Source organism: Spermophilus citellus, assembly GCF_964194105.1.
Source record: "Spermophilus citellus genome assembly, contig: SCAFFOLD_147, whole genome shotgun sequence".
NCBI lineage: Eukaryota > Metazoa > Chordata > Mammalia > Rodentia > Sciuridae > Spermophilus > Spermophilus citellus.
In genome coordinates this window covers 534,189-678,367 of record NW_027672876.1, presented here as the reverse complement: position 1 = coordinate 678,367, position 144,179 = coordinate 534,189, and the positions used below count along the sequence as shown (strand labels likewise).

General features: G+C 37.2%; 1 pseudogene across 1 annotated transcript; it reads right to left on the bottom strand.

Moving 5' to 3' along the window:
- Positions 1-57,681: 57,681 nt before the first annotated feature.
- On the bottom strand, positions 57,682-143,924 carry LOC308640489 (chemokine-like protein TAFA-3; annotated as a pseudogene). The gene is made up of 5 exons: positions 143,603-143,924; positions 142,494-142,643; positions 141,522-141,656; positions 58,188-58,260; positions 57,682-57,972 (listed from the first exon to the last, which is right to left on the bottom strand). The product of its transcript is annotated as a chemokine-like protein TAFA-3 (transcript).
- Positions 143,925-144,179: the final 255 nt, after the last annotated feature.

Below are 144,179 nucleotides of genomic sequence, written 5' to 3'. Positions count from 1 at the left end.
GATATAGTTAAGTGTTCAATAATCATAAAAACTCAAAATCTTTAGAAATTAGGTAACATTGAATAAAATCACATCATATAGATGAATTAAATAGTATTGATGAATATGTGGACTAAATGCATTCACAAAAGAGGAAAATAATAATTTATGCTTTTATTATCCATTTGTAGAAACTGTTTTGTAATAAAATGTATATGATACACCCACACAGGAAACAGAGACTAAAATTATAGAAACTGTACATAAGAATACAGCCATATTCTTCCAGAGTGAAAAAACAAAGGGGCATGGTTAAAGAAAGAAATAATTATTAAATTCTATAAAAAGTAAACTATCAGAGCTAGAATTTTTATTGATGAATTATATCCATTTTGACAAATACTATAAAATACCATGCATGTTTTATGTCAATGTCACATGAATGTTGCATTTCATATGCAAGTATATTTACAAAAGAAATATCCAGTATTTGACAAAATAAAAATACACAAAAGCAAATAAAAGACTCAAATATTCAACATATTTACAAAGGATAAAACTATTATTAAAATGACCATTTTTCCAAGGTTACACTTTAATAGTAACTGGTAAACATTTTATCATGCTTTACTTTTCATTAAAGAAGAAATCAAAGCAAAATCTTCTAAAATTTTCCTGGAATGTTAAATGTATATAAAATTAGGGAAGAACTCTCTCATATATAAGAGCAAATGTACTAGTGATTATTACCTGACACTAATGCATGTTATAATATTACAAAAGTGTTTTAATTTTAAGATAAATAAATCACAATACAGAAAACTACATAGGGCAATTCATATGTATGCAAATATCTTTTTATTGTTAATTAATATAGTATATAAATCAAAACTATCAATAAAATATTTAATATGAGTGAATGCTACAATCCAACCTCTAGGTAGATGTTAGAAAAAGAGGCACAGATCACAAGAAGGGACCTATGTACAGAATTAGTGTGACACTGGAATTATACAATAGCATCCACCAAACAGCAGATATAAAGAGATCATTTAAAAAAATAAAAATAAAAGCAGAATATAAGTCTCCCTCTATTTCTGGATACACCAAATAAATATATACTCCTATTTTGAACCTTCTTAAAATGTAAAGGAATTAGTGGCACACACATTGGAAAACTAAAAAAAAAAAAAAATCTACCAAGAGTTAAGTAGAATGCACATGAGGATTTTCCTGATTTGAACAATATGCCAAGTTACTGGAACGAAATGCCCAAATCCAGTATTAATATAAATAAAGGAAGATTTATTTGGGTTTGAAATGTATTATTTAAATCTAAATTAGCTATAGTTTAAATGCTAATTTATCTGTACACACAGAGGAAGGAATAAGATATACATGAGTATCAACGCTGGGGGGGGGGATGAATGGTTTCCTATGGCCATGCAAGATCCATGGGCTTTATTCCATTAGACCAGAGTGGAAGAGGTGTTAAATCTTAAGGGAACTCCTTAATCCCTTAGAGGGATTTGCCAACATTCTTTAAAAATGCAAATACCTGTTGCTGACAGTTGAACTTTTATCTAGACAGTACCAAAAAATTAACAGGGAAATACAGACCACCACTGAAAGCCAAAGTGGCAGTTTAGCACTTCCTGAACTCTCTCACCCAGCTCAATTTACTAATAACGCCAGACCTAACCCATTCTTTCTGTAAGTAATTTGTCCCAATATTAACTTTTTTCCATTCAATGGACTACTTCTGAAAACTCAAAGCATTAAAAGCACTGGTAACTGTGCAGGTGAAAATCTCCCTAGATCAAAAAGGAGTGGTTTCACATTGATGTGTTAACATTTTAATGGGCTAAAATATAAAATATTAGTGAAGAAAAATGGTTACAATCACAGTTCCCTTTTTATTTCTAAAATAGGTGTATATTGTTTTTTTTTTTGAGCGAACATAAGGCACCCCATGTAATTTAAAAAGCTTGCATCAGAATTTTAGTGCACCAGCCAACTATAAGATCTTCTTCATGAGCACAGCTGTTAGAATGGCTACTTTCAAAAAGTGGAAAAAAGGTGGAAAAGTAAGTAGTACTCCAATTATATGAATATGGAAGAAAAAACACACTGTGCTAGACTATAAAATTAGTGAAGACATTTAAAAAAAATGGAAGTTGAGAGTTCTCTAAGTTACTTTTTTGAGAAACTAAACTCTACATTTATACTGCTCTTGAACAAGAAAAGCCCCAAATACTAGTCTGGACTTATGAGAGGCATTATATTTGCCAGCTGTGGGATCCTCATTTTACATAGTTCTGAAACAGATCCAGGAAAATACCAGAGTAGGGAATGAGAATGCTTTCCTAAACATTCCACAAAAGGAAATCTGAGCACAAAGATACTGACAGGTTGTCTGCCCTCGGAGACCCAAATGAAGAATAGAAACACATGATTTTTCCAAAATCAAGTGATTCTTCTTTACTTTTCAATCATGTAAAATGCTCATAAACAACAACAGCAAAAAATTTGCTTTTGATTTTTTTTCTATGGAGCTGGGGATTTGAAACAGGAGCATGTTAATTCTGGGCTACATACCTGGCCATGTTTTAAAATTTTGAGACAGGTATTTCTAAATGTCTAATTGGTCTACCTAAGTTCCTGATGTTTACCTTGAAATTGCAATCTTACTGACTTAGGCACTTGAGTCTCTGGAATTAATATGCATGTATCATTGCACCCAGAGAGAAAATAATACTTTAAAGTCTCATCCAGTTTTGGGTATAACAATTGAAAATGCCATGTTCATTTGAAACACAATATGAGTAAAGTAACTGATAATACTATAAAAACGTAAGTGATAAAACTGGAAAAGGGGGAAGTTTTCATTGAACAAGAAACTACAAGTTTATATATAAATACAACTCAAAATACTAGGGCACAAATTTAAAATCACACTCAACAACTGTCTGAAAATAAATAAAATAAAATAAAATAAAATAACTACCAGGTATGTAGCTAAGTGATACAGTACCTCTGGCTCAATCCACAATACCACAATCTCCAAAAAGAAGGAGAATGAATTCAGGAGGAAAGAAAAACTGAGATACCTATAGAGTACCTCACCCAATTCCTGGAGGAAAAAAAATATATGGAGTTGTGATTGTGATGATCTCCCCACTCCAGAATTCACAACAAAATCTGAGAAGATTCTGAAATGTTGCCACAAGTGTTCTCAGATAGAACTTAAGGTAGGGGCTGAAGATTTTCTATAGGATACTATAGGACTTGTTAATATATGCTCCAGTTGACTGGCCAGTGGAGATTCATGGCTGACCTTTCTCAGAAGAGACACAGGACTGCAGAAACCAAAGATTACACCAGGGATTCTAGCCAACCATTGCTAGTTCCCACCATAGTCAGTGCAGCCAGTGTCAACCAGACTCACCATCCAGTCTCAGGATTTCACTGCACACTCATCATATAGTGTAGTTTTAGCAACCAAGTGTCCTCTCTATAAATCACAAAGTACCTATACAGGAGAAAAAATCAGGTTCACTGAACATAAGTGAGGGAGCCTAGAAATGGATACCCACACTGGCAGACTTCAAACCAGATGGTCAAAACGTGCTTTTCTTTACTGAATATGTGTAAATTGGACAATGCTTACATAAGGGCTCCTGATTGGTCCCAGCTTATGTCTTCATATACTATATCTGAGCCTAGTTAATTTTTGAATGACAGGAGACAACCTCAAATCCAGAAGTAAATGATGTCACAATAGTAGGGTCTTGTCTGTTTGTTTATTTATTTATTTATTTATTTATTTATTTATTTATTTATTTTCGTTTGAAGCACTGGGAATTGAAATCCAGATCCTCAGGCTGCAGCTAATTTAAGGCAAGGTGTTCTTGGATAAGTAAAATCCAGCCAACCCAGAAAAGCATTTGCATTTAAATTTGCATAAGAGGCCTTTTGAATTTGTAGATTACATATGTAAATATAATATTTATGGATGGAAATAATACAGTGACAATCCCATAAAATTTCAGTTGACTTCTCTTGTATGGAAATAGCTTGAACATTAAAATTATATGAGGAGGAAAGATAATTTTTTACAATTAATATAAAAATAGTAAAAATTGAATTTTATACTATAACCCAAAATTTCCACTATGTGAAAATTACCATTATGTTACTAAAATATTACTAATGAAGTATATGTATTTTTGGAAGAGCACCCTCAAAAATATTTCAAGACTCCAGAAAATCTCAGTTCATAGAACCATATTTGAGAGTTATGCTTGTCCTGAGTTAAGAAAGATGAAGGACATGATCACTTCTTTTTATGCTACAGGTAAAAGATACATTTTTTATACCAATATTTCTAAGAGATATAAAAAACTAGAGAGAAACAGCCCTGAGTGAGGGCAGGGAGATTTAACCAGAAAGTATATGGTGTGTGTGTGTGTATGTGTGTGTGTGTGTGTGTATGTTTCTGCAGATCCAAAGATTTGAGTCTATTATTTAAATTAATTAATGGTATATTCCTTATTTTATGATATGTCCTTAGACCCAATGGCCTGTCTATAACATTTTCTTTTCCTTCCTAGGATGAAAGCCCCTTAAGAAAGTGGGCTTGAAATGAAGACGAATTGTGTTGCTATTTTGATGTCACACACCTGTAATCCCAGGTAGAGGATTTGAAATTTTGCTTCTTTAAGAATACTACTAAAGAACAAGAAATAGAAACAAGAGTCACTAGGTGGGATGAATTCGATCTGAAAAGATTCCTCTCAGCAAAAAAAAAAAAAAAAAAAAAAAAAAAAAAAAAAAAAAAAAAAAAAAAACAATCAGTGAGGCAGAAAATGATACCAGAGAATAGGAGCAAATTTTTACCACATGCACATCAGATAGAAACCTAATTTCCAGGATATACAAAGAACTTTAAAAACTTAATGCCAAAAAAAAATTTCCTTAACAGTAAATGAAATGGGCTGAGGAACTGAAGAGACACACTTCTTAGAAGATAAACAATCAATCAATCAATTACAAAATGTTCAACATCTCTAACAATTAAAGAATTGCAAATCAAAACTACTCCAAAATTTAATCATACTCCAATCAGAATGGCAGTTACTAAAAATACAAGCAAAACTATATGTTGGTGAGGATGTGGGGAAAAAGGCCCACTGTTGGTAGGACTCTAAATTGGTGATACCAATCTGGAAAAGAATAAGGAGATTCCTTAGAAAACTTGGAAAGAAACCGAAATTCACCCAGCTACCCCACTCCTCAGTTTAGACCAACCACAGCTAAAAACAGTATAATACAGTGGCATATCCACATCAATGTTCATAGCAAAACAATTCACAATAGGTAAGCTATAGAACCAATCTATATACTCTTCAATAGATGAATGAATAAAAAATATGGTCTATATACACAGTGAAATATTGCTGAGCATTAAAGGGAATAAAATTATGAAATTGGGAAGTAAATGGATGGAGATGGAGAATATTATATTAAGGCAAGTAAGCCAGTCCCCCTAAACCTAAGACCTAATGTTTTCAATGCTCAGTGGATGGTGATCCACAATGAATAGAGTGGGAGGTAGCATGGAAGAAATGAAGAAACTTTGAATAAGAAAAAAGGTCAGGGAGGTGATGGGAGATGGTATAGAGGTAGGTAAGATGGTGGAATGAAATGAAAATCTTGTTGTACACAAAGTAGAGTTACATGGGTTTTTTAACTATACTTTCTGTAAAAAAGAGAAATAAAATTTTGTGCTCTATTTGTGCAATATGAAGTGAAATGCATTTTGCTCTATTAGCAAGTTAGAACAAATTAATAAATTAATTGACTTTTAGAAATTTAGGAAAGAAACTTGCCTTTCCCTAGATATATATATATATATATATATATATATATATATATATATATATATATATATATAAACATATGTGTGTGTGTGTGTGTGTGTGTATATATATATATATATATATATATATATATATATATATATATACATATATTCTGTATATAACATGCACACATATAAGGTATATAATTTATAAACTTTTTTCATATTTTATTGATTTTTTTAAATAAATGACAACAGAAGCATTATAATTCTTATTCTATGTATAGAACACAATTTTTAATATCTCTGGTTGTAAATAAAGTATGATGATACAAATTTGTGTCTTCATACATGTACTTTTGATGATGGTCTATATCACTATTCTTGCTAATCCACTTCCCCATTTCTTTTCCTCCCACCACTCTTCTTTATTGAGAATCCATCTATTTCTTTCATGCTTCCTCTCCCTACCCCATTATGAGTCAGCCTCCATATATCAGAGGAAACATTTGTTTTTTTTTTTTGTTTTTGGAATTGTCTAACATCACTTAGTATTATCTTCTCCAATGCTATCCATTTACCTGCAAATGCCAGATATGATTAATAAATAAATTTAGCAAAGTAGCAGGATATAAAATCAACACCCATAAATGAAAGGCATTTCTGTATATCAGTGAAAAATCTTCTGAGAAAGAAATGAAAAAAAATACCCCATTTACAATAACTTCAAAAAAAAAGATATTTGGGAATCAACTTAATGAAAGAGGTGAAGGATCTATACAAGAAAAACTACAGAACCCTAAAGAAAAAAGTCAAAAAAAGACCTTAGAAAATGGAAAGATCTACTTTGCTCATGAATAGGCACAATTAATATTATCAAAATGGTCATGCTACCAAAAGCACTATACAGATTTACAGCAATTCTGATCAAAATCCCAATGGCATTCCTCATAGAAATAGAAAAAGAAACCATTAAATTTATCTGGAAAAATAAGAGACCAAAAATAGTCAAGCAATCCTTAGCAGGAAGAATGAAGCAGGTGGCATCAATATACCAGACCTTAAATTATACCACAGTACCACAGAGCAATGGTAACAAAAACAGCATTGCATTTCAAAACAACAACAACAACAAAACAAACAAACAAAAACAAAAACAAACAAAAAAACAGACTGCCAAAGAATGCTACAGAATAGAGGTAACAGAAACTAACCCACAAAATTACAATTATCATATATTAGACAAAGGTGTCAAAAACATGCACTGAAGAAACGATAGCTTCTTCAACAAACCACAATCTCTCACCATGCACAAAACTCAACTCCAAGTTTATCAAGAACCTAGGAATTAAACCAGAGACTCTGTGTCTAATAGAATAAAACACAGGCTCTAATCTTCATCATGTGGGATTAGGCCCCAATTTCTTTAATAAGACACTGATAGCACAAGAATTAAAATAAATAAAATGAATAAATGGGATAGAATGAAACTAAAAAGTTTATTCTCAGCAAAAGAGACAATCTGTATGGTGAAGACAGAGCCTACATTTTAGGAGGAATTTTTTACCCCTCACACATCACTAATTTCTAGAATACATACAGAACTCAAAAAGCTAAGCAAATAATAATAATAATAATAATAATAATAATAATAATAACAACAACAACAACAACAACCCAATCAAGAAATGGGCCAAGGATCTGAACAGAGAGTTCTTAGAAGAGAATATACAATCAATCAACATTTTTTTATATATATCTGATTGGTTATGGTGCTCCCTTTTCAGGACCAAGCACAGTTCTGGTTCAGTTTCTAAGTAAGGGAGACATGAGCCAAAAGTATTCTCAACTCTCCTTTATAAATTATGAAATACGGGCTGGGGATGTGGCTCAAGCGGTAGCATGCTTGCTTGGCATGCGTGCCGCCCTGGTTCGATCCTCAGCACCACATACCAACAAAGATGTTGTGTCTGCCAAGAACTAAAAAATAAATATTAAAAATTCTCTCTCTCTCTCTCTCTCTCTCTCTCTCCCTCCCTCCCTCCTCTCTCACTCTCTCTTTAAAAAAAACAAATAAATAAACAAATTATGAAATACAATTTTCTATGTCATTTTATAAACATAGTTGGACATGGGAAATATAGGCTTGGAGCAGAGAACATTTTTTATTAGAAACACAGTATAAAAGAAAGATAGAAAAAACATACTTATTTGCACCACCTTGAACCACAAGAGAAATGGAACCTGGAATTCAGAAAAGAAAGATTTAAACTTTTATACTTGGGAATGTGGATGACATAGATGCCTAAAGTGAAAAAGTTATTACAAGCTTTTGAAAGAAAATTTATGTGAGTGCCAGATAATTGTTAACCAATTAGTATCTGCACAGTGTCTTACAGGGGCTTTGTCAGCTATTCACTACAGAAAACTACCCATAGACAGAACTGTATGAAATTTCTTTAAAGGCCATCAATGTATTATTAGCACCTAACACAGGGATGTCAGTCTGGGGAAATATTATTTACTCTCCAGTTTAAAGAGAGTGCATTGACAATACATTTCAGGGGCAACACATATACTTTTTATTTCTTTTATGTTAAGATGCTCTTCAGAAAAAGAATTCTCAAGACACATTTCTTAGAAGGGTAAATGCCTGGAGACTACAAAATGAAAAAAAAAAAAAAACACATCAGTGGCCCTGAGTTACTCAGTAAAGAAATAAATTTAAAGGTTATTAGAAACTGAAAAGAAAAACAAGTAACTATTTCTAAAAATAAATATACTCATTAGTTGCTATCTCCACAACATATCATTAAGTAAACAACAAATTATGTATGAATCTTTTTAGGATTTGGCCAAATTTCATTCCATATGATTTTATATTAAACCCCAAAATCCAGATAATAGAATTCATTATTCACTGCCAAAAATATTCCAGAAGAAAATTCTTTAAGGAGTGGATATTTAGTAAATCTGTCATTTAACAATTTGAATACCATATGATTTTAGGAAATTTACTCACTTTCCTGCAGCCATAGTATAGAGATATTTCTTATTTATTGTTCCTGTAGTAATTTCCAAAGATAAGCCCTAGAATCCACTTTAAATTACCTGCACTTGCAATCACACAAGAAACCTATAATAAATGATGAGGAAAGAAAAAAGGCAATTTTTAAAAATAATTTAAACTTTTTTCTTTTTCTTGAAATCAAACTTTAGCTGCATTTTTTGATCCATTTATCATCTTTTAAGCAAAAAATATATAAAATCCAGAAGTTTGAACTGCAAATTTATACCTGAGATATGTTTATTAACTATAAAAATTCAAGATCTTTAGAAATTAAAGAAATGCATAATAAAAACCCATCATGGTAAAAATTAAGTAATATTGGTGAACATTTAAAACAAATGAATAATAATTAACTCAAAAGAAGATTAAATTTGTATCTATTTGTGGAAACTATTTTGCTATTGAATATACAAAATACTCCCCATCACAGAGACTTACTGAAATTAGAGCATATGTGACCATAACATATAAGTATGCAATGGTACTCATGCAAACACTTGAAGCCGAAGGGCATTGCTCAATACAATACACATCTTGGAAGAGATAAATAATCTGTAGAAAAAATGGTCACTAGGGCCAGTCACATTTCATGATATATCCAGTCTAAACCACAGCATAAAACACTATGTATAAATTTTACATAGGTGCCTTATGCAAGTGGTATTACACATGTGTACATTTTTAGAAAAAAAATATGTAGAACTTATGAGACAATAAAAATCAGAAAAAGCACATAAAAGACTAAATTATACATCCCATGTACAGATAATAAAACTTATCATTATAAAGATGATAATTTTCCCCAAAATTAAACCATATTTCTCACGAAAATTGCTATATATAAATATGAATATATGACAGTGAAGTCTATTTTTATGTATATTCTATAAAGCAATAATTTAAAAAATCTATAAATAAATATACGATAGAAGAAAATATGAGAATAGAAAAAGGGGAAGTACTGGATACTTGAGGTAGAGAAAATTATATTCCATGTTTTTTGGAAATGTTAAACTAAACATGATTATTAAATACAACAATAATGCAATAAAAATTTTAAAAAAATCAACAAGCTTTACTTTAAATGAAGAAACCAAAGCATAATTTTTTTTAAATTCATCTACAAAGTTATATGTAACTTTATCCAAAAACCTTTTCAATTATAAGAGCATCAAAAGAACTTATCATGATCTACTATTCATATATATTGTGAAATTATAATATTACAATAATCATCAAAGAATTGAAAGGGTAAAGTTTCTAAGCTGCAAAGCCTGAATTAAAATGTAAAAGACCGGGCATTGTAAATGTCTAAGCTGCAAAGCCTGAATTAAAAAGTGAAAGACCAGGTATTGTTAAGTTCCTCTGCTACACCCAGAACCTGAAATTCCTGAGATAGTTAAGACAATTCCCTACTGGCCATTTAGCCTAGGGCCCTGTGCAGCTTGTCATGTAGGCATACAAGGCCCGAACCAATCAGTTTGAATGTGTACCTGCTTAGGAGTGACCAATCACCCCGCCCGACCTGTTCCCGCCAATGAATGTGCTAATCATGTATGAGATTTGTTGTTCAATTTTCCCGCGCCTCATGCTGATTTTTTCTGATGTATGCAAAGCCCCTGCCCTCCCCAAAAAGTGTACTTAAGCACTGCTTAGCCTCTGCTCTGGGCTGCTCTTGCTTCTTGAGTAAGCCTAGAGCCTCAGCGCACTGAATTGGATCCTCAATAAATCCCCTTCTGCAATTGCATGAGTCAGTCTCTTGGTGGTCTCTTCCTCTGACTTTTCACTGGACCCTTACAGAATCACAATATAAATAAGATTCCCATATGAATACATATGTATGTAAAAACAGTATACTTTATTGCAATAACAAATTCTGGATAAATCAAACCATAACAAAAATAATTTCAGCAATTTAGATAGGGCCTTTCTCAAAATAAATTTAAACCTGTTAGGGCTGTTTACTGGTGAAGAGTCCTTGCTTCCCCAATGCTGAAGTATAACACCAGAGAAGTGCACCAAGGCAAGTTTAGAGTGGAAAGTAGAAGCTTTATTAAAGGACAGTAGAAAAGACTTCTTCCCAGAGGAAAAAGGGGACCCAAGATGTAGAATCCATGAAAAGGATTTTTTGTAACTAAAGTCTTTTTAGCATTTTTATACCTAGGGTCTTCCTTCAGCTATCCTACATTCCTGTCACATTGCTGTCCTTTGTTCTATTATCTTGCAGTGATGGAATGTAGGTGGAAAGGCCCAAAGTGTGGAGGACATGTGGGCTAAAGGAGTATTCTGGGCAGGAAGGCTTTTGGGATTAGCACCTCTATGTTTACTGTGAGCTGCTTCATTAAAATTTCCTTGGGATGGGCTCAGGGCCTTGGGGACATTTTCAATTCCCCTTATCCTGGATTCCATTCTCATTATGGTGTTCATTCTTGATGTTACTGGATATTAGACCCAATTTACCTAACTACACTAACTACCTATTTGTAAATCTGGCTTCACTACCAAGGATATGGCTAGATAGTACAGTATCCCTCAGTTCACCTAACTTTAAGAAAATAATAATAATAAAGGAAGTAAAAATAAAAGAAATGAAAAGATACTCTTCAGAAAAAGAATTCTCAAGACATTTTCACAAAATGAAAATTAGCTGGCTTAAGAGGAAATTAGGTATCCCAAAATGACAACTCCTCTCCTGCAGCAAAATGGCCCTTGGAGATTTGATTTGATAAGTATTCCACCTGTCAATCTCCAGCATCTGGGCTGCAGAAACACACCTGCTACATAGTATTTTATGCAGATGCTGAGGATGCCCTTTGAGCATAAGGAAGGCAGCAAAGATTCTCTGCCACTGACATGTTCTAGACTTGGTTGTCCAATAGGACTGAGGACATAGTGGCCCAGTGGAGGACTTAAGCCTGCAGACTCCAGAGACTGCCCAGAGTACCAATCTGCTAGCTCCAGTTTTCACCACAGCCAGTCTTGTGATTCCAATAGTCTTTCTCCCCTAGCCTCCCTCACCAGGCCAATGCATACTCACAATTGCCTAGTTCTCAGGAGTCGGGCCTGCTTGGGATCCTCAGCTCATGCCCAGCAAAACAACCTGTGACTCTAAAGTGTGACACTAAAGTCCAGGCAAATGGCAAAAATTTAGGACTCAGGAGATAAGAAGTGAAACCCCATCCTCCTCCTCCCTGATGACACACAGGATTGGACAGTTCTCACAAAATGCTCTTGATTGGAAGGGGCTTCAGATCATGAACATTGAATCTGAGAGAAGTGAGCCTTTTTGGAGTGACAGGGAATATTATCCAATCCAGGCATGAATAAGGGCTAGAATCTCAGGTTTTTGAGTGCTGTTTTTTTTTTTTTTTTTTTTTTTTAATCTGAGAAATGTACCCCAGAGTCTCAGGCTGCTGTTGTTTTAAGGCAAGGTTTTTTTCCATAAGTGGGAACTAAACCAACCAACATAACATTTTCATTTTGAAAGGGTAAAGTTTCTAAGCTGGAAACCTTGAATTGAAATGTAAAAGATTAGGTACTATTAAGTTCCTCTGTTACACCCAGATTCCTGAGATAGTTAAGACAACACCCTACTGGCCATTCAGCCTAGGGCCCTGTGCAGTTCGTCACAGGGCCCGAACCAATCAGTTTGAATGTGTACCCAGTTTAGAAGTGACCAATCACCCCTGCCCAGCCTGTTCCCGCCAATGAATGGACTAATCATGTATCAGAGTTGTTGTTCAATTTTCCCGCGCCTCATGATGATTTGTTCTGATGTATGCAAAGCCCCCCACCCTCTCCAAAAAGTGTACTTAAGCTCTGCTTGACCTCTGCTCTGGGCTCCGGGCTGCTCTCCCTTCTTGAGTGAGCATGGAGTCCCAGCGCGCTGGAATGGATCCAATAAATCCCCCTTGCAATTGCATGAAGCTAGTCTCGTGGTCTCTTTCTCCGACGTTTCGCCTGACCCTTACATTTTAAACTTACATATAATTTCATTTCAGTTTATGGATTATATATGCTTGTATATTATTCAGGAATTAATAGACAATAATGACAATAACTATCAAATTTTATTTAATTTTTTTGATCTCTGTACTTTTTAGGTGACAGGTTGAACTTCGAACTGGGAAGAAACCCCCTAAAGTAAAAATGCTCAATAAAAACAACACATAAGGGGCTGGAATTTTGACTCAGCAGTAAAGTGTTCACCTCCCATGTGCCATACCCTGGGTTCAATCCTCAGTGCCACATAAAAATAAATAAGTGAAATAAAGGCATTGTGTCCAGCTACAGATAAAAATACTTAAAAAATAAGTTACAAGGTCAGAAACCATCTCTACCTCAGAGCAAAGACTGTCCAAGGAAGGGGGCATGACCCTTGTCCTTGTAAAGACACACAGAGCACTCCTAGGCACATACCCATCCTGCTGAGCTGTTTATCTACAAATAACAGGATAAATCTGCTTTACCTGGTGTCCCTGACTCATTCAGGCTAGGTGGGGACCCATAACAACCCCCTAGAAACTACCAATCAGCATGAGACAGGGAAAATACCTGGGATGCCAGATGACCCTTCCAGTAGTTTATGGTGGTTGATAACATTTTGGGAAACCATATAGTTCAGCAAATACTTCCCTAGTGGCCTAAGTCAATTAGTTCAAATAAATCCCCATCTTGTAGTAACCAATCACCCTTACCCAACTTGTTCCCACCAGTGAATGTGCTAATGATGTTTTAGAATTGTTTATGATTTTCCCAAGGTGTGTGATGATTTGCTAAGAGATGCTATGATGTATGTGGGGTACCTGCCTTCCCCAAAGAGTGTACAAAACTGCAGCAAACACTGGGCTCAGGGCCTCTAAACCACAAGTTGCTTTGTGTGTGGAGGACTGAGCTAGCTCGCAATAAACACCTCCTTGTTGCTTACATCAGTCTTCTTCTCTGGTGGTCTTTTGGGGGTCCCGCATTTGAGCATAACAGTCTCTCCTGAAAGCCATGGGAAAAGACAGCACTCCAGTTCTCTAGGAATGCAGTTTTATAGCACAAAAAGTTGCAAAAGGGGAATATCTTGAGAAATTTAAACAGATAAGAGGATTTTGACAAGCATAATACAAAGGCAGGTAGTAGGTTAATGGTCTAATTGGTTCAGCACTTAGGGAGTAAGCTTAGATCACAACATCAGAATTTATGATGCACAACTAAAGTTTCAAGTGAGATGTTATTTGGTCATGAAAAGCCAGAATTTATGAGTCATCACTAAAGTTTCAGGGAGGGTTGTTATCTCATCTGGGAAAACCAGACATGGGTGAGTTCAAGGCACTGGCAGGCATTTCAAGCAAGTTTACAAATCACAGTAATTTATAATGAAGCAGAAATTAACTTTTTATGCCTGTGACGAGATGGCTCCCAATCTTAAAAGGAAATTAGGCTGGATTTTTCACTTGCTATGGCCATAGCTTTTAAAGTATATGTTTCATATTTTAACAAGTATGAGCATTAAATTATTAATATTAATTACTACTAATTTTTAAAAGACTAAGTAAAATAGAAACTAAGATATTTGTTATTAAATGCATAAAAATTTTGATTAATATATTGATGATATAAACATGGAAAATTTTGACAATGATAAAAAGACTTTTAATATAAGGGCTTCAATATTATAAGTCCCTCATGTTCAGTGGGTCAGTCCTTCAATATTTTTTTTTCATTTTCTTTGGTCATTTTGAATTACACTTCTACAAATGTTTGTTAAGTATACAAATTTATGATTTTGTATTTTGGAAAGTAGAAAAATGGCAGATTTGACCTCCTGTCAGGATTTTAAAAATTATAAGCTATGTGAGGAATCTTAGCATTTTTTTTCATATTTGCACACAGTCCAATTCTAGAGAGGAATGAGTTGGAGATATAGTCTACTGTCCTGAGCAGAAGAGAAATTTCCTTAGGCTATTTCTAAAGCTTTTAACTTTTCTAACTTTTCAGAATTTTTGGTAATATGGAAAAAAACATTATTTATTTTTAAGAAATGATTTGTTTGAAATTAATTATTTATCTTTCCTACATTATTTTTCATTTTCATTGATTTTTTTAGAAGAACTAACAGAACAGAATTCCAATAGTGTTCCATGTAAATTTAAAGGTATGTTTCTAATGATCAAGATAGAAAGCAGAAGCAAAACATCATCTAGTTTGATGGTTCTTCCTCAAACTACAGAGTTACTTATTTATTTCTGCCATTATTCACTAGGTTCCTGAGGTTGTAGAAATCATCAGCCAACAAAGAGAAATGTCTTTTTAGTTTGTTTCTCACAACTAATTCAATCTAAAATACACTAGTATCACTGTAGTTTCGGACCAAAGTGTGTTTCTAAATAATAAAAATATGTATACATAAATATATAAATAAATACTATGAAAATATAATATTAGATAGATTTTTTCCTGGATAATCATTTTGTAAATATTTCCCTTTAGACACAGTTCAGGGAACAAAATGTCATAATAAGACAAAAATCTTACATTGCTACACAGAGTAATTAAGGCACATACTAAGAGCTTGGTATAAAACTTGGCAAAGAGACATAAATAACTAAAGAACACCATAGAAAATTATACCTAAATGCAAAGAAGCAAATTCATAGTCTTTAAGTACATGAAGAGATAAGTTATCATAGCAAATTTTATAACTCAGTAGTTGCTAATATACAGAGATAGAGATATTTATTAAGAAATGGATTTATGCAGATTTTTGGTTTAAAAAGGGAAAGATCAAATAATGTAGGTGATTTAAACATGAGCAATAATATTTTTCTGCATTCAGTACCTTTTTTGCAGATATATGAATTATAATTAATTACAACCAGTAAAATGCAGACATAGTGTAAAGATTATTCACTATGAGGAAAACTACTTAAAAAGCGAACCAAAACTTCCATTCTTGTCCAAATGTTTATTCCTGACAAAACAACTGCTTCTTTTGAACCATTTATGTAGCTATGATTTTTTGAAATAAATATTTTGGTGATATTTTTGCATATTACTTAATGTATTTATGCTTCACATTTTCTCTTTTGTCTTATTTTACCACATATATTCTGAAAGAAAATATTTCTAACTCCTAAACTCCCTTGATATTTGAGCTATCTTTTAAGTTTTAAGCTTAAATCATTTCTATAATGAATACTGTGCTTTCAGTAAAGAATTACTATTATTATGCACCTGGCTTATTTACAGGAGTTTTGTTGTGTTCCTTGATTTTATTTACAGGGAAGTTTAAAAAAAAGTTAATGTTGAACCAAAACACAAAGAAAACACTACCAACTCCAATTTTAAATAAAATTAAATCAAGATTGTATTGTGTACACAAAAGCTGGCCAGGACTGTCTCTTACAAGATATCATGCTAGAGATCATCCCCCTGATCTTCAGGAAACAATTTTTACAGCACAAAAAGTTACAAAGGAGGTGAGTGTCTAGGGTATGTACTACTAACAAGATTTTGACAATCATAATGCAAAGGCAGATAGCAGATTAGGGATCTGCATGGCTAACATTCCAAGTTAGGAAATAAATTCAGCTGGGGCTGGGGCTGGGGCTCAGTGGTAGCTCACTAGTCTGGCACATGTGAGGCACTGGGCACTGGGTTCAATTCTCAGCTCCACATATAAGTAAATGAAATATAGGTCTATCAACAACAAATATCTTTATCTTTATCTATCTATCTATCTATCTATCTATCTATCTATCTATCTATCTATATATATATATATATATATATATACCAAATAATTGACATGGACTTTGATCTAATTTGTTGTGTACTTTAGCCCTTAAGATTGAAGTTGGCCAGGCATAGTGGTTCATGCCTCTAATATCAGCTGTTTACAAGACTGAGACATAAGGATCGTGAATTCAAAACCAGTCTCAGCAGTGGTGAGGCACTAAGAAACTCAGTGAAACCCTGTCTCTAAGTAAAATAAGGGTAGGGATGTGGTTGAGTGGTAGAGTGCCCCTGACTTCAATCCCTGATTTCCCCCCCCCACAAAAAAAATGGGGCTGGGTAAATTGCTCAGCTTGTAGAGTGCTTGCCTTCTAAGCATGAGGCCCTAGGGTCAATCCCCTGTAAAGAGAGAGAGAGAGAGAGAGAGAGAGAGAGAGAGAGAGAGAGAGAGAGAGATTGAACTTGCATGTAATTTAAATTCAAGTTAGTCCAACTTTTATTTTTTCCTTCCACACCAGAAGAAAAGAGTTTCTTTAAATGTTTGGAAGATTCTGTGGGTTATTCATTTATTTATTTTTTATTTACTTCTTTTTATGTGGTGCTGAGGATCAAACCCAGGACCTTGCACATGCTAGGTGAGCACTCTATGGATGAGCCACAACCCCAGCCCCTTCTGTGGGTTATTAATAAATTGGTCTGACCATAAATAAATAAACAATCAAATATATTAATAAATAAATTAACCTTCAATTGATGACCCATTACAGTTTTTAAAATTTCTTAATTGGGACACATAAACCTCATTTAGGAGAGATTCATTTTTTTTTTAATATCACCTACTTTCATTCTACTTTCTTCTCATGTGAAAATCTCAGAATGATAAATTAAAATATATATTTTTTTAAATGTCCTTCAGTTCTTGTAGAAAATCATAAATGATGCATCCATTTGAAATAAAGCTTGGGAAAATAATGATTGATAATGCTGAAATTGGAGTTTTGATATGAGATAAAATTTCTTAGTTTGCCAATTGTATCTAGGTGATTGTCTCATAAATTTTAAAGGAAAAAAATCAAAAAAATAGTACTCCCACCATGTGGTATGAGGAATGATATCAGAAAAAAAAAAACTCATTTTAGTGTGCCATCTCAGAAATTTACTAATGGTTTAGGCAGAACACAGAGCAAAAAGAATTTAGAATAGGCTTTGGAAAAGGCATCTAGACTACCATGTGTGTTCACTTTCATTCTTTGAGTGACCCATCCTTTTTTCTTCAAATTCAATCAGGAATAACCCCTGGGACAAAGGACTTTGTTGAAGGTGTTCTTACAAGTGGGCTTCAAGGTCTTTTACATTTTAAATAGGCCTTAATGGTGCTCATTAACATCTTCCAGTTAGCCACCAGGTGTTGTTGTGTGAGGCCCATTATCCACATTACAAGGTCATTCTACTATCTATTCTATTTTATATAGTTATTCACTGTGAACAGAGAACCCTATATTTGGATATGTGAACAGAGAGCTAGAAAACTAGGGGTTTATTCTGAGACCTATGGAGAGCTAAACTGAAGTTCTGGATTTCAGATTTTTGTTCTCATTTGAGATATTGCTTCCCCTACATTTAAAAATCTCAGGACTCATGAAGAGAATGAGTTAAAAGCCAGCATTATCAAATTTTTGAGGCCCTAAGAAATTCAAAGGGACCCTGTCTCTAACTAAAAATATATAAAAAGGGGTGGGAATGTGAATCAGTGGATGAACGCCTCTGGGTTGAATTTCTGGTACCAAAAAGAAAACAACACACAAACACACACACACAAAATTAAACAAACAAACAAACCCTCATGAGTAACAAGCCCTAAAATCAACAGCCTATCTCATGCATGAGTACAACAAATAGATTCAGGGTTCTCTCTTAATATTTATCTCAGTCTTCACTACACAATCTGGAGACATGCTGGACTCATGGCACATGGAAGCCCACAAAGGGCTTTAGAAAGAAGCTGAAAGCACCATACAATAATGGAACAAAATGCCCAGGTTTTCAACTGCTCATCTAAGCCTCACTAGACTAGTCAGAGGCCAGTGAAGGATAAGCTGTCCCACAGAGACCCTCTGGCCACAAGATTCTGGAGTGGACCATGAGGAATCCCTAGTTATTACTGCCAGTTTCCACCATTGCCACTCTTCTCAGCTTTAAGCCACCTTTCTACCCAGTATCAAGATAAAAAGGCACACTTACCATTTTTTGGCTTTCAGGGTTCTCAGCATTCTCTCTGTGATTTGTTTTCAGATTCTGCATAGCACAGACACCTGGGCTCCAGATTCAGGACAGAAAGCCTACAAAAAATTGAAAAAATGGCGGGATCAAGATGCCAAGGGAACAGAAGATTGTGGAAGCCTGCCCCCTCATCACCGGCTGCATGAGGATTGGACAATGCTTACCTAAGAGACTGATTGGTCAAGGCTTCAGGCACTGCCTCCAGCCTGAACCAACTGAGTGCAGAATCAGTCTGAATGACCGGCTGCTCCATTGTCATTGTTAAAAGACTACAGATCAGGGCTGAGAATATAGCTTAGTCAGTAGAGTGCTTGTTTTGCTTATATAATTCCATGGATTCAATCCCCTGCACTACATACATACACTCCCTCAAAGTAAAGGACTTTGGGGACTAGGGTTATGGATCAGTGGTAGAGTGCTTCCCAAGCATGAGTGAGGTATTCAGTTAAACACCCAGCACCACACTAAAAAACCAACCAACAAACAAACTACTAATGGTATTGTGTCCATCTAAAAAAAAATATTCAAGAAAAAAATAAAGACTTTGTAGTGGACATGTGCACCCTCACTACAGAACCCATAAACACTTTTTATATATAATTTATACATATATATCTTCCGACAGGGTATAAAATTCTCCTTGATGGCTTTTCAAATAACTTATATTACAGATATGCTTCACAACCCTGAAATTCTCCGCACGTCACTTATTATTATTATCATTATTATTATTATTGGGTTTGTGAATGTGGTTATTTTAAGGCAAAGTTTTCTTTTAATACTAGAACCTATCCCAGAGGGAAGTGCATTGACATTTATAACTGTTTATAAGGTTAAAGCAATTTGTGAATAAATATGTCTATATTTTTATTTATGAAAATGATATCACAATTTCTTTATTTTTTTTTAACTTTTCTGTTCTTTGTCTCATAAAAAAACAGTTTGACCTTCAAACTCATTAGCAATGTCCCCATATCCCTTCCCCCCAAAAAAATGACTCACATGTATAACTGAAATTATTGAGACTAATAAATGTTGGATCCTTTATTTTAAGTAGTGAAGTCTATAGTTTTTTTTTTATTTTCACCCTCATATGAAGCCAATTTTTATAGCTTTCTTGTTGTGTAACAGACCTCTAATATTCTGCATATTTTACCCCAAAATCTGATCACTTTGGACTATTGATGTCAGGTTGGAGGGGATCTCAAAGTGGTCATGCACAAGGCAGAAAATGGATATAGTAAGATGTAAGAATGGAGATTGCTGAGTATGTAGATTTTGCATTACAAAATAAGTATTGGTGGACTATATGGGAGTAAAGAGAAAAAGAGCAATGAAAAAAAAAGAAAAACTTGAGCAGTAGAGGGGTTCATATGTTGCAAGTCTACAATGATGGTATGAATGTAGAGGCATAGTGTTCTTGGAAGCAGCAATAAAATTTGGGGGGAAAGTAAAAGGAAATTTTTGCACAGTTCCCAAGTAAGAGTGCCAGGTGAATGGGTTCTGTGTTCAACTCTTCCCACCTAGGAGTGGAATTTACAGTTCATAGGGTATGTTTCAGTAAGTAGTAAAACACCATTTCCATGTACCTTTACACTTTGTCATGGCTACAAGCTGACTTTGACAATTCCAGTCACATTACATATTTGCAGTTGTTAGTTATAAATTAATTAATTAATTCCATTATTTATTTGTTTCTTTTTTAATTTACTTTCTTTAGTTGTCATTGTTTTTTACATTACTGGTGATTATATAATTGCATAAGTATTCTGAATATAAATTTTTCTTAAATATTGTTTTATGTGCATATTCATACATTTATTTTCATTTAAATGTTTTTGTTTTTGGCCAAGCCTAATTTATAATAGATCTCAATCTTTGTGTTTGAAGACTACATAAAATCACATTATTCCAAATAACTCAAGGATCTATCATCTTGGCAGAACCCTAATCACCCACTAAAGTTGACCCAGTCTGGGTCAATTATAAGCTGTGTCAAAATCTTTTTTTCTTATACAAACCTTAGTAAAGATTTTCTCTCTCACTTTTATATATTAGAGAGCAGACTAACTTTCCAAAGCAACAGTTAATTACCCAGATGTGCTTTTCAACTAGCTCACTATTATTTTTGAATTATTTACATCCTTGACACTAAGAATGTCACTGATTACTTTTTTATTTTTGCAAGCTCGCTCTCTCTCTCTCTCTCTCTCTCTCTCTCTCTCTCTCTGTCTTTCTCATATTACAAATTGAAATCATATATGCTTTTTTGCTAGGAAACACTCTCAGCCTTTAATAAAATATTCTATAAAAAAGGGGTCTTGCTGATTTTCTTACAGCCTCACTAAGTTGCTGAGGGTGACTGACTTTAATGTTTTGGAATAAAATGTTACAGATGTTAGTATTTATATATATATATATATATATATATATATATATATATATATATATATATAGTGTGTGTGTGTGTGTGTGTGTGTGTGTATATAATTGAATACTCACCAGGAGTATATACACAATACAAGTAAAGCAAAAGTGAACGAAAAAAAATGGAATGAATGAATGAATATATAAATAAATAAAACAGATGAAAAAGAACAAAGATTTTATGTGACTGGAATTGTCAAATGTTGATTGTGGCCTCACAAATTTGTAAAGCTACTTGGAAATAGTTTTATACTACTTACTTAAACTACTTATCAATTCCACTCCAAGGTGGGAAGAAATAATCACATAATCCATTCATCTGACTCTTTCTTTTGGGGACTGTGACAGAGTTACCTTCTTCTTTTGCTTCTACCTTATTTCTGCCTCCAAAGAATCCCTTATCCTCATTCTACTATTGATCCATCAGTAGACGTTTTAAATATGAACCGTTGAGCTTGTCATTCTTTCCCTCTTTCCTTCACAGCATATTTTTTTCTACCACTATCTACTCCACAAATACTTTTTCATAAATACTCACTACTGCATGCTCAGCATCCTGCAATCTCACATCCTTAACCATCCCAATCCTGCCTTTTCCATGGATCACTTTGAGATCCCCTCCACTCAGATAGCAGTAGTCCAGAGTAAGGTAAGGTTAGGGTGTTATATATTCAGGTTTTTAGAAGTCATTTACATAATAATAAGCCTATAAAAAGTGGGATGAATTTTAGCTGAGGTTAAAAAGAAAATCTACAGACTGAACTTTTAAACTGAATTGTCTAAAATTCACTAATCTCAATAATTTGGAAAAAGAAATTCTATTAAAAGAAGAGTAAAGAAAGAACATAATACATAAAGTGACAAATTTGAAGACACACCAAGTATATATATCCAAAGACTGTCATATATTGGTGCTTTCAAAAGACAAATTAATTTGAAATAAATGTGGTTAATGTGAGATGTAGTAATCATTTATTAATTTTATATAATGGTAGTATATATGTATATATATATAAAATGCATCTCATATAATTATATGTTGCAAGAAATGAATTCTACAGTAATTTTCTTTAATTTTGCTAAAACACTATAAATACCTAAATCTGGGTATATGTATTACCAAATATTCAGGATACATTTTATATTTTATACTTTATAAAGTTTATCACTGACCAACAGACTTTTTTTTCAATTTGTAAAAGGAGTAGTATTTATTGCCAATTAGAACATACTGCCATCATTTATTTTTCATTTTTAATTAATTTTTAATTATATATGACAGCAGAATTCATTATAATTCTTATTAAACATATAGAGCACAATTTTTCATTTCTCTGGTTTTATACAAAGTATATTTACATGAATTCATTTCTTTATATATGTACTTTATATAATAATATACATATTACACCATCATTTTTTAATAAAGTTTTTTTTTGAGAGAGAGGAGAGAGAGAGAGAGAGAGAGAGAGAGAGAGAGAGAGAGAATGAGAATCTTTTTTGGAGACGGACACAACAAAATATCTTTATTTTTATGTGGTGCTGAGAACTGATCCAAAGTCCCACCCATGCTAAGTGAGCACTCTACCACTAAGCCACAATCTCAGCCCTCCACCATCATTTCTAACCCCATGAACCCTCCCCTCCCAACCCCTAACAGGTCATTTTGATACACACTGAAGTATGCTATGAAGTTATAAAAAAGAAAATATACCTTATATTAATATGACTAGATAGACTTTTGTAACTAATACATAGCATAATATAATAATAATAATAATAACAATAATAATAATAATCAACAACTTTCCATTTAGAAAACAATAAAGTATACATCTGGTACTACAGAAATCTTTTTTAAAAATGACATATTTTCAAAAAAAAGGAATTATTTCTGGGGAAAAAGTGGTATTCTTGCTTTCTTAATATCAAGAGTAAATTATTTTCAGAAGTAATATATATTTCAATATAAAAATAAAATAGAACAAGGTTCCAGGGCACACACCTCTAATCCCATTGTATAGGCAGGCTAAGGCAAGATAATCCTGAGTTCAAAACCAGCCTCAGAAACTTAGCAAAGCCCTTAGCAACTATATGTGACCCAGTCTCTGTGTGCCACTGATTTAAATTTCCAGTAAGAAACAACCAAAACCAAAAGAATACAGAATATGGATGAGGACACAAAACAAATTCTCATGAAGTAAAGATGGAGTAGAAATTGCTGTTATTTCTTCATGAAAACTGTTTATGTATATATGAAGTACTCCTCACCAAGCAGCATAGACCTGTAGAAATTTTAGTATGTGTGTACCATGACAGTGTATAGTTATATGATAGCATAAGGCTAGCACTATACTTGTCAACACAGTGGAAATCTGGGGCCTAGGAGGAAAGAGGAGGTACATTCAAAAATATAAAAATAATAAAGCTTGAGAAAAATTGATAAATAGAGCCCAGAAATATTTTTTATTTCATTAGAGTATAAAATACCACAAAAAAGTATTATACTGAAGTTACATCTGTTAAATACATTACATGTATAATGACTTTCAAGGAAAATATGTAGAACTTATCACAAACTAAATAAAAATTACAAAACACATAAAACACCATGTGTGCAAATAAAACTAATCATTACAAAGACAATTATTTTAACTCAATTTAATACGTAATATTTTCCCATCAAAATTTTAGCATGTTTTTTTTTTAAAATAAAATAAGAGAGATAGATGTGGTGGTTCACAATTGTAATCCCAGCACTTTGGGAAGCTGAGACCGGTGTATTGTGAGCTCAAAGCCAGCATCAGCAAAAGTGAGGCACTAAGCAACTCAGTGAGACACCATCTCTAAATGTTATACAAAATAGGTCTGGGAATGTTGCTCAATGGCTAAGTTCCCCTGAGCTTAATTCCCAGTACCAAATAGAAGAAAAGAAAAGAAAGGTCCAAACAAAAAAAAAATCATCTTGGAAATAAAATATAGAAAGTACCTCAAAACCTTTAATAAAAAACAAATAATATTGTTATTTTTATGTGATAATTTAATTATATTGCAATAATACATAAGAATAAATCATAACATGAATCAAATCTGAAACCATATGTATATCAATAGTATTGTTAAGAGCAATAGAAAGGCATATGAAAAACCAACCATATGAAAAATAACATTAGATTGAATGAATGAATCTATCCAACATAAAGTTAGAATTGGGACCTAGTGGCAAAGTTCACTGTAAGAGTTTGTGTGCAGAATGTGAAAGGTAGTCAGTTCACACCTTAACAACACTACAAAAGGCAAATGTTAAGAGGGAATGATATTGAAAATAAAGCAGAATATTAAAATGAGACACTCTCTCTCCATCTATAGATACATTTAAGAAATAACTGCTATGAGTGTCTCTTTGGTAAAATTATAATGAGTAGAGAGATTTATATACACTGGATATTAGACCTGTCTTGAGCAATGTACAACATTTGAGACAAAATTCCCTATTGCCATCATCACTTATAGTAAACAGAAATTTGATAGAGGGGCTGAGGATGTAGCTCAGTTTTTAGAGTGTTTGCTTTTTATACACCAGGCCCTGGATTCAATCTCTAGCATCACAAAAAAAGAAAAAAAAAAGAAAGGAAGGAAGGAAGGAAGGAAGGAAGGAAGGAAGGAAGGAAGGAAGGAAGGAAGGAAGGAAGGAATATGGGAGAAGTAATTTAAAAAAATGTGGTGATAGCTAGGAGCCATAAAAGCCTTTTCAAGTGTTTCATCAGCTGTGATCAAGACACAGAAATACCCAAATATCAAAGCTGTCAATTTATCTCAAAAAAAAAAAAAAAACAACCACAACAACAACAAAAAAAATCTGCCAGGATATTTTCCCAAATGCTGTTGCTGACAGATGAAATTCACTCTAGCTTGTATTTTAGGGGAAATAAGGAGGAATACAGTAATCTACTCTTAGCTTGAGTGAGATTTTAGCACTTCCTGAATCCTGCCCCAACCCTGACACATTAGTAATAATGCCAGAACTACCAATTGCTCCTAGAAAAAGTTGTGTGTGTGTATGTGTGTACTGAATATCTCAACTTTAACATATTGTTTACATTACTATGTCTCTGATACACTAGTAATAATTCCAGAATTACCAATTGCTCATAGAAAAAAGATTTTGTTTGGTGTGTATGTGTGTGTGTGTGTGTGTGTGTGTGTGTGTGTGTACTGAATGTCTCAAGTTTCATATATTTTATGTTACTATGTCTTGAAGTTCCAAGCTCTGGAACAAAAGGTGACTGAACTTATGTAAATATCTGTAGATTTCAAACAAATGAATTTACATCCTTCCTCAGCACTTTTATGAACTATGATATCAAACAGTAATTCAGAAAGGAGGTTAAAACCAATTATCCCTGTTTATTCCAACAAATCTTTACATAATAGTCCTACATTGGTTACTTCATATAAACTATTCTCAGGGATAAATTGCATCAGTCAAAGAGATTTTTTGTAGCCTGAGCAGTGTTGTTGAAAATATTATTATAATAATCTGAAAGAGCTAGGTGTGGTTGCAAATATACTAGCGGCTGAAGAGGCACAGTCAGGAGGATTGTAATTTGAAAGACAATCTTAACAACATAGCAAGGCTATAAGCAACTTAGTGAAATATTAGTGATATATCACCTGTCTAAAAAAAAGGACTAGGGAGATAACTCAGTGGTTACCACCCCTGGACTTTAATTCCTAGCATCAAACCACACCAAACCAAACAAATATCTGAAAGATAGTAGGGACTCCAGAGTATATGTGTATATGTATAGATACAAATTTTGGTTAAAATGTAAAATTAATAAAGATACTTTTGAAAAAACTATCATGGTTCTTAAAAGCTAAAAATACAAATGCCATATAATCCACTAATAGTAATATTTAGAAGCAGAGTATTATTGTGAATGTCTGTACTCCCAGTGGCTTTGGAGGATGAAACAGGAGGAACTTGAGTACAAGACCAGACTCAGAAACTTGGCAATGGCTTAAGTAATACACTGTCTCATTAAAAGAAAAGTGGATGTAACACAGTGGTACAGTGTACAAATAAATAAAAATAAACAACAATACTTCATTTAAAAATGCCCTATAACCAAACAATTATAATTCTGGATATATATCTAAAGAAATTGGAACATTTTTGTTAAAGAAATTTCTTTATTTCCATTTTCATTGTAGGTTTATTCACAGTAGCTAATAAAAGGAATGAAATGAAGTGCATTTTAGATACAAGGTATTGATGAAAAGGTTCCTTTTATCTAGTTGCCTTAAAGGCTGCATACTTATAATTCATACTGCTCCCTAAAAGGCAACACTGAGATACTGATTTTTCTGAATACTCCAAGAGATTTTGGTACCTCTGGGCAAACTGTGTAAGACTTTTCTAAAACTAAGGAATAGGTAAATATTGGGTTTGGAAGGTGGACAACACACAATAAATTCCTCAAGGGAGAATCTTAACTCAGACACTGTGATAAGGTGTCTGAGTCTAGGGAAGAAAAAGGAAGTAAAATCAGAGTTTGAGATAAAACTAGGCTCTCAGTTTCACTGATTACTAGGTCATTGATTTAATCCAAATAGATATTGGAAAAGGGTTAAGGCTACCAATTAAAATTTATATAAAACAGGTATTTAAAACATACCAGGAAAGAGCTGAAGGTGTGGCTCAGTGGGACAGTGCTCCCCTAGCATATATGAGACCTTTATTTTAATTCTCAGCACCACATATAAATAAATAAATTATGAGTAAATATTAAAAAAAAAAAAACAGGTAAGGGTCCAGGGTTGTTACTCAGTGGTAGAGTCTTTGGCTAGTATGCATGAGGAAGTGTGTTCGATACTGGATCCACATTAAAATAAAATAATAATAATAATAATAATAATAATAATAATAATAATAATAATATTTTGTTCATCTACAACTAACAAAAAATTATTTTAAAAAATTTACAATAGTGCCATGGCCTGTGACCTTCTCATTAACTGTGTTCCAATTAAGCCTTTGCAATTGAACTTGCTTGTAATTTAAATTAAAGTCCAGTTTCTTTTTTATTTCCTGCCACACCAGGACAAAGGAGTTTGCTTGAATAATAGGAATCATTCTAAATGTCACTTTAAAAAACATGTCTTACATGTGTAAAAACTCACTTGAAACCAAAATTTGTGGCACAGACCATAACCCCTGTGGCTCAGGAAAATTATACATGGGTATCATGAGTTCAAAGCCATCCTCAGCAAAAGCAAGGCTCCAAGCAACTGAAACTTTCTCTCTAATAAATAAAAATAAATAAATAAATAAATGGGCTGGGGTTGTGTCTCTGTTCCCTTGAGTTAAATACCTGGTATTAATGATAGACCCAAACTGTTTTTTTTTTCTCAATATTGGGAGCCATCTTGCCACAAAGCCATGAAAAGATAATTTCAGCTTTACTATAAATTACTGCAAATTCTGAACCTGCTTGGAATGCCTGCCTGTGCCTTGAACTCACTCATGCCTGGTTCTCTGACCAGATAGCAGACCTCTCTGAAACTTTAGTGATGCCTCACAAATCTTGGCCTTCCCTGGACAGAAAAACGACCCTCTCTGAGGCTCTAATAACCTTCATAAATTCTCATGTTGGGGCCAGCAAAATTGTAAACTACCATTAGTGTTATGCTCATCAGCGTTCTGTTATCTGTAACCTTCCTTTGTGTAACTTTCTGGGCTATAAAGCTGGGCTGCAGTAAAGCTGCTTCTGCTGTCTTGTTCTCACGGTTTTGGGTGGGAGAGGCAGCCTGGTCGAAATAATAAGCTTGCTTTAATTTGATTTTAATTGTAGTCAGTGGTCTTTTCTTGTGTCCTGGTCTAACATTTTGGAGTTCCTCAGTGAGATGACCCTGCCACACTAGACCACAAGACCAGACTTCTGGAAATTCTGAAGCTGGCCTTTGCTCCAGGTCTCTGTGCTGGAGAGCCACTCTAGGGTGCGAGTACCTTGAGATGTTCTAAGGCCTCGGAGTGAGCCTCAGTCCCTGGAGAACTGCAGTGAACTGCCGCACTAAAACTATTTGCAAGCACCTGGATGAGGAGGCCTCCATAGGTAAGTGGTGCCTTTATGACATCTGGAATCCCATTAAGGGAGATCTCATCTGAAGATAGAGAGGTGGCCTGGCGAGGCTCACATATACTCCTGTCCAGGACAGTAACGAGAAATCATTCTGTCCTCTGTTCTGTTCTGTAGGGAATTCCTCTGGAAGGGTAGAGAGGTGACAAAGGGCATGCACCCACTCCTACCCCGGAGCTTTAGCAAGACGTTGCATTGCTCCTCTGTTTTTCTGTTTCAGCACTGGGTTTCTGTTTGCTTGTGTTTTGTTCTGTGTTCTATGTTTTTTGTTTGTTTTTGTGCCTTTTGTTGTGTAACTTCTGTGTTAAAAAATTAAGGATATTGGACATGAAAATGGGTAATAAAGCAAGTAAGCCTGACACTCCTTTGGACTGTGTTTTAAGGAACTGCGATGAACTTTACCCCCCTTTGTTAAGCAGGATGAGAGAAGCTTCTATCTAGCTGGCTGCTTGGAGCACCTCCACTGCAGAGGGCAATGCCTGCTGGGGATCTAAGAACTGAGTATCTCCCAGATTAACAAGTGAACCTCCTTTAAAACCCCTTGTCCCTCCAGATTGAGAGAGTCACAACCTTTGGGGCAGAATCCCCTGTGATTCTTCTTTGTTAGCAAAGCAATAAACCTCCCTTTTTCTTTTTCTCAAAACCCGTCCTCATTATTAAATTGGTATTTATTGGCTTCAAGGTAAGGAATGGAACTTTCAGTTACAAATTATGACACCTCAGAGGGAACTCTAAAGAGCCCTGGGGAAATTTTTGAGAGCTGACTACTGAAATGTTAGGAAATATGAAGCGTGTCTGGGGTGGAACCAAACCAGAGGAGCTAATCCTGTAAGTAAAAGGAGGGACTGAGGGACTCCCAGAAGCTGCCAAAGCCCTGTTGCTTCGAGGAATTCCCTCCTTCCTTCTCTGCACTGTAAGGATTATGTCACCTCTGTCTATTTAAAAAAAAAAGAGAAAAAGAAAAAGGGAACACTAAATGCAGTAAAGTTGCCACTGAGACACTTGATTTTACATTTCAGTTTGCCCCTGTGTGAAAACACCTGGTCCCCTTGTGGGGACATCTATGGTACCACTGGTGTAGGAGATTTTTCTCTTATCTGCTCTGTTTTAAAGGTTTCTGTCTGTCAGCCATAGTCTGGAGCTCCTTTCTGTCTGTCCCGTGTCTTTGTTTCTGGCCCTTTAAGACGTGTGCAATAATGTGTTGATATTATAAATTGTTTTTTGGGAATGATCTTGGCTGAATGTATGTCTAAAAGATGATGTTTTATTGTAACAATCTGGTATCTGAATAGGTTTTTGAAGCATTGCACAATCTTCCAGTTAAAAGTTGGGTTTAGGTGATTGTTTAGTTTATGATTTCAGATAATTCATGCCAGAGAACTTAAATACTTAGGATGGAAAACTAAAGAACTCTACTTCCAAGTTGGTAAGTAACTTCACAATCATTCAGTTTTTTTCACCATTTTTTTATTTGGGTAGCCTGGAAAAATGTCACTATGTGTACCAGTGCATTAATTTGGACAAGGATAGTAAATCATAGTATGGTATCTGTTGACAAAACAAGATGTAAAGATATAAAATTTTGTGAATTGTATCTTAAACTTGTATCATAATTTTCAACATCCGAACCTGACCTGAAAATTATGACTTATGGTTAAAATGCCTTAGTCCTGAAGTGTCTGCTCAGAATAGCAGTCTTTCCCTGCTCCTTCCAGACCTCAGTCAGGACTTATGTTGAAATGCAAATGAAAGAAACCTGCAAGCTCAGTAGGAGGCTGATCTGAGGCCTAAGGGGAAAAAAAGTAAATTGTATGGTATTTACAAATTAATGGCCAGTCATTTTATCTAGGACTCTTGGGTTTTTTTTCTTAGATTCTGTATTTTTTTGAGCTCATGATTTGATCCTACAGACCTAGGTTAATGTTTTTCTGATCAGTTCTATCTTTAATCAATTGTGGAGTTTTTAAAAATTGCAATGGAGATTTCACCTGCAAAAAGCTACAAGCCCTTTACTATTGTGTTATGTGTGCACACTTGTGTTTTGTGTTGTATGTGTATATGTACATATGTCCATATATCATATATATGGTATACAAATTTACATATATAAAGAGCGCTCATAAAAACAAATTTTAAAAATGGATCCAAAGGTCTTTAATTCATGTGATTTAAATGGTTCAATTTAAATTGGATAAAAATATAGAAATAAATGTCTTTAATTTTAAGCTTACAAATTTTTCTAGGTGTTCAAAAATTAATAAAATATTAATGTCTATAAAATGTCTAATATGTCTTGGTTCTAGGACTTTTCTTTCAACAAGAAAAAAAATGGTTAACACTGTTCAATACATTTGTCTAATATTTTGATAAATAAGTAAAGTAATTTGATATGGGATTACTCATTTATGAGTACTTTTGTTAGATAGCTGATTGATTTACTAAGGTCTGTATAAGTTTGTTTTTATAATCAGTCATGTGTTAAAAAGACAAAAATTTCTTAAAACATAAGTTTACCCATAACATTGTGTTTATTAATTTTTATTTTTTTCTAGAGCAAGCAACCATAAAAATTAAACAACTGGTTAATTAAGAACTGTTATTTTAGAGCATTATACTGTCTTTTCTTTAAAAGCTAAACTTGGTTAATATAGAAACAACAATGTAATTGTGATGCTATTAATGTGCTCATATATTCCAGGTATACAAGTCTATAAGGTAGAAGCTTTAAAAAGCATTATATCAAGCTGGTGTTCTAAAGTTGTATGCTAATTTAAGCTTATATATATATATATATATATATATATATATATATGATTTATTTACCTGTTATCAATAAGATATGTAAAGTTTGATATTACTTTTTACATTGGGGAACAATTTAAATGTATTTTTAAGTTGATGAGAGCCTAATTTATGTAAAGGTTAATATTGTAAAGCACAAAGTATATTGCTACCTTTCCACAAAAGGTTAAAAATTTTCAGCCTTTCTTTAATTCATGTTTTAAAAGTGATGTCATATGGTATCAGCTAATGTTCATGTGATCTCAAACAATTTATGTAAACTTTGTAAAATGATATTTAAAAAGCAAAGATCAGCTTTAGAACTAGAACACTTAAGATTTATAAGGAGCCCTGCCTTACCTGAGATAAGGCTCTGTGTCCCATCTTTCCACATGTGAGAATGACTATGAAAGCAGTAGGCCAGATTTTAGTTCATTTATAGTTCTGTTCAAAAGTTGTTTTTTTTCTGTCAAGATTACTAGGATCTCAAACAGGGGATGTAATGTGTAACTCAGCCAAAATTCAAGGTAGCTATTACACAAACTAAATATGTTTTTACTCTTATGAATTTTATTTTGTTATTTCCTTATAAATGATCTAAAGATTCCCTGTTAGTGTTTTGCAGAGGTGTTGCTTTAAGGACACAACCTGGGTTAATTTAAGATAATAAGCCATCACACCTACAAGACAGATAGGATAATACAGGCCCCAATTAATAAAAGAAGATAAATAATTATAAAGTTATAGACATTATATCCCAGTACTCTTAATATAAAGCTGTTAAAATTTATTTGCTGGATGTTTAATGCTGCAGTCTGGCTGGGCACAAATCACGAGCCACTGAAGCAGGAACAAACTTTATTTCTGAACTCTACCAGCACACTCCACACAGGCTCCCAGAAAATCTGCCCGAATGCCACTCGGCTCCTCCAGGAACCAGCAGCCGGAAATATCCCTCCTCTGGCACTTCCCCAACCAATGGAAACTCTCTGGGAATCCCCGCAAGAGCTCAAGTGGAACTCAACGAGAAATCCGTGAGAACTCGCTGGCATCACCTCTCAACCACTACTTCTGGCAAAAAATGCCACAAGTCATCCCGACTCAGCTGTGGCCCTCAGCAGTTTAAGATTAAGTTTTAAAATTAAAGTTAACCCTGAGGCTCACCTTCCAGTTCCATGCAATTTCCCTTCTCTCTCCCTTTCCCTCCCACCTATCATCCCTGTTTAATATTAATCTTCTTCTCAGGCTCTTCGTCCCTACCCTGTCCTTGATTACTCCCCTTATATCAAAGAAGACATTTGGCATTTGTTTTTTAAGGATTGGCTAGCTTCGCTTAGCATAATCTGCTCTAATGCCATCCATTTCCCTCCAAATTCCACTTGAATCAAACTGTGAAATATGGTATATTAAGAACTATGTAATGTTTTGAACGACCAACAATAAAAAAAAAATTAAAGTTAAATGAAAAGGGCCAAGAAAATCAATATTTGGCTCTTGCCCTCTGAGTCACTCTGAATCCAGGGAACAGGGGACTTCTCTAAAGAGCTTTGCAACTCTGGGACACAAAACCTCCTGATCAGGGAGATTAATGAGACCACTGGAGAACAGAAAGCCAATCAGTGCATTTAGTATGAAGAGGAGGGTCATCAGAGAAAGGAGACATCCCTGATGCTTCCAAAGGAAGCCACATGGTCAAGAAAGACCTGGACCCATCCTAGCGCAAATGGCACTAGCAGAACTGAGAAGCTGCTCTCAAGTTTCCCCAGGAATGACTCCCACAAAAACACAGCTGACTGTTAACAATAGATACAAATAAATGTCAGTTTGGCTGCTTCATCTTAAACACTTAGCAAAGACATTAAAATCAAAACACAGGCATTCCTGGGCATTTTAAATAATAATAATAATAATAATAATAATAATAATAATAATAATAATTTAAGTTATACACTTCATGTTAGCCTCCCAAAATAAGTAAGACTGGAGGCTACAAATAATAATCCTCAGAGAGAATCGCCTGATAACTATAAAAGAGACTATCAAGAGGAGCTGCCAGAGACAGAAGTTTTTAGCTTAAGGCCTACAGATATTCCTAAATTACACATGTAGGCTTGGTGTTTGCTAGTATGATTATCCAGCCCTGAGTAACAGAATTAAAGGTTTCTCTATTAGACACAGAGGTCATACTAGTAAAAAGAGTTTACAAGATCAGATGACATGTTCCAGCTGCTGCAACAATTATTCAGTACTCAGGGTTTTTGTTTCTCTCATAGAAGCACCCTTCCCCAGATGACTTCACAACCTGTTCTTCCCCAACCAGACTTCAAACCGAACTGACTTCTAAAAGGAAACTCATATCCCTCATGCTGTGCTCACTCATGTCACCCCCTCTCAGCTCAAAAGAAGCCAAAATGAACGATATCTGTCTTCTTACAACAATGGAGCCAAAAATAAATAGACTGTCAATATATGTAATTAATTAAGTCAGATCAAATAAGGGAGACAAGTTTTGGGTGAGTTCTAAAAAGTTGGAGATTGTTACCTGAGGGATTAAAATTCCCTCAGTGCTCTTCCCCTACCCTATAAAAGATTTGAAAGGGACACATAACAAAAGGGAGCAATGATAGACCCAATGTGATCTTTTCTCAAAATTGGGAGCCATCTCGCCACAAAGCCATGAAAAGATAATTTCAGCTTTACTATAAATTACTGCAAATTCTGAACCTGCTTGGAATGCCTGCCTGTGCCTTGAACTCACCCATGCCTGGCTCTCTGACCAGATAGCAGCCCTCTCTGAAACTTTAGTGATGCCTCACAAATCTTGGCCTTCCCTGGACAGAAAATGACCTTCTCTGAAGCTCTAATGACCTTCATAAATTCTGATGTCAGGGCTAGCACAAATGTAAAAAATTACCATTAGTGTTATGCTCATCAGAGTTCTGTTATCTGTAGCCTTCCTTTGTGTAACTTTCTGGGCTATAAAGCTGGGCTGAAGGAAAGCTGCTGCTACTGTCTTGTTCCTGTGGTTTTGGGTGGGAGAGGGAGCCTGGCTGGTCAAAATAATAAGCTTGCTTTAATTTGATTTTGATTGGATTCAGTGGTCTTTTCTTGCATTCTGGTCTAATATTAAAAAAAAAGAAAAAGAAAAAAGAAAAAAGCTTAATTGCGGGCAAATAAATTAAAGAAACAAACAAACAAACAAAATAAAACAAAACAAACCCTTAATTTTGAACGGATTCACTATACTATTGTGAGGATGGCCTTAGACCTGGCCTAAACAACTCCATTTTAAAAACATCAGTTTGAAACCTTCAGTCTCACCAGGCATGCCCCTCAACCTGAGAAACAGAGTGAGGCCTCTGGCAAGTTGTCCTCACCTAGTAAGAGGGAAGGATGAGAAGGCCAGCGTGCAGACCACCAGAACAGATGTTTCTGGCCCTAGAGTAAATGATGTCATGGAAAAATCTGGTGGTACCTAATAAGGATTGAAAAGAAGGTAAAAAAGCCTCAAAATTTAGTATAAATAATAGAGCAAATGAACAGGTGTTCAGCCAACTCAATCAAAAATGCACTTGAGCTCCAGAGGCTAATGAGGACTTACAATGACATCTCATTACTTCTCATCATTTGCATTTCCTCACCACTCTTAAACTCTACAGAAACATAATGACCTTAGTGAAAGGAGGAAAGGTAAAAGATTATATGATGTTTTTCTCATGTGATGAAAACTTGATTTCAGTGAAAATAAACCCAATGGGGAAAATAAAACCAAGAGGCAAGGTGTCTCACACACCCAACATATATATTTTTATGAATAAAAATTTCATCACAATTACTTTAAAATTTTATTTAACTTACTGCTGTCTGGACTCATGAGAAAGCAAATTGTATTTTAATCATCTAAGCAATGTCCTAAGGCAGTAATATTTTCCCAGACGGAAAAACAATATAACACATGAGTACAATTTAAAAATTTCTATTAAAAATTAAGGACAGCTTAAATCAATTGCAATAACCTAAATCACTATATCCAAAATATTATTATTTTGACAATATAAATTAACTAATAAATAAATGTATTTTTCAAGTTTCATCCTAAACTTCACTCTTGACCTCTCAGAGATATCTATGTTCACCACAGCTATATTCCATGTTTGAGATCTATGAATACCCTGACTTTAGCAAGGTGAAAAAACTGAACAACTTAGTTCTGTGTCATAGGTTATGAAATAAACTTACCAAATATCATTCTCTCAGGGCCAAACAACAGCAGAGACTGTGCACTTTGAGAAAGCTGCCATCTACAACTCAGAAATATACAAAAGTTCACATTGTTTCTCACAGGATTCTGGGCACAGATCCATTTCCATTTTAGATATCATAGTGCAACCAAAAGAGATGGGTATCACAGGATAAAAGACTCTAGGTCATCAGATCATCAGTAACCCAGAAACTAGAGTCTAAACATTTTAAAGAAAAAATATTTTGCAGTTTTGTCTTTAGACATTAGGTTGTGATTTCAATTTTCTTCTTTGGTATGGGGTATTGTGAGAATATCATCAAACATTAAAGGCTTAGAAGTGTACATACATTTCTATATAATTCAATAAAGCCTGTCAAGAGATTAAAGTTTAAATTTAAATTAATAAAAATTTAACCACTACCTATAAGGCAGAACGTGTTTTCCACATAACTTCAGTTCCACGTTTGATTGAATCCTGGCATTCAGCCTATGGTTGGTGGACTAGTTATCTATCACTGAATAAGAAGAAACTATTTAAAAATTATTGTCTCATGTGTGGGATTACCATCAATTAAGGCTGGTTTCATATGGGATCTTTTTACTGCATGTAATTAGGTGATAGTTGATAAGGATACTGAACTTCAGAGGGAGATATGGTTGCCAAAAAAAGCATCCTTTATCTCAGAATCAAATAAATTAAGGTGGGCTCATTCTCATAGAGGTGACAGTGTGGTTAAAGCAAAAACAAAGTATTCAAAATGTTTCCTGACTAATACACTTTCATAGTCAGAGATTTACATAAGTCAAACACATAAAATAAGAGCTCAGATCCAAAGTTTGGGAAATATACTCTGCACTTTGGCTACAAGAGGAGTAAAAACACATTGTCAACTTTATGTGTACAGATAAGGCTAAAGAATTGCTAATATGTTGACACTCAGTATCATTTTGCCTTTTGTAATAGATGAGGTTTACATAGCTGTTCAGTGTGAAAGAATATTTGAAAGGTCTCACAAATATTAAGCAACTTTACTGGAATTCAGGATCAAATATATGTGACCCCAAAGCCACAACTCACATCCTTTAGACTACATGAATTTTTAATCTTTCATTATTGTCTTAGAAGTTAGATGGTGGCACAAAAAAGCAGGACTTATCCTGGGGAGATACAGACCAGAGGACGAAGAGCAGAGTGCAGCCCTGGGGGCCTCGGATCCTCCTTGTGACCTTCTCCACTGACTCCACAGGCTTCATCGATGTCTTCATTGGTTAAACAGCAGCAGTCCTGGCTGGGAAACACTCAGAATGAGTTTCCTCCTCAGACTCTTCCCCACCCTGACCCCATGGAAAAGCCTTAGGGGGATGGGGGAAGAAAACACTACTGCCCCAGGGAACCATGAAATAAGGGGCAGCCCACAGCAAGGGAGTGGGCAGGACTGCCAAGACCACCCACCCCCAAGAGCAAACGGTACAATGTTGGCTTCCTGGGAGAGAAGCCCCCACCCTCTCCACCACCCCACTGAGGGGAGGTTTGAGGAAAGAAGTGTTTGAGAGCAGCTAAGAGACAGAGAAGGAGTAAAACCACCTGGAAATCAACCCACGCCAAGCACAAGGTATCACCAGAGGGGGCAGCCGGCAACCGTACCAACCCTCAAATCGCCTACCTCCCCCTTCCTTCCCACACTGAAGGCCCCACAGGAAAACACTAGGGGCTCACCTGCAGGTACAAGAACGACTTACTTCTACCTCAATTGTTTCCATAAGATAATCTGCTTTCAACAAGCAATCATAAAAATGTAAAATGATAAAAATTATTGCAAAAGAGGACCAACGTTGACGAATGTCTACTACCCATTTTTGAGGTTTACGATAAAGCTTGTGTGATCAAGACAGCCTGGTATTTGCTATAGACACACAGAGAGACTGTAAAAACAGGTCAGCATTAACACAGGAAGCTAATGTTATACGAAGTTGCAAAGGTAGTCAATTGAATAAGGAGAAGTTTTTTCCACAAACCATGCTGAACAAATGATAACAACTGGATGTCCAGATGCAAAGAAGAGATGAACCTGGACCCATATCTCACCCTTCACATAAAAATAAGCTCAAAATGGATCACAGGCTTCAGTGTTGAACTATAAAGCATCTAGGAAAATCTTTTTGTGATTTTGAGTTAGGTAAACAGTTTTCAGACCCTACCCCAAAAGTAGGATCCACAAAAGAAAAAAAAAACTGAAAACTTTTATCTGTATCAAAATTAACTTTCAGACACTGATACAAGAATAAAAAGTCAAACAAAAGACTGACAGAATATATTTCAGATTGAGACTTATATTCAGAATACATGAAAAACCCTCAAACAATAATAAAAAAAAACTACTTTTTTTTAAATAGGAAGAAGAAAAGATACAGGGGTGTCATAAAACGCTCAGTGTTACACAAATTAAGGACAGTGTCACTCCCCTGAGTTCTGATGAGGCTGACTCCTTGCTACACAGTAAGCTGAAGGTTTGGTTTTTCAGAGGCAGAGTAGGTTTATTTATACTTGATATCCAGAACAGTGCTCCTTCATTTCAGTGTTATGTCTTTAAACATAAATATGTTCAACATTATTAATTAATAAGGGAAATTTATAATTAGGGAAATTCAAGTCAAAACTACCAGGAGATACCATAGACTCTCTGAACTGAATGAATCCTGAAAACATCAAGGGTCTGGCCAACTCCCGAGCATGCACACAGCCACCTCCACCTGCACAATCACTTGTGAGGTTGGAGCTTCCTAACATGCATCTATCAGGGCTCAGAAATGCCCCTTCCTGGTATTACTAACTGAAACTTGCAGCCACACACACTCTCACATACAAATGTACATAAGTGTTAATAGTAGCTTTATTTATAATCCTCCAAACTGGGAAGAACCCAGCTTTTCTTCTGCTGGTGAATGGGTAAACAAACTAAGTATCCATACAAGAGAAGGCCACTCTGTCATTAAAGGAAAAACCTCAATGCCTCATACAATGTGCATGAATCTTAAATGCATTCTGTAAATGAAAGGACCCAGATTCAGAAGACAGCATGTAAGACTGCATGTATACGACACTTAGACAAACAAAATTATCAGGACAGGTCAGTGGTTACAAAGGTTGGCATGAGGACAGGGTTCTAAAAAAAGAGAAGCAAATGGGAATGTGGGGGTGACAGCTGCTCTGTATCATCACTGGGGAGGATTCATGACTCTATGTATCTGTCAAACTTATAGAAGTGTGTTCCACAAAGAGTCAATTTCACTGAATGCAAAGAAAACTAATAAATTACTACTGTTAATCTGTCTCTGAGAAAACAAAACCTGCAGCTCACTGCGGAGCAGCAAAAAGTCAACCTAGTCAGAAATCAGGGGATGACACTATCCTTAATTTGTATACCACTGAGCAATTCATTTAGAAAAGGAACTTGTTAATGGATGACTTCTTCCCAGTTGGTACCTGGAGGTTCCAATGCTCTTAGACCAGCTCATTCCCAGGGAAGGTGCCATCTGCTCCTAGTAGCACACTGAGTCAAAACCCTGCGTTTCTGTGTTCTAGGACAGGACCAGCCATCGGCTCTTGGTTAGCGTACTCACCTCCTTGGAGAGCTCCTGGCTCTGGGCACAGACCCTTCACATGTAGAACCTGCCCAGCTGTCTGCTCTCCTGCTCCAGTGTTCACCCCTCCTCTCCACTCCCTGGAGCTCAGCCCAGGTTCTACTTATGCAGGCAGGTCTTTGTGACACACTGCTCTAAAGCTACCAGGTAAGGATCTCAATGTCTATACTGCTAGAACAATCATCAGAGTCCATCACAACTGTAATTAACTAAGAAACCAAGGAACTGGGGAAGAAGGAACCGCCTACATATCCCTCACCATGATATTTTTAGCAGTTAGCAAAGGACCCAGCAAAAAGTGAGGATCGATAAATACTTACTGACTGAATGAATGAACAAGCAGGTTTATTTTAGTGTTGATATCCAGAACAGTGCTCATTTGTTCCAGTGTCACATCTTTAAAAGTAAACCCAACAGTTCATTGCTGGCTCACATTCAGCTCCAAAGGAGCTCTTTTAATTAATTTCATGTGTTAATCTGGCTGGGCCAGGGGATGCTCAGGCACTGGTCAAACATTGCTCTGGGCATGTCAGTGAGGGTGGTTCTGAATATGTGGACCAGTGAGCAGATTGCTCCCCTCCTGTGGGGGGGGGAGTTGAAGGCCTGATAGAAGAGAGAGCTGATGTGGCCACCTGACTGCCTGAGATGGGATACCAGCCTTTCCAGTCTTCAGACTCAAAAAACTCACTCCTTCTTGAGTTTTCAGAATGCCAACTTTCAGACTAACACTTCAACTACCAGCTCTGTTGATTCTAAGGCCTCTGAATCCAGATTGGAACTATCTATTGGTTTTCCAGGTCTGTAGCCTACTAATGACAGAAGCTGGAACTTCTAACCCTCCATAACTGTCAGCTAATTCCTTATAATAAATATATTTTTTAGTAGTTTCTCAGGAGAACTCTAATATAGGACTTCCTATAAAAATTTTCCCTTACATTAGTTACTTTCTTAAATTCCTGACATACTTGGACTTTTTTAGGCACACTTTGTATCTTGTACCCACAACACATCCATTTTGCTTCCTACCATCTTTGTAGTGCTGCCCCCACTTCACTGTGTCCAAGTACTGAATATGGCCCACTGTGTAACTTTTTGGTTTGGGTTCTAGGAAGAAACAAACTAAACTGCTCTCCAGGGACCTGCTAAACCTACACAAAAACAAACAAAACAAAAAAATGTGTTATCATTAGGAAAAGGGTACTTTTCAAATGTGGCAAAACCTAGTGTGGTCACTTCAGAGGAATAGTGGGGACTCAGTATTTTCTTTAGACTTCAGAGGTGCTATAGAAAAACAACCCTGTACCGACCCGGTATTCCAACTCCAAGTGCAGGGGTCACACAGTTCCTTAGCTGTCATGCTCCTGGTGAGTACCTTAGCGTGTCACCACAAAAAGCTCAAAGGCAAAGATCCCTCCACACACCACCTCACCATCACTGTCTCTGGCCCACTGTAATGTTGAGGGAAGTGCATCTTCTGAGAAAAGTCTGTTTTTTAATATTCATAATAGTTCTATTTCATGCCAGCAAGAGCATTTCCCCAAACCATATATTTCCAACTAAAAAGTTAAATATAATATATATGATAGCGAAAACTTGAACAAAATGTGGCTCAGTACAGCCCTGGCCTATCATGTAAGGCCCTGAGTTTGTCCCCTAACAACACAAAGTAAATGATTTAAAAATTTTTTAAAAGTTGGACAATACAAAAAAAAAAACTAAAAATATTTGCAGCTATTTGAAATAAACAGCATTAATTCTTTAAACACTTTTTCAATTGAAGGTCACGGTTTAATCCAACTAACCGCCATAGGCTCCCAACACTTCCCCAATCTTCAAATGATGTTAGGTCCACTATTTTTGTTCAAATAATAGGACCAGATAACTCTTTCAATCGGAGGCAAAGTTATATTTCATTAAATTCATTGATCTTTGAGAGAGAGTGTGAAAGGAATAAAGAAATAAGGATAGAAAGAATTCACTGAAGACCACACACCCTAAGCAAATGTGTGTCTCCAGCATGTTTTCTGAGATAAACTCTTCAATCATGTTTGTTATTAAATAGCACCAACATGCACTGACTCAACACAAGGCATCTCTTTGTTATGGACTTGGGAGAACATAGTGTAGGAATGCGAGGAGGAGCAACCAGACAGGACTCAGACAGGAGATCAAGCCAGGTGGAAAGGAACAGAGAAAGGTTCTGGGACTCACACTCTGAACAGGAAGGCAACTCTCCCACTGCACTGCACTTGGGACTCAGAATGTCCTCAAGTGCACGCACACATGCACGCACTGTGCTTTCCGGTGATTCTAAAAGTGAGAAGAATACTTAAATCTTTAACTCCCTGAATGCTAAAATTCCAGTTATTTCCCTGGCCTATAGCAATGCAATATTGCTGCAATAATCATGGAATGTTACTGAAACACAGATTTTAGAAGCGATTTCTCATTCTGCTCTAAATATACAAAGATTTTGATTTGTCATGCAATTGTTTACCCCTTCCTAAGTCTCCTAACTAGCGCAGTAAGAAGAAAAAATAGTTTTTCTCTGAAAAACTGTGTGCATCTGGTGAAATAAAATGGGGGTAGAAGAGAAAATTTTGGATACAATAATAGCAAACCAAAATTACTGATCTACTTGAAAGCAGTGTATTAATTCAAGCTGTTCTACTTCCAAAAGTGGATAAAGAAACAAAATTCTCAAGTAATAAACACAGGGGATCATATGCGAACCCTGAAAAGTATGACTAAGGAGTGATATAACTGGTAGCTGTTTTTAATCAGTGGCTTTCTCCTGGGATGTGATGGTTACAGGGATGTAAGGTATTTATTTGTCTCATAAATCAAATATATGTGGTGTATATGCTAATTCATTTTCTTCTTCAAACACACCTAAAACTTGAACATATAAAACCATCTAGCTATGGTCCAAATGTCTGCATTCCTCCCAGGATTCACAGATTAAATCCTAGCCTCCAATGTGTCAGGGGTGGCCTCTGGCAGTGAGTGGGTAGAGGGGCAGAGCCCTCAGGAATGGGATATTAGTGCCCTTGCAAAGGAGATCTCAGAAGCTGGCTCATCATTTGCTACCTTGCGAGGACAGAGCAAGAAGTTGTCAGCAATGATCTTCTGTGATTTATCAGAATGTGCCTTCAATACACAAAGACTGCTGTTGCAGGTTCCATCTTGTTGCTGTATGATACATGCAGGCTACCGCAAAGTCACCAAGGTGCACCCACCCAAAGTACCCTCAGATAAGACACTGTTTAAGTATCTATACTTTTTTCTACATTCATTATCAATCACCTTGATTTTAAGAAGTTTTAAAAATCAGATTACACTTAGGCTATGTTTTGGATAAATGTCCCATAAAGGCCCATGTGATAAAGGTCAGGTCCCCAACTTGTTGTTACTGGGAAGTCACAGAACGTATAAAGGTGGGACCTACTTGGAGGTCTTCAGGTCACAAAGGGTGCCTTTGAAGGAGACAGTGGGACCCTTGCCCCTTCCTCGTCCTCTTTCACCACCAGGCCATGAGGAGAGTACTTCTACTTTGCCACCAGTCCCACCAGAGGCCTACAGGCAATGGGTTCACCTTATCAGGGACTCCAGCCTCTAACTGTGAGCTAAAGTAAATCTTTTCAAAGTTGATTAGCTCAGACATTTGTTATAGTGACAGTTGACTGACACCAAGTAGCATTACCAAATTATCTATTTTAAATATTGTAGCCTGAAATGCCATTACCATCTGGTGAAATTTAGCATCAAAACAGTATAAATCTAGGGGCTGTGCAGGGGGCTCAGTGGCAGAGTACTTGCCCAGAGCATGAGGTTCGCTTGCTCTAAAGAGCAGTTCTGAGCACTGAGTACTTTCTGAAATCATCAAGAGTGCATGCTGACCATCTCTTCATTAACAAATTGTTAAATTCTCTAAAAAACCCAGACTTTAAAATTTAAGTTCCTACAGAAGATGAGAGTAAAGCAGAAAAATTGAAGTACTATTCATTTTTAATCAATATATCATGTATTCTTTTGGAAAACAAACTTAGATTCTATCTTGTTTTCTTAGAAACAAAATCAACCCAATCGTTATCTAAAGCATATGGGAAAAGAAGAAGAAAAAGAAGTATCATTAGTACTTTCAACCAGTTTGGGATGGAATATTACCTATTAGTTTAAAAGAAAAACCAAAAGAACCTAGTAAATGTACTTGAAAATTAAAATCAGGAAAAAGTTTGCCCAAAATATGGGATAATATGTGTCCCTGAATTTTTGCCTAGTGACTATAATACTTTCACATTTTTATGAACTGTCTAGCCCTTGCTAAAACATAGTCCAGAGATATGGAACATGAAAACAAAAAGAAAAACATATCCAAAGAGAAGAAGCATTTTGAAGAGTCAGAAACTGTTTGAGCCTTGCTTGCCCCAGAGCGTGTGGTGGCAGCCTGGGTACTTGCTGGCGGGAGTGAAGGGACGAGGAGTCCCCCGCCTCCAGCACCAGGACTCACTGTCTGAAACCAGAGCTGGGACAGGGGCTGGCCTATACAACAATAAAAGAAAGATGAAATTAAAAATGTGGGGGAGTATGCTCACTGGAGCACACAGAGCTAGCCGCGGTGGAGACAGCAACTGACCACTTCAAGTCAATATTCAATCTAAAAAGTCAGCAGCTTGCAGGAGGAACTTTACCTTTCCATTTGCAGCCCTCATAGTCGGTCACCCTGCGGACAGAATGATAAGGTGATCAATAACCCCTGAAGTAAGAATAACAGAGTTCCAAAGGGGGGGGGGAATAAAACTCAGTGCTCACAAGAAGGCAGCAAACCCAGAAGCGGAGTGTGTACACATGTATAAGCTAAAGTAACTCACCAAATTGCTAAGGCCTTAAAACATGCATTTGTATTGTCCAGAGAAATAAGGGCAGGGGCAGAATTGACTTTTTAAAAAGGAAATAACTTAATGAAGAAAGGCATAAATCCAGTAAAACAAGAAAAGTCAAGGGCCTTCTGCAGGATGAAGCACAGTAGGCCCCAGCACGAACCTCCCCTGTAGCAACTGGCCACTGACAGAGAAAAATGACAACTGGATTTTTACAGACACAAGGGGGCTGCAAAAGCAAAAAAGTGAGATGAATTGAAACTCCAGAGCTGGAGCTCTTTCAAAGTGAGGAACAAAGTGACTGCTGGTTTCTTCTCAGGGGTCATTTGTTGATTGGGGACACAGGCTAATTCTACAGGTGCAGACTAAGAACTGGGACTTGGCTGCCTTAAGGGACTGTACCAAGGGAGCAAAGCAGCAAGGTTTGTAGGAGTCAGTGTGTCCCTTTTACGGAGCAGAGTGCATGTGTGATGGGTCCTGAACACAAGGTTCATTTTCCCTAAGGGACTTTGCTAAACTGTGGGCTTTGCTTGGAAGCCTGAGAGACCAGGCCAGGTGTGTCTAAAGCCACCTTGAGGGCTCCACTGGCGGCATGGGAGAGAAGAATTCTGCTAAGCCAGAATGCTTGCTTTAAACACAGAACTCCAGGATATGTAAGGAATCCAGGCCAAAAGCACCGCACATTAACATTTCCCAGGGAAGTGAATTAGCAAGTCAGAGCTGAGCAGAGCTGAGCAAACCAACCATGCCAAGCACAGACAGGAAGCAGAGGCCTTCCCAAGGTCAGCAAGGACCCCAGCCCAGCTTGCTCTCACCTGTACCAGTTCCTCACCAGCCTGGCCAAGCAGGGAGGGGGAAAGCCTTCTCTGCCACCGTGATCATCTATCACCATCTGACATACCATTAAAAAACTGTTAGATAGGAAAAGGCAAAGAATAGGAGATTAGTAATCTATAGAAAAGAGATAATTAATATAGGCTGAAATTACCCAGAGGTTAAAATCACTGTGATTAAAATATTGGAGAAAACAGATGTATATAAATGGGTGAAAGATGGAGAATTCCAACAACAAATGGAAGCTATAAAAATCAGCAATGAAAATTCCATAAGAGAACTAAAGAACATAATTATTAAATATGAGGGATTCTGGATGCATTCACTACTATCCTGATTACAACACAGACAGGACAGAAATTCACAACACACAGAACCTGACCACAAAGCAAAAGCTGGGGGCCTAGTGGGAAAATAAAAATTCAATACACATTACTACAAGACCATAAAGGGACAGAATTTCCAAGGGCAGTTGGAGGCATGTCGCAGAGCGGAAGATGAAAATGCACACCCCACAGCCCAGCAACCTGGCCCCTAGCAAGCAGGCTGCAGCTCCTCTCCCTACTTTACTCCTAGTACAGGTTCAATGGATGCTTGAGAATGTTCTCAGCAGCACAGCATTGCTTCATGAAGTAAGACAGCTGTGCACATTTCCAAATGAGTAACAAGACAACAGAGAACTGAATGATGGCTCACAGAATAGAATTCTGCCCATGCACTAGTGAATCATTAGCCCCGTGCAACAGGACACACCTAAAGGGCAGTGTTACACACAAGGTGCTGTAGGATGACACCAGGGGTGTGCCACCATCCACACACAAGGGCAGTTTGCTAAGTGTAAGCTGGATAGACCTGGGGGACCCTAGGCCTCAGATCATTTTAGAAAAGTCGCTCTCTCCCAAGGTCGAGGTGGGGTTTTCCAGAGGCCACATGTAGAAACAGAGCTGGAAATGCAGCTGTCCTTTAAGTCCAATATTTAAAACCATTTGCAAAGAATGAAAGAGCCACTGTTTTAAGTGATGGTTTTGGTTTTTCATTCCCACTTATTTCTGGCTTGGATAATATAGGTATTCTTTCATCAAAATTTTATTTATGTTTGCATGTATAGTTTTATTATTATCATTACATTAAAACACTATATAAAATTATCAATTTAAGTTTCAAATACAGCTAATGCTGATAGATATAACCCACATAAAAAACAGCTCTTTGGATCCTCAATAAATTTTGAGTTTAAAGGGTACCTAGGATGAAGGTGCTTGAAAATCATGGCTTCAGAACAAACCCTGAACAGCTGATCTGCACACCTCCTCCATGCTCAAGCCACGTGGCTGAAGAGCAGATTCACAGGGTGCTCACCCATGGCTGGCAAGATTTAGGAGGGACACACAGGGTTCCTAAAAGTGCAGATTGTTTTCTTTAAAACAAAATCAAATACAGATTTGAAGCAAATATGGCAAAAAGTGGGTGGGTACGTGTATTTGCCTTTTTACTTATTTCACTATATAACTGAAACACTTGCGGGTAGGGAATCTATCACTTGCCCCACAAATTCATTTTCTCCAACTGTATATTTCCTTTAGTGCCATTAATTTTCCCTGTGAATCCCACTAGGTCCATTGGATGAGGTCTATTTCTCTCAGCAACTTCACACACACACTGACTAAGAGTAGACCTAAAAAGTTTTTCCCCCTTTTCCAAATGAATATGAATTTTTTTACTGATAATCTTTCAGAAATCGGAACCCCACAGATGAAATTATAGATTTATGGAGAGGGAAAAGGTGACCTCAGAGACTCCATCACATGACATAATCTGATGCAATGTCCTTAAAAAAGAGTCAATAAAAGGGAATATCAACATTATTTGAAAAGATAGAAATAAAATAATCAAAAGTACTGGTTTAAAACAGATCCTTTTCATCTAAAACTATCTTTCATGTATATTTAAATTTCTCTACACATACACACACACACACACACACACACACACACACAAACACACACACACACAAACACAAAACCATGGATGAAAAAGGCTGACATGATTAAAGCAATACATCTTACCAACTGTCCAAAATGACAATGTTTTAAATTAAAATAAGTAGTCATCCATTAATGAAGCAATAGTTATTGAGTCCCTAATGCCTAAGAACATGGGAGGATAAAACAGGCATTCACTCTGTTCATTCCAACAGGCAGGCAGGACGTCAAGGAAAAGAGAATGCACACAGAAATATTCCAGATCACGATAGATACTAAAAATTCAGGAAAAAAAGAAGTAGGGTGATGTGGTTTTGACTGGACAGGGAGACTCCACAGGGCTCAGTGGAGATGGAGAGGGCAGAGGCAGCCCTGAAAAGGACACTTCGGCCATGACAGGCTGGCAGCCAGCCAGACACCTGCTGGCTGGACTCACCTCCTTCAGAAGGTAACAGGGCTGTGAGGGAGGAGCTCGGAGCAAGGGCACAAGAGGGAGACAGCAAGCTGAAGGGTGGGCAGGGAGCAGACCAGAGAAACTCAGGGGGTTCAGCAGGGCAGCAACATGACCTGATGCTTGGACTATCTGAAGACAGAGGGACCCAGCATCAGGAAGGCAGGCAAGGAGGCCACTACTGTGGTCCTTCTGCCAAGAAACAGTGGGTAGGGGAGCAACCATGGAGGGGAGGCAGGAGGAGGAGGACAAAGGAGCCCTGGGCTCAGGAAAGGGCTGAATACAGCTTAGCAATCAACAGCAATGCCCATATTCTTTTTTTTTTTTTTTTTTTTTAAAGAGAGAGTGAGGGGGGGGGAGAGAGAGAGAGAGAGAGAGAGAGAGAGAGAGAGAGAGAGAAATTTTAATATTTATTTTTTAGTTCTTGGCGGACACAACATCTTTGTTGGTATGTGGTGCTGAGGATCGAACTCGGGCCGCACGCATGCCAGTTGAGCGCGCTACCGCTTGAGCCACATCCCCAGCCCTTGCCCATATTCTTAACAAGAAAATAATGACTTCCGCTTGGGAATATTATGTTCTCAGTCTGTTTTAGCTATTTTCTTACAACGGTACAGCAAAATACACAAACTCAAAATAACAACGATTTCTCTTTTGTTCTGTCTGTGTATTTTGATCTGCTCTCTCCTGGACAAAAGGTGCAGATGGGTCTGTCCCTCCTCACCTCTGTCCTCACCCTGGACCATCTCCAAGTCCTGGGTAGGTTCTTGTGGAAATGATGGTAGAAACACAGGAGGACAAATCCCACTTTAAGCCTCTGTTTGACAGGTCACTTTTGATAATGTCCCACTGACCACAGTAAAACTCAGGGCTGAGCCAGAATCACATGGCATTAAATACCCACTTCTCCATATGATGAAGACCATGGATACTCAGAGGGACACAGAACACAGGTAGTAACCCAGCCAACACAGTGTCAGTGTGGTTGAATCAAGACATGGTGCACTAGAAAGGCAATGACATTTAGGATCTTTATGAGATTAGGATAACAGGATAGAGAAATTGGTTTGAAGTTTAAAAGAAAATGATAAAGTCTGAAGACACCAATGAGATCAATAGAGACTAAAGATCACAACCAACCAGTATACAGTTCAAAGAAATTTGTAAGAAAAGAAAATAAGTATTCACTTATTTTAATACATAAAATTAAGCAATTTTATTTCATAAAATTAAAAAATAGCAAAATCACTCAACAAAGTAAGAGGCTAAATATACTTTAAAAAGTTTCATAGTTTAACAAGTATATAATACTCTTACTAAACATTAAGAAAAATAAGACTATGCTTACTTGTCCATATCGCTAAAAGCTTTACCACTGTTTGCTATGCTTAGAAAATATTTCTTAATAGAATGAATGTGCTAAATATGCTCTGCTGAGGTCATAGAAACACACTGTTCACCTGAGAGGAGGCAGAACTGAGTCATGAAGAGTTTTCAACGCTAAGCAGAGAAATCTGCATTGGTTATGCAGCTTACCACAGGCAAGAGGAAGGACCTGCAGAAGGCACTGGGCAACTGTGCACAAAGGAATCCAACAGACCGACCAGGAACAGGTGAATACAAATTCTAAATTAGTAAAAGAACACAAGAACTAACCCAAGAAACAGATGGAATATCTTAGGAGTAATATAATAGGAGAGAGTCAAAGAAAATGCTAGAATCCAGCCTAGGGCAGTGCTTCTCAATCTCAAGGACATGAGGGTCCAGTTACAAAGCAGATTCTGAGTCAGGAACCAGAGATTCTGCCTCTTCATGGACCTCCAAGGTGGGGCGAGCACTGCTAACTTCAGATCACTTCTGAGAAGAAAGGACCCAGAGAATGGAGCCATTATGGAGAACTTCCTGTGCAGCAGCTTTCCCAGCACTCCAGACACTGCAGGAGCATCTCATCACATGCTCTTCCACCACGCCATGGCCTCCTTCATGGCATGCACCAAGCATGACTTGTGTGTCCAGTTCTGATGTTCTGTTCAGTGTACCTCCTCCCACTTAACATGGTGCCCTACTTGGCGCACCACTTGAGCCCTGATGCTTAACTTCGCATGCATCTGGCACATGGCCTGCACCGAGGATTTAAGAAATGAATGAACAGAAATACTGGTAAAGAAAGGGCACCTGCGTGCAAAGAGACACTCCTGAGAACAGACAGAGGCTCCAGGTGCAGATCTGATGGCTGTATTAATGTGCACAATGGAGCCATGAAAGAAAATAATGTAGGGGACACACAAAGAAAGAACATCCAATGAAGCTCTCGGGGGTACTCTGGAGAGAACCTAGGGGAGGGGACAGCAAGGAACACAGTCAGCAGGAGGTTCTCAAAGGATGAAAACACTCAAATAATGAAAAAAAAATTAAAACACAGCCTCTAGGCCAAGGCAGATGGAGCACTGAGCACAGCACAGGCTAAGCCTCCTGCTGCAAATGGGAAATTCTAGGAGGTTCAGGAGGAGCAGGAGACAGGGAGGAAGGGAGGAGACAGCACTCCATGTTCACACCCAAGGCTATCTGCTGCCCATCTGAAGGAAGATGCAGCCTAGTGTGTTTGAAATGCCTCCAAGAGCCAGGCTGACATACAGAAAAAAAATGAAATGTTCTCTTATAAAGCAGGGATGGGGCTTGGCTCAGATCAGAGCACGCAGCACGTGCCCCCTTCCCCACACAAACAGCAGCTGACCCACTTCAGGGGAGTAAAAATCCAATACTGTCAAAATGGACATTTTTATTTTTTGTCCCAGGAACACACAAAAATTGGAATATGTGTGTGAACCTTCCTGAATTGGGCAGAGAATATATTGAATTTGTAGTGTACCACTGGATTCTCTCTGACCTACACAAACAAGCAAAAAACCCGACTTATCCAAAGTGAATAAAAGTACAAGACTGCAGAGCAGAACTGAGAGTGTGGCTGGCTTTGAGCAGACCAACATGCAAACAGGGCCAATATGGTGAGCCACCAAGCACAGGTGGCCGAGGCCGAGGACAACTGGCTCAGCAAGTGGCCCAGAGCACCACAACAAAGCAGGAGGCCTTCTCTGTGAGGCCCAGGAAGCCACCCAGCATGGAGAGAAAGGGTGGAGGAGGGGTGGGAGACTTGGGATGAATGGAAGTCCATCCTGAAGTCCACCTGACACAGCTCCAAGTCAAAAGCCAGATGACCACAGTGGGAAATGGCCTCAGACTGGGAAAACTGTTTATGAAAATACACTGATTTATTTTATTTTAAATTTGGACAGTCCCAACACTTTTCAGTGATCTTTTCATCTGACACTATTTGAGCATGGACAGCGAGGGCTATCTGAAATGGTACTAGGTGTACGACACGGATTGTGGAAGCAGAATGTTCTGTGGAGAAAACACTCCACAAGCGAGGGCAAGAAGGCAGCAGCCCTCCTGATCTCAGCCCCTTTGTTGACTGTGCCCAAAACACCTGGAGCCAGTTGAGACAGGAGACAGCTATCTGGCCTCTTAAAACTCCCTGGACTGATGCCATATTCATGCACGCTCAACAGCAGACAGCAGGTCAATTAATCACCATCCCAGCCTGGTCTGCAGTTAAAACTGACCTAAATCATCAGCTACCTCTGTTCTCTCTTATGAAAAGCTTGGGCGTTCTTTCAGCTAGGCTGCGACAGTCTAGATGGGCAGCAGCATTGTATGCTGCTCTCCCTCAGAGGACAGCTGGCATTATGGTATGTAAAGTGCCACACAAAGCACAAGGGTCCATATAAAAAATTCATCAGAAATGATGTCATAAAGAAGCATATGCCTAACAGAAGGGGTACTAGATACAACATATGCCTAACAGAAGAGGTGTGAGGACAACTCAAGGTAGAAGTTGAGAGACAGTAAAGTGAAGAACCATCAATGCTACAGAAACAGATAAAAAGCTGGGAAAGAACAGTCCATCACTGAGGGACTCTTATCTGACACAACAACAAGTGTCAGGGTGGTCTCCCAGTTCGCCATCTTGTCCTACCAAGCCATGCTGCCTTCCAGCATGGACTCGAGTTTCCTGCAGAACTCTCAAAACCTAGACAACTGATCTTAAATTGTCATCAGTTTCATTCTGTCTGTGCTTCATCTGGGGTGCCCTGAAGACACTCTTTCTTCCTACTGCACAGAGCGACACAGGAAGCCATGCCACGCACAGAAGACTCACTCCTGGTCCTGCAGATGTTGGCCTGAAATGAACACAGGCTCTGACATGACCAGGACGAGGGTCGGGAGTTCCAGCTCTGTGACAGCCACATCCCACAAAGACCCAGGGTTCAAGGTCCGAGAGTAGGTTCACCCGGAGCTCCAACCAGACCCAGCCTTCAGCCACCCCCCAGCCCCTCCCCAGGTCCTAGATCCTGGAAGGCGTCTTGAGTCCCAGGTCACCAGGGAGCTCCACTCTAAGCCAACACTAGACGAGGGCCATCCAACAAGACACACAAGGGCCTAACAGAAGCGGAAGGGACAGGAATGGAAGAAGCCAATCCAAGAACGATTTAGTTGTCATGAATTTTTTTTTATGAACTGTTCTTAAAAACACACAGCTTTTGCTCTCAATATTTGTGGTCTTAACCACAAATATTAATTAATGATATTAATTAATTATCATTCTTAATTAATGATATTAGGGCTAGAGTTGTGGCTCAGTGGTAGAGCATGTGCCTAGCATGTATGAGGTTCGATTCTCAGCATTGCATATAAATAAATAAAGGTTCATCAACAACTAAAAGAATATTTGGGCTGGGGCTCAGTGGTAGAGCACTCACCTAGCACATATGAGAGACTGGGTTTGATCCACAGCACCACAAAAAGATAAATAAATAAAATAAAATTATTGTGTCCATCTACAACTAAAAATATTTTAAAAAATAATTGATTTAAAAAAATTCATGACAACTAAATCTAAGAAATGACATACTGTGCCAAGTCAGAAGGGAACATGACAGTATGGAACTAGATTAATATGAAATTCCTTCTACCACTCTTTGTTATTCAGGAAAATGGAACTCTGTAAGTTGTTACTTAATGTGAACACACAGTCATATCATTGCATGTAAGAAGTCAGCATACAATATTATCTGTTTCACCTAGTATTAAGAGTAAAATATAGGGAAAAATAGAAAGAAAAACTGAAGAAAAAGTAAGTGGCTAAAAAAGCATCTATTACTAAATCACTTCTCTGAAAGTTCCCCAGCTTAGTGGATCTGAGAATAAGGATTTTTTCTTTATCAATTTCTCACTACTAATAAATTGTTTCACATGACTATGTGGAACTATCAACATTATCAAATTTTAAATGTTAAGAAAATAATAATATAAAAGCTGGTTTTGGATTTTGTTTTTTTTAAAGTGAAAAAAATATTCTGTGTATCTTTGCTTATATTTATATTTCATCTCATCACATAGCTACTTCTATCTACCTCAAAAAACCACAACTCCTTGAAAACAATGGTCCTCTGTCCCACTGTCTGGCTGTTAAATTACAACTATACATGCCCTGATAGAATATATTCCTATTAAAATTCCTTGAAGCACCTATTTAAGAAGTCAGTTGACTTAGTCAATTTTCTGCTTCTGCAACAAAATATCAGAGAATGGGGAATTTATAAACAAGAGAGGTTTATTCAGTCCTCCATTCTGGAGGGTGAGAAATCCAGGATGGAGGGGCAGCATCTAGTGAGGGATTTCTTACTGGTTAATGTGGTAAAAGGGCAAGCAAATGTAGACACAGGATATAGAGGATGGAAAGACAAAGTGATTAGCACCCATTATCAAGAATAGCACCTACTGTCAATCAGAAAAGCAGTGCTGGTGTGGTTTTCACACACAGCTCTAAATGTTTCTTTCTTCCCTTTGATTAGCTAATAACTGCAAATTACACAAGAAAAAGAAAATATGAGGAACAACGGAGTACAAGAAAAATTTCTTTTAGAAAAATCAGTGATACTATAGTGAGAGGTATGCTTAAGTATTAGAACATCAAAAATATATAGTTATCAGGATTTAAAACATTTAGGTATTAGAAATTTATATATGCATTCCAATAAATTACAAAATTATATAATTTTAATTAATTAGGGTCTCTTGAATTCTTTGAAAATAATCATTTTAGGTGTCATCCAAATAGTTTATGAACTTACTGATGACAAAAAGATTAAAACTCAGGTCTTCACAATTGATGGTTATCTTGAGAAAAAGTAATAAAAGATGTTTTGTGTAGAGACCATAGTCTCTTTAAAGGAAAAGTTTCATTTTCAAGACTCCCTCACTGGCTCAATGACAGTGACTGCACAGTAGACCCACTCCATCACACCTGCCACCTCCTGTCCGTTCCACAAGCAGTAACTCAGACATCCTCATAGACTGGTGAATGATTTGGATGACCAAAAGACACACCCTGACTTCTACTGGACTGCACTGACAGATTAAAGGCCCCAAGAGTCCTATACTTCTAAAAAGCAAGACTCTGTGAGTTTAATAACCCCTCCCAAGTTTAAGTTCTACACTATCATTCCTAACTCTTAGCCACACCGTGAACCAGCCCTCACTCTCCAACTTCACTGCACACCAACTTCTACATCACTCCTCTTTTCATAAAGTCCTTAAAAGAAACCTATTATTACAAATATGGAGAGATATACTTCAAATGCCACTTAACTAGCTTGGACAGTTTACTGAACTTTCCACCCCTCAGTTTCCTCATACGTAAATGGGAATGACCTCACAGAATATTATGAAGATGAAATGGTTTAATATTTATAAAACTCTTAGAACAATGACTAACATACTGTTTGCTATAATTATTAAATATTATCAATATACCTTCAAACTTTATAGATTTCATGACACTAGATTTGAGGAGACCATAAAAACAAGCATCACCCTTTAAAGAGCTACTCAAAACTGTTCCAAGTCCTCCTGGAGACACACTCATATGAACCTCCAGTGCACAGTGTTCCATAATCCTTGGGGCACAAACTTTTACCTGCTGAAGCCTAGTTAATATGGGAAGAAAAAGGTGTGTGGCAAAATGAGTCATTCAAGTAGAAGGGAGGCCACAGCCAGCACACAATAACCAATTGCTACTTTCACAATGACCAAGGAAGTGACAGGCAAAAATTATATTTTCAAGAAATTATGTTTTCTTGAGCAAATTTTGAATCTGCAGCCACTTCAAAAAGCAACTTGCTTAGATCAGTCCACTCACCATGAACAAATGCTTAACTAAAATTAGGGGGGGGGGGAATGTTCTCTGCACCACTCACTAAAAGCACTAAAATAATATCAAATTTTCATTATGTTACAAATATCACATAAACTTATAATTCAACTTTTCAATAAGTTAATATGGGAATAATCCCAAAACCACATTAGCAAATTTTCTTCAGACTCTTAATGCTTATGACGCCTTTTAAGGAGAAATTTTCATGTAAAAAATAATATGCTATAAACAAAAGTGTACTGGCTTCTACACTGGGATTTCTTCTACTTCAGCTCATAGTATAGATAGTTAATCCTCCCTGAAAATGAGGCCTGGTATCCAGGCAGCTAACTGTTCTTCTTTATCATAAGAACAGACTCCCCTTACCACTGACAGTTACTGTTAGAACATTCTGTTACTTAACAAGAACAGTTAAGACTTTTAATCTATATACTGTGCAATACAAAGTTCTGTTTCTTCCCATACTAAAATAAACAGCTGTACTCACAACCACCTATTAAGCCCAACTGCATGGCACTAGTAAAAGTATCTCAAAAAAAAAAAAAACTTGCTAAAAATCACTAATTGTTGCACAGAACCCTAAACATTATGACATTCTTTGCTGTTACCTTTTGGATGCTTCTGCTGGGTTCCTCTCACATTCCCCAGGCTATAAGAGGCTTTGAACAGCTTGTCCTCATATCCTTGGAGTAGTCCACTGCGGCATATCTGGGCAACCAGACCTCTAAGGAACCCTCCAACACACAAAGTATCAGAGTCCTGGGCTTTGCAGAAATGAAAGGCCAAAGCCTGGCGATGTAAACCTCTCTGCAAGCTTGTAGGTGAACTTGGCCATAAGAGTTCAGTACACAGGGCTGTCTTGCCACTACCAGGCCCTCCTACCAACAACACACTCCAGGCAGCTGCCTTTCCTGAGACAGCACCAGCATTATTCCCAGAATTCATCACAAAGGACCGTGTGTTGACAGCACTACTGCAGCAGCTGGTTTTCTCCTGGAGGCAATGCTGAAGCTTGTGGAAAACCCACTCCCTACAGTAAAAGTGCTTCCCTTGCAGTAAACTCGTTTGGGCCATTTTGCAGACTTTTTCTTCCCAAGGATTAGTCATAATAGGTTTTCTATCTTCAACACTGGCTAGGAGATAGGTACACCAATATAGTCTTTATATCCATTTGGACATAACTTGCATTTGAATGACAAAAGAAACCAGTTACAGAGAAATTCAACAGTCACAATTTATCAATACAATGTGCATGACTGTATTTGCTTCCATATTCTTGATTAGCAGAGAATATATTAATTGTTGAACAGACGCAAAAACAACTGGTTCCAAAGCTTGCCCATAGTTTTTGTATATCTTGATGGGTCATATAGCTCCATCGTTATGTCTGGAGTTTATGTGACTGTAGAGATTCTAAGCATACAGATGAAATAATAAATCTGGAAAACTCAAAAAGAGAAAACTCAGTCTTTCAATATATAACAAATGCTTCTCCAGACACCAAGTGTTAATTGTGTGTGTGAAAATCAGATGTAGAAAAGCTGTCCATTATCTTAAATGTCATCAAAGAGATAGCATTTATATAGTACATAGGTAGCTCTGTATTTCCTGTTGAAGGATGACCACACCAAGGACTAGTTCTTGCCAGTTTTAGGCATCTGGGCAACTGCCAGGGAACTGATTCAGATTTTCCTTATGTGGCAGAAATGACAAACCACTGTTTACACCTTCTTAATTCAAAGCATTCATAAAACGCATTTTTCAAGACAGCAGATTCTTAATAAACGGGTTCCTGGGTCTTAAGATGTCCAGGTAATCCACAATTTCCATCAGTAACTAAAACGAAACAAACAAAAATATCTTAGTGCAAAATACCATATATTAAAAGCTTATTTACAGTTCACCCATTGATCTCAAAAATCCATACACCTCATCTCTGGCACTTTCAAGAAGTTGGGACACTTACCCCTCAAAGATACTCGTTCTATTTCCCTTTTGCATTATTTTCTTCTATGGTTGTAATTCCCAAGCAGCCGATTTTATTAATTTAATATCGATTTTTGAAACCTTTTCACCCTAGAAATGGAGAAAAAGAGACTTGATGCACTTGATGGAGTGACACCCTTCATTTTGGCCCAAAGGCTCTGAGGCTAGCTTGGTGGAACAGCGCCTCCAAGGAAGCGCTCTCAGCCCGCCCTGCATGGCAGTAGGGGGCTGTCGACTGGACCCGCCGCACTTCTTTGTTGGTAGTTTGCAAAATCAAGGAAAAGAACCCCAGGGTTGTGGCTGGATGAGAACTGGTTCACAGAAAAGAGAAGGCGACAGTCCCTTCCAAACACACTACAGCGTGACTCCTTCCCCGCGCTGCACCAAGGGCGATGCGCAGGACGGGTCAGACGCCACCTCCCGCTCAGCGCAGCGGCCAACTCCTCCCGAGCCAGGCGCGGGGCAGTGGCACCAGCGGGGCAGCCCGAGTCCAGCTCGGCCGGGAGACAAAAGGGTCCGGGTCCGGCGCCCGGGCCGCCGTGGATGGCCGCCTGGCAGAGACCGCGCCCTGCACCGCGGTCCCCCAGCCCGGCACGCCCGCCGCCGCCCGCCCCGCCCCTGGGGTGTGTCTCCGGGAGGGTGCGGGGTCCTCCGAGCCCCCGTGAGGGCCGCGGCCGGCGTCCAGCGCGGCGCCCCCAACCCTCCTAGCCCGCTGCGCGGGGCGCGCCGGAACGGGGGTGGCGTGGAGGGGAGGCGGGTCTCCTCTAGCCCCAGCCGCGCGCTGCCTAACGAGGGAGGGCCTCGCTCCCGCCGCCGCCGCCCCTGGGCACCGTGGCCCTGCCACCGCCGGCCCTCGGTACCTCGGGCCCCGCGGCCGCCTCACGCACTGGCTGCGCGAGATGCCGCCACCAGCAGGGCTCCCGGATCCGGCTGCAGCCGCCTCCTCTGCTGGCCTGAGGTGCGCTCCCAGCTGCAGATCCGCCTCTTGGTTCCCTGTGATGGCCAGCTCCAGCTGCCCCAGCAGCCCGGGCCGTGACCCTCCCCACCCCCACCGGCCAGCGCCCACTACCGCCACAGTCAGGGCAGTGACTGTCTCCAGCAGCGGGACCCGCCGGCTCCGCCCCTAGGCCCCGACCCGCCCCTTTTTCCCGCCCGCCCAGGCCCCGCCCGCTCTCGAGGCCCCGCCTCCGCCGTCCCACCTGCTCACCCGCCCCACCAGGCCAGGTCCCCGGCGTCGGCCCTTCCTCACTCGCGGGCGCTCGCCCGGGCAGGTCCCTTTGGGCTGCGCAGGCCCCGCCCCTGAGGCCTTTCCCCTGTTCCCTGGCGGCCTGTGCCCGCTACTGCCGGACCAGACCGCTTGGGACCTGCAGCCGCTCGGTGGGGTCGCCTTTCGGGGCGGGCGTCGGGGCTCCGCCTTTGGGGGGGGGAGGGGGACGGGGGGGTGCGTTCTCGGGACCTGAGAAACGTGGTGCATTTATTATTTTTATTGTTTTTGCTAAGATGAAAAGTTCTCCTATTTTCCGGTCTGTTTCCCAAAATACCAAGCCACTCTCCCTGGTTTTAGGAATTTCAAAGTATAACAAGCATACATAAGTAGAAACACAACCAAATAGACCTGCTTGTGCTTACTCTCCCATATTGCTTATTCATGGCATGAGGCTTGATGTTTAGCTTTAACTTATGTACCCTTAATTTGGTGATTCTTTTTCCAGAACACAACCAAAATGACAGTAAAGTTTAATTTTTCCATAATTAGATGAAAGTTGATTTTATGAAACTATAAATTATGATTTAAACAGCTTATTTGTTTTAATATTTTTACTGGCACATTATAGTTGTACATAATAGGGGATTTGTTGTAACATATTCGTACATGAACACAATGTGAAATTTGGCCAGAGTAGCATTAACCAGGATTTGTCCTTTTTATCGCTTGCTCCCTCCCCCGATCACTCCCCTCAACTGATGTCTCGATTTATAGATTTACATGAGATTCCCCCCCCACACACACACCTTTATTTTCCCTTTTTCTCTCTAGCTTTCACATATCTGAGAAAACATACCACCTTTGACCTTCTGAGTTTGGCTTATTTCACTTAACCTAAGATCTCAAGTTCTATTCATTTTCTTATACATGCCATAATTTCATTTTTCTTCCTGGCTGAGTAAAACTCCTTTGTGTATACATACCACATTTTCTTTATCCATTCATTCACTGATGGATGCCTTGGCTGGTTCCATAGTTTGGCAATTGTGAATTTAGCAGTTATAAGATGGGTATGGATCTGTAGCTGTACTATGACTAATTCTTAAGGATAAATACTATGCAGTGGTTTAGCTGGGTCATATGGTGGTTCCATGCCAAGTCTATTGAGGAACCTCTACACTAATTTTCCAAACTGGTTGTACTAATTTACAAACCCATCAACAGTATAAAAGTGTTCCTTTTTCTCCACATCTTGTCCACCATTTATTATTGTTTTTATTCTTAATGGCTGATGTTCTAACTGGAGTAAAGTGAAATTTCAGTGTAGTTTTGCTTGCTTAAGCAGTTTTTAAAAATATATTATTTGTTCTAATTAGTTATACATGATAGCAGGATGCATTTTGGCACCTCATACATAAATGGAGCAGTTCTAATCATGACTTAGTTTGCCATGCAACACAGTTGTCACTTTATATGTTTACTGAAAATTTTAAATGAGAAACATGTATATCACATTCCATTTCCATTAAGCCACTTGCTAGTGTGATAATTAAAATAGTTTCTACCTGACGGGGAAATTCCAGAAACTTGGTTTGGTGGGCCTTTTTAATGATAACTATCCCACAGCATGGAATACAGTTTATAGTAATATCATCTACATCTAAGCAGTTAATAATCTTCAGCCCATCTAGAATTTTAATTTTTTACTTTAAATAAACTTTATTTCAGGGCTGGGGTTGTGGCTCAGTGGTAGAGCACTCACCTCACAGGTGTGAAGCCCTGGGTTCAATCCTCAGCACCACCTCAAAATAAATAAAGCTTATTTCACATACAAATAAAGTTTATTTCATTTTTTATTACTTTTTGCTTTCCTCAATAGAAAAGTTTTAATAATAACAATTTTATAATACTTCTTTTTGTTAATTACCTGCATGCTAAAAATAGCATGAGCAGAGTTCGTACTCCTGCTACTATTCACATTGTTTAATCAGTTTCTTAGCCATCATTTTCTCCAATAGTAGGTACTGGCATTTTCTGAAAAATGCCTTTTTTTTCATACGGCTTTCCTTATTTTTCTTTAAAAGACTTCCTGAAATTATCTTCACAACTGCATAAATTTGAAGTTACTGACACCTTCAATTACTGCTTCTCTATAGAATCTTAAATCAAACATTTTCTCTGTTTGTAGGAAGGTATCTAATATGTTCAAAGCAAACTCTGCTTAATATATTCTCAATTCTGGTTTCTTTATACTAAGAAGAACAAAATGTTCAGCTTAAATCTTTCCATAGAAATTGTCTTTTGAAAATCCACTTAGAGCTACACACGTCAACATATATTTTTACAAGAGGAAGTTCAACATATATTTTAAATTTGTTTGCTTTGATGATCATAAGCAAATTTGTAGACTGCACAGATTGACATCTCAATTTTAGCACATTTGTATACAAAATATAGTTTGTTGTTGTTGTTTTGGTACTAGGGATGGAAGCTGTGGCCTCCTGTGTGCTAGCACTCATCCTATCACTAAGCTGCATCCCCAGCCCCAAATATAGTTTCATCCAATTAGAAGCAGCAGCTCCATCAAAAGATTCTCCCCACAAGTTCAAGTATCCCAAAGCACAATTATACATTTCAAAATTAGGTTTTTTTATAAAGTTTATGCTCTTTTCATGGAGTACATTGATTTTCTTTTTTTTTTTTTTGGCAGAGATAAATTTCAATTTATTTGTAAGCTCAGTTTTTGGTCTTTATAAGACTTTAAAGCTGCTGAAGGTGAATAATCTGATTTTAGAGTGCCAATGATTTTGAATGAAATGCATGATAATGTAGAGGTTTGTGTTAGTCCTCCAGTTTAACTAGTAGGTCCATAGGTTTACTCACAAGAGAACGCTTTCAGGAGCCTTCCCAGCAGGCTTTCCCACTGGGCCACAGTGTACAAAAGCATTCAGCATACTTGCTTCCCACTCCACCATAGGCAAAACCATCTCTATTTCACATGTTCCAGACAAACCTCACGAGATTTTTCCACATGTACCAGTGGCTCTCAGAAGTAGCAGCCTGGTGGGGCTCGTGTGTGGAAAGTGGCAGAAGCAGGCCACAGCATGCCAGGCACTAGGCTGACACACTGAGTCCCAGCAGCGTCACCGGCCTCCCAAGCTTCTTTGATTATGACCAGACCCAGGACTGCTTGGAGGTGCAAATGTACCACCTCCCATATCAAGCCATATGTACTTACTTATTTTCAGATAGCACCCCGCACAGTACTCTAGTTACTTTGAATCTGGAAAGGTTCAGGAAGAAAGTTCTCACTGGCCATCTTTCATATTTCCCCACAAATTTAAATTCTGTCCTCTCACACTAAGACAATGAAGGTCTATCAAACTCATCCCAGATGATTTTAATGTGAATACTAATAAGAGCCTTATCTACACAAACACGTGCATTATGTTAGTTATGTTGATGGGTCTTGAGGGAGACCTAGACCATGCAAATGATTTGATTGGCATGACAAGTGTATTCATAGGGATAGCCAGCTGTGTTGCTCTCTTAAATACTCTTTTAAAAGAACCCTTGTTTAAATTTCACATTAAAAAAAATTACGTGCCAGCTTTATTCAGTGTTGTTCTTGAAAGCATGTCTTAAAATAGTCTTTACTTATAAAATGTGAAAGAAAAAAGCCTCTCCTTCAAAAAATTAAAAGAACCCCCAAATATAATTCATTTTGCAGAATTACCAGCTAAGCAAGATGAAGACTTGCTAGCTATGATTATCAGGTAGCTGATTACAGCGCTTTACCTGTGTTCCTTAGACCCCTAAGCTAGAGCAAAAACTCAGTCAAACCCCCAAATTACACCTATTGTACACATGATAACATGAATTCACATTCTTGTCCATTCCTTGTATACAGCAAGGAATTTTAAAAAGGAAATTAGAATCCTCTAATGTATGTCTATTCACTGGATTCTCAGAACTGATTTTCCCAACTCTTCTACTACAGGTTTCTGTGTAGTTTAAATGACCTCTTAATGCCAGCCGTCTCCCTCAGCCTGTCATCAGGCGTCTCATATTGATAAATGTCACTCATGAGTATTCTCTGAACTATATTTGAAGTATCTGAGACTAGCAGAAACGGACTTAGTAACAAGTTGCTTTCCTGACTCCTGTGTCATGTGGTCATGTATAATAATAGCAATAATTGCATATAATTATACTACTTTGAACCTAATGGTAAATGTTATTTGTTAAGGTGACATTCATAATTTATTATGTCCACTATGCATTCTCTGATGAGGTTTCTGTGAATCAGATAAATTACTCACTTGTGCATAATTTATTATTAACTTGACAAGTTCCCAAGAAAATAAATGTGATTATTTCTTGTCCTCAGTCTCTGCTCTTCTAAAACCATACCTCCTTCTTTCCTTTCCCCAAGTCTCTGTAACTTGCTCAACAAGCATGCCTTAGCACTGGTGACCTTGGGAAGGTATATCAGATTCATTTGGAAATTATTAAAATGTTCTGAAAAACACAAAAATAAATTGGAAGGCAGCGTCTGTGGGGTGAGACATTTTCCTAAGGTCACAGAGGCTCCTGGGGGACCATGTTTTCCATCCCACAGAGGTGGCAGGGTACTGTCACATTTCCCTGTGGCAATGGCTCAGATGGGGCCTAGGACCCAGCAGCACCAGGAGTCACACGCAGGGTCCTCAGTTTCTCAGAATGTTTCCTTTCACCTTGTCTGAGTTAGGCTGGACGTTACATGCCCCCCTGGTGTAACTTGTACATTTTTTACTGGTCAATTTCTTCTAGGTTCCCATATTTCTTAGCACTGTCAGTTGGCCAAATTCATAATCCTTCCTTTGGGGAGTTAAAATGTCCTTTTCTTTTTATTTGATTTTGACTAAGCCCTTTCTGAAAAAGAAAGAAAAGAAAAGAAAAGAAAGAAAGAAAGAAAGAAGAGAGAGAGAGAGAGAGAGAGAGAGAGAGAGAGAAAGAAAGAAAGAAAGAAAGAAAGAAAGAAAGAAAGAAAGAAAGAAAGAAAGTTATTCTGACAGAAGGGTGTAAGCAAAATCACAAGTCTGGACCAAGTTGGTTGAAGAGCTCACTGTACTCTACACCTGGTGCCTTAACTGAGCAGCACATTCCCTTTTCATTCCCTTTTGGATTCCCTTTTGGATTGCTGTGCCAGGAACACTGGAAATGCCACCCTGCAATTAGTCTCTGAGAAGCATGTGTGTAGATTCCTACACTCTTGAAAAGGAAGCAGTATTTCCACGCCTTTCTCCCCCAGTTACATGTGGTAGGTAGCTAGACTCCAAAATGCTTCCAGTGAACTTTGCCTCCTGCAGTTTATGTCCCCAAGTGGTCCCCTCCTGCTGTAGCTTGTGGGCCTGTGCCAGGGGATCAACTCAGGCTTCCATGAGAGGAGGACAGCAGCTTCAGGCCCTGCCTTGGGCTGCACCCTCTTAAAACCATCAACCAAAGGTCTGCCCCACCCCCTTCAGAAGCAGTGCAGAGTGGCCCCAAAAGGCCATCCAAGGGACAGGGAGAGGCCCAGCCAGCCACATCCCAGGGGGCAGTGGGTCCTGGGATGATTCCAGCCTCCACCACCATGAGCAGCAAGTTTATGAAGAACCCCAAGAGAGACCAGGGAAAAAATTGTCCAGCTGAGCCCCCAGGAACCCCAGAAATATAGGGGCTGACAAGGCTAGTGGTGTTTTGAGGCTCTGGGGGAGGGGCTTGTGTAATAGTAGTGAGTAAGTTAAACACTGTCAGATGGAAACAATAAAAAACTTCACGATCCACACATAGGCTGAGCATCCTGAATCCAGAAATCTGAAATCCAAAATGTTCCACATCTGAAATTTTTCAGTGTCCCCATGACCCTACAACTGTAAACTTCCATGCCCAGCCTCACGGAATGGTCACACAAGAGTCCCACCGCATTTATTGTTGCAATCTCAAAAAATAATAAAACATTTTTTTTCCAATCAAAACAGGTACATTAAAAGCCTAGAGTAAATGAAAGGGAGGGAATCAAGTTTATGCTTAGAGACCCACAATCTGGAATAAAGAAGGAAACCAGGGACAGGGTACACACCTGTCATCCCTATGGCTCAGAAGGCTGAGGCAGGAGGGTTGTGAGTTTAAAGCCAGCCTCAACAACTTAGTGAGGCCCTAAGAAACTCAGGGAGATCCCCAGTACCAAGAAAGAAAGAAAGAAAGAAAGAAAGAAAGAAAGAAAGAAAGAAAGAAGCAATCCTTTTGTCTAAGAGAACACATGACATAATAGTAATAAAAAATAAGCTATGTTGTACATAGTTCAGGAGGGAGTATGTCTTTGGATTTACTTTAAAGTGAAGTCATATTTGAATGTTAGGAGCTTCATGGTTTGAGGACAGTATAGGGTCACCACAGATAACTGCACAGGCTGGGTACTGCACAACTTCGGGTGACATTATTCAAATGGACTGTGATGCACTTCTCAGGGACTAGAGGGCATCAGGTTGGGAACATAGTTAGAGGTCATATTGAGTATGGGTAATAAAGCCCCCAAACAATGGTTTAATCATGAAGAGGTGTTTCTCTTGGGCAACAAAAAGTTAGGCAGGACTAGTTTATATGGTGTACAAAGCCATCAGAAACCACCCTGATGTCTCTCTTCTGCCATTATATGTAGCTTTTGTATTCATTGTCACCTCTTATAAAATGAAAAGTTTGTTCCAGGTTGCCAGTGGCTGCTGCCCATTTCAAGTAAAAGTCTTAAATCTGGGGAATCTCCTCGGTTTAACAGGAGAGTTGGTCTCAAAGTGTTTCTTACCCACTAGAAACAGGACAGAGACAGGGAACAGTAGAAGGTGACTGGCAGAGACACTGAATTCAGCAAAGGAAAACCTGTCCCTAGATTCTCAGCACATTTCCATTTGTGTCAAATTTACCAAAACTATGCAAAGTAGGCAGGGAAGTAGATTGCACATTCTGGACACATGTCGCTTTGAAAAAAATCAGGGTCCTGGTGGTAAGAAGCAATTAGGAATGTGTGACTCTCCCCAAACCGCTCAGCATGGTGGAGCATAAATAGGGAAGCAGAGAGCCAGAGGAAGCCAGGCTTGGGACTGCCCAGGGAAGGACAGCGGGAAGCCGAGGAACCAGATTGTGATGCATGCATATGATCCCCCAAATTGTCCATCCTGAAGTGCATCCTGGGGAAGAAGTGCCAGACAGCCAGGCGGGGCTCTGCTAGTGAGACAGGCGGTAGGACAGGTAGCAAGGTTCCTTTTGGTATTTCAGATACTGGGGGAAAATTCTACCTGAGAAAATCAATGATCCCAAAGAGGTAAATGAATATTACTTCTTTTGGCCTATGGCAAGAATTTTTGCCTTTAATTTGAGATTCATCAAGTAATTCTGCTTGGCTCATTGAAAAATTCTAAACTTTAGGGGTTGGAGTTGCAGCTCAGTGGTAGAGCACTTTCCTAGCACATGTGAAGCACTGGGTTTGATCCTCTGCACCTCATTAAAGTATATATATATATATATATATATATATATATATATATATATATATATGTGTGTGTGTGTGTGTGTGTGTGTGTGTGTATTTATACACACATATATATGCATATATATATATGTATATATATATATATATATACACACAAATAAAATAAAATGAAAAAAAATCTAAACTTTGAGGATAAAATTTTTGTGCTAAAATGAAACTATTTCTGTAACAATGATTTTGTTTCTCAAGCTAGAGCCTAGATTTCCACATGTGGGCTCCATTTCTCACATTGGTCTAGGTTAATTTTACCCCAATAGATTTTCTCACTCCTCTAAGCCAAGGAGAAAAGAAATTCTCAAGAAAAAGGTGAAATAAGATAACAATAAATCAATAAAGACATCTTAACAATAAAAGCAAAATCTAGTAGAAAAACAGATGATGGTTTAATGACTGAAGAATTTTTTTAAAAAATGTGTTTTAATGAAAATGTGTGTGCGTAAATTTAAGCTAAATATTTTAGCGTCACATGACAATTAGGATAGCTCCCTGATTGAAAACAGAAATCATTTGTCTTAAATGAATACTGACAGTTGTCATAAGTGACAGCTGAGTTGGAGCACCACCTCCTACTTAAGTTGGGGCATATTTAGGAATATATGCCCTTATCAGACTGAGGATAGCAAGAGCCATAACAATCCCTCTAGGGAAAGTAGTATTTATTGCATTTTTCAATTTCCCCTACTAATAATTGAAGGGATTAAATAAATGAAATCCAGAACTACTGCTATTTATGTAAATATACTTTAAGGAATTGGTAAAACAAGTCAGTCGTTATTCAGATATTACAAATAAGAAAATAAAAAATGACTTAACAGACTTACAGACCAGCCTCACAGCTGCGGTGGTGGAAGATAAGACAATGCTCTAGGAACCAGTAACAGAAATTTGATTTTCCATGTGTGGACCTCATTGTATTTAATACTATTAAATTAAATAGTAATTGTTTCTTTCATCATCATTGTGGATGATCATCGTTTAGAGTAGAGGATACAGATTTATGATTGTTTGAGTTCAGACCTGGTGAACATAAAATGACACATTTCTTAGAGGGGGAACCCTTCCTCATGAGAGCTTTTATAGCTCCAACCTAAAGATTCTGTATGATTGACTAAGGAAGGCCAAGACATTCCACTGACAATGGAACCCTCCGGAATAAAGAAGAACCAGGCCCACAGAGTTGGCAGCAGAAGAGCTGCGGGGCCCCTGCAGCAGCCCCACTCTGGTTTGGCTCTGCTGAGGCAAGAGGCTTTTGTGTCTCAAGGTAGAGCCTAGATTTCCACATGTGGGCTCCATTTCTCACATTGGTCTAGGTGAATTTTACCCCAATTGATTTTCTCACTTCTCTAAGCCAAGGAGAAAAAAAATTCTCAAGAAAAAGGAGAAATCAGATAACAATACAATGGAGGAAATATTACATCAAGAATTGGCTGCCTGTCCCTGAGAAATTGAAGATGGTTTGAAACCTGCAAGCTCTTACACTGATAAAACAATACTGTAAATTTTAATTTATTTAAAGATAAAATACTCTAATTTTTGAATAGGAGAAATTAATTACAAATTTTCAAAGTATAAAAATAATCTTTTCTATTAATATTATTCTCTAATGCATTTTTCTGAAAATGATGAACGTGATATTACCTCCTTTTGACTCATTGAATAGAAAAAAGATTAAAAAGTTGGAACAGAATATCTTTGTATATAGCAGTTTGTAAAGAAGGCTGTGGTAAAGTGGAGCTTTTGAAAGAGGACTCACTTTTTGTACCAGCTTTTGGTGGAGGATTAGATTTTTGGACTCTGTGGCTGCACTGAATCCCTTAACCTGAAGCTTAGTGGCTGAAAACAACCCTTACCTATACTTCTCACTATGCTGTGTCCAACTGGTTGCTCTGACATCTGTTGGGCCCCCTCATGCAGCTGCCCTGGGTGGGGGGAGGTCACTGCATGTGTAGTTTAGCAGCTGAGAGATGCTAGAATCTGGTACTGGGTCTTCTTCTCTTCCTGGGGGTCCAGAATTCCTCAAGGGCTGGGGGAAGTGGGGGAGGAGGTTGTGAAAAGCTGTGAAAGCTGGTGAGGTCTAGATTCTGAAATTTCCCCACATAGCTTCCTATCACATCTTATAAAAGTCAAGGCAGTTGACCAGGATAGCTCAGCATCAGAGGTGGGGCCAAATCCCACTGCTATTGGCATAAGGTTCACAAAATTGTATGTTTTTCAAAGACCACAAATGGAAAGAAACCTTTGAAAACTTGATATTTCATATTAATTCCCCACCAGAGAAAAACAAAAAACACACATATACCAGTTCTCTGTCCATTTTAAAGAAAGCTGATCTTCTGTGTTACCTTAGAATCAGGATGGTCTGATTCAAACAGCTGCATTTTTATGGATTTAATTCTATGTACTGTCTAACATGAATAAACAGGAAAACCACAAGATAAAAACATTTGTCCATCTTTACCTTTTTCAGTGTTAGATTCTGTGTTTAATGAAAATTGCATTTTTATTCAATAGAACATGATTTTTACAGAAGTTAAGGCTGAGAAACTTGAAATATAGTAGTTCAAAAGAAACTTAGAACTTTTGGAAAATATTTTGTTTGACCTCAAATGGAACATTACTCATATGAATGAATACATAACAAGATGATAGTACTTTTCAAGTTTTATAAAAAGCTTTTTATTTTAATCAATTTGTCATTTTGTCTCTGATTACATTCTTTTAATCTGAGGAGGTTAAAAGCAAATAGTTTTTAATCTTCTGCAATCATGGGTAGAAGGAGCTTCCCTCAAAGAAAAAAGCAGATATTATTTTTGCTTAATTAATTAATGTGCCTTAAAAATATGTTGAAGCATATGAGCATTTTGCAAAAAATAATTTAATAATTACTGTAACTTCATAATTGGCATCAGTTAAGTCTTTCCAAGATACATTTCTTATTTGATAGAATTTTTGTAGTGAACTGATTTTATAATCCCTGTTAGTTTAATTGGGCTAACTTTAAAGTGAAATCAATGAGTAATATTTTATTACTTTTATTTTTTATGTGCATTCATTATTTGCTTCTGGAAGAATTTAGAAATGCCAATTACATAAGTGTCTAGCACTTCAGTCTGTAATTTGTGATGCATAAGAAAAAAGAAGGACTTTTGGATATGTACACAAGTTACATAAAAGAAACCTGGCACAGTTCCTGAACTTCAGGAGAACCGAGGTGCTGCCATTGGATGCCACATGGGAACCTGTAGAGAGAATTACATAATCAAAATATGCTCAGATGGGAGCAGGGACAGTCATGGTAATGTTCATTGTAGGGGGTTATATCAGGAGCTCACTTATCATGCACTAAAGTAAATGAAGAAAAGTCCCCGTTCAAGCAAGATTATAGAACTAAACCCCACCTTAGGGGTAACTGTCAGGGAGAATCTTTGTTCAACTCTATTTTGCCCCACTGTTGCTGGCCTTTGAAGATGGAGATGACCATAAGTAGGGATTGGAAAATGGCTACAAGTGCCAAGAGTGACTGCTGCCCAAATACCCAGGAGGACATGGGAACCTTAGTCTGCAACTGCAAGGAACTGTATTCTGCCAGTCACAAGAATGGGCCTGGGAGAGGACCTGATTTTCCTGAGGGAAACAGGCCAGCAGGACCTCAGTTGGTTCCCTCCTTGAGCTGGGAACTCAGCTGAGTCCTGCTAGACATCTGTGTACAGAAACTGGGAGATAACGAGTGGGTCCTTTTCTAAGTTTCTAAGTTTGTGATCATAGGTATGGTAGCAACAGAACACTGATAAAAATGCTGGTACCAGCCATGCTACCATAACAAAAAACTCAAATATGTGCAAAGTGTTTTGGAATCTGGTGGTAAACTAAAGTTGCTGGAATTTTGAGGAGAATAATAATAATTTTAAAAGCCTAGATTGCTTTGAAAAACTGCTATAAGTATGGACCCTAAAAGGACTGCAAGGGAGTGCTCAGAAGAAAGAAACCTCATGTTATTGGAACTGCAGGAAGGGAGACCCTTGTTCCACAGTGGCCGGAAGCTTAGGAAAATGGTAGGAGGTAGGACCTGTCCATGGTGAGTTTACAAGTTGGGTTGAGGAGATGTCTAAGCAAAGTGTTGAAGTGAAAACTGTTTTATTATTTATGTTTATAGTAAAATTTAGGGTGGGGAGAGAAAGGGAGAAACTGAGAAAAGAGCTGTCAATGTGGGAAATCCTCATCCTCCACAGATGGCAAAAGGTGCTAAAAATAAGAGACAGCTGCTCTGGAGGTTAGCACAAAGAGCTGAAGGGGTGCAGCAGTACAGCCCTTTTCTGCGATCTCAGGAAGATGGAAAGGTCCCAGCACTCAACACCAGGGGTTCAAGTTATGCCCGTGGGTCTTCTCAGTCCTTTCAGAGAGCCACCAGGGAGCTTCTTGGAATGATCCTTCAGCCACCCCAGAAGAAGCTGAAAATGGAAAAGGAATGACCTCAGCAAGATGTGAGCACATGTTCTGTCTCACGAGGCATCCACAGGGGCCCTCAAGGAACTGGGCTGTCTCATCAGCAGGAGAGTGGCCTGTGGGAACTGACAGGGACAGACTTCAGGACAGGGGAAGATGCTCAGAACTATCAAGATCTCTGGCAAGAGGGGGCTGGGCAAGCCATGCGGCTACTAACACAAGCTCCCTTCCATGCAGAAGCAAGAAGACACAGTGAAGCTCCCAGAGGGCAGATAATCCAGGTAGGATCTTCCTGGGCCTGGGGACCTAATGTAGAGCAATTCCCCCATTGGATTCAATTTTCCCCAGGTTTAAAGAAGAATGCCAGGAATTGTCAGTTTTCAGTCCCCATGTAACAAATTAGCACAAAGGTAGTGACGTAAAACAGCACAAATTTTTTGGAACCTGTTGAGAGCCACAGCTGAGTCAGAATGACGCCTGGCATATTGCCAGAGGGAATGTGCCGCAGTCCTGCTGCAGCAAACGGGGGAGGGGGGGGGTGACGAGCAACTTGTGTAGATTGATACAGCAGGAGTGGAAGCCGTTTATTGTAGGACAGGAGCGGGATTTATACATTCCACACAGCTTATCTTCATTAGCATAAACTATATACAGCAGTCAACCAATAAGAAATCTCCACACTTAATGGCTCGCTTTTGTTACTTCTCAAACCACTCCCTCTGGCATTTTGCCAGGCACCATCCAGACTTGTTTATAAACTCTAACATTTCTCTGGCAAAATGCCAGGCACCATCCTGACTTGTTTACAGACTCTAACAGGAATGGTTGAAAGGTGAGGCCAGCGAACCATTGAGATGATGATTTGAGTTAAGCTGTATATAATTGTTGTGATGCTGGATTGATTGGGTTGTATATGGACCCTCTTGGGGGGTGGGAAGGGCGGCTCTGGGAATCTGCCTCGGGCGCCTGATACTTTGTAGTCCTGTTGCAGGGCCCTTCTTTTGGAATTGCTTTCAGAATTTATTGGAAATTTTTGAAAGGTGACAAGTCTTGTTCTCTAAAGATTAATTAATTTTCAGCAGTAACTAAATTTCCAAAAAGCAAAGTATGGTATATAAATTTGGGCTCAAAACTAGACAAAGGTTATGAAAGGACTAGAAATCAAGTAGACATAATTTCCCATATGGCTTTTAACTGACTGTAAAGAAAACTCAAGAAGAACATTTAGAATAGTTGAAATCAGTTGTAACTTCTCAGATTAACTTTGCTTTTATAATTAGTTTGACATTATCTTAAAATCTAAGTACTTTCATATCATATCAAACATTTTAGCAGATAACACTAACTTGAATCAGTTACTCTTAGTTTCTTTAACTACATTCATTGTATTCAAATAATAATAATAATAATAATAATAATAATAATAATAATAATAATAATAAATGTGTTAGGCACCATTCTGCTTCAAAGGTGTGTCTATCAAAATTTGTGTGAAATTACCAAAGGAAAGTAAGCTTTTACCTTGTAGGTTGAGTTCTGTTGCCTATTATAACAAGTAATTCAGCCTCAGGTGATTCTGTGCAGAGTTCTCTATTTGCTGTAATTCTAAATTTTTATTTATATTGTCAGAGAAGCTGACAGGTAAGGGGTAAGTTTCATGAGTTACACTTAGACCTAAAGACCTTGAACTTTACTGAAATTGTTTAGTAGCAATGAATCACAGCCCTGCATCACCTGAATCCTTTTCCTCTAACCAGAACACTGCTGCTGACTGTGTTGATTTCCATATAGGCTGCAACCAAGAGCAATAATTAATCTTCTTACTACAAACAGTAACTCTAGAGTTAAAATGTTGACTCTCAAGAGAATGTATGTGAGGCCGGAGACCTACCAGGTGACCCGACGATAGTGTACCACTCCAAACCAAAAATTTCACAGTAGGAAAACTGTGGCAGATTCCTAGACTACAAAGTTGGAAGACATCAAATCCAGCATGGTTTTTTCTTCTGTTGATAAACTTACAGATTTCTTCTGTAAGAAAAATTCTGAAGAAAGGAATTACCTTATTTCCATAGTCAATGTGTAACCGATTATGTTTTTCTGTCTCTTCTGCTAGTTTTGGAATGCCTTCAACCTTGACTTCTGTTTATCCTTCTCTTTACAATGAATGTTATCAGAGCAGTCAGTTACTTTTATGTTCATGGTGCATGGCACAGAGAAGGTAATGAAGAAATCTTTTTGTTGGAACAAAGAAAAGAAATAAAATAACTTCCTGGATTTTGCAAGCTTAAAAATAGTTTTGAAGTCAAACTTTCTGTATTAAGATTTTATTTATTTTTATGATGTTGGTGAATAAAAAATTATTTCCTCCAATTGAACATTAATTCCCTTAACTATAATACTGGGGTATATAATATGACTGTTGTAAAGATTAAATGAGATAATACAAATAAAGGTGATAATATAATAAGTAGGTATTATATAGTGTTCTAACTGTAAATAGCTTTATTCTGTTTAGCTTTTAATACTTCAAAGGGATGTCATGAACCTATTAAAGAATCTAATGGAATCCCCTCATCATCCCCTCATCACTCCATAGCTTTAGCAAGCTCTTCAAACTATCTAAGCACAATTTACAATAGCTAAATTATGGAACCAACCCAGATGCCCTTCAGTAGATGAATGGGTAGGGAAATTTTGGTATATATGCACAATGAAATATTACTCAGCAATAAAAGGGAATAAAATCATGGCATTTTCTGGTAAATGAATGGAGTTGGAGAATATAATGCTAAGTGAAGTAAGCCAATCCCTAAAAACCAAAGGCCAAGTCTTTTCTTTGATATAGGACACTGACTCATAATGGTGATGGGTGGGGAGCATGGGAGGAATGGAGGGACTTTAGATAGGGCAAAGGGGAAGAAGAGGATGGGAGCGGGTATGGGGATAGGTAAGACTGTGGAATGAGTTAGACATCATTACCCTAAGTTCATCTGTGAAGAGACGAATGGTGTGAAAATACTTTGTGTACAATCAGAGACTTGAAAAATTGTGCTCTATATGTATAATATGAAATGAATTGCATTCTGCAATCATATATAACAAATTAGAAAAAAAAAATAATTCATTAAAAGAAAAACTACCTGTATGCTCCATATCAAGAGTCTCTCACTGACACTAGTCACATTTCCCCCCACTTATATATCATGAACCATTAGTGAAATGAAGTCTACTTATTTCATAGGGACTGATTTTATTGGGGGGGGGGTGACAACTTGCCAAGGATCGAACTCAGGGGCACTCGACCACTGAGCCACAACCTCAGCCCATTTTTGTATTTTATTTAGAGACAGGGTATCACTGAGTTGCTTAGCACCTCACTGTTGCTGAGGCTGTGTTTGAACTCAAGATTCTCCTGTCTCAGCCTCTGGAGCTGCTAGAATTATAAGTCTGTGCCACATCGTCCAGCCCCATTATATTTTTAACTAATATGAACAAACAGAATTGAGTGGAGTACAGTGCAGTGGAGTGGAATAATAGAATAGAAGAATAGAGTCTATGTTTTGCATTTAGTGGGATAAATAAAGGTAAACATTTTGTGAAACTTGCCTTAAGATATACGTGCACAGTATGCTTATGCGCCTACATATGTATTTTAGGTTCAAATATATCTTGCTTGATCAAGATGGCTCACACAGAGCATCCTGCAGATTTCTATGCCTTATCATTTTCATCACCCTTGCTGTTCTTAGTTTCACCTTGTTTGCGTAATTTCCCAACATCTAAGCACAACAGCTACATTTGCAATACAACTGATCACAGAGATCATACTCATTTAAAAAACAGATTAAATCGACCAAGTGATCACATTATCAAGTGATCACAATAATTGTATGCTAGCTTCACCAATAACACAAAAGGTCATGTTCAGAAGGCAAGATGCATCAAATTTTGAGTGCTCCACATAGATGACCTATATTCCAGAGTTTCTTAGACTATGACCCAAGAGCATGTTATAAACAAAGCAGGAAAATGAAGGTGCACTGTTCTAGATGATGTCAGAAATTGTTCTAAGTCAAACTTTGTATCAGAGCATGACGCCTTACATTAAAATTTTAATGAATAAATATTCCAGATTTTTGTAATTAAGATGCTTTAATCCAATTTATCCACTTTCTTAACTTGAAACTAGAATCAGAACGTGAATCAAATATGTCAAGTGGTTTTCTTACAACACATAATTCCACAACTATATATAAAATGTTTTTTGTTCGAATGATGTATAATAAAGACTGTTCACAAAAAAAAAAAAAAAAACTAAAATGCCTGCAGATGATGGAGACACCTTTGAAATTCTCCATTCCAAGGACCATTAATCTAATTTTATTCTTCTTCTTGAATTAATATCTCTTCAAAAAAGGTTAGTTTCTCATTGAGTCTCTGAAATGCAGTGTAGCTGTTCCTCCCTCATTGTTAATGTCTTGTTTATTGAACTTTTTCAAGAATTAATCTAATTAAACATTGAGTTTACTTTTTTAAGACTTGTATTGTTTCACAAGGAAAAGACATAAAACTATTTGAGGGAAAAATGCAAGCATTTATTGTTTTTTACCTGGTGCATTTTTACTCTTTTTGCCACATTAGTGATTTAATTTACACTAAACAAACACAACTCTCTCCAATACAGTTTAATTCAATGCAGCTAAATTTGTATTTGGCAACATTGTACTATATTTAGGATAGACACATTAGTTAAAAGAGCACATAAACAAAGTATTTCTTTTTGATATTCTATGAACTCAACCTTAGAGATTTTAGGAAGATTTGCCAGAGGAATTCCAGAAGTTATAAGTCATTATTTATTTAATTACTCTTCTAGGGAATGTTTGGAACTTTTCATGAATCTATATCTCATGTAGATGCTTGCCTTAATTGTTGATTGAATGAAGAATTAAATAGTCAATGTGTTAGAAATTATAAACATAATTAAACTTTTAAGTTTAGCAATTCCTGGTCTGTTGACTAAAGATATCTGGATGTTCTTTGAGGCAAAACATCTTTAATAAGCTTTAGAATATATATGTTTTTTGAAGATTTGTAACTTAATATATATTATGTGAAGAGTTGAAATAAAGCAACTAACTATTCAAGCCAGATTAAGAGTACCAGGAAACATATCATTGGTGTAATAAATGGTGCTTTGTGCATGCAAATTTAGGAAATAGAATTTACAGGCATAAAATAGAATTTGTAACAATGGCAACAGAAGCCAAACCACCAGAATATAGTCACATGATGTGGTTCCTTAAAGAGCATTAGCTCAGCAGTCAGGAAGTTTTCATTTTATTTTTCTTATTGTCATGACTATTCTTAGTTTGTTATCTTTCATAAACTGAACATCTAATTATAAATGTATGAAACAAATACAAAAGCAATGTTTTTGTTTTGGAAATAAGATACTAAATTGGTTGCTTTAGTTACAAAGTTCATATTCAGGCAATTATGACTACCCTTTTAATGTCTGTAATAATATTTTTTTTCCAATAGCATATTTTTTGTTACCTCAAAAGGTGACATTCTTGAGTAATTTATAAGTTCAGAAATTATAAAAAATTAAATGTTCTCCAGTAATGTTTAAAACTTTAAGAGTTTTTCATTTAAATGCTGCCATTCATTCTCTCATAAAAACTGAACAGAATTCTAACTGCAAATTAAAGAAGGATGGACAGACTCAGTCATTTTCATTTATAATTCTTTATATCCAGTCCCAGAATATAATTTGGAGTCCAAACTAAACAGTGAGGGCAGGGACCACATTTATCTTTCACTGATCAAGTTACCAGCCCCCAGTAAGATTTCAGTTAATATAGTTTGAGTAAGTGAAAGAACAAAACTAAATCCAAGAAAATGAAACCTGATAAAACCATTTGTGCTTTTAACATAGAAGAGCAAAGGCTTCCTAACAAGCATTTTTCTCTTGAAATTTCCTATTACAAAATAGTATAAATTTCTTTGGAAACATAAGCATTTTTTATTAACATATTGTCAATAAATTTAGAAAAGCTTGTGATTTTCAGAATTAGGCAAATTTTCTCCACCAATAAGAAGAGGGGGAATTGATACAGTAAGTTATAATGTCTTGATCCAAAAATATTGGATCACACCAGGCAAGTGAAGGTCCTAACATGCACAAGAGTGCAGGTCCTGAGCAAACCCACACACAAACAAACAGAAAAGTTATTTTTCATGTGCTAAGAAGATGTCTGATCACTCATGGCCTATCTTCTGTTTAGCTGTGTTTTTTTATTAATAGAAGCACAAAAGAAAGGCTATGGGGTGGGATGGCCAAGTTTTGCAGAGCATTCTGGAGATGATGCACCTGCCTATACTATTTAGCCCAGGGGCACCCAAATTTAGGTTGACACATTTTGAAGTCTGTGATAAACATTTGCAAAATTAAAAAATATTGACAGTGAAGTGAGTTTTTTATTAAAGTATTTTTTCAACTTTAAAATCTCATTTTAAACAGAAGTTTTTAAATAGAATATTATTGAATAGTAAATTTTGCTGTTTCCAAGCTCAAATAATTTTAAACTTTAGACAATTGGTAACAGAAACACATTCTGAGATTGCATTAAAAAGAAGAAAATGGAAAACATTGCAAGTGCAAGAAGAAAACATTAGATTAAAGGAACAAATTTCAGTGTCTCTATTTATAACTGCCATTGATTGATGAAGACAGAGAGTCTAGGAGTACTATGAATGTGTGCTGCGTCCCTCCCCTGACTCAGGCAATGGCAAGGCCCTACTGAGGTGGATGGTGCAAGGCGTCCATCCTCTGGAGGAGCGCAGTGTGTTTCTGGGAATGGGCTGGTTTGTTTTTGTGTTCCTTTAATAAGTATAGTTGCAATTTGTCATATGACCATTAAGTATGAAGGAAAAAACATGACTTACCCAATTAATGCAACTACTTCTAAAGAATAGATCTGTTTGTTCTAAATGCAATGATTCAGCTATGGAGCGTAAATTGTTAATGTCTAATGAAAAACTCCCTGTATTCCTGTCAAGGAAGTTTTTGAGAAATTAAATTAAAATCTAGAGAAGAAAAATTAATGTTAAGAAGACAGATTAGTGCTTAGTACTGGGCAACTTGTTCTTGTTCCTGTGCACAATGGTTTGTGCTCTTACTCTTGTTTGATTAAAATTAATAACAAGTCAACCACTTGCTGTAACCATGGCACCGGTTCCAGTCAGTAAGTCAAGAAAGAATAGTCAATGTATGGGCCAATAGTTTGGGACATTTCTAACTATTATTAAAAGTTAACTAAGCAGAAACAGCTCAAAGCAAAATGTGAACTGAAAGTACAAATGCTTGCTTATGCATAAGCCAAGATACATTCTTCTATTCTAATTGTAGCTATGTAATATTTTGTTTCTTTGAATAATGATTCCTGTTTTGTAACCACAAAGTACTGTGAGCCTGCCAAAATAAAAAGTATATATGATCAACTTCACAAGTAAAGACTGGGATCAGCACCTTCACTTTGGTGTCTATGTTATTTCTCCACCCGCTCTTTCGCCAAGTCTTCACCATCCATTTGTCTCCTGAGAACCCCTGTTGGAGCTGGTCTCCAACAAATGGGGTCCCTTCCTCTTTTATTCATCCTCTGAAAGAATCCAGCTTCCCTTGATACTTCTGTGGAAAATGGCATTCAACTGTACCAAAGGAAAAAAAAAATGAAAAGATGCCTTTTTTTTAAAGAATGAAAATGGCTTTGGTTCTCAAAGGCTCTTTCTTTTACATTAATTTATTTGGACCTCACCAAGTTATGATGGAAAGTCTTACAATTTATTGTGTAAGTAGTGCACAGATGCAAGAAATAAAGGAAAACAACACTTACTCCAAAATAAACTCACTCTACTTAGGCAAATTGTTATTACCAAGTTATATTGTATTTTAAACAATAACTGATGTGCCTGAATTCATTTTAAAAAAGCTAAACATAAGTTGAACTTTTCTATGAGTATGATTTAATTATTAAGATATCTACTTCAAAGTTCAGAGATGCATGAAAACTAATATATTAACTTTCATAGAAGTCTTTTTAAGAGAGGGAGCCTGATACTTCTTCAAAATAGATAAGCCAGGTTTTTAGCTGGCTTTTTACCCCAGGAATATTTACTATAGGATTATTATGTAATTAAATTAATTTATCATGTAAAAGTATTAAGTATAAATTCACATAATTTCTCTTGGTAAGTAAATAAGCAAATAAAAATACATAAAACATACCCCAAATCATTGTATTTGGGGACTATAGCAGAATCATAATACCTTTGAGCTAATGTCATTACCATATTCTCTCACGCTTTAAAATAACAATTTCCTTACACATTTATACATATATTCACACACATAGACACACACAACAGGTTCATACACTCACATAAATACACACACATGCATAGACTTTAACCCTTTTGCTTTACATTTGGACATTTATAGCTAAAACAAACCACCATGTGCCCTATATGACTAAATAAAACTTTAAAAACTCTCCTTTGGGGAATTGTTAATTTTTTTATATCACTGAAAAATTTATTTACTGCCTCCATTAATTATGTAGGAGAATCAAATGAGTCTTGAAGATTTAAAAGACTGCAAACAAGTTTGGCAGAAACACTGCATTCAGAATAGGAAAGATAACATATATGCAATGATGAAAATGATACACTTAGGTAAAGGAATTTGGAAACAGTTGTAACAATGGAGAAAATAGACATTTCAACTCTGAGCTGGACCCTAGTATTTAGATTTTTCTTTTCAAAGTTACTCATATGTTAAATAAGGATAATAGTAACTACCACCCTGGTCATTGTGGAGATGATCAGGCATGTTAAATGACTAGCTCTGGAACAAGTATATTTATTAGAATTAGCAAATAAATGTTCATTATTACTAATGGTATTTGATGACATTAATAGTTATAATCATACTTGGTTGTGATCTTCTTTCCCATCACCCCCCTCACACTGAAGCTTACTTTACACTTCTCTCATGATCCTTTTCACCTGTCTGATTATTAATATTCTGCTACTAGTTGTTGAACTGTGTGGGGCCAAGTATTATGATGAGCTGATGTGTGCATCCTACAAAGCAAGGTCTCTCCAACTACAATCTTGTTACCATGATTTTATTCTGTTTTATTTTTATTAAATTTATCTTAACTGATACATAAAAACATAAAAAATACACAGATTTTGGAGGCTATCATGTAATGTTTCTGTATATGTAAACATAACTTACTTATTTATCTACTTAACATACTGGGGATTGAACTCCAGAGGCACACTAACACTGAGCTACATCCCTACCATCTATTTCTCCCCCCCCCTACTTTTTTTGAGACAGTCTCACTAACTTTTTGAGGCTGGTCTTGAACTTAGGATCCTCCTGCCTCAGCCTTCTGAGCAGCAGGGATTACAGGTGTGTGCCATGTCACTCAGCTACATGTAAATACTCTCAATAATTCTGGACAGAGTTCCAAGGTTTTGCACTTTAATGATGATTCTGGTTCCTCTCATCATGCTTAGAGTACAAAGGTGCTACCGTACTTACCACATTGCAAGATAGTCTATATTTCTTGAATTAAAATGACAAAATAAAGCACACAATTTAAATTGTAAACTTAATGATTGAAACAACAATTTTTCAAAGACGTTCAGAGGGAGAAACTACAGAAAAATTTTTAGGAAGAGAGTTTTCTCAAGTTCTAAAAATTATAAAAACGAAAATGGTCAGGATAGAAAGAAAACAAATTTAGACTTGTAGAAGACTTTGAGCCAAGTTATGGATGGAGCAGAATGGAAGGAATGTCCATGCATTAGTGCAGCCTGCATGCTTTTTTGAAACATAAGCTTTAGATTAGTTTAAAAATCAGTTCAAAAATATTAGTTGATATAAATGTTTATCTGAAAATGAACAAACGTACAAAGTTTTTAAGTAGAGTCTGTGAAATAATCATGTTTTTAGGACAGCTATTCCTTACAAGCATATAAGGTAGTTGAGAGTAAAGAGAAATGTGGAAGACAGGTCCTTCAATAAGGTCTTAGGTTCAGCTTCTATCTGTATGTTCAGTGAGATTGTCGGAATTTAAATGTAAGATATCCTTGCACATGCTTTCTATTGCTATGTTAAATCTCATGCTAACACTAAGACAATTAAACAAGAGTATTTGTATATTTTAGCCTCAAAATAAACTTGTTTTTGTCTCCTTCTACCAATTAAATGTTAATATGATGCATTTTTCCTGATTTCAAGCATCTCCAAATTTTTGAGGTCTCTTACAATGTTCCTAACTGAATTCTATTGGGAGACTCATATTTAGCAAATATCACTGTTATTTTTTTAATATATAATAAAATTTTAATGAAACGCTTAAAGCATGAAACTATTAACAACCCATGGATGGGGTGTGAAAAGTAAGCCAATTGCTTACCTTCCGAAACAAAGTGAAAAAATAGAATGTAGCATTGCCTACTATATTTAATATCAGAGCAAACTGTCATGTTTGTGGAAAGCAGTTTTGATTGTATTGTAAAATAATTGACAAGTTTTGACCATAAATTCTTAAAGTTTACAGCTGAAAAAAAATCACTCACTAATGTATATTTCAGTGTATCTAATTGCAGTTTTACCTATTATGTGATTTATTTCTAGGGGGAAGTAAAATGAGACTTGTCCCATATTATTTAGTAGTAACATCTAACTATAGGATATAGCTGGCATAAAATAATCAAAGAGTAACTCTCATTAGTGATGTCTAAGATCAAGTGATTTAGTGTACTGCATCACTTAGAACCAATGAAGCAGAGTAAGCAATTTGCAGAAAAAGTTTTTAAAAAATAGTGAAATGGCAAAGCAAGGCAACTATCATTAACAACAACAACAACAACAACAACAACAACAAAGTAATGATCTTATTATAGACATTGTATGCCATCTCCACTCTAATTTTCACAACTCTGGATTTATTTGCCAGATTTGCAATAATGTTTTCTTCTGTCACATAATTTTAACTTTAATTCAGGTGTAAAATAAGAGTACTGTTTAATACTGTTTAGATCTTTATTACAGGTTTCACATTTAAGTTACAGTGTTTCATATGCCCATGTGCAGTATCCATTAATACAGTTGCTTTCCTGCCCCTCCTTTTCTAATCTGAGATATAGTAATTTATTTACATATCAAAGTCTGAAGGTAAGCATCCATTAATTCATACTATGTATGTGGTAGAAAAGATTATTTTATATGTGGAAAACTCAATAGAAATAACAGAGAATTCAAAATATCATTGTTACAAGGCCTTTTAGAAATAGATCTCAGTTTTTTGAACTGTGAGATCTGATTTAAAAATTCATGAGAATAACTTTCCTGTGAGAAGGCTCAGGAAGTTATGAGTATGACAGACGTGCAGCCTGGTGTCTCAGCATCTACATTCACGTTTGGGGATCAAAAGGATTTCTCCCACACAACCTCAAATTCTTAGTTATACCTTTTGTTTGGTTCTAACTGCTTCCCCAACTAACAGCACCATAGTTAATAGTGTGGAATACAGTGATTACCATACCTCATTATACAGTCAAATGTTGCTCTATCATTTTTCCCCTTCTCTGGAAATTTCATCTTTATTCTTTGCAACCTGTCTGTTTATCCTCAGTAGCATTCTTCGCCTATAAATGATTTTATATTCTCTAATTTTTAATCCCACTTGTAGACTGACATATAGATTTTGAGCCTGTTTCTTTCCCCCGTTAAGCACAGACCCAAATGTCGCCATTCTTGTCACGTGTACAATTCCATCAAGTTTCAGAGTGTCATTTATACACAATTTTATTTCTTCTTACTCCTTTCACACACGCCTACCACTTACGTACAGCAACTTCACTACAGTCCCACCAGCAATGTACAAGTGTACCCTTTTCTCCACAACCTCTCCAGCACTTATTGTTGTTTGACTTCATAGTGGCTGCCAATCTTACTGGAGTGAAATGGTATCTTAGGGTGGTTTTGATTTGCATTTCTCTGACTGCTAGAGATGGTGAGCATTTTTTCATGTGCTTATTGATTGATTGTATATCCTCCTCTGAGAAGTGTCTGTTCAGGTCCTTGGCCCATTTGTTGATTGGGTTATTTGTTGTCTTATTGTCTAATTTTTTGAGTTCTTTGTATACTCTGGATATTAGGGCTCTATCTGAAGTGTGAGGAGTAAAGATTTGTTCCCAGGATGTAGGCTCCCTGTTTACCTCTCCTATTGTTTCTCTTGCTGAGAAAAAACTTTTAAGTTTAATTAAGTCCCATTTGTTGATTCTTGTTGTTAACTCTTGTGCTATGGGTGTCCTATTAAGGAATTTGGAGCCCGACCCCACAATTTGTAGATCGGATCCAACTTTGTCTTCTATCAGATGCAGAGTCTCTGGTTTGATATCAAGTTCCTTGATCCATTTTGAGTTAACTTTTGTGCATGGCGAGAGAAAGGGGTTCAGTTTCATTTTGTTGCATATGGATTTCCAGTTTTCCCAACACCATTTGTTGAAGATGCTATCCTTCCTCCATTGCATGCTTTTAGCCCCTTTATCAAATATAAGATAGTTGTAACTTTGTGGATCAGTCTCTGTGTCCTCTATTCTAAACCATTGGTCCACCCGCCTGTTTTGGTACCAGTACCATGCTGTTTTTGTCACTATTGCTTTGTAATATAGTTTGAAATCTGGTATCGCTATACCGCCTGATTCACACTTCCTGTTTAGAATTGCTTTTGCTGTTCTGGGTCTTTTATTTTTCCATATGAATTTCATGATTGCTTTGTCAATTTCTACAAGATATGCCGTTGGGATTTTGATTGGCATTGCATTAAACCTATAGAGAACTTTTGGTAATATCGCCATTTTGATGATGTTAGTTCTGCCTATCCATGAACAGGGTATGTTTTTCCATCTTCTAAGATCTTCATCAACTTCTCTCTTTAGGGTTCTGTAGTTTTCATTATATAAATCTTTCACCTCTTTTGTTAGGTTAATTCCCAAGTATTTTATTTTTTTTGAGGATATCTTGAATGGAGTGTTTTTCCTCATTTCCGTTTCCGAAGATTTGTCGCTGATATACAGAAATGCCTTTGATTTATGCATGTTGATTTTATATCCTGCCACTTTGCTGAATTCATTTATTAGTTCTAGTAGTTTCTTTGTAGACTCTTTTGGGTCTTCTAGGTATAGAATCATGCCATCTGCAAATAGTGATAATTTAAGTTCTTCTTTTCCAATTTTTATGCCTTTAATTTCTTTCGTCTGTCTAATTGCTCTGGCCAGTGTTTCGAGAACTATATTGAATAGAAGTGGAGATAGAGGGCATCCCTGTCTTGTTCCGGATTTTAGAGGGAATGCCTTCAACTTTTGTCCATTCAGAATGATGCTGGCCTGAGGCTTAGCATAGATAGCTTTTACAATGTCAAGGTAGGTTCCTGTTATCCCTAATTTTTCTAATGTTTTGAACATAAAGGGATGTTGTACTTTGTCAAATGCTTTCTCTGCATCTATTGAGATGATCATATGGTTCTTATCTTTAAGTCTATTGATGTGGTGAATAACATTTATTGATTTCTGTATGTTGAACCATCCTTGCATCCCAGGGATGAATCCTACTTGGTCATGGTGCACAATTTTTTTGATGTGTTTTTGTATTCGATTCGCCAGAATTTTATTGAGGATTTTTGCATCTAGGTTCATTAGAGATATTGGTCTGTAGTTTTCTTTCTTTGAGGTGTCTTTGTCTGGTTTCGGAATCAGGGTGATGTTGGCCTCATAGAATGAGTTTGGAAGAGCTCCCTCTTTTTCTATTTCCTGAAATAACTTGAAAAGTATTGGTTTTAATTCTTCTTTAAAGGTTTTGTAAAACTCCGCTGTATATCCATCCGGTCCTGGGCTTTTCTTGGTTGGTAGTCTTTTGATGGCTTCTTCAATTTCATCCATTGATATTGGTCTGTTCAAATTGTGTGTATCCTCCTGACTCAGTCTGGGCAAATCATATGACTTAAGAAATTTATCGATGTCTTCACTATCTTCTATTTTGTTGAAATATAGGTTTTCAAAATAATTTCTAATTGTCTTCTGTATTTCTGTAGGATCTGTTGTAATATTGCCTTTTTCATCCCGTATGTTAGTAATTTGAGTTCTCTCTCTTCTTCTCTTCGTTAGCATGGCTAAAGGTCTGTCGATCTTATTTATTTTTTCGAAGAACCAACTTTTAGTTTTGTTAATTTTTTCAATAGTTTCTTTTGTTTCAATTTCATTGATTTCCGCTCTAATTTTAATTATTTCTAGCCTTCTGCTACATTTGCTGTTGTTTTGCTCTTCCTTTTCTAGGGCTTTGAGGTGAAGTGTGAGCTCATTTATTTGTTGGTTTTTTCTTTTTTTGAGGAATGACCACCAGGCGATGAATTTTCCTCTTAAAACTGCTTTCATTGTGTCCCATAGATTCCGATATGTTGTGTCTGTATTTTCATTTATCTCTAAGAATTTTTAATTTCCTCCTTTATGTCTTCTGTAACCCATTGATCATTCAGTAACATATTGTTCATTTTCCATGTGATGTAGGATTTTTCCTTCCTTCTTTTATCATTGATTTCCAGTTTCATTCCATTATGATCAGATAAAATGCATGGTATTGTCTCCACCCCTTTATATTTACTGAGGGTTGCCCTATGGCATAATATATGGTCTATTTTTGAGAAGGATCCATGTGCTGCTGAGAAAAAAGTATATCCATTTGATGATGGTTGATATATTCTATATATGTCAGTTAAGTCTATGTTGTTGATTGTGATATTGAGTTCTATAGTTTCTTTATTCAATTTTTGTTTGGAGGATCTGTCCAACGGTGAAAGAGGTGTGTTGAAGTCACCCATAATTATTGGGTTGTGGTCTATTTGATTATTGAACTTGAGGAGAGTTTGTTTTATGAATGTCGCAGCACCATTGTTTGGTGCATAAATATTGATAATTGTTATGTCTTCTTGGTGAATGGTTCCTTTTAACAGTATATAATGACCTTCTTTATCCCTTTTGATTAACTTATTCTTGAAGTCGATTTTATTCGATATGAGTATGGCCACTCCTGCTTGCTTACGAGAACTGTGTGCGTGGTATATTTTTTCCCATCCTTTCACCTTCAGCCTGTGTATGTCTCTTCCAATCAGATGTGTCTCCTGGAGGCAGCATATTGCTGGATTTGTTTTTTTAATCCATGATACCAGCCTATGTCACTTTATTGGAGAGTTTAGGCCATTAACATTCAGAGTTACTATTGATATATGGTTTGAACTTCCATCCATGTTTGAATGTTTATCCTTTTTTTTTTAAATATTTAGTTTGTTTCTCCGTGATTATCTTTCCCCTCGCCCTCTGTCTTTACTGAGGCACTTCCCACTGATGGTTTTGGTTATTGTTTTTCATCTCTTCCTCGTGTAGTGTTTTGCTCAAAATGCTTTGCAATGCAGGTTTTCTGGCTGCAAATTCTTTTAGCTTTTGTTTATCATGAAAGATTTTTATTTCGTTGTCGTATCTGAAGCTTAATTTTGCTGGATACAGAATTCTTGGTTGGCATCCATTGTCTTTCAGTGTTTGAAATACGTTGTTCCAGGATCTTCTCGCTTTCAGCGTCTGTGATGAAAAATCCGTTGTCAACCTTATTGGTTTACCCCTAAATGTAATCTGTCTCTTTTCTCTTGTAGCTTTTAATATTTTCTCCTTGTTCTGTATATTGGATAGCTTCATAACAATGTGTCTTGGCGTTGGTCTACTGTGATTTTGTGTGCTCAGTGTCCTGTATGCATCTACAATTTGTATATCTGTTTCCTTTTTTATATCTGGAAAGTTTTCTGTAATTATCTCATTCAGCAGGTTATTCATTCCCTTGGCATGAATCTCTGTGCCTTCCTCTATCCCGATGACTCGTAAGTTTGGTTTTTTTAAGTTATCCAAAATCTCTTGGATGTTTTTCTCGTGATTTTTAACCAGTCTATCTGAGTTGGCTAGACTCTTTTCAAGTTGATATATTTTGTCTTCATTATCTGACGTTCTGGCTTCTACTTGCTCCACTCTGTTAGTGATACTCTCGATTGAGTTTTTAATTTGGTTTATCATTTCCTTCATTTCTAGAATTACTGTTTGATTATTTTTTATAATCTCTATCTCCTTATAAAGATGCTTAACTTCTTCTTTTAGCTGTTTATGTAACTCATTCTCAATGTGTTCTTTCGCTGCTTGAATTTGCTGTCTTGTATCCTCTTTGAGGTTCCATTCCATCTGTCTAAGGTGTTCCTTGAGGTCTTTATATGACCATTTTTCTGATGACTCTAGGTCCTCCTGAATATTTAGGCTGTCCTGCATTGCTTGTACTCCTCTTCTTCCTTGCTTCTTGAAGCTGCTCATGTTGCTTCTTGTTCTGGTTGACTGCTGGGTTACTGTTATTTTCCTATAAATTTATTTGATGCTAGGGAGGAAAGGTATTAGAAGGGAAGGGAAGAAGTCACTAAGGAGAATGAGAGTAGGCAGGTAGAATTCAAGGAAGGGGGGATAAGAAAAATGAAAAGACAAAAGAAGAAAGAAATAGGAACTGCTGCAGCAGGCTTCAATGAATTTATCTCCTCCGCCGCAGTCCTGCCACGCCAGCCCTCTGCCACAGTGGTGTCCTCAGCAAACGGCTGCAGTTCGCTTCCCCCTGCCGGGCGACCAACGCCTCGGGCAGGTCCCCACTGTCTCCCAAGCCCCGCCTGGACCCTGCGGCCACTACCCACGAAGGCCCGGCAGGCATCCACCTCCGGGGAACGAGAAGCGCTGACCAGCCGCCTCAGCCGGATAGCTTAATGCTGAGTCGCAGCTGTCTGTCTTAGCTTTTCAGACGCGGTGGTGCGGGGCACGGAACAGGAGGGGCTTACTCACTTCCCGCCGCCATCTTTCTCCTCTCGCTATTTCGGGATGATGGCGGGGTGCTGGCTCACTCTCTCCGGTGTGTCTCTGCCTCGAGCTCCCGCGCCTCTCTCCGCCGCGGTTTCTACAGCCGGCGCTGCCCTATTCGCTCTTTCCGCGCCCGGCGTTCCCGGCTTCTAGCCGCACCGCGGCCCGGTCCGTGTCTTTATGGCTCGCGGCACCCGGGGCCGGGGAGGCGACGGCCTGACTCCGGCAAGTATCACAGTCCCCCGCTTTCTCCATTTTTTTCCTTTTTCAGGAAATCATATGATTGGAATTCATTCCATTAAAAATACCCTCTTTACCTTTTCTTGCCTTGGAAGCCCTGTTTGTTTTTTAACTGAATAATATTCAATTTATTTACCCATTCAACTTCTTTTCTAATATATATTCTTTTAGTTTTAGATGAACTTCCTTCCTTCCTTTCTTTCTTTTTTTCTTATTTTATGTGGTGCTGAGAATCTACCACTGAGCTATAGCCCAGCCCCTATCCATTCACCTTCTAAGGGAAATTAAGGTTGCTTCCAAGTTTTGGTAAGTATAGAGACAGATGTTATGAACATCTGTGTGAAGGTGGTTGTTTGGAATAAATTTTCAATTCTTTTGGATAAATGCCAAGAAGCATGATTCCTGGTTTGCATAAGAGTATGTTTAGTGTTTTTTTTAGAGAGAGAGAGAGAGATTGTGTTTTTTTTTAATATTTATTTTTTAGTTTTTGGTGGACACAACATCTTTATTTTTTTTTATTTTTATGTGGTACTGAGGACTGAACCCAGCACCCCATGCATGCCAGGGAAGCGCACTACCACTTGAGCCACAAATCCAGCCCCAAGCATGTTTAGTTTTATAAAAAATTGCCAAATGTATTCCAAGATAGCTGTACCATTTTGTATTCCCCTTAGCAATGGATGGGAGATCCTGTTGTTCCATACAGTTGCTATAATTTAGTTTTGTTTCATATGAATTTTAACATTTATTTTATTTCTATGAAAAATTTGGCATATTTGACAATTTTTAAAATATTTATTTAAGGAATATATTTTGATGGTTTGATTACATATACATTGTGAAATCATAATCAAAATCAAGCTATTTAGTATATTTGATATCTCAAATATTTTTAACTATTTTTATTTGTGTGTGTGTGTGTGTGTGTGTGTGTGTGTGTGTGTGTATGTGTGCGTGTGTGGTAATAACATCTGAAATCTCCTCTCTTAGGAAAATTATGAATAGAGTAAGAATTGTTAAATATAGTCACATCATTGTATGTTAGACTTCTAGAACTTATTCATATTATACATCTGACACTTTATATCCTTTGATCAACATCCTCTCATTTCTGTCCCCTGAAAACACAAAAACTAAATCATATAAAAGTAATTAATGTGAAATGCTCGTCACTTATTAAAGAATCAATAATAATTGCAAATCATTATTATTATTATTCATGTCACTTCTCTAATAAAAAGTAATAGCTGCCATTAAAAATACCCTTTAGATTTGATAGAGATTGTGTTACTAGATAACAATGGGTACTATGGACAATTTAGCAATACTGAGTCTTCCAATTAATGAATAGAGGGTATTTTTCCATTAATTTATATGTTCTTCTTTTATTACTCTCATTAAACTAAAAAGCTTCTGTACAGCACATTCAATACACTAACAGTGTAAAAAGGCTACCTAAAATGTTGGAAAAAATATTTGTAAACCATATAGTAGATTAGGGATTAATTTCCAAAATATACAAGGAACTGTTACATTTGTATAGCAATTTTCATCATAATCATCTTTGTAATCATCTTATTAAAAATGAACTAAATTCTTGAATACTTATTTTTCCAAAGCAGACATAAAAATACTCAACAGGTATATGAAAATATGTTTAATGTGACTGATCTTTAGAGAAATTCAGCTCAAAAGTACAACAATATGTTAGCATTGTTAGGATGACAATGATCAAAAGAGCAAAGCATGAGAAGTGTTAGTGAGGATATAAGGAAATTATAACCCTGTACACTGTTGGTGGGAAAGAAAAATGGTGTAGCTGCTATGGAGACAGTATGAAATTTCAAAAACAATTTTTAAATAGAACTACCATATGGTCCAACAATTCTGCTTCTTGGTATATATCCAAAGGAATTAAAAATCAGTATCTTAAAGAGGCATTAGGAACCCAATATTCTTTGTAATAATTGCCAAGATTTAGAAACCCTCCATCAATAGAAGAATGAATAAAACGCATGTGATAATAAAAAAAGTGTTACTAAAGAACTTCAGAGGAAAAGGACCAAAAGACATAAACCATGTGTGTACGCACATGCACATTTGGAATGGGCTTATTTGATTATTGGCTCAGTTAATTATTGAGGCCCAGAAGTCCTACAATCTGTCATCCTGGAACTGTATAATCAGGAAAGTTGCTAGAGTAATTCAGTTTGAGTCTGAAGGCCTGAGAATTGGAGTAACTAATGGTATAAGTCCCAGTTAAAGTTTGAAGGTATATAAACAAGGATTGCTCACAAAGTATATCCAGTTTAGATAGGAAGCAAGTTTTCCCTTCTTTCATGTTTTTGTTCAATTTGGGATCTCAGTGGGGTTAGATAATGTCCACCCTCATTCCTATGAGTGATCTTTTTTACTTGGCTTACCAAATCCAATGCTTGTCTACTCCAGTAATACCCTCACAAACACACATAGAAAGAATATTTTACCATCTGTCTAAGCATCCCTTGACTCAGTCATATTGACACATAAAATTAACCATTGAAACAGACAATTCAGTATTATCCAGCCTTTAAAAAATAAAATTCTGGAATGTGAAACAACATAGATAAACTTTGCTAAGTTTATGCTAAGCAAAATAAGCCAGTTAGAGAAGGAAAATTACTGCATGATTTCATATATATAAGGTACATAAAGAGCCAAACTTAGAGAATCAGAAAGTAGAGTAGTGGATATAGAAGCTATGGGGAAGAGGAAATGAAAAGTTACTAATTAATGGATATAAAGTTTCAATTATACAAGATTAATTGAAGTTCTGTTGTCCAGCATTTTGCCTATAGTTAAAAATAGTGAATTTCAGACTAGTGGAAAGTGAATATGAACTTCTTAAATCTTAGGTAGAATTATCTTAAAGTCAGAGATTTTAGAGTCAAATTAAAATTCATAGAACAAATTAAATAACAGATTATGAAAATATACTAGTTATATTTTCATAAAATATATTAGTTATGTACAATAAATATACATTATTGGATGCAGTCCAATAATGATTTTCCTTTTTTTTTTTTACATTTAAATTTTTTTTTATTATTTGTTCTTTTTAGATACATGAGAGTAAAGTGTATTTTGCAATAATAATTTTCCTTAGATGGAAATTATAAGCAGATATTTGAATGGGGGAAATCAAATACCAAATAGGCAGGGAAATTACATAGGTAAGAATGAATATAATAAGAGCAGCACATCCTTTAGAGAATATAAACAATGGAATCAAGTGTACAAGTGGTAAGTTTGCCTTTGTAAAGAAATAGTTACCTCTTTTGTAACAAAAAGGTGAAAATATTTAGTGAAAGTAGGATTATAAAGTTATCAAAAGTAAGAGGAAGGAATTAACTTTTAATGGTTTCTATTTCTTCAAGATAGAGAAAAACTGAAGAATTTGAGGAGAAAGAAGTCATTAAATGATCTTCTCAGGAAAAAAAAAAACTTGGCCATTAATGAACAAGATTGCAGGACAAAATTGCGTATTAATTCTAATTTGAGATTATATGTTAAAATGAAATCAGTTAATTTGTGTCTTAGACTGTTTTTGTGGCTATAACAAAATGAGGAAATTCATAAATAGGAGCTTATTTAGCTCAAAGCTGTGCAGTTTGGGAAGTCCAAGAGCATGGTGCTGGCATTTGTTCTACATCCAGTGAGGTCCTTTTTGCTGAATCACATTTGTGCTGTAGGTTGAATATCCAAATTATTGCATTTTTTTATTGAAGTAATTATAAAAGAGAAAACTTCTGGGACATGATTTCACAGCTGAATTCTAATAGACATTAAAAGAAATAATACCAAGTGTATATCATAATAACATAAAAATAATATGAACAAGTAATTGCATACAATAATAAATTTTGAATCATCATCTCTGGCCCTCTTTTCAATCCTCTGAACTGTCCATGGATGGTCAGACTATCATTTGTATCACCACAATGGCTTTTAAATTGGTGTTAACAGTCTTAACTCTTCTTAATTCGTAATTCATCCAGCACATTATATTACTTAGAACCCTTCAGTGATTTTCTGGTTTTATTTAAAGTTAACCCAAATTCACTCCCAGATGCACAAGTCATGAGACAGCTCAGACTTTTGTTTTCTATTTAGTCTTATCATCCTCTCCTTCCCTGGCTAAGTCTCTAGTATCTGGATATATTCTTAATTTCACTTAATTTATTCAAGTTCATCTTGGTCCTAGGGATGGATGATCCTACTACTTAAGGATGTTCTTGATAACTCTGGGAATGAGTGGCTGCACCCATTTCTTAAATTTCATTTACTTATGAGAGTCTCCCTGAATACCTAGAATAGGTCCTGATTTAAGTTCTTATTTACTTACTTAATAAAATTTATTAAAAGTTTCATGAAAAGAATATCTTTTTCTCCTGTGAAAATAGAATAATTTTTGTCCTCTCTAATGCAGGTACATATGAAGTATTGGAAATAGTAATCTTTTAGAAGGAACCATTTTTAATTAGAGGGAAATTCAAAAGCAAATTATTGACTTCTAAAAGTGCTTTGCTATTTCAAATGAATCTCAAAGTTGAATGTGCATTGAAATCACCTGGAGAGGATATAAAAATGCAAATCATTGAGCCACACCCCCATAATTTCCAACTCAACTGATCTTAGTTGAGGTTTAAAAAAATTTGCATTCCTAACAAGTTCCCAGTTGAAAGTGATGGTAATATAGAGACTGCATTTAAGAAGCATTGATTTATTCATATTTACATGGTTCAGTTTTTCTGTAGTAATTTTTACAGTTTGAAAAGTGGTAAGTACTTATAACACAAGGAGATAAAGAATTTGGCTGAAAATACTTTGACTTGTAGCTTTAAATTAGGTTAAATTCACCTTTGATTTGTTCTTTCAAAGTGACAGATTTTGTTGTTTGCTGCCATTCAATGCACAAAAATAAGAATCCCTGGCTTTCAAATTATTTTATTTTAAAATCAGACTTGATTCATCTGAAATGAAAGCCTCTTTGTTTGCAACAAAAATTTGTGAAGCACACTTTAAATAATTGTGGGAAATTACATACTATTTTGAGGTAGACAGAAAATGGCCCTTCAAAGATACCCATATATTAATCCCCCAAATCTGTGGATGTGCTGTATTATTCCATTTTCTGTCACCAGAAATGCAATATCACAGGTCCAGATAAGTTATATAAAGAGGATTATTTTGCCCCACAGTTCTTAAATTCCAAGGTAAAGGGGCTGCATCTGGTGATGGCCTTCTGCTGACAGAATCACGAGATGGGACAGGGTAGTATCAAGCAAGAGAAAGGAGAATATCTTCCAAAGTCCATCATGGGCTCTCCATCCTGTTGACTTTAATCCCAATAAGCTCTCAAGTACCCCATCTCTGAATATCACAGATGGATTCAGTTTCCACCCTTTTAAGACCTGACAGTATGGATGAAATGTCAACCCGTGAGCATTCGGAGACACACTCAAACCATGTTCAAATTATTGCAATTACTTCACATAGTTAAAGTGACTTTGAAGATGGGATTAAAGAAAGGAGATGGCAAAGTTATACTGAAATATCTAAGTAAACCCAATGAAATTGCCAAGTTCTTTATAAATGAAAACAGAAGTTAGAAGAGAGCATGACAAAGCATACGTGATGATGTAGGCAAAGGTCTAACTGATGCTACTGCTGACATTTTGAATGAATGCAAGACAATCCATGTGGCTACTCTCTAGAAACTGAAAAAGTCAGGAAAGCAATTTTCCCTAGAGCTCCCAGAAGACACTCAGCCCTGCCAACACCTTGAATTGAGTTCAGTGAAATATGTTTTTTTTTCTTTTCACTCCAAAACTGTAAAATAATAAATCTGTGTCATTTATAGCCATTAATTTTGTGCTCATTTGTTAAATCAGCAATAAGAGATTATTATGGTTTAGATGCAGTATCCCCCAAAAGCTCACATATGAGGGAATGCAAGAAGGTTTGTAGAAAAAATGATTGGGTGACAGCCTTAAACTAATCAGTGAATTAGTATGGGATTAACTGGAAGCAGGTGGGGTGTGGCTGGAGGAAGTCTTTCATTTGGGGGCGTGGCTATGGGGTATATATTTGTATCTGGCAAATGGAGTCAGTCAGTTTCTCTCTCTCTCTCTCTCTCTCTCTCTCTCTCTCTCTCTCTCTCTCTCTCTCTGCTTTCTGATCAACATGTGAGCTGCTTCCCTCTGCCAGCCACAGTTTTCTGCCATGATCCCCAAGGAATGGAGCCAGCCTGGCTCTGAAACCATGAGCCCTCAAAGAAACTTTTCCTTCTCAACAGTTGTCAGGTCATTTAGTCACAACAGTGAAAAAGCTCACTAAAACAGAGACCAAAAATATGTTAATACTAGGAAGACTTATAGTTTAGAAATTATACCTTTTACTAACCACTTTTTTTAAAAAACTAAATTTACAACAAACAAATGGATATTTTTCTTTCCAGAAATTTTGATTTTAAAACATATTTCTGCACTTCAATGAAAGTTATTTGTGTCTAAATCTAAATTAAAGAAATATATTATTTTGGCTATTGCTTATTTTTTATGCATGTCTCCCTAGCACAATGCAAATTATAGAAAATGGCTATTTTAGTACTGTATTTTAAGTACCTGTGGCAAAGTTTGATGTATGATAATCAAAGTAATAAAAATTATAAGAGAAAGTAGTTGGCTTCTGGTAATTATTATTAGAAAGTAATCAGAAAATTTGAGCCTGCAAATAAAGATCAAATAAAAAATCTCCAATAGTACTTCCAGTAGGAGGACAGGAAAAAGTGTGGGAAGTCCTGACAAAGAAGAAAATAAGAATAATGGGTAGAAAAAAGAAAAGAAGGTAGAACTGAGAAAAAAAAGCCAGATATCCCCCATCCTCTACTGCCATTGGTTTTTAGATCATCATTTGCCCTCTCTGCATGTTTGCAGATTAATCCTCATCATGCTCAAATTGAATATTTTTTACATTAGAGTTTATCAAAGGTGATATTAGTAAAGAGGTAAATGGAGAAGTTTATATTTGACTTCTCCAGAACTCATTGTTACCACTGATTTCTACATAATCCTTTGTAGCCAAAATTTTTTTGTAACAATTTGAAATATTGGCAATCATAAAGCAAGGGATTTTTTATATACTACAAATAGGAAATGTATGCTCTGTATAACAATTCTATTAAAGACAATGTCTTCAGCTAATTCCAAAAAATAAAGCCTACAGACTATTTACATTGAGATGAACATTTATTTCTCTATTGTAAATCTGCTGAGAGAAGAAATCTACTATGAAAATCAAGGCATTCTGCATTATAAATTATTGAAATACAGAGATAAAGAGGTAGCAGTTAGAAGCAATAAGAAGATATTCAAAAACTTCTCTCATTCCGTTCAATTTACTATTTCTCTTTGAATAGTATTCCTTTGTATGATTAGCATTAAGCTCATGATATTAAAAGATTTGTGAATCCGTGACTTTGAATAGTCATGAAAGTCTTAATATGTGATGTGAGCACCAAATTTAAAATGTAGAGAGAGCTTGGGATTCAAGGTCCTAAATTCTGAATTCTAGTCTAAGCTCTGGCATTTACTATGTGGGTTAACTTTGTAAACCATATAAGCTTCCTGAGACTCAATATCATCATTTATAATACATTTTTAAGACAAAATTATTAAGCCTTAATGGAGATAAAAATGTGAAGGCAATTTGTTAAATATTGTTTTTAATATAAAGTTATTTTTTAAATTGTTGATAATTTTTCCCAATTGCCCTCCTTTTTAAAAAGAATTCTCCATTGTCCCATCACATGTCTTGTTGTTCTAGTGGGACTGTAGATGGTGTATTCAGCTTCCAGACCTCAGGAGTAAGGATGTTCCCTGTTTTACCTCCGCATAGGTGAAATTCCTTCCCTCGGGATTTTTAAATTGGAGCCCAAGACAGTAAAGCAAGACCTTCTAACTGATGGGCAGGAGGTGAAGATGTGGGATCCATAGAAAGACCAGAGTACAGAATCCCCAATAACAATCTTGTCCCTAAGATCCAATTTCACTCATTTTCTTTACATGACTTTATTACGTGAGCTAGAGGATTGTTCTTTTGGCCTAAATTAAATCAGACAGATTTTTTTTTTTGGTCACCTAATAAAAATGTGATAGAATTATAAGCAAGACTCAACATTCTTTATCTGACTGCTGGTGCCTTAGTCTACAAATATCAAGGTCACTGTAAACATAATTGGAAGAACATATGCTTGCTCATACTGCCAGTCTCTTAAGCAGAAGATAAAGATGATATAACATAGCTTTAATCCTGAAGATATTCTTCTGAAAAGAAATTTTGTTCGGCTAAAATCTTATTCCTTTCCACAGTGCTGAGGCCTTTGGATCTGCCTGAGAGAAGTACTGAATTTTCATTGTTTTTTTTTCACTATAAAAAAATGGAGTGATCTTTTGGAAGATAAGAGGCTATCTCATATTATGTATATCTCCAAAATCTAGTACATAAAAAATGTTTTATAACTATTTGCCTGTTTTTAAATTCTTATGTATTGACATCTTTCAATTAATTTTTGTCTTATTTTTTTTTCTTGGTGATGTTGGGGATTGAACCCAGAAGATTGTACATGCAAGGCAAGCCCTCTACCAATCTCATTGTTTTTGATGCTATTCAAAGTTTAAATATTTGGCTTGCACAAAAATTATTATTATTTTGGAATTTTGTTCCTTTTTAAAAATTCTTTCTTTTGAAGTACTTCATTTTGATTAAAAGTGAAAACATCATTATGATATATAACTCATTACTTAAGAGGGTAAATCAATGGTGTGCCAATTTTATTAAACTTTAAATGCATTAAAAAATTTTTTAATAAAAGTCTTGAATTATAAAGAGAAATTTTAAAATAAAATGGAATGTCATTCAGTTTCATTTTAATAGATAAAAACACAGCATGGATTTTAAAATCCATTATAAGAAATATAATCATAGCCCCTCTGGGAACTATCAGACTATAAACTTTTGCTCTTAAAAAGCTATTAAGCACCAGGCACAGAAGCACACACCTGTAATTCCAGCAGGTCAGGAGGCTGAGGCAGGAGGATCATGGGTTCAAGGCCAGCCTCAGCAACAGCAAGGCAGTAAGTAACTTACCTGTTTTGGTGTATGTGTGACTGTGGATGTATGTATTCATCTTGACTGTATGATATGTTATTCTACTAAGAGGAAACTTAACTTTATCAATGGCAATAAGTTTTTAATAATTTTCCAATGACTATCTAGATTTATAATCATATATTTAACTAACAATATTTTTCTGTCAATCTTACAACTTTTAAATATCTCAATTTTTTTGAATTTTCAAATCACAGAAGCCTCTTATTCCAGAATTTGTAAAAGAATACTCATCACCAGAAATCCTGATTAGGACATGAATGTGATATTACACTGACACTAGTTTTTTACTTATTTTTTTATTCTAATTTGTTATATATGACAACCGAATGCATTAAAATTCATGTTACAATAGAGCACATTTTAATATCCCTTGTTGTATACAAAGTATATTCACACAATTTGTGTCTTCATACATGTTCTTATGGTAATGATGTCCACCATTTGTTCTACCCCCATGCTCCCTCCTTTTCCCTCCAATCCCTTTGCGCTATCTACAGTTCATCTAACCCTCTCATGCTCCCCCTCCCAACCCCATTATGAATCAGACTCCTTATATCCAGAAAACATTTGGCATTTGGGTTTTGGGGATTGGCTAACTTCACTTAGCATTATATTCTCCAACTTCATCCATTTGCCTGAAAATGCCATGATTTTATTATCTTTTATTACTGAGCAATATTCCAGTGTGTGTATGTGTGTGTGTGTGTGTGTGTAACATTTTATTTATCCATTCATCTACTGAAGGGCATCTAGTTTGGTTCCTCAGTTTAGCTATTGTGAATTATGCTGCTGTAAACATTGATGTAGCTGTGTACCTGTAGTATGCTATTTTTAAGTCCTTTGGATATAAACTGAAGAGTGGGATAGCTGGGTCAAATGGTGGTAATATTCCCAGTTTTTCAAGGAATCTCATACTGCTTTCCATATTGGCTGCACAAATTTGCAGTCCCACCAGCAATGTATGAGCATGCTTTTTTTCCCCTAGAGACTAACCCACATAAATCATAGTTATCTTGTATTAGACAAAAGTGCCAAAAACATACACTGGAGAAAAGATAGCCTCTTCAACAAATGGTGCTGGGAAAACTGGAAATCCATATGCAAAAAAATTGAATTAAACCCCTATTTCTTACCATGCACAAAACTCAAAGTAGATCAAAGACCTAGTAATTAAACCAGAGACACTGTGTCTAATAGAAGAAAAAGTAGACTCAAATCTCCATTATGTAGGATTAGGCCACAACTCCCTTAATAAGACTCCTGTTGTGCAATAATTAAAATCAAGAAACAATAAATGGGATGGATTCAAACTAAATAGCTTCTTCTCAGTAAAAGAAGCAATCAGCAAGGTGAATAGAGTGTCCACATCCTGGGAGCAAATTTTTACCACTCACACATCAGATAAAGCACTAATCTCTAGGGTATATAAAGAACTCAAAAAGCTAAGCAGCAAAAAACAAATAACCCAATCAATAAATGGGCCAAGGACCTGAACAGACACTTCTCTAAAGAAGATATACAATCAATCAACAAATACATGAAAAAAAAGTGTTCAACATTTCTAGCAATTACAGAAATGCAAATCAAAATTACTCTCAGATTTCATCTCACTCCAGTCAGAATGGCAGCTATCAAGAATACAAACTGACACTCTTTTTTAAACAAGTTTCCAGAAATTATTTAATGAAACTTTCTGTGAACTTCAATAGTAGAATTATCTGGAAAGAAAATGAGCAAAATAAATCCATTACACAGGTCTTGAGTCATTCATTCTACCTTAAAATTTCTAAGGGAATTACTAAAAATGCAAAGGATATGTATTTTTCTGAGTTGATTTTCCATTCTATTAATATATTTAATATCACATCCTTGAACTACCAATATTATTTGCCAAATACTTGGAGGCAAATGAATTTTAGAGTCTTCTGTATAATCCAATTTCTACTGAAGCATGAATCATATTACAAAGGTATTGTGTCTGTGCCTGTATATCTGATTTGTATGACTGTGTTTCTACTCAAATAATTTTTAAAACAACATCTTACTTCTTATCCAACTTGTAATAAATTATTTTAATTTCACAAAATAATCAGAAATTATTTTAATATTATTTCAAAAAATCCTCTAAAATCTCGCCTCCTACTTTCTAACCTGTAGCTGTCGTCTTCTTATTCTGGGAACAAAAGAGAGGTGTGGACATCAGTATTTTTATGGTGACATGTTGTTCTAAATAGGTCTTTTAAACTTATTTTATGTCTCTAGAAAACAGCCCTAACATGTCATACCACCTTAAGTCATAAATCCATTAAAGGATGATGTGAAAAATCTTTCTAGCAATGATCATTGGAAGCCATTTTACATATTTTTGTTATAATCCTCAAGCTTGCAGCATTATCTTTTGTCTTCTGAGTTATATGACATTTCTGGAGAAGACATGTAGTCACAGAAGAAATTTTACAAAAGAATATTGGGATATAAGTAAAGTTATAGATTTTAAATTCCTCTTATCTTTTACTTTGTGCATGTTTGGTAAGCCACAACTGGAAATGAAAATCAACTTGCAGATGGCATAAAAGTACCTGTCGTTGGCTATACTTTACTAGAAGAAAAACATGTTATCTTAACCAAAGCATTACTGACTAATGTCTATGGCAGATCTAATTCAGAAAAATAAATATACATCAATTAAAATGGAAAAATATTATATTTAATCAAGTTTTGTTGGTATTGGACTAATATTACATTTACAGTAACTTTTTCTTTTCTTGGTCTCAAGAAAAATTTCATTCATAAGTCATTACGAAGATAAACCACAATATTATGTGTGTAATATTGATCTTAAAAGATTCCTCATGACCTTCTGTGATTTATTTAATAGATTTAATTTGCACTATGCATACACAAATCAGAATACTGATAATTTTTCTTAATTAAGAATTTCCAAAAATGCATTTTATCAGATTATATATATTAACATTATTAAAAGAAAACTTATAGAAAAAACTAATTATAAAACTAATTGCATTCATAACCACACAGTTTAATATCTCCCACAGAGGTAAGAGTTTAGGAATGTCAAATTGGCAGAGTATATGAAAAACTCAACTGGCATGCAAGAGGAAGGATATGTGTCATCATATCCCCGTTTATGGTAAGTCCCATTACCATGGCAACTTCTGGCACTGAGGGCTTATTGCCATGGTAACTCCAGCCACAATTTCTGTATTTTAATTAGTCAAAATAAAGTAACCAATGGAAACTGAATTCTAATTAGGTGAAAATAAAATTACCAATGGGAACAAACAGTTCATGGTCTTCAATCAGCCCTGTGGGGAGGGGAATGAGGCACAGTTTAGCTGGTAATAAAAGACTTGCCCAGACATCAAGGCTTTGGGCCACTCTGTCACTAGGCCCTTTGCTCTACCTTATAGAATGTACTTTTACTTTCAACAAATCTACATTGGGCCTGTTAATTCTGTGTGTCTTGCTTAATTCTTTGTTCAAGATGCCAGAAAAGTAGACCCCCAACAAGACACTCCACTGGTGTCACTGCATTTTATCAACTGATATTTTATAACATCACCATCAATAAATGATAGAATATTCATGCTTGCACTTTATCTCTGCAGATATGGAAATGACAAATAGCACTTACTTTCTTATAAACTGCTTTAATGCTTTAGATTGTCAATATTATTTTTCCTTATCACTTTCATTTGAAGCATTATTGATGAGAATTTGTAGATTTTGGAGTCTATGAAGGCTAAGATTAATGATCTCTGCTTGGAAACAATTCTCTCCCTATTGTACTTTTATTTCTGCAGGGAAGATGTTTCTAAGATTAGTATTGCTATTCTTTTCTTTCTTAAGTTCTATGGTTGAAAAATATCAGTTCTGTCAGTGATTCAAAAATTATCTCAACTAAAATATATGATCATATTGATAAAGAACTTCAAAGTGTTATAGCAATTTCCCTTGCAAATTTAATTGTAAGTGATTTCTCACAGATGCTTTCCTTTAAAAATTAAACTGTAATAAGATATACAGTTATAAACTTTTTTTAAGGCTGAAAGGAGTTAAATAATCCTCATAGAACTCTTAGCAAATTATGCATTATAGTTTGATAAGAAAACAATTACTGAAAAAATATGGATTTCAGACATTTTGCAGAAATGTGTTAGTAGTTTGAATTGCTCCAAGGTTTTTTTTTTTTTTTTTAAATTTTAAACCAAGTCTGCAAAAATGCCTAATTGTGGAACTCAATTAATAAATAATGGGGTTATTTGATAATTAGCATACCAATACTGTGTTCTGTGAACAGAGAGATGATGATATTGTGTATAAAAAAGTTTTTCACATCCAACCACAAATGCATTTATGTTAATTCAAGTGTACTCAGTTCTTGTGAGTAAAAATAATATTGAACCCTGCCCCAGTATTTTCCTGCCTAGTTATGCATAAAACCAAAAGCACATACCCAGACCAACAGCAATCACTGAAAATTTCTTTCCTCAGATTTCTTTATATTTTCCTTAAAATAGTTACATTTTAAATAAACTCAACCTAATGTTCTTGAAAATTTTTATTATGCTGTGCTATAGGCAAAAGATTCAAAATTAAATAGCAAAATCAGTTGACTAATCTTTAAATAAAATGTCTTATTTCTTTTGAGAATATTCATGATTAAGTTAAGATATTCCAATGTTATTTGCCAGGCTACATGGGCAATGACCAAACAGACTCCATTTTACCCTGAGAATTCATGTCATATAAGACATGCTTCTCTCAGGGAACACCCTGCCTCTGTACCCATCAACAGTTGTAGCATAAAAAGTTTGGCAACACAAAATGGCAGTTCTTATACAATGTAAAAATTGTTCTCTTTTTTGTTCCTATTTTTCTTGGACAATGTACCCTGCCGATAATGATTGCCTGGACCCTATTAACCATTTTTTTTTTAACTTGTACTCCACTAGGGCTATTTTGACCCACTTCTCCTTCTTCTGATGATTTTAGATATCATGATGTTTGCTTATGGTTTTGAATCATAGCACCAACGACTTATGATTAATGTGGTTTTGGAATATAAAGGTGGACTCAAACCCCAGGAAGGGATCGAAGGGAGTAGACTTGCATCAGCCTGCCCTTTGGCTCATCAGTTGGTGGATCTAGAGTGCCAACTGGTGAATAAATTTTCTGTCTCCTGCTTTAAGATCAAATCTTAATTATTGCAATCTTGCCATAACACCAAGGAGTAGTAAGCATCATTTAAGAATATTTAAATATATGTGCACACACTCACACACATGTATAGTAGTTATCAAATAAGTGAAGATAAAAATGTTCTACATATTTTTCTGTGAATATATATTCTTACATAATCTAACACAATATATGTAAGATGTTTAAGCTATGTCATATTTTGTCAGTTCCTTTGTTTGATTGGGGTGTCAGAACAAAATGCCTCAGATTGGGATGTTGAAACAACTGATACTTATTTTGTCAAAGTTTTCTATGCTAGAAGTCCAAGATCAAAATACTGGTAAATCTGATATCGTTTTTTGTTCTTTTAGACATACATGACAGTAGAGTGTATTCAGACATATTACACATAGCTGGAGTATAACATTCTAACTAGAATTCTAGTCTTGTGGTTGTACATGATGTGGAGATTCACTGTGGTGCTCAGTGGATTGTCAAAGGGGAATGAAGGGAAGAGAGGGTAGGAATAGGAAAGACAGTGGAATAAATCAACGTAACTTTTCTATGACCATATAAAAAATTTTATAACTTTTGAACTCTCTCTTCAGATGAGTGGCTTCTTGCTGTGTCCTCACCTGGTTGTCTTTGTCCTAATTTCCTTTTAAAATACCAGTTATATTGGATTAGAATTCACTGGTGTGACCTCATTTTTACTTAAATTGTCTCATCAAAGAACTTATTTCCAATGACAGTCACATTCTGGAGTACTGGGTTTAGGACTTCAATGTATGAATTTGAAGGAACAGAATTCAGGCCTTAGTGAACATTTTAATTTTAGATTTTTCTATTCAAGGATTTTGCTTTATTTGAATTCTAAACTCCTTGTTGTTTTCAAAAATAACTTGCCTACTTTTTAGTATTTTTTCAATAATAGTTTTTACTTTTAAATTCATTTTCTTCATGATATGTTTTGGTTTTGTTCTATTTGCTTTCATTTTTTTAAGTTTTTATCTCTTTCATTCAGGAAATTTACTAATTAATATGAAATATATTTCCATTTTTTCATTAATTTTTCCTGATAATGTCTTAAATTAAAAGCTTAAATAACATTTGCAATTTTGAGAGTTTTGAAATTTATATGATTATGACTTTAACTTTTCTCAACTTTGCCTTCTAGAATTACTCCTTTAGATTAGGCATTCTTCCCTCTGATTTTTTTCCACTTATTAATTATTTTAAATTTTTTCTCTTTTTTTCTCTCATTATTTCTCATTTTTTAAAAATTAAACCCTTCCTTTGATGTTTTCAAACAGTGAATTTTTCTTCAATTTATTTATGTTCAGAAGAGGTGTGTTATGATTTCTGTTACAATTATTCAGATCAAGCATTAAGTATCTTTTTCTATTCTTTATTCCTTTATTTTAATAAGAACAAGAGCTCAAGCTTTTGTTTTCTGCTTTTCTCAGTCACTATTGTTCACATTACTAATTCATTGTAAATTAATTAATTTTTTTTATTCACCCATTCATGTTTATATGGAATTCTGTTTCACGCTAGGCAAATTATTGGGTGACTTAGGCAGGTAAAATCAGATGGGTAATGGAATCTTAGAAAATTTTGTTTCTTATCATCTAGCATCTAATGAGCTACACAAGGGTCACCCTTGGTGATTCCAGGGTGAAGCTATTTGCTCCCACATCACTGCCATTGAAAGTATTGGATTCTTCCAAACACTCAGATCTGCTTTATTTATTCCACATAGGAAGGTTTACCCCATGTTTACTAGATAGTGTTAGCAGATCTGGAGAAGCCTTCCAAAGACCACATTCTCTATACCAGCAGACCACTTCTCTTTGAATCCTTTAACTCAACCTTCTCTGCAAGAGAAAAATGATACACATTGATATCATTCAGGCTTTAATGTCTGGAAAGCATTCCCCTATGTCCTGTTGTCTGAGCTTCGATCCAGGACATTACAGAATGAGTCATGAACTACCTTCCTCAAGGATATTGACATAGTAATTTACTTCACTCATTAACACCAAATGAGACCTAACTATATTTATACTTAAAATATTATATAGGTCAAGCATAAATTTGAGAAGGATATTGGTCAATAATATTTGTTTTGTTTAGAGATTTTTCACTTCTAAAACATTTGCAGTCTGAGTTTTATAATAAAACTAATCTATCTAGATATGTGTGTGAATTTAAGTCAATATTTACCTAAAAGTTGAGCCAGTTTATATGATTCCATTTATTGAATAATTCATATTTTCCCATTAAAAGAGGCTCACTTTTAACCTGTCTTAAAGGTTTTCTTGTGTTGGAATTTTTAAGCATTGCATTTTTTTCCATTTATCTGCTAGTTGTAAAGACAAGTACTGCACTGGTGCAACATCTAAGGTTGTTAGAACATGTTTTTTTTCTAAGTCTATGAAATAAACTACTTGGCTCACCTTTTTCCTAAGTTTTCCTTGGATAGTTTCCCCAAAGCAGTGTTTCTCATCTTGTGTTTTCAATTATCTCTTTTTTGAACTGCTTGATTACATCTACAAGATAGTTATTTAGATTCCTAGATACTGGTTATTTTGTCACACTAATCAAGATAAAAGTGTTTAGTCCATAATGTTAAATAATAAAACTTTTAAACCGGTCTTGAGAGTACGTGGATCATCTGGAATAAGCCAAATTTGTGTGTGAAATCCTCAAAGGAGAAAAACCAATGAAACACCCACTATTGTTCAGAATGAAGAGGCTGACATTCTATCTGCCATAAGAAAAGTCCATATCATACAGAAAAGATTTAAAAATAGCAGAAATAGCAGGGATTATAATACTGAACTTTAGATACTTTTAATATTTGCCAGACATAATTTCAAACATTTTCTTCCATTAGTTCACATGGTCCTCATAATAACTCTAATAAACCATTGAGATTTAGCATGGAGAAAACCAAGGATCTTTAGTAACATACTCACTGCCCTCAAATAGTATAGACAAAGTTTTGAGAGTTTCTTATTTAATTTGGTGGATACAATTCTGTTTCATTTTCTGTTTTTTTCAAATAAGTTTAGCTTAATCAAAACATGATGGTGAGGGATGAAAAACTGAAAGTGACTCTAAATTATTTTATCTAATTTTGGAAGAATCTTCATCAAGACTTAACTCTCTACAAAGATAGCACTTGGATAGCAACTATTGCAACTGGCCACTTTGCCATAGTTGATTAATATAAAAAATGGGCTCTAAATCAAGATGGGATAGTCATATTATCTCCCCTTAGAAACATAAAGGTGGAATTTTTAAATTCTATGGCATATACTTTGAACCTGTATATAGCTCCACAGAGTTTGTTCTGTTACCAGTCATTTAAAAAGCTTAGTTTGGTTCTTTCTTAAATTTAATTAGATTGTTATTCAGGTGGACTTCTGTATGTGAGTTAAGGCATTTTTCATTCTTAAATCTAGTCCATTGTATAAAATATGTTTGATGACAAATTTTAATACTACATGGGACAATATTAAAAATTTTTAATGAAAGAAATAATAATGCTTTTCCATTTTATAAAAAAAAAAACCTTAGTCCTTTTGACCAAATAAAAGTAAGTGATTAATAATATACACAATAGTTTAAAATTACTCATAAATCCTATAATTTATTCAAAGCAATTTTCACTTAACTATAGAACAATTTACTCATGAATGATTCAAAATTACACAGTTTTAGGTAGTCATTGTATTATACTTTTACCTTAAAATGAATTTATAATTGCAGTATAAATAAATAATGAAATGACATGCTCAAGAATAATAGTAAGTATAAATCTCATTAAAATAAACAAAATGTAAAATGATTAATAAATAATATATTGATAAATGTTTAGCAAAAACAAATATATTCCAGAATTTTTCTAGACAAATAAATAAACATGGATAATAAGATGCTTTTGATCAAGAAATTTACTTAATCACTAGATGTTCAAGGTATGCTAACCTAAGATTAAATGGATCATTTTCACTAAAGACACATTAGGAAATTCAGAACAAAGTCAAAAAGGACAATATCTCAAAGTATTAATTCATATACCAAATCACACTGACAAGCTCATGCTTTATGGTAAATTAAGGGGTCACAACTTAGAAAATGTATTAATTTGGGGAAAGTTAGAGAAGATTTTGATCAGTAGTATAAACACCCACCAGGGAAAAAATTATAACATCAGTGCTTTCCAAAACCAATATTTAAATGTATATTGTCAAAAATATGTGGGCACAAGAAAATTATACATAAATAAAGAAGTTACCAAAAAGAGTATATAACTCAGGAGACTATAGATAATTATATATTTTAACATTACAAGTTTTTTTTCATATTGAGGATTGAACCCAGAGGCACTCAATCACTGAACCACATCCCCAGCTCTTCCTTGTTTTTTATTTTGACACAGGATCTTGGTAAGTTATCAAGGGCCTCATTAACTTGCTGAGCCTGGTCTCAAACTTGCAATACTTCTGCATCAGCCTCTGGAGTTTCTGGGGTTAATCCTCAGGGTGGGGATTAACTCTGTGGCTGAGTGCTTGAACAGCATACATGTGCCAGGGCTTGGGTCAGATCTCTAGCACTATAGAAGAAGAAGAAGGAGAAGGAGAAGAGGAGCAGGAAGAGGAGGAGGAGGAGGAGGAGGAGATGATTACATATTGTAGCAAAAAACAATATCTCTCAAAAAGCAGACTATTAATGTATATTATAATATTAGAACATTTTGAGCTTATTATACTATTTACACAATATTCTAAAAGAAAAACCTAAATACTATGTAGTTAAGCAAGTAAGAATAAAGCAAAGAGATTCTATAAACATCTAAGGAAGAAAGAAACAGGGAGAAAAAAAAGATAAAAGAGAGGAATGAATACTTTCAAAAGACAATTTAACTGAGAGTTAAATTCTCAAAAGAATTAATGAGTGATGGAGTAAAATATTATAATGTAGTTTATGAGTTTATAGCATATAAATGTCCATGTAAATTGTTGTATGTAACATTGGTTAAGATGAATATAATATCAATGCTGTGATAAATACTTTGTCATACCAATAATGATATAATTTATCACAAGCAGATGCACATTAAAGGAAATACTAATAGTATTCTAAGTGAAAATTTAAAAATTACCTGCTATGAAAAAAAATAGCATCATACACTACACACACACACACACACACACACATATATATATATATATATATACACACACACTCTCTCTCTCTCTCTCTCTCTCTCAACATATGTATGTGTTCTCTTAAATTGTATTACATACATACATATATATGTCATATATATATATGTATGTGTGTATACAAATATATGTATTATATAATATATAATACATTCTATAACTTAGTGAGTAAAAAGCAGAATTAAATTTTTATGGTATCTGTACTATTTAGGAATAAATTGAAGATACCATTTAACTAAATTACATAAAGTTAAATAATACATTAAACTAATTTACATAACTTAAAACTGCATTTTATCTTTTACCATCATGACCACTTAGCAACAATTCCAGGCCTATTTTTTATTTTATTTAGAAACAAGGTTCTCACTGAGTTGCTTAGCAACTTGACATTGTCGAGGCTGGCTTTGAACTTGTGATCTTCCTGTCTTAGCCTCCCAAGTCCCTGGGATTAAAGGCATGCACCACTGACCCAGCTAAGACTGCATATTGTCTTTTAAATAGCTAAAAAATATTAAGTGTATCTATATTACAAATTCAAACTATAAATACATAAAAAATTAACACCCTAATTAATTATAATTCTGGGCATCAGAAATGAATATGAATAGTAAATTATGAAAATTGTTGCATTTTATAAAAGCAAAGAATAAATTTTCCATGAATAGACTTAACTAAGGAGATCAAAGAACTGTATGCAAACTACTAAAAATCATTAACGAGATAAAATAAAGAAGACCTAAATAAAATATAGCACACCAAATGTTCATAAAATTGGAATTATTATTTTTAAGATGTGACTACTACTCTAAGTGATTTACATATTTAATCCAATATTTGAAAAAAATTTCTATCAGCTTTTTTTACACATATGATATAGCCGATATTCAAATTTATATGAAACTGTAAAGGGATTCAACCTTCGTATCAGTTCTTAAAAATAAGAAAAAAATGAAAAGAAAGTTGCAGGATTTACAACTCCTCCAATTGATAAACTTATTACAAAACAACGGAAATCAAAGTAATGGTGGTACTTACCTAAGCATAGAAACATAGACTAATGGAATAGAATTGAGAACTAGAAATAAACAGAAACCTCAAGTAGGGATTGATTTCAACAAGGGAGCAAATACCTTTCATGGGGAGAGGAAGAATAGTCTCTTTAACAAGTAGTGATGGAGTACAACTGAATTTCCAAATGAAAATTGAAGTAGGTAGAAGATTTTAATACACTTTTCTCAGAAACCTATCAAATAAACAACAACAACAAAAACCCTCAGCAATATTTTAATGGGTTATAAAGGTTGAACAACATAATTTATCTACTGACTGCACATAGACTACTTCACTGAACAACTTCATAAGGCCTTTTCTTTTTAAAACACAAAATCTTTTAGGAAAAACATATCATAGCAATAAAGTGATATTGAATTTTTAAGAATGAAAGATAGCAGTTCACATATAAACATATGAGACAATAGTTAAAAACCCATCTCCTGACCTCTTTTTTTTCTTTCTATATCTAAATTTAATTATTTTCCCATTTTGGAGGCATTCTATTTTGTCTTCCCAATACCAGCATTTAGTTTATTCTAAATTTAAAACTTCAGCATATTGCCAGCTTCCTTGTCATAGTTCTCTAAGTGAAACTTTTAAAATGCTGAAGATAGTCTCCAGGAAGATTATCACGAAAATTTTCACACATTCAAAAATTTTTCTCCAAACTTTTATAATTAAAGGATAGGTTGACTAGATGTAAAATTCTTGGCTTGCCATGTCCTCCTTTGAGTGGTTTTAGAAATTGCTCTACTCTTTTGGGACACTGAATTTTGCTGTGAATAAATGGGAAGGTGTGTTTTATTTCTTCTCCTAATAAGTTACTTTATGTTTTTATCCTAACCGTAGAGATAATATTTATTTTTCAATGCCAGAATTTTTGGTAGGTTGTGAGGTGGTGTTGACACTTGGTCTGTTATCCTTTTCCCATATATGTTCCTTTTTAATTTTCTTATTTTTATTGATTCTTTTTAGTTATACATAAAAATAAGATTCATTTTGACATAATTATAAAAGCATAAAATATAGTTTTGTTCTAATTCAGCCCCCAGTACTGTCCCTTTCCTCTACTCTACTAATCTTTCTACTATTTACTTATAGTTTTCTTAATTAGTGTCTTGTGGACATACATGATGGTTAGATTCACCGTGGTATATTTACATATGCACAAAGGAAAGTTAGGTCAGATTCATTCCACTGTGTTCCTCTATACCATTCACTTTTCCTTCCCTAAATTCCCTTTTGTCTACTCCACTGATCTTGCTCCTTTTTTTTAACCTCACCCCTCATTTTGTATTAGCTTCTGTATATCAGAGAAAACATTCAATCTCTGACTTTTTGGGACTGGCTTATTTCACTTAGCATGATAGTCTCCAGTTCCATCCATTTACTGCCAAATGCCATAAAGTCATTCTTTAAGGCTGAGAACACTCTGTTGTGTATATATGCCACACTTTCTTTATCCATTCATGTATTTAAGCATACCTAGGTTGGCACCATAACTAGACTATTGTGAGTTGTGCGCTATAAACTATGATGTGGCTACATCAGTGTAGTATGCTGACTTTAAATCTTTTGGATATATATCAAGGAGTGATAGAGCTGTATCATCTATGATAGGTTTCATTCTTAGTTTTTTAAGAAATCTCTATACTGCTTTCCAGAATGGTTGTGACAATTTGAAGTCCCATCAGCAATGTATGAGTGTACCCTTTCCCACACATCATCACTGATATTTTTTGTTATTGGTATCGTGATAATTGTCATCTGACTGGAGTAAGATAAAATCTCAGTGTCGTTTTTTTAAAAATATTTTTTAGTTGTCAGTGGAGCTTTATTTTATTTATTTATATGTGATGCTAAGAACCCAGTGTTGCATACATGCTAGTCAAGTGCTTTACCACTGAGCCACAATCCAAGCCCCATCTCAGTGTAGTTTTAATTTGCATTTCTCTAATTGCTAGATATGTTGAAAGTTTTTTCACATATTCATTGATGATTTATACTTGTTCTTTTGAGAAGTGTCTTTAGTTCCTTTGCTCATTTATTGATTGGGCTAGTTATTTATTTATTGGTGTTAAGTTTTTTAAAATTCTTTATAGATCCTGGAGATTAATGCCCTAATTTGCAGGTAGCAAAGATTTTCTTCCATTCTGTTGGTTCTCCCTCTATGCTCTTAATTGCTTTCTTTACTGTGAAGAAGCTTTTTAAATTTGATGAAAAACTAATTATTGATTTTTTTTTACTTCTTGTGCTTTAGACTAGTTAAGAAAGTCAGTTCTTTGGCTGATATGTTGGAGTGTTGGGATGACATTTTCTCCTAGCAGGTGCAGGGATTCTGGTCTAATTTGGAGATCTTTGATCCACTTCAAATTGAATTTATGCAGTGTGGGAGATAGTGGTTAAATTTTATTCTACTACATATGGATTTTCAGTTTTCCAGTATCAATTGTCAAAAAGGCTATCTTTGGGGCTGGGGATGTGACTCAAGGGGTAGCACGCTCGCCTGGCATGCGTGCAGCCCGGGTTCGATTCTCAGCACCACATACAAACAAAGATGTTGTGTAACCCCAAAACTAAAAAATAAATATTGAAATTCTCTCTCTCTCTCTCTCTCTCTCTCTCTCTCTCTCTCTCTCTCTCTCCTCTCTCACTCTTTTTTTAAAAAAAGGCTATCTTTTCTCCAACGTATGCTTTTGCACCTTTGTCTACCCTGTGATAACTGCATTTATGTAGGTTTATCTCTGTGTGTTCTACTCTGTTCCATTGGTCTTCACGCCCATTTTGGTGCCACTACCATGCTGTTGTTGTTACTATAGCTGTGTTGTGCTGACGTATGGTGAGGTCTTCTACCTCACTTTTAAATTTAAGGATTGCTTTGGCTATTCTGGGCCTCTTATTTTTCCAGTTGAATTTCATAACTGCTGTTTCTATTTCTGTGAAGAACATCATTGGAATTTTGATAGGAATTGCATTGAATCTGTACGGCACTTTTGGTATTATGTCCATTTTGACAATATTAATTCTGCCTATCCAAGAACATGGGAGTATCTTCTAAGGTTTTCTTCGATTTCTTTCTTTCGTGTTCTATAGTTTTCATTATAGCAGTCCTTCACCTGTTTTGTAAAATTAATTCCCAAGTATTTTTTTGAGGCTATTGAGAATGGTGTAATTTTCCTAATTTATTTTTCAACAGATTCTTCATTGGAGTATAAGAACATGATCGATTTATGGGTGATTAACTTGTATCCTGCTTCTTTGCTGAATTCATTTATGAGCTCTATAAGGCTTCTGGTGGAGATTTTTGGGTCTTCTAAGTATTGGATCATGGTGTTAACAGAGATAATTTGAGTGCTTCTTTCCTATTCATATTGCTTTAATTCAGAATAATGTTTGCCTTCAGTTTGTCATATATAACCTTTACAATGTGAGGTAAGTCCCTTGTATCTCTAATTTTTCTAGTGTTTTCAACATAAATTTTTGCTGAGATAACTATGTGGTTTCCATCGTTAAATGTAATTATGTGGTGAATTACATTTATTGATTTACATATGTTTATCTCATCTTGCAGACCTTGGGTGAAACCCTCTTGATCATGATACACTATATTTTAAATGTGTTTCTGTATGCATTTTGTCAATATTTTATATAAGAATATTTGCATCTATGTTCATCATACATATGATCATTTTTTAAAAATATCCAAACTGTTCTTTCCTTGATATTTCTAAGTTTGGTTTTGGCTATCATGGTGATATTGGCTTCATAGAATGAGTTTCACAATGTTCCCTCCGTTGCTAGTTTAAGGAGTAATTTGAGAAGGATTTGTATTAGTTCTTCTTTAATGGCTTGGTAGAACTAGGCTGAAAATTAATCCAACCCTGAACTGTTCTCTGTTAGAAGGCTTTTTATAGCTGCTTCAATTTTTTCTTGTAATTGATCTGTTTAAGTTTTCTAAAATTAAAAATCAATGATAAGTTAAGAATCAGAAACCACTCAAACACCTTGAGATTAAATAAAATACTTTTGAATGATGAATGGATTCAGAAAAAATCAAGGAGAAATAAAAAAATATATTTGAACTGAGAGATGAGAATAGAGATACAACAAATGACAGTCTCTGGGACAGTAAGAAAGCAATTCCAAGAGGAAAGTTCACAGCATTGAGCTCATACATTAAAATAATAGGAAGATATCAAATGAATAATCTAACATTATATCTCAAGACTCTAGATAAAAGAACAACAAACCAACACCAAAATGAGTAGAAGAGAGGAAATAATTAATGAAAACCAAAATCAATGAAATTGAGATAAAAAATACAAAAGATCAATGAGACAGAGTTTGTTTGTTTGTTTGCAAGGATAAACAACATTTATTAGCCCTTAAGCAAATTAAAAGAAAGAGCGGGGGTACTCACATTATCAAAATCCAAGATAAAAAATAATATACTGCCACAGACACTACTAAAATCCAGAGCATCATCAGAAATTATTTTGAAAATTTACACTCCAATAAACTAGAGAATCTTGAAGATATTTACTATTTCCTAGAGATGTGTGACCCACGCTAACTGATTTCATGCATGTTCTTTCTCACCCTGTCTTCATATGTGTGTGCACATGTGTACACATGCATGTGTACATGAATATTTCATTTTCCCAAAGTCTTAGAAAATTGTATACCTAATATTTTTCTACATCTTATTATTTAGTGTTCTTATTTATGTACTCATTCATATATAATCTTCTGTTTTAGGTATATTTACATATGTTAGATCTATTTTGTAAATATTTTATCTCTAATTTTTTTTTTTTTTTTGACGGGGAGAGCTGGAATAATCTTCTTTCTTCTGCCTTGGACATTGGGACTCCGAGATCATTGATCTTTGGTATCCAGGACTTAACTCCAGTGACCCCCAGAGCTCTTAAGCTTTTAACTTTGGACTGTTACACTATTAGTTTTTCTGATTTATAGGCTCTCTGACTTGGACCGAGTCACACTACTGGCATCTCACAAGTCTCCAACTTGCAGATGACCTGTCATGAGGCTTCTTAGCAGGCATATTTGAGATAATGCCCTTAACAAATCCCCTCTACCTATCTACATATCCTATTGATTCTAGGTGTCTGGGAAATTCTGACTAATGAATAAAAAAAGGAGTCAAATTAATAAACTAAGAAATAATTCTTTCTTACCGTATTCTGCCAACTCATGTTTTATTGTCTTAAGGTTTTCTCCCTGAACATTCTCCTGTGAATGTTTTTTGGGTCCTATTATGAAAACAATTACTTCATTGTCACTGATTTTAATTTTTTTGGTGAAATAATTGGCTATGAAATACACCAGTTCCGTGTCATCATTTTCTCCTAATGATTGATCTGCATGTATTTGTAAGTATAGCTTCTACCTTTGTAGATTTTTTTCCTAGAGTTTCTTTGAGCAAGTACTACTAGAGTCAAAATTCCTGAATCAGATTTGTACAGGATTTGTCACTCTGAACTGGTCCTGGACGTTTAAGAATACATTTCACAAACTCATTTTTCTTTGTTGACATGGAGACAGTTGCTTCCATAAAACATTGTTCATCAGTGGGTATTTCTAATTCTGCAGCTTCTTCAATAATGTTCCATAAAAGTGGCTTACACCAATTCCTGTTGCCATTATAGCACTTATGGAACGTTGATTCTGTTGTACAGCATGATCTCCTTCCATTCAGAAAGGGAGATTTTATTGGCCTTTCCTATTGTGATTCTCTTACAACTCTGCAATTATTATTTTTATTTTTTGTAATCTCCTTTGTGGAGCTGCTAGCCAACGTCAGGGTATTTGGTAATTGTTAATAAATTTTTTGTCTGTGTACTTTTTATGTCTTTATTTATGAGAAAAAAAATAAATGTTGGTTTAATTAAAAATGCATTGGGGGTTTCTTTATTGTATATCCAAAGAGAAAGATTCCAACACTCATGAAAATTATCCTGCCTGATGCTTTGAGTCACTGTTATCTTAACCTTTAGGGAAAAAGTCATGAGCTTCCGGTTCTTGGGTTTCCTGAAGGTCCCCTGCTTCCAGGTTGTCTTAGAATATATCTTTTCAAATTTTGAAATTTCATATACTTCAAATAAGTCATTTCTTTGTCCATTGTAACATTTTCTTTATAGCAGAGAATTGTAAAAACTCAATGACTATATCATAAATTTATTTTATTTATTTACTTTTTGGGGAGGGTATCAGGAATTGAACTCATGGGCACTCAGTCATTGAGTCACACCTGCAGCCCAATCTTGTATTTTATTTAGAGACAGGGTCTCACTGAATTGCTTAGCATCTCACTGTTGCTGAGGCTGGGTTTGAACTCTCAATCCTCCTGCCTCAACTTCCCGAGGCACTGGGATTACAGATGTGTGCCACTGTACCCAGCTTAATTTTTCTTTCTTTCTTTCTTTCTTTTTTTTAAAGAGAGAGTGAGGGGGGGGAGAGAGAGAGAACTTTCAGCATTTATTTTTTAGTTTTTGGAGGACACAACACCTTTGTTTGTATGTGGTGCTGAGGATCGAACCCGGGCCGCACGCATGCCAGGGAAGCGTGCCACCGCTTGAGCCACATCCCCAGCCCCTAATTTTTCTTTTTATTGACAAGTAATCTCTAAGGTATTACTTCAAAACCCTTAGACAATCCTGCTATTACACAAATTATTCAGCATTTTTTGTTTTCACTGATGAATCATCCATGTCAATTATTACATTGATGATTGCAAAATGATACTTTTCTACATTAAATAACTCTTCAACATTTAATAGTTGGATTCTCTAGATAATAGTATTTTTGTCATCTCAGCCCCATTTATAATTTTGAGAATGAATTGAAATTTGGATTCTTTTGTTGTTCCTTTTTGACATGTAGATATTCATTATCAACACATTTATTTATTATCATATTTATTTATTTGTGGTACTGGACTTCAGGAACATGGTCAATGAGCTAATCCCCAACTAGCTTTATTTGATTTTTGTTAATTTTGAAACAGAGTTTTGCTAAATTGGTGAGGCTAGTCTCAAACTTCTGATCCTCCTGCCTCAGCCTCCACAGTCACTTGAGTTACAGGCATGTGCCTATAACTATTCAAAATGATTCTTTGTGATGATAAAATAGATTCAAATAGCCCCTTTGAATCAATTTATTTCTTTTCTCTTAACTCCGTTATTTTTCAGCTTACTTATTGTCACAATTAAGATGTATCAGGATGATCTTTTCATTTCTCATCCATAGCTGTGGTTTCAGTCAATATTTCAAAGAGAATTATTTATTTAATGAAGGATAGAATTCAGAATCTAAGATCTAGGTATGTTAGGTGTGTTCTCATTGCTTCAGGCTTGCCACTAGGACTTATCAGAGAAAAAAGTTAGGAAATAATTCTAACAAAACACAGTTACATAGTTACATCACTCATTCAAATTAACCTTAACCTTTTCTCATTTAACATTTATGTCTTCTACTTTGAGAAAGTCAAGTCCAAAAAATATATGTTTATATACACATGTATATATCTACATATATATGCTTTATTCTACTATATATGCACAACAGTTGCATGATTATTAATATTAATACATCTACATAAAACAGTTCTATCAGACTAAGAGTTTTCTTGTGATTAACTATATTCCACTAAACATTCAAGGTCAAAGTTAAAGACACCAAGATCATGCTTTTGGGCAATTATCCTCTTCAGTAAATGCTGTCGAGAAATCTAGATGTCCACACATAGATGCATGAGATTAGGTTCCTCTCTCACACCACTTTCAAAAATTAACTTGAGATGGATTAAAGACTTACATATGTAAGATCTGATACTATAAAACTAAAAAGACCATTTTCAGCAAAAGATTATAAATGAGAGTGAAGAGAAAACCCAAAGAATGGGAGAAAATATTTGCAAATTCTTCACCCAACAAGATCTTAATACCAGAATATATAAGGAACTCAAAGAAAAAAAGAGAGAGAACTAAATTGAAAAGAACACAAATAAATGGAAATACATTCTATCTTCATGGATTGGAAAAATTAATATTGTTAAAATGTCCATATGACCCAAAGTGATCTACACATTTAATCATTTAATGCTGATGATCAGAATTGGGAGGGCAGGATGAAAGAGGATTCCAGTTAAAACAGTATTAGCAAGACTCTGAAATAGCCCAACTTAGACTGTCTAACTGGTCTGCATTTTCTTTTTCTTATTTTTTTTCACTGAAGCAAAAGTAGAAAATTTATGGAAAATCAAACAGAAAAATAACCTCAAACAAGTAACAAAGCAAAGACTAAAAGGAAATAAGAGGAAAAATACCTAAATTAAGACAAAGCTCCAAACTATTTCAAAATGATGAAATTATATTGGATATGGTATCTAAAAGATGGAGGTGGGGGATGGGATCTGATGTGGGTGTGGCTGTCAGCAGAGGACTGTGGGAAAATCCTTGGGGAAAGCAGAGGTCCCTCATTCCTGGAGATGCAGGCAGCCACTGCACTGGGCTGCGGGCAAAGATCCCTATAAATTAGGAAAGACTGATAAAATTGGCTATGGGCGGGGTCAGCATCAAGAGAAGGAAATGCACCCAGGAACACCCATTCCACTCCTGGACTGGAGACTCAGACACTTCCAGGTGACTCAAATGGCAGGTGGGGACAACAATTAGATGGAATAGTAGCTGGAGGGAGGACCTGTGGGACCTGTGGAAGGTGGCAGGTGCAGAACTCCCATCCACTCAGAAATCTGCTGGACATGATTTGTCTGGGTCTTCAAGGTCACCTTCCTCAGGCTCTGCAGTGGAGAGTCTTTTCAAGGCGGCTTCTAGTTCCTCATCCTCTCCCCTGAGGGGCCAGGCACTCTCCTGGGCCTGAATGGAGAAGCTTCTGGTTCTTCTTGGGCTGGGGTAGTGGACATCTTTGCAGGATGGGCATGGACAACAGAAGCTTTGTTTGGCTTTGTTAATTTATGCTGTTTAACCTATGCTAACCAAAACATTCACCTATTATTTAGTTTGGTTTCCTTTGATAACCAAAAGGGATTCTGCCCTACTCCTATTCAAACCATGGAAATCATGTGAACCATGTGCCAAGACAATCCACTATAACTAAGAGGTGGTAAAACATATATTTAGGGCCTGTCCCACTAGAGGAATGCTATAGTTGGGTGACTGTTTAAAGAAAAAAAGAGGTCCATTGGAAAGAAACTTGATTTAGGAGGTAACCAATCTTGGGGTGAAAGTAACTGGCCACCCCAGAGGATTATTGCCACTTATGCTCCAGATATCTGGGCACAAAACGGTAGTTGGAGTTATAGAACTTCTATTTACTTGTTAAACTGAATTATTCACTTACAAGCTGTACTAGAAATTATTATTAATCAGACTGCCACAGCCTTTGACCTCCTAGCCACAAAACAGACCAGATGTGAGTGGCTAACTATTAGATTACTTACTGGCTGAGGAAAGAATATATGTGGAGAGTTCAAGAGCTCAGATTGTTGCATCCAAATGGATGACCATAGACAAACAGTTAAGAATATAGCCAAAAACACAAGTAAACTAGCACATATGCTCATTGATACCAAGAAGGGCATTAAACTTTGGGTCCCAAACATGCTTTTATGAGATGGTATTCAACTCTTGGTTAAAGCTTAACTGGTGTAATGGGTACTCTGCTGTTAACCTGTTCATTGCTCCCATGTTTGGCTCCACTATGCATTAAAACTATTGGGTCCACTATAGAAGCTGCTGTTAAAAGGATGGAAACAACTAAGGTTTTGACATTTTATAAGACTTTAAGCCAAGATAATAGTAATGATGATCTTAAATTTAAAGGATTAAATTATAGGGAGCATCATTAAAGGGGGGAATTGAAGTGGCACCCCCTTTTTCCACAGAAAAGCCCTCTTAACCATGGCTAAATTATAGGACTGTCAGAAAAAGAGTACATTGTAGATAAACTTCCTATTTTCATGTCACCCTGTTTACTTGGCCACTGGCCAAGAAGATACCAGCATTCCAGGTGCTGGACTTCCCCTTACTAGTTTTTCACAAACATATCCAGTATAGTACTTTGAAGAAATGTGCATACAAGGCCTCTGGCTTTGAGCTGAGCTTCACAGAGATGTCTACATTTTTAAGATAAGTTACAAATGTGCACATGGTAAAAGCTGGCAGGGGGAAGAAAGAAAGGGGAGAAGCAGCTCTCCCCTTCTCAGGTGTTGTCCTTGAAGAGTTAACTTGCCCATAACAGTGAAAGAAAAAGCTGCTTTTATGTGAACTTATGCAGACTGTGAATTTCTGAGCCCTTCCCCTTACATGCTGGGTATAAAACTCTGAAACTCCCTGAACTCGGGGTTCAGGGGATTGATTGATTACAGCAAAGGCTATACCCTCTGAACTTGGCTGCAGCCAAATGAAACTGTATCCTGCTATCTTTGGTGCCTGGCCTCGTTTGTCCAAACAATTCCATACAGCTTGCCCCCTTGATTGTAGCAACATGATTCTGAATATTGCCCTGAAACCTCTCCACATAACAAGATGTCAGTCACAAGTCATTTAGAAGCCAATGGCAGATACACATGGCCCCACAACAGATGTTTTATCACACACCTGCACTCCACAAGAATCTATGTGTGATACCAGATAGGATTCTGTATATGCATATAAAAAGCCATGTGCTGAATAGACTACAGAAAAAGGGAGACAGGAATTTACATATTTGTTAACTTTAAGAACTCATGGAGAAGTATTACAATAAAAAGTTAACTAGATTTATAACACATAGCCTTGATAAAGCAAAAGACAAGTCAAAGTAGACACCATGCCTCCAATGAACTACTTGTACTTCTTTTCTGTTAGGTTTATTTTTCTCCATCATGTTAGGATTAGTAGTCAGAGTCTAGTAGGGTAAGGGTAAGTGTCAGGGATTCAGTATTTCAAATGGAAAATAGAAAAATGAATACAATGTGTATGAAAACATGTGCTATACATAAATCTTCCCACTCTCTTTCAGAACAATGCCTTGACCTTACCATCACCCCAAGTAAGACACAATTAGATGAGAAGAGGTAGAAAATCTGTGAAGACATACCTGGAATGGAAAATGCACAGGAGTGAACCTTGGAGGTGGTAGAGGAGATTACCAAATTAAGGGACAGGGTAAACACTCCACAAATATGGAGCTCTACTGGCCTAATGACTTCATGAGAAACTGCCTCTAAGGGTGGGAACTTCAAATACATGTTGTTGTCAGGAGCTTTAGCTTCATTTGTAGTGAGACCATCAAAGCTGGGTCTGCATCTATGTGACTTGGAGGACATAGTATCTTATTTTCCAATGAACATGAGGCAGCAGTGAATCCTCTCTTTGTAGGTAAACTGTGGCCACTTGGGGCTTAGTGTCTCCCCATGTGATCTGTGAAGCAAATTGGTCGTCCTCCATTTTTGATGGTGTTTCTTCAGCTGCAATGGAAGTTTGGTGTTTATTTCACAAAATACAAGGAGATAAAGTGGGACACAGTGCTGGAGGGAGTTCTGTCATGTATGGTGGGTCAGGATCTGCAGGAGAAAACACCAACTGGGTTGCTATTCCATACAGCTTGCCCCCTTGACTGTATCAACCTGATTCTGAACATTGCCCTGAAAACTCTCCACATAAGAAGATGCCTTTACATATAAGGGTCTGCTCACTGCACCATGTCAGTCACAAATCATTTGGAAGCCAATGGAAGATCCACATGGCCCCACCACAGATGTTTTATCACACACCTGCACTCCACTGCTCCAGCCCCACTTATCAGCAGGCTCAATCAAACTGGCATCTCTGTTCTACACCATTTTCAGGAAATCTAGTCAATCAAGGCACTGTCTGGTAAAGTCATGATCAGCAACAGGACATCAAAATGTTCTCCAGTGCCACCTGGTCATTGGAATTTCAAAAATTTCATGGTATTTATCTAGCCATATTCCAAGGATTATGTAGGAGACACTGTGTGTTTCAATTCATTCAGGAACCATAAAATGGTGAGCAATCTCCTTTCAGTGAAAGATCTGGAGAACTCTCACAGGCAAGGCTTCCCAAAGATTGGCCAAAAAGTCATAAGAAGCCAGGAACATTGAGGTCTACCATGTGAGGTCCATGAGTGTTTTGACTCTCAACTATGGCTGCCAAGTCTTTAAGAATAAAATCATGGGATATCCTGGCTGAGATTCCCAGTGCTGTGAGAAAAGCCAACCTGGACCTAGATCTCAGTTTCCAACGGCGACTCTCATGCATGGCTGCCTAAAATCCCTACACAATTCATGGAATTACTTCTAAGAGGTCAGTGCCAAAACTCAGTATCCAGGGGGAATCACACCAGAGTTCAAGCTGAGGTTGACCTAGTCATCTATTCCAACCACCACACAAATGACCACAAATAAAACCAAAACACTCCCACATGGCGCTCATCTTCTTCCATATAGACACTTATCATAAAATCTGGCTGGAGGTTTCCATTCAGGGTGCAGCCCAAGACAGTGTCCAAAATAACCTCTCATACCCCTCATTTGCTTAAGTCACAGTGGCCTAGAAACTCTTCCTGAGAACCAGAAGAGATCAAATAGGCCTGCTGTTAATACTGCTCCACTTCTCAAATTTGAGGTCTATGGACTGTCGGGTATAGATTCTTTATGTGAATTCGAATCTTGAGAAAACCCAAGCACCTATGGACTAGCCTCTGCAGGGCTTTGAAGAACTCATTTGACCCAGCGGATCCCTATTCTCACTTCACAGAGGTGAAGAGTCTTACAGAGAAAGGTGAGAGCCCTCATCCACCATGACTGCTCTTTTGCCAATTTTGTTTTGGATACATATATGGGATATTTATATAGTTTCATTGGGTGCTGATATCTAAGCCACAGCCTCACACAGGGCCAAGAAGCTAATTCAGACACATCCCTTTACAAAGCAATTAACCAAAGAGCCACAGGTGATGCCCCTTCATTTCCATTTGGAAACTCTTTTCTTCAGGCTTTACAAAGGTTTGGCCTGAGACAAAGACTTTGCTGACATTCAGGGAAACAGTACAATAGGTAAGAAAAAGGCCGAGGGACAGACTTTTCCACAAGATTAATACTATGGCACTGAAACCTCTTGATCATTCCTCTTGGGTTTTTATGTAGCCAAGTAGGGTTTCTCTACTGAGACTTTACTGGTCACATTGATGTCTGAGTTTTCTGAGATGCTCGGCATTCCCTTCAGCTATCCAGTACATGGCCATGTCACAGAGCTTAAAGGTGGTACATATCTTGGACACAAAACCATGAGCCTGTTCTGGAGAGTGGCCAGAATTCAGGAAGAATGCTGGAACTTAGGAAGATAGTAGGTGTTGCCCAAATATAAGGCAAGCTGAAGTCCATTCATATATTGGGCAGGATGAATGCTGGGAAGCTTTCCACTAGACAGGGCACATCCACTGATGCATTCTGTTTTCTAATGTCTACCACCACAGACACAAAGGGCTACATACACATAGAAACACTCGCCTTGAGCCAAAGACTCACTAGAAACAGTCCACTCCAAACCGAACAAACCCCCTTTCCTACATATTCTCAGAACATGAGACAAAACAACAAATTCAAACACACACTCATAAAGGCAGCTCCTTTCCCCAAGTAGGTCTGCAACTATCCAGAGTGTCTTCTGAATGGTGGGCCATACTATGTTCCCCAGCAGTGGCCTGTCCTGTCTCAGATATGGTCTCCTTGGCCAACTCTGTGAAGTTGTCAGGAGCAAGCGATGAGCCACTACCTACTTTCTTAGGAAAGTTTCCTATTCAGAGCTTTCCTGTCATTTGGCTATCCTCACATCACTAGGTACCAAGAAAGACTGACTCTATCCTTGATTAATTCATACAAGTAAGACCACTGGGACTGGGACTGGGACTGGGACTGGCTCTGTGTGCCTTGCTACCTGGATCCCAAGTTCAGAGAGTTCCATCACCAAGGAATTGAGGTGAGGTCACTTCCTTCATGGAACTGAATGAAGTCACTGCCTTGGCAACCACTTTGTCCTAACAGTTACTTTCAAGGGTCCCATGAGATAGAGGCTGCCCCATCTTCCTGTGACACTTTCACAAGATAGAATGGTATATAAGCCATAGGCACCTGGGAACAGCTAACCACACAGGCCTGGTTTGGTCCATCTCCCCTGATTTAAAAGAGAGAGGCCGATTCAGAAACATCTCTTCATCCTGACTGGGTTCTTTGCCATGGAAGATGACTTTTGCTTTCTTAGGTCCTATATAGCTGCCAGCATCTTCTCCAGGGATCATTCCTGCATCTACCTTTGAGATTCTCATCAGGTGAAGAATCCCCTACATTACTGTATTGTAAGATCAACTCTGTACCTGCTCTTCTGTAAACTTAGATTGAGGGACAGTATATGGTTCGGTTAATAACATGTTGGATTTGGGTTAGGAATCATTCTGCTGGATGAATATTGGTATTGGGAACCTGTGATATTTATAAGAATATATAGGTGAAATATAAGTATGAAAACAGAAATCTAGGTAAGATTTGAAGCACAGAAGGCTGTTGGGTCTTTGATTGGGATACATAGGTTTGAATTATATTCTGCACAGCTGTATCAGATAAATCAATATACAATGGCATAGGATCTTGTACCTCGGATTATTGAATGTAGAAGAGAACATCCAGTCAAAAAGTGATAGTCGGTTGGAAGATAGCAAGATAGTTGGTAGGTTTAGGAAGAAGAGTAAGTATAGGATTTGGGCCAAAAGTTCTGTTGCAATAGGGTTTGGGTTACAGAGTGAATGTAAATGTCAGCACATGTGAACAGTCAGTCACAATGATGAACTGGGGAAAATATGTAGGAAAGCAGTTATCAATATAGATATTAGGAAATCAAGCAAAGTGTAAAGTGAGTGATAGGATTAGACATTTTCAACAGGGGGGAGGTTGAATATATAATCTTAGGAAGAAACAAATATGTAGTCACCAATAGGAATGAAATTTCAAAGCATTAGGCTACATGGACATGGATGTTTTTAGAAATCCATGCTCAATTTAATTGAGGCTTTGGTAAAATTCTAAGTGTGACCTTTGCATTTTGTGTCCAGAATATTACTGTGATGAAATGAATATGTAGATCAGGTGAGATGACTATTTTTCCACCATTTATGGGAGCAATATTTGAAGACCTATAAATTAGTATTGGGGTTACAAATAGGTGTATACTGTGTCTATGTATATAGAGATGATGCATAAATAGACCATACTGTCAATAAATAATATAAGTGGTTCAAACTTTAAATAATGGAATGAATTGATATCTTAAAATATACATGAAATCTCATATTGATATACATATATTCATTCCAATCAGTTATACATCTCTTAGTAATATTAGGGTTACTGGTTATCATGAAGACTGTGTGGGTTTTGCTTCAAAAATTATTATGCAAATTGAAAATAATGTGTTTAAAAAGAAGTCTCATGAAAAGGCCAGTCAAGAAACATGGAGAAATACATGAGTTTTGAAGTAGGAAGTGATAGAATGTGAATGAAATGCCTAAAAACTTGTGAACTTGTGGATGAAAGCATATATCCTATGATGTGCATAAACTGCAGAAATGGTAATGAACCAATGTTGAATAAAAATTAACATCAAAATACACATCATGACCCATAGGAATCTACTTGCATTGATGTGAAACTGGGGTCAGTTACTGTATAAATATTAGAATTTGTATGCACCATTCAGTGAAGTTAGTTTTCAGTACTAGAAAATAAATATGTATTTCAGGAAAATGAATATTTCTGAGAATAATCTTGTGAAAAGTTGATTATAAATCCACATACATAAACATGAATGAATTTAGGGGTGTATAAAAGGACACATATTTTTCATATTTTGAAAAATCTGATATATATATATATATATATATATATATATATATATATATCCATTAAATAGTATCAGTATATATGCCAATCTAAATTCATCATGGAATATATATATATCATCCACAGGCCCAAAAATATTCATTTTACTGAACATGGTTTTATGTATAATGTGGGTCAACTAGGAAGCTCACCCATATGTTGAATTTTCAGTTTCATCAGCATTTAGGGGGAGTAACCTTTTCTCACAATTTGTATCTGCTAAAGTCAGCGACTTCACAAGAATACCTGTGATACCTGTTTGGATTCTATATATGCATATAAAAAATGTGCTGAATAGGTTACAGAGAAACGGAGACAGGGATTTACATATTTGTTAACTTTAAAAACTCATGGTGAAGTACTGCAATGTAAAGTTGACTAGATTTATAACACATAGCCTTGATAAAGCAAAAGGCAAGTCCAAGTATACACCATGCCTCCTATGAACTGCCTGTACTTCTTTTCTGTTAGGTTTATTTTTCTCCATCATGTTAGGATTAGTAGTCAGTATCTAGTAGGGTATGGGTTAGTGTCAGGGACTCAGTATTTCAAATGGAAAATAGGAAAAGGAATCCAATCTGTATGCAAAAATGTGCTACACAAAAATCTTCCAACTCTCTTCCAGAACACTGACTTGACATTAACATTGCCCCAAGTAAGACACAATTACAGGAGAAGAGGAATAAAATCTGTAAATACATATCTGGAATGGAAAATGCTCAGGAGTTCACAACCTAGGAGGTGGTAGAGGAGATTCCAAAAGTGAGGGACAGGGTAAACTCTCCACAAACATGAACATCTGCTGGCCTAATGACTTCTTGAGAAACTGCCTCTGAGGTTGAGCACATGAAACATATGTCGTTGTCAGAAGCGTTAGTTACCTTTGTACTGAGATCATCAAAGCTGGGTCTGCATCTATGTGACCTGCAGCACATGGTTTCTTATTTTCCAACGAATATGAGGCAGCAGTGCTGAATCCTCTCTTTGTAGGTAAACATTGGCCACTGGGGGCTTAGCGTCTCCCCTTGTGGACTGTGAAGCCATTTGGACATCCTCCACTTTTCATGGTGCTTCTAAAGCTGGACTGGGAGTTTGGTATTTGTTTCATGAAATACAAGGAGTTCAACTGGGACACAGTGCTAGAGGGAGTTCTGTCACGTGTGGTGGGTCAGGGTCTGCTGGAGAATACACCGACCGGGCTGCTATTCATACATCTTTCCCCTTGACTGTAGCAATCTGATTCTGAACATTGTACTGAAACCTCTCCACATAACAAGATGCCTTTACATATAAGGGTGTGCAGGTGCACCATTTCAGTCAAAATTCATTTGGAAGCCAATGGCAGATCTACATGTCCCCACCACAGATGTTTTATCACACCAATGCACTGCACTTCTCCACTTCTGAGCAGGCTCCAACTTACAGCCATCTCTGTTCTACACCATTTTCATTAAATTTACTCAATTCAAGGCACTGTCTGGTATAGTCATGATCAGCAACAGGACATCCAAGGGTCCTCCAGTGCCGCCTGGTTAAGGGAATTTCAAAAATTTCATGGTATTTATCTAGCCATATTTCAAGGTTCAAGTAGGAGGCACTGTGGGTTTCAATTCGTTCGGGAACCATTAAATGGTGAGGAATATCCATTCAATGAAAGCTCTGGAGAAATCTCGCAGGCAAGGCTTCCCAAAGAGTGGCCCAAAGGTCACATGAAGCCAGGCCCATTGAGGTCTACCATGTGAGGTCCATGTGTGTTTTGACTCTCAACTATGGCTGCAAAATCTTTAAGAATGAAATCATATGATATCCTGGCTGAGATTCCCAGTGCTGTGTGGAAAGCCACCCTGAACCTAGATCTCAGTGTCCAAGGGTGACACTCATTAGTCACCTCCTAAAATCCCAACCTAATTCATGGCAATTCTTCTCTGAGATCAGTTCCAGAACTCAGACTCTAAGTGGAATCATACCAGAGTTCAAGCTTAGGGGGACCCAGTCATCTTTTCCAACCACCACAAAAATGACCAAAATTAAAAAAAAAAACAACACTCCCACATGGCCCTAATCTTCTTCCATATAGACACTCATCATAACCTCTGGCTGGAGGTTTCCATGAGGGGTGCAGCCCAAGACAGTATCCAAAATAAGCTCCCATGCCCCTCATTTGACTACAGTCAGGGTGGCTTGGACACCCTTCCTGAGAACCAGGAGAAATCAAATAGGCCTGCTGTTAATACTGCTCCACTTCTCAAATTTGAGGCCTACTGACTGTCAGGTATAGATTCTTTATGTGAATTGCATTCATGAGAAAATCCAAGCACCTATGGGCTAGACTCTGCAGGGCTTTGAAAAACTCATTTGACCCAAAGGATCCCTATTTTCACTTCACGGAGGTCAGGAAACTTACAGAGGAAGGCGAGAGACTTCATCCACAATGACTGCTCTTTTGGCCATTTTTGTTTTGGATGCACACATGGGATCTTTATTTAGTTTCATCAGGTGCTGAGAATCTAAGCCTCAGCCTCACACAGGGCCAGAAGGCTGATTCAGACACATCCCTTTACAAAGCAATTAACCAAAGAGCCACAGGTGATGTCCCTTTATTTCAATTTGGAAACTCTTTTCTTCTGGCTTCACAAAGGGGTGGCCTGAGGCAAAGACCTTCCTACATTCAGGGTAAGAGAACAAGAGGTAAGAAAAAGGCCCAAAGTAGGATTTCTCCACTGAGACTTTACTGGTCACACTGAAATCTGAGTTTTCTGAGATGCTTGGTATTCCCTTCAGCTATCCATTACATGACCATGTCAAAGAGTTGGAGGTGGTACATATCTTGGACAGAAAACCATGAGATTATTCTGGAGAGTGGCCAGAATTCAGGAAGAATACAGGAACTTAGAAAGATAGTAGGTGTTGCCCATTGATTAAGCAATCCGCAGTCCATTCATAAATTGGGCAGGAAGAATCCTGGAACCTTTCCAATAGACAGGACACATCCCTTGATGCATTATGTTTTCTAATGTCTACATCCACAGACACAGTGAGATACATAGACATAGAAAAACATGCCACGTGCAAACGACTCACTAGAAACAGTCCAATCCAAACCAAACAAACCAACTTTCCTACATATTCTCAGAACATGAGAAAAAAACATAAATTCAAACACACACCTACAAAGGCACCTCCTTCCCCCAAGTAGGTGTGTGACTATCTGGAGTGCCCTTTGACTAGTGAGCCATACTATGTTCCGAGCAGAGGCCTGTGCTGTCTCAGATCTGGTCTCCTTGGCCAAATCTGTGAAGTTGTCAGGAGCCAGTGATGAGCCAATACCTTCTTTCTCAGGAAGGGACCCTGTTCAGAAATTTCCTGGCATTTGTCCATCCTCTCATCAGTAGGTATCAAGAAAGACTGTCACTGTCCTTGTTAAATCCAAACAAGTGAGCCCAATGGGACCAGGACTGGGACTGTCTCTGGGTGCCTCGCTACCTGGATCCCAAGTTCAGAGAGTTCCATCACCAAGGAAGTGATGTGAGGTCACTGCCTTCAAGGAACTGAGTGAGGTCACTGCCTTGGCAACCACTTTTTTCCTAACAATTGTTTCCAAGTGTCCCATGAGATAGAGGCTGCCCCATCTTCCTGTGACACATTCACAAGTTAGAATGGTATATAAACCATAGGCTCCAGGGAACAGCTAACAACACAGGCCTGGTTTGGACCATCTTCCCTGCATTGAAAATAGAGAGGCTGATTTAGACACATCCCTTCATCCTGACCGGGTTTTTTGCCATGGAAGATGACTTTTGCTCTCTCAGGTCCTACATACCTGCCTACATCTTCTCCAGAAATAAGTTTTGCATCTAGCTTTGAGGTTCTCAGCAGGTTTAGGATCCCCTACATTCCTGTATTGTAAGATCAACTCTGTACCTGCTTTTCTGTAAAGTTATTTGAGGAAACAGTGTATGGTTAGGGTTAATATCATGTTCGATTTGGGTTAGGAATAATTGTGCTGGATGAATACTGGTATTAAGAACCTGCGATATTTATAAGAATATATAGGTGAAATGTAAGTATGAAAACAGAAATCTAGGTAAGATTTGAAGCACAGAAGGGCATTGGGCCCTTGATTGGGATACATAGGTTTGAATTACGTTCTCCACAGCTGTATCATATAAAACAATATACAATGGCATAGGATCTTGTACCTCGGATTATTGAATGTAGAAGAGAACATCCAGTCATAAAGGGATAGTTGGTAGGATTAGGAAGATAGTCAATAGGTTTAGGAAGAAGAGTGATCATAGGATTTGGACCAAAGGTTTTTTTTGCAATAGGGTTTCGGTTAGACAGTGAATGTAAATATCAGCACATGTGAAGAGTCAGTCACATTAATGAACTGGGGAAAATATGTAGGAAAGCAGATATCAATATAGACATTAGTAAATCAGGCAAAGTATAAAGTGAGTGATAGGATTAGACATTTGCAACAGGGGGAGGTTGAATACAAAATCTTAGGAAGAAACAAATATGTAGTCACCGATAGGATTGAAATTTGAAAGCATTAGGCTACATGGACATGGATGTTTTAGTAATCCATGCTCACCTTCAATTTAGGCTTTGGTACAATCCTAAGTGTGATCTTTAATTTAGTGTCAAGAGTATTACTGTGATGAAATGAATATGTAGATCAGGTGACATGTGTATTTCTTCCACCATTTCTGTGAGCAATATTTTGAAGACCTATAAATCAGTATTGGGGATACAAATAGGTGTACCCTGTGTCTATGAATATAGAGATGATGCATGAATAGACCACACTGTGAATAAATAATATAACTGGTTCCAACTTTAATGGATTGAAATGATATCTTAAAATATACATGAAATCTCATATTGATATACATACATTCATTCCAAACAGTTATACATCTAATGGTAATATTAGGGTTACTGTTCATCATGAAGATGTGTAAGATTTGCTTCAAAAATGATTATGGACATCGAAAATAATGTATTTGGAAAGTAATATAATGAAAAGGCCAGTCAAGAAATATGGAGAAATACATGTGTACTGATGCAAGAAGTAATTGAAAGTGAATCAAATGTCTATAATTTTGTGAACTTGTGGAAGAAAGCATATATTTCATGATGTACATAAACTGAAGAAAATGTAATGTACCAATGTTGAATAAAAAATAATGTCACAATACACATCATGTCCCATAGGAATCTACTTGTGTTGATGTTAAACTGGGGTCAGTTACTGTAGAAATATTAGGATTTGTATGCACCATTCACTGAAGTTAGTATTCAGTAGTAGGAAACATATATGTATTTCAGGAAAATGAATATTTCTGAGAATAATCTTGTGAAAAGTTGATTATATTTCCACATGCCTTAACATAAATGAATTTAGGGAGTGTATAATGAGACACATATACTTCATATTTTGAAAAATCTCGAGTGTATATATATATATATATTAAAAATATATATATACTTTTTAATATATATATATATATATTAAAAAGTAGCAATATACATGCCTAACAAAATTCATCATGGAATATATATCATTCCTAGATCCAAAAATATTCATTTTTCTGAACATGGATTTATGTATAATGTTCTTCAACTAGGAAGTTCACCAATAGGTTAAATTTTCACTTCGATAAGCATTTAGGGGAGGTGATCTCACAATATGTATCTGCCAAAGTCAGTGATCTCACAAGAATGTATGTGGGATACCAGGTAGGATTCTATATATGCATATAAAAGTACATGTTTTAAATAGGCTACAGAAAAAGGGAGACAGGAATTTACATATTTGTTAACTTTCAAAACTCATGCAGAATTATTACAATGAAAAGTTGACTATATTTATAACACATAACCTTGATAAAGCAAAATGCAAGTCCAAGTATACACCAGGCCTCCTATGAACTGCCTGTACTTCTTTTCTGTTAGGTTTATTTTTCTCCATCATGTTAGGATTTGTATTCAGAGTCTAGTACGGTATGGGTTGGTGTCAGGGATTAAGTATTTCAATGTAAAAGAGGAAAATGAACCCAATGTGTATGGAAAAATGTGCTACACAAAAATCTTCCAACTATTATCCAGAACACTTCCTTGACCTTAACATCACCCCAAGTAAGACAAAGTTATAGGAAAAGAGGAAGAAACTCTGTGAAGATATATCTGGAATGCAAAATGCTCAGGAGTTCACAAACTTGGAGGTGGTAGAGGAGATTTTAAAAGTAAGGGAAAGGGTAAACACTCCACAAACATGCAGCTCTACAGGCTTAATGACTTCTTGAGAAACTGCCTCTGAGGTTGGGCACTTGAAATATATGTTGTTGTCAGGAGCTTTAGCTTCCTTTGTAGTGAGACCCTCAAAGCTGGGTCTGCATCTATGTGACCTGGAGTACATGGTTTCTTATTTTCCAATTAACATGAAGCTGCAGTGCTGAATCCTCTCTTTGTAGTTATATTGTGGCCACTGGGATTTACTGTCTCCCTGTGTGGACTGTGAAGCCATTTGGTCACCTTCCATTTTTCATGGTGTTTCGTCAGCTTTACTGTGAATTTGGTGTTTATTTCATGAAATACAAGGAGTACAAAAGAAACACAGGGCTTCAGGAAGTTCTCTCACGTGTGCTGGGTCAGAGTCTACAAAAGAATTCACCAACTGGGCTGCTTTTCCATACAGCTTTCCCCCTTGACCGTAGCAACCTGATACTAAACATGACCTGAAACCTCTCCACATAACAAGATGTCAGTACATATAAAAGTCTGCTGGCTGCACCATGTCAGTCACAAGTCATTTGGAAGCCAATGGCAGATCCCCATGGCCCCACTGCAGATGTTTTATCACACACCTCCACTCCACTGCTCCAGGCCCACTTCTTAGCAGGCTCCAACTTACTGGAATCTCTGTTCTACACCATTTTGATGAAATCCAGTCAATCAAGGCACTGTCTGATACATTCATGATCAGCAACAGGACATCCAAAGGTTCTCCAGTGCCACCTGCTCATGGGAATATCAAAAATTTCATGGTATTTATCTAGCCATATTTCAAGGATGAAGGAGTAGGCACTGTGGGTTTCAATTCATACAGGAACCATTAAATGGTGAGGAATCTCCTTTCAATGAAAGCTTTGGAGAACTCTCGAAGGCAAGGCTTCCCAAACAGTGCCCAAAAGGTCACATGAAGCCAGTCCCATTGAGGTCTACAATGTGAGGTACATGTGTGTTTTGACTCTCAACTATGCCTGCCAAGTCTTAAGAGTAAAATTATGTGAAATCCTGTCTGAGATTCCCAGTGCTGTGTGGAAAGCCACACTGGGCCTAGATCTCAGTTTCCAAGGGCGACTCATGCATGGCCTCCTAAAACTCCAACACAATCATGGCAATACTTCTCTGAGGTAAGTTCCAGAACTCAGTCTCTAAGGGGGATCACACCAGAGTTTAAGATGTGGTTGACCCAGTCATGTCTTCTAACCACCACACAAAAGACAACAATTAAAACCAAACACTCCCACATGGCCCTCATCTTCTTCCATATACACATTTATCATAACCTCTGGCTAGAATTTTCCATGAGGGGTGTAGCCCAAGACAGTGTCCAAAATATGCTCTCATGCCCCTCATTTGCCTAAAGTCAGGATGGATTGCACAACCTTCCTGAGAACCAGCAGAGATCAATTAGGCCTGCCCTTAATACTGCTCTGCTACTCAAATTTGAGGCCTTCTGACTGTCAGGTTTGATTCTTTATGTGAATTGCAGTCATGAGAAAACCCAAAAACCTATGGGCTAGTCTCTGCAGGGCTTTGAAGAACTAATTTGACCCAAAGGATCCCTATTTTCACTTCACGGAGGTCAGGAAACTTACAGAGGAAGGCGAGAGACTTCATCCACAATGACTGCTCTTTTGGCCATTTTTGTTTTGGATGCACACATGTGATCTTTATTTAGTTTCATCAGGTGCTGAGAATCTAAGCCACAGCCTCACACAGGGCCAAGAGGCTGATTCAGACACATCCCTTTACAAAGCAGTTAACCAAAGAGCCACAGGTAATGCCCCTTAATTTCCATTTGGAAACTGTTTTCTTTAGGCTTCACAAAGGGGTGGCCTGAGGCAAAGACCTTCCTGACATTCAGGGCAACAGAACAATAGGTAAGAAAATGTCCCTAAGCAAAGTTTCTCCACTGAGACTTTCCTGGTCACACTGATATCTGAGTTTTCTGAGATGCTAGGAAATCCCTTCAGCTATCCAGTACATGGCCATGTCACAGAGCTTGGAGGTGGTACACATCTTGGGCACAAAACCATGAGCCTGTTCTGGACAGTGTCCAGAATTCAGGAAGAATACAGGAACTTAGGAAGATAGTAGGTGTTGCCCATCAATAAGGCAAGCTGCAGTCCATTCATAAATTGGCAGGATGAATGCTGGGATGCTTTCCACTAGACAGAACATATCCATTCATGCATTCTGTTTCCTAATGTCTACAACCACAGACTCAGTGGGATACATAAACATAGAAACACTCGCCATGTGCAAATGAATCACTAGAAACATTCCACTCAAACAGAACCAAACACCTTTCCTACATATTCTCAGAATATGAGACAGAACCACAAATTCACACACACACCCACAAAGGCACCTCCTTACCCCAAGTACGTCTTTGACTATCTGTAGTGTCCTCTGACTGGTGGGCCATACTATGTTCCCGAGCACTGGCCTGTTCTGTCTCAGATCTGGTCTCTTTGGCCAAATCTGTGAAGTTGTCAGGAGCCGGCCATGAGTCAATACCTTCTTTCTCAGGAAAGTTCCCTCTTCAGAACTTTCCTGTCAATTGGCCATCCTCACATCAGTAGGTACAAAGAAAGACTGACTCTGTCCTTGGTAAATCCAAACAAGTGAGCCCAATGGGACTGGTACTGGGACTGGCTCTGGGTGCTTCACTACCCAAATCCCAAGTTCAGAGAGTTCCATCACCAAGGAAGTGAGGTGAAGTCACTTCCTTCAAGGAACTGAATGAGGTCACTGGCTTGGCAACCACGTTGTCCTAACAGTTGCCTCCAAGGGTCCCATGAGATGGAGGCTACCCCATCTTCCTGTGACACTTCCACAAGTTAGAATGGTATATAAACCATAGGAACCTGGGAACAGCTATCCACACAGGTCTGGCTTGGTTCATCTTCCCTGCATTGAGAAGAGAGAGGCTGATTCAGACACATCCCTTCCTCCTGACCGGGTTGTTTGCTTTGGAAGATGACTTTTGCTTTCTTAGGTCCTTTCTTAGGTCCTACATAGCTGCCTACATCTTCTCCAGAAATTATTTCTGCATCTACCTTTGTGGTTCTCAGCAGGTGTAGGATACCCTACTTTCCTGTATTGTAAGATCAACTCTTTATCTGGTCTTTTGTAAAGTTATATTGAGAAAACAGTGTATGGTTATGGTTAATAACATGTTCAATTTGGGTTAGGAATCATTCTGCTAGATGAATACTGGTATTGAGAACCTGTGATATTTATAAGAATATATGGGTGAAATATAAGTATGAAAACAGAAATCTAGGTAAGATTTGAAGCACAGATGAGCATTGGGCACTTGATTGGGATTCATAGGTTTGAATTACTTTCTGCACAGATGTATCAATATACAATGGCATAGAATCTTGTACCTCAGATTATTGAATGTAGAAGAGAACATCCAGTCAAAAAGAGATAGTAGGTAGGATTAGGAAGACAGTTGGATTCCAGAGATAGTAAGTAAAGTGATTTCTACAGACCAAAAAGAAGATGATTTGGCTCAAATCCATAACAGCTGATATTCAGAACTCCAGCTCCCTACAATAATATAATTCTATATACTTAAACATTGTTAAAGTTTTCATGAAATGGTCAACAGATGTGATTAATTGTGTGCTTCAAATAACAAAATATCTCCTATTAAAATGGAATAATTTGCCTAAGTTCAGAAATTTACAAGGATTTTTGCAAAATGTGAATAAAAAAGGAATTAACAGATAGGGAAGAGAAATTAGAAGGCTCTAAGTATGGATTTAATAGAAGGAAAATGTGTTTCTGGATAAGAGTCTATATGATTAAGTAAATAAGAGGGTTTAAGCAAGTGATAAAGAAGGTCTGTGTACATTGGTTATATATGTAAGTTTTTTGAGCAAGTAATCTTGAAGGAATTAAGCATTATACAACTATGGTTAAACAACAACTGTTATTTTGCAATATTGTAATATGTTATTTCTTTAAGAGCTAAACTTGATTAATATAAAACATCAATGTAATTGTGGTACTATTACTCTTCTTTATGTATTAAATGTGTTCATATTTTCCAGGTATATAAGTCTTTAAGATAAAAGCTTTAAAAAAATTATATCAAGCTGGTGTTCTCCAAAAGGTTACATGGTAATATTAGACTTAAAAATAACATATTGGAGATTTATTTATATCATTTAATGTTCTAGAAATGGACCTGTTATCAATAAGATTAATATGAAGTTCTATACACTGGGTACAATTTAAATGTAATATCATATTGTATTAGTTAGTATTCATGTGACATCAAGCAACAATATATGTAAGCTTTATAAAATGATATTTTAAAACAAAGATCAGTTAAATAATAGAACACTTTACCTAAGATTTATAAATCTTAACCTTACCTGAGATAAGGCTCTGCCTCCCATCTTACTATATGTCAGAATGACTCCAAAGTAGGCCAGACTTCTGCTAAAGCCCAGTACTCTTAATTTAAGGTGAAACTGATTTTGCTGGATGTTTATGATCAAAACTTAAAGTTAAATTAAAATGGCCAAGAAAACTAATATTTCACTCTTACAGTCTGAGTCAGTCTGAAATCCAGGGAACAGGGTACTTCTCTAAAGAGCTTTGCAACTCTGGGCCACATAACCTCCTGATCAGGGAGATTAATGAGACCACTGGAGAATGAAAAGCCAATCCGTGCATTTGCTGTGAATAGGAGGGTCATTGGAGACAGGAGACATACCTGATGCTTCCAAGGGAAGCCGCATGGACCCATCCTAGCACAAATGGCACTAGCAGAACTAAGAAGCTGCTCTCAAGTTCCCCCATGAGCAACCCCTATGGGAACTTGGCTGACTCTTAACAATAGATAGAAACAAAGTCAATTTTGACCAGCTTGATCTTAAACACCTACCAAAAAACTTAAGCCAAAAAGTCATTCCTAGAGGTAATAAAAAACAAGAACAGCTAAAAAAGAGGAGACAACAACTGGGCCAACAGGCTCCATGGGGAATGTTCAGTCAAGTATGGCCTTAGCTCCTCACCCTCACAGGATCCCTATTAGTCCTCTTTATGTTTCTCCTAATAGGACCATGTATGTTAAATTGCCTACAGAAGTTCCTGCAACATCAGATACACAAATTCACCAACCAGTTGGTCAATCAACCACTTCTTTAAGACTACCAGCCCTGATGCCCAAGACAGAGACCTACGACTCATGACCAACTCCTCTGGCTCCAGAGACTCTGCCCATCTAAAACCCTCTCTAACCCTTTTTTTTCTAGTTTTCACAATCCCTCTTTCACTTCATAGGAATGAGAACTACTCTCCAACAGGTCCACTCTGCTTATTCTGTCTGCTCTACAGTTTCCCCACAAGGAAATATCAAACCTAAACTCCCCACACCTCAGATGAGGAGCCACTACCAGGCAAAGACTGGTAGATCAACTTCACTCATGTGCCTAGGCACAAAATCTTTGCTACCTACTTTCTTTGGTTGATACTTTTCCACATTGGATAGAAGCCTCCCCTACATCCAGGGAGATTGCTAACACTGTCACCTCCATCCTTATCCAGCAGATCATTCCCAGGTTCGAACTTCCTGCCTCCATCCAGTCAGACAACAGTCCAGCCTTCACTCCTCAGGTTGTTCAACTAGTCTCCAAAGGCCTCAACATCACTTGGAGGCTCCACATCCCCCACCAATCCCCAACACTTGGGTAAGGTTGAGAGGCCTAATGGCATTCTCAAGGATTATCTCACTAAACATGCTATTGAACTCAGGCTTTTCTGGCCCAATCTCCTGCCATTGGCCCTCACCTGAATTCAGGTAGCCCCAAGAGCTCCCTCAGACCTTAGCCCCTTTGAGCTACTCTATGGGCACCCTTTCTTAATCAACCAAAGCTTTCTAATCACTCCTCCTCCCCTTGTGTCCTACCTGCCTAATCTCACACTTCTATGCAAACTCCTAAGGGAACATGCAGACCAGTGCCTTCCTGTTCCATTCATTGCCTCAATCCCAGCACAACCACCAACTGAATTGGACCCTCTTCAACTGGGTGACTCAGTCTTACTTCAGGAACTGCATTCTCAATTGTTGGAACCTCAATGGACAGGTTCTCTTGGTTTAGAAAAACTTGAATTCAGGAGAAAACAATATATGGTAATATAAGTCTCACAATTTATTGGTTTATAAGTTCCACTCATAGTTAAAGCATATTTAGTCATATTCTAGCATATTTATTTAATAGAATACATGTGAAATCTAAAATAAGAAAATAAGCTATTTGTGGTATTAAGGCAGTATCAAACCTATGGGCTGAGCTATATCCCCAGCTCTTCTTATTTTTTTTTTTTTTATTTTTAGGCAGGGTCACTCTAATTGCTGAGATTGGCCTCAAACTTAGGATCCTTCTAAGTCATTGGATTACAGGCATGTGCTACCATGCCTAGTAGAAATAAACTGTCTTTAAATGACTGATATGGGGGAAAAGCATTGATTTTGGAACAGGATCTGATTTTGAGTATCAACTAGCTGATAACTCTGGGCAACTCACACAAACTGTAAAATTTCTCATTCCTTCATATTTAAAAGAGGGGATATCTTATATATCTAATTCATAGAAATATGATGTCTAAAACCATTTAAATAATTTGTTGTTACTCTTTTTGAAATAGGAAATTCAAGTAACATTTAAAAGTCTAAACTATGTCATTACCCTTGCAGTATTGCAAGGGTAATGACATAGTTTACCCCAAGTACAGGTAAGTGGGCTTCACTTTGAGGAAATGGCCCTTTGGCAGCATGATGCTAACCTTTGACCTGTAGAAATGAATGCCCAGAGGAATGTAGACACATCAGCAGTGTGTACTACATAAACCAGCACTCCAGGTCAAATGGCTGGTTTACAGTACCATGAGAATACAATTAGGCAAATTCATAATGTGAGAAATAATATAGGATAAAAGACTAAGTCTCTTCTACAAGTTAGTTGCTTTAGGGAATAACTGGGGGAGGAAAGTGTTATAGATTAAAAAAGACTTAAGAGATGCAGGTGGACCAAGGGCAATATGTGACCTTTGCATATCCATTTAAATATAAGAACTGTATTTTTATAAACCAGGAAAAAAAAAACAAACTGAACATGGACTGAATATTAGGCAATATGAAGAAATTGTTTATGTAGTTGGCCGTGATTGTGATATTGAAGCAATACTATTTTTAAAAAAATCCTTGTTTATCAGAGAATTTACAAAATAGATTAAAAGTATGGTAGTAACAGTTGGTTAAATTGAGGTGATGGGTGTGGGGATTCATTATGCTATTCTATCTGTTTAAATCCTTATAAAAGTGAAGAACAAAAAAGGAGAGAATGAGAAGAGGTGAAGGAGGGGGAGGAGGGGGATGGGATGAGGAGGAGGGGGAGGGAATGAGGAGGAAGGGGAGGGGGAGGAGAGGAGGAAGGAGAGAGGAGGGTACACATCAGACAACCTGGGTTTGAATACTGACTATCACTTTCTAAACAAGATGAGCAAGTTACTTAAACTCTGTGTGCCTCAGTTTCTTTAATCTGCAAATTAGGCTAATAATGGTGGCTAATTCATGATTGTGATAGTGAGTTAATATCAGTAAAGTGTCAGAACAGTGCTCTGTAAATATTAGAGCTTCTTATTCCAAGCGTGAATTCCAATTTGTAACAGCAGGCAGGGGGGCGGGGCATCCAGGGACTGCTGCCCTCTGGACCCTTTGCAGGTGGCAGTGGGGGAGGTGATTATGCAAAAACCTTGCATCTGCATTTGGTGGGAAAGTAGAGAGATGTTGGGGGAAGGAAGCACCAAGGGAAGGAGAGTATTAATTGACAGCTAGTTGGTTTGGAGAGGAGGTGCGGCTTTCTGGGTTTTTGCTTCAGGGCCAGAAAGAGGTGACATTTAACTGCCAACAGTGGTGAGGCCACACAAGGCAAAGTGGGAGGGGGCTGAAGGAAAGCCCAAAGATTTAGCGAGTGCTGGGAGACCTGGGGCTGTGAGTGCTGCTGCTTGGTTCGCTCCCCCAGCCAAGGGGCCCCAGGCTCTGGAAGAGGAATCATCAGGGGCAGTGCCGTACCCATTAATTACTACCCACAAATAATTCCCTGGCCATGGCTGGACGTCATAAACATGCGTGTGAGTGGCTGGTCACTCATCTAATGGTTCTCACCCTGGAAGATAAGTAGTGTGCAAATTTCAAAGAGCTCATGGGACCAAAGTTATATCTTCCTACCTCAATGCAAACCTCTGAAACCAAAGGAAGCATTAATGCCCCACCCTGGAAAAGAGGTTTCTCCTCATAGTTTCTCTCCAGCAGCCTCAGGACACTTAGCCAAAGTGAGGATGAGCAGTGTTTGCGGAATTGCTTGAGAGTAGTCCGGGTTCCTCTCCCTCCCAGTCAGCTCCTGGCAGGGTGGAAATGCCTCTGAGTTCACCCCTGCGGAGTTCTGGATGGAATATTGGGTTTGCTAGGTTCAGGAGAAAACCTGTTAACACATCCTAAATAGCCTTGATGGGCCTGGGGAGAATTCTCAGGGCCCAGAAGCTGTTCTTCCTCTGCTGATTTTGCATCTTTCCACCCTCCACTCAAAGGGACCATTTTGCCAATGGCGGATTTGAGAGCTCTTTGGGTGAGGACCAGCTATAATTATTCCTAAGAGCTTGGAAATGAGAAGAGCCAGAGCAGCTTGGTGCAATGGAAAGATGTTGGAATTTTCAGTTGGAAGAACTGGTTTCCAATTCCAGAATTGCCACCTGCTTTTTTGTTTAATCTTGGACCAATCAGTTAACCTGTCTGGTCCTTATTTGTAAAGTGAAAAGCCCTGGTGATCCCCACCATCACAGAGGCTGCATCCAAGCTATCATATGGTGCCAGCTGACCCTCAGCCCTAGACAAAGGCTCCAGCCTACCACCTCAGCAGATGAATTTGAAGTGACAGGACTTTGTCCAGCCCTACACTCCTCCCAGACTTTCTCCTGGAACCAGAACTTCTGAGAGCGTCACAGGCTAAAGACCACAAAAGAGATGGGTCAGAGCAGGCAATGGGGATGCCAACCAAGCACCCCCACTGCAAGTGGGCTGAGTGACCTCTGTGTTATCATGGAGCCTATTTGGAATTTGGGGGGCTTAGGGCAGAGTGGAGACAAAGTGACTCTACATCCTGGTGTGTAAAGATTCTGGTTTATTGCAGATAGGAGAACAGTAAACTTGGTCAAAGTGTCTAGCATATTCCAAGAAATATGTTGCTACTGTCCAGCCAATGCTTTACAGGGTCAGGTGTAATAAGGAAGGTCTAGGTTGGAATTCCAATGTCCACACTAGTGAAAGGCTGCAGTCTTAGAGATTTGAGAGACCAGGCTGTGAGCTCATGGGATAATCATCTCAACCTCAGCATTCTGGGGCTCAGTTTCTTTTCTCTCTCTCTCTCTCTCTCTCTCTCTCTCTCTCTCTCTCTCTCTCTCTCTCTCTCGGTAATACTGGGGATCAAACCCTGACCTCTCACATATACTAGGCAAGTACTCTACCATTGAGTTACACCGACAGCTCTTTTTATTTTGAGACAAGGACTTGCTAAATTTTCCAGGCTGTCCTCAAACTTGTGATCCTCCTGCCTCAGTCTCAGAGTTGCTGGGATTAGGTATGCGCCACCACATCCAGCTTTCTTATCTGTTACAATAAGCAAATGAACAGAAACATGAGGTGCTTGGATGAGGCTGATTCTAATGACCTGTGCATTCCATACCCAACAAACAGCTCAAACATGCTGTGACTCCACAGATGCTTCATTGCTTTCCTTCCCCAAGTCAATCCAATCCCATCTAAATGAGAGATTACTGGCCTGGCATAAGGAAGAAAGCTTTCCTTCAACTTGTTAGCAGTTTACCATGGAATCAGGATGGATGGAAAGGTGCTGATTGTGAATTCTCATCTTTGTGCCTTGTGACCAGGGAGTAGCCAAAGAGCTTCGAAAATTTTATCCCCAAACTCCTATTATGCCCTCAGCAGGTGGTTCAGAAGTCATGGTGCCAAAGACTCTCAATGACCTAAATTATCTGTCTTCAATTCCCCAGCCCAACCGGATATTCCTTAAGGGCAGGAATTGGGTCTTGAACTTCTTTGTCTCTAGCAGAGCACAGTCTTCAAGATATGTGTTTGGAGATCCATCCATATCTGCTTAGAGACTTGATTAAAATCAAGAGAGTTAATGCTGAATTTGACATGAAGCATGAGTCCAGGTAACTGAATTTCTAAATTTGCTGGGTGATGACTGGATGCCATTCTTCAGTCCAAGGCTCAATCAAGCTTCTCCTGTCCAGGCTGTGATCCCTAAGAGCTATCGTGTGACCTAAACAGCAAACAATAGAAGACAAGGTGGATCCATTCCATTGTGCCAGAGACTCTCCAGGATACACAGGTCACATCGCTGCTGGTCCCTTGCTCCTGAAGCAGTCCAGGCTGCAAAAGTGGCCCAGCTGGATCATGCAAACATAAATCAGGCATGATTTACCCATTATTTGCTTCCATGTTACTGTACAAATTGCAAGCACAGTGTAGGCTTTATGGGCTACAAACCTAAACATATAATGTGGTGACAAATGTCACAAGCTCTGTGGTGGGTCTCACTCTCATCTAGGCTAAGGTATATTCAGAATGGCTGTCTCCTTTCTCTGCCTACAGATAAGATGCTCTATATCTAGTCAAACTCCCTGCTCCATTTGTTCTGTGCTCTGGGAAAATTGTTGCTTTCTTCAAAACTGTTGAGGCTGCCTTTCTTTCTCTTATTGTTTGTTTGCCTGTTCGATGTGTGTGGTGATGGGCACGGAATGTAGAAGGCAGTGCCTTGGCTTGCCCCACAATGTCACTCATCTGTACAAATGGTGATGACAAAGAGATGCAACTAATTAACCATGACATGCATGGAATTGCTAACAACTTTAATAAAATTTTAATTACCCCTTGTTTCATGGGATAGGCAACAAACCATGAAAATAATAATCCTCTTGGGTGCTGTCACAGCAGACATAGCAATTTGACTAGAGGAAGGGAGGTATGAACTGTTTGGAGTTTAGAATTGTGGGAATGGGGGGACAGTCCATGGAGAAGTGTTGGGCAGAGTGACTACTATACCTGGAATTCAGGTAGGAGGAGAGACTCCTCCCTGAATTATCTAGATAGCTTCCCCAATTCCCCACTTTGTTTGTATAGACTTGATGTTTTCCAGAAGCAAACTCACTATAGGCAAAGAAGAGAAAACAAGGCATATGGACCATCAAAAGATCTGCCAGAAAGACACTCCTGGATTTCTCATCCAGAGCCCTAACACCAGTCCTCAGAGTCTGACTGTACATGGAAGGACCACCTGGGGATGCAGTGAGTATCTCACTGCTCACAGATACCACCTTGGGTCATGCCATCCTGGATCCCCAAGGCTCCTGTGCCCCCTTGGCTGCCCCAGGTGAAAGAGGAAGAAGAGGAGTAGAATGAGGTGTCCACCTGGATACCTTAGTGGGTTTTGACTTTGTGTCCACTGCTGCAGCTCCATCCTGACAGGCCTGGGAGCACCTTACACTCCTTCCCTGGCAGGCAGAGCTCCATCTGACACCACCACCTCTGCAGGATGATAGAGTGCTATTGGGGCAGGAGGCAGGAGTGCAGCTCTAAGCTCTCTGCAAGCACAGCCAGCAGTCAAGGGGGGGTCTGTGAATGAGGTACACATTTCCACACACCCCTGGCATGGAGTCCCGTGTTTCCCTTGTCTTCTGCCTACTCTGGGATGCCCAGAGAGAAAGAAATGTTGAGGCCTGGGGACATAGCCCTACCAACTTTAATCCTACAGGTCCCAGCATCTCACCAAAGACATTGAGGGGGAAAGGAGGTAGGTGAAGTTGTCTCTGAGGCAATCATGTCATTGGCACAGAGGTACCAATCTTCAGCTTGGTGTGTGTGAGCTACTATGCACGATGTGCAGAGGTCCACAGACCAGGAGGGCACAAGCTGGCATGCATGTGATCACACTGGGCATGGTTACTCAGATGCCACTTAAGCATGAGAACAGAAGCCAGAGTGGGTAGGTGGGAAAGGGTGTTGTGAAGGAACACAAGTGTTCATGTAAAGGCAGGGTTGAGAGTAGAGCATGTGGAAGAGGCTGGGGAGAGAGCAGTAGGTGAAGAGCCCACGTCTGAAAGGCTGTGTGTGGCAGAAAGCCTAAAGTATGAGGGAACTTGTCTGTCGGTGTAGGCTGGGCAGTGAGGGACAGCACACAACAAGAGCTTTCCTTGTCTATAACACAGAGATAGTCATATCTGCCCTCCTGTCCCCCAGAGGGTGCCCCATCATTTGAGACTCTGATCATGAAAGCCCTGAGATGGGTATGAAATTGGATCCCCAGAAGATGAAAAGGCCCAACCAGACCTCCTTATCTCTCTGCTCAGACTCTCACTGACCAGGGCCTAGCTTCTCACTCACCATCCTCACAGGAGGGCTTTGCCCCCATAGTGCCAGCCACCTGGCTGGAAAAGCAGGAGCATTTTATGGTCTGGGAGTGCTCCTCGATGTGGTTCCTGTGGCAGCAGCAGTGAGAAGCGATCACCTCACAGGTGCCCTGTTTTACAAAGACTGATGGGGCCAGCCACATCAGATCAGGTCCCCAGCCCAGGCCTCCAGCCCTGCTCCCCTCCCACCCACCTGCTGGTCCTTGAGCTGCTTCTACCTGCTAGGGAGAAGGCCTTTCCTTCCTTCCTTTCTTGTTTGTGTGTGTTGGGTGGGAACTACTAGGGATTGAAACCAGAAGACCTCTACCACTGAGCCGCACCCCCAGCCCTTTATATTTTATTGGGAGACAGGGTCTTGCTCAGTTGCTGAGGCTGGCTTCAACTTGCCGCAGCCTCGGAAGTCACTGGGATTACAGGTGTGCACCACTACACCTGGCTGGGGGAAGGTTATTTAAGAGATTTCCAGGGCTTTGGTTTTAGCTCACTGATGGACCACATGCCCAGCAGCATCAAGTCCTGGGTTCGATCCCCAGCATCACACACAGAAAAAATCCAATGGCAGGGGAGAAAGAAGCAGATGAAATCTTCCTGTTCCTAACCAGTGAAGCCGCACTCATCACCCTTTGGCAGACCCTGGGTCTGAGCAGAAGAAAGCTGAAGTCCGGCACCAGGTTCCGCCCCCACCTCCCTGCTTTCTCAGGGTGAGGGCAAGGGCCCCAGGGCTTACAGTACGTGGGGAGGATCATCCACTTATATAGGCTTCAGCCATCCCAGAAGGAAAACCCCCGAATTAGGCCAGGAGGCTAGACTTAAGCCCCCACCCGAGGGCCTCTCTCCCTGCAGAACACCTTCTGGCCTGGAAGGGACAGAGAATAGTGGGTCTGCCCAGGCATCCTCCTGGTGGGGATAGCAGAAGGAAGCAGTTGCCTGGGTGATGAACAAAGGAGGAGTCAGAACCCTGAAATCTATGGATTTTACCTTGCCTCTGAGATCTGCTCGCTGTGTGGAACAGGGTGGGGTGTTATCCAGTTTTCCAGGTGTGCTGGAAAACCTCCTTCCCAGTCCCTGCCGCCTCCCCCTAACCTGTGGCAGTGGGAGGCTGCAAGGAAGCAAAGGCCAGGAGGGTCCACAGCCACATCAAGCACAGTGCCAGCAGCCAATGGCCTGAGTTCCAGTTCTGCACGGCCCTTTCACTCATCCTGTGGAGAGAAGGGCACACCTCGCATAGCTCCAGACAGGAGGGGCTCTCCTAGTGCCCAGCCCTAGTTGCTTCTCTGTGCTATGCCCTCTGGGAGGCAAGGGTGGGTAAGATGCCCACCTTGTCCCCAAGCAGCTCAAAGCCTGGCACAAAGTCACTATAGGAAGCGATGGATGCCACAGAGAACAGGGGAGCAGGAAGGGAGGACCTGAGGAGGAAGTGACATTTAAAAGGGGTCTTAGAGCTGGGCACAGTGGCACACTTGTAATTCCAGCTGCTTGCGAGTCTGAGGCACGAGCATCCAGAGTTCAGAGCCAGCCTCGGCAAAAAGCAAGGTGCTAAGCAACTCAGTGAGACCCTGTCTCTAAATAAAGTACTAAATAGGGCTAGGGATGTGGCTCAGTGGTTGAGTGCCCCTGAGTTCAATCCCTGGTATCCCCCCAAAATTTAAAAAATGGGCTG